This window comes from Dermochelys coriacea, chromosome 1, assembly GCF_009764565.3.
Source record: "Dermochelys coriacea isolate rDerCor1 chromosome 1, rDerCor1.pri.v4, whole genome shotgun sequence".
In the NCBI taxonomy this organism is placed as follows: Eukaryota; Metazoa; Chordata; order Testudines; family Dermochelyidae; genus Dermochelys; species Dermochelys coriacea.
Window position 1 is genome coordinate 152,534,454 of NC_050068.2, and position 144,179 is coordinate 152,678,632.

Genomic DNA, 144,179 nt, shown 5'->3' on the forward strand with positions numbered 1-144,179 from the left:
TGCTGTTTAGGAAATTGCTCCCTTCAGTAATTAGGAGAAGGTGGATTCTGCAAACTGAAATGCCATTTTTTTTGCCTGTGTGGGTAAACTCTCTTTGAACTGATATATAGGGTTTACATTATCAAAGATCTAAAATGTCTGGAGATAACATTTTTATCTCAAAATTTTCTATGTTATGAACCTATCTTAATACTTTCTATGTGATAAATGTATTATCTCCATGCTCTTATTTATCAGGCTGTCTGAATCTTAACATCTAGCAGTGTGTTGCAACAGTTGTTCAGGATTTTTATTTCTTAAAATTCAGAGTAGGCCGTGGTGAGGAGTGGATTTTTTTCATGATTTTGAGGTGTCTATGTAACCCACAACTTGTGGAAACTAGCAGAGCCATGACAAAGTTGTCTTGTGTAAAGTAATTTATGCTATGCTTTCCTGAATCCATCCTCATCAGAGTCTCTAATAGTCTCTTCTAGGGCAAATCACTGAGCCATTACTCCATCCTCATTCTCCTTGACATCTCTGCTGATTTTATTGGGTCAGTCATCCACTCCTTGAAATCATATCCTCCCTCACCATCCATAATCTTAACTCTTCCTGGCTTTCTTCTTACTTTTCTGGTAATTCTTTTCATAGGCCTTCATTTTCTCCTCTCTCTCACTCTCCGTAGGAATTCCATAGGGAACTGCTTTGCCCCCCTCCTCTTCTCACTCTCTACATGTTCTTGTTCTTTTCCTCCCTCAAACCCCTCCTCAAGAGCAATTTTTCCAATGACTCCCACAAGAAGCCAGATGACCAATGATGAGTTGGCTGTGCAGCATTTGGGGAGAGCTGATTTTATCTAAATGATTAAAACACACACACATGCATGCAGAAACAATCTGTACCTGCTGATAGTGGGGGGGGGCGCAGAGTGAGGGCAGCTGGCTTCAGCAGTATTACTGAGCATGCTCAGTCTTTGTGAGCATGCTCAGTATAAGCCAAGCAGTAAACCGGGGGGGAAGGGGGTAGGCACATGACCCTGCATGTCCCCCCCGACATGTGTCACCTCATACCAAAAAAAGTCTTCGCAAAAGCATTATGCTCAATTGCTTGGTGTGTGTGTATATAGGTGTATAATACATGTGTCACTTCAGATGGAAGAGACTGCAACCTCTTCCTTTTCCTCTGTATTGGTTTTAGATGTGAATGTTGTGGGGTGTGAAATAATGAGCTTCCTTGTACTTAATTACATTTTGGTTCTTTTAAAATGTAGTGCATGTAATAAGAAACTGGTAGTCGCATTGTCCTGGAGCTGTGCACATTTCCTCCACCTGAGGTTGCCACCTCTACAGGATTGGCCTGGAGTCTCCAGGAATTAAAGATTAATCTTTAATTAAAGATTATGTCATGTGATGAAATCTCCAGGAATACATCCAACCAAAATTGGCAACCCTACCTCCAGCGTACCTCAGCTTTGGTTTGCACCTGCCGCTGCTCCAGTTCTAGGCCTGTCCCTGAGATAGATTGCCAGTCATGACAGATTGTACCGTGGTTCTGGGATGTAGATAAATGTCAGCTGGGGACTAGGTCAAATGCAGCAAACTCGCAATTAAAACAGTTTAATGTAAGTAAAGAGCACTGGCACAGCATCATGGGTGAGCGCTGTTCGAAAGTGCAGCCAGCAGGCATTTTCAGTGCACAAGTGGGGGGCTGGTACAGGGATAGGCCCCAGATGAGGCTGGGAGAGTTACTGAAGGATGCGCTCTGTACATGTATGAAGAGATCAATGAGTGTGTGTGAGGGGGTTGGGGAGGGGGAAAGGGATCTTCGTATACATGCTATGTATGTGCAAAATATTATTAAACATTGGGAAACTATCAGCTGCAGAACTCTCTGTGATTACTGAGGTAAGTGGAACCCCTTGCTGCCTAGCTCAGCCTATCTCCGACAATGGGCACTAACAAACTGGGCTTGTGGAATTTACCAGAAATCTACTAGTGGAGGCCTAGAACTGGGGCTCTACTTGGAAGTAGATTCAAAAGAAAATGGTTGGGGTGGGAGCTCCTTAGTGACACCTAGGATCAATTCCCCAGCGAGAAACCTTAGACCCTCTACCACCCTGTGAGAAGGGGTGTTCTACCAGCATGCTGTCTCTAGACCCACCTTAGAGGTGTCCAGCCCTGGTATCAGCTTCTAGTCTGCAGGTGTATTGTAAATCTGAAGCTCTGCCTCCCCCCCCACCCTGTCACACACTTAGTAACTGAAAGGAAGAAGGAGAGACAAGGTGGGCGAGGCAATATCTTTTACTGGACCAACTTCTGTTGGTGAGAGAGACAAGCTTTTGAACTGACTCAGAGCTCTTCTTCAGGTCAAGAAGAAGGAGGCTTCATTCTGGCCACAGGTAGGGAGGATGCTAGTGGAGGCCTAGCACTAGGACCCTCACAAAATGTTCAGGTCAGTGCTAGCTGTCTTTGGGCCAAAGGCTGTTCAACCTGATGGCAATACTTGGCATTTGTAAAGGGCTTTCCATCCATGCCTCTCGTGGAACTTTGCAAAGGTAAATAAGCATCATTATCCCCATTTTGTGGAGCAAGAAAACTGAAGCCGGGCAACGTGACTCGCTTGCAGACACAGGGAGTCAGAGGCAGAGCTAGGAAATAGAGCTCTGGGCTGCTCTCTCTAGCTGGTGTGTCTTAACCCCTGGGGTGTGTGTGAGAGAACAAGTCGGAGGGAAACTGGTGGTGACAGTAGGCAGGTAACTTTGGGGTTGTGAAAGCAGCCCAGAAGAACTAGAGGAAAAAGATCAACACTGAATGCACAGCCCCACTCCCTCATGCATTGTATCAAAAGGCAGATGCTGGCTTGTGCAAGGCTTTTAGGCCACTTGCAAACAACCTTAAAAATCCTGACTGCACTACTGTAACCAGGTCACTTCCTCCAGCTGTAACTGTAGTGTAGCTGGACCCTTACACTCAGCATGGTCAGAACTAGCTGTGTCTCGGACTTTAGCCTAGATTGTTTACACAGCGCTCTGACATTCACTTCTAAAGGCGTTTTGCAGTTTGTGCGTGTTCCTCTGCAGCTGCTTTGGTGAAGAGAGAGCTCCTCAGATGAAGCAAAATTATCTAAATACTAATAAAATCTACTGGCGGATAGAGGGACTAGAAATGGGAAAAGCCCACAATCCAGGTAATTAAGCTGTAAGACCCTCCAGGGATGGGCTGTCATCAAGTCATCTGATGTGTGATGAAGACCAAAGCAGAGCCAGATGCTTTGTCTCTCAGTCCCTCCTCCACTCCCCAGAATGTTCTTATTCTCCTAGAAAGTCTGTATATGGAAGGTTGGGGGGAAAAGGCTGATAAAAATAAAATCCTAAAGGATAAATCTTGTAATGCAGAGCACTGAACAGCTGGTAGTTTAAGGCACCAAACAACAGTTTAGTGATTAACGTACCTCTTTAAAATGCTGAATGATGCAATACAATAAAATATGACTTGTATGGTGTATGGTCTCTTTCACACCTACTGTCGCACAGTGCTCTCTAGGGTTAAAAAAGGTGACAGAGTTAAATAATATGTAATAGCAGAAGGAGTGAAGAATTGAGAGATGGGCAAGAGACCAAAATATCAGCTGCTTAGGAGCTCTCTCGCAATCCATTTAATTTTATTGAAAGGAAATAGCCTTCGTATTTTCCCTGATTTGTACGTATTGATGTCTTTTGCCTTGTGTGCCCTTTCCCTCTCCTTCCATCCCACACAAGCATTTGTCTTCGGCTGCTGTCGGTGACACTCCCTGGTGGCATCAATGTGCTGCTGAGACTATATTACCCTGGATGGCGGCCAGTTCTCTCTCTCTCATGATTATATGTTGCCTCAGGTGCATGGTTGGCCTGGTACCATCACCAAAGGGTATACTGCTGCCCCTGTGTCCTATTGCCTGATACAGCAAAGTCCAGCAACCTACTGTATTTGCATAAAGAAAAGGAGTACTTGTGGCACCTTAGAGACTAACAAATTTATTTAAGCATAAGCTTTCGTGAGCTACAGCTCACAGACTAACCGGCTGCTACTCTGAAACCTGTATTTGCATAGGCAATCTGTGACCACTCTGGAGATGCTGAGAAATGGAGCTCAGGCCTGCTTCATGTATAGCTGTGACTGATGCCTTCAGAAAAGCATGTGTGGTGTGGGAAAGGGAGAGACGGGGAGAGAAGAAGGGGAAATCAGGCCTATAATTATATTGGTTAGGGGGGGAATTGCTGTAGTGACAGGCATGTGTGATCAGATTCATCCGTGCTGAAACACCTTTTGAGTCAATGACATTACATCAAGGTTTAATCTGGCCTAGGAAAACGGGGAGCCGTGTAGCTGTTCCCAGTTTAGTTGTCAAATTCATGACAAAGCAACTGCTTGGGGAGCACATTTTGGGAATATTCTGACTGTTTCTTGAAACCTTCAAATCCGTGGCATTGAGATCTCCTGAAATCCTGTCTCTGCCTGCCTGCTTTTCATGGGGTAATACTAAAGTAGTTAGTTAGCAGCTAAAGCCACTCTTACTCCATTTAGCATTTCAGAATTGCAAATGGCTGTTTCAAGGGCTGCTTTTTTTTCACACAATGACATTGTTCATTTTCCCAAGTACTTTAATTTTGGAATTCTCTCTTGCAGACAGTAAAATGTGGCAATTAGCTGGTGGAGAGAGGCGGGGAAATGCCATTTTTAGGCCTTGTCTACACTACAAAACAGTGAATGCATACACACTGCAATGCGACTTTTGGCAGCAAAAATGCCCTATTTTGGCGACAAAATAAAACCACCCCAAGGAGAGGAGATACATAAGACTTTTTGCACAAAATTTTTGTCAACAAAGCGCCAGTGCAGATACGACGCTTGATTTTATCACTTTAATTGGCCCCCAGGAGGTGTCCCACAATGCCCATCCTGACCACTCTGGTCAGCAGTTTGAACTTCACTGCCCTGCAGCCAGATAACCCCTCCCCCTTAGAAGCCCCAGGAATTTTTGATATTCCATTCCCTGTTGGCTCGGCATGGAGAGGTCTCATTGCATCTTCCCAGGTGACCATGGCGGCTTATCACAGCAAACGCTCTTCTGCTTGGACCACTGTGGAGCTCTGGATCTGCTCAGTATATGGGATGAGGAGGCTGTGCAGTCCCAGCTGCGATTGAGCTGTATGAATTTTGATACCTACGGGCAGATTTCTCGAGGCTTGTGCGAAAAGGGCTATGATCAGGACATGCTGCAGTGCAGAGCAAAGATAAAGGAACTGAGGCAGGCGTACCACAAGGGGAGTGAGGCAAATCATTGCTCTGGTGCTTCACCTGAGACCTGCTGGTTCTATAAGGAGCTGGACTCTATTCTTGGTGACAACCCCACCTCCACCTCCAAGAGCCCTGTGGATACTTCTGAGGGAACAGAGGCAGTGGAAAGAGGACCTAACCCAGAGGATGAAGTCATTGATGAAAAGATAGATTTAGATGAGAATGTGGAGTTCCCGATGGGGTCGCCCGGTGGGGCAGGCAGCCAGGAACTGTTCACCACTCCGGAGGTGTTTAGCTAGTCTCAGCAGTTGCTCTCCAGCGATCAAGAAGCAGGAGAGGAGACGCCTGGTAAGTGGCTCTGGTTTGTGTAGTGCGGAGGTGGGTTCAAGCATAGAAATGTGGAATGCTGGCTGTGTTTCTGTGAGTTGCACATTTCCCTGTGCTGCTAATCGGTATGGCGGAATGGTGTTGATGCATGCTGAGATCTCATGGGAATTCTCCAGAGAGATCTCCAGGACATCTCCAAGCAATGCATTGTGGGACACTGATGCAGTCCCAAGATGCACTGTGATCCGCTCCGCCTTCCCACAAGACCTAGTGACAGAAGCTGTCGAGCTGGACTGTGGGATAGGTAACACAGTGCATTGCTCACACTGTCAATGATAGTGCCACAACTGTGGACACACTCTGCTGACAGAGGGACCGAGTGTGAACATGCAATACTGGTTTTTATTATAGCGCTTTTTGATCGTTGACATAACTTTTGTCGACAAAACTCTATAGACAAGGCCTTAAAGTAATCCAAGAAAAGTCCTGATATTTCTCATAGGAAGGCAAATATCCTGATAAACAAAATACTCTTAACACCCATTGGATTATATGGTGTTCACAGCATTAAAAGGTGTAAATCTCAAGTCCCACTGATTTCAGTGGAGATACTCAGTTCCCTATCTGTAAAATGGGGCTTTACACCCTCATGAGATCAGAATCTGGCCCTGACACTTATTTGCAAAGAGATTTTATTAAGTAACATCATGATGTGAAATTTCCCTGAACTTTATGTGTTCAGCCTAAAAATCTTGGCCAGTCTCACCCTGTCCAGAGCAAAGCATCTGATACTACAGCTCTGCATTTGAAAAGGCACCTTGTGCTTTTCAAAACCGATTGGTGGCTGCATTTTCCCCCCTAACCAATCTTTAATATGGATCTAATTCTTACTACATTGCAGTGCAGTGAAATCACTTTAGGTAATTTAAGGAGACTGGCAACCCCTTCAAGCATGATAAATCTTTGATTGCTTCCCCCAAAGCTCTAATGAATCTGCATAGACTGAGTGTAATGGAGAATTGTTATATCTGGAGTGGTTCTGAGCTTAGGTGCAGTTTGCCATCATGACCAGGTGTTAGCTGGGGAATGACATGGTTGAGTTCCAGTCTGATGAAGCAGGTGCTGTTTCGCCCTCTAGGTAGAGGAAAGACAGTGGGTGGAATGAGAGGGGAAGGAGGAGGAAAAGATCACAAAAGATTAAAGGCTGCAATTTCTTTGGGATTCTTTTACCCTTATAAAAAACACCCTAGTGTATTCAACAGTAATAATCCAAACTATGGCTATAACATTGCAGTGAGCTGTATTGTTTTGGACCACTACTCTCAGCATACCACAGCATTTGTATAAGGACAAACAGATTAGATGTATTCATGTTTTGTTTTTCAGTTACAGACACTGTTTCTCAAGCAGCAAAATTCAGATCCAGATCTTGAAAATCCCCAAAGTCCAGGAGTATTTGGCTGCCCTCTCTGTCTATTAACAGAAAAGGAAAGCATTTCACCTCCTCAGGAAGACTACCGAATCCTGAAAACTTAAATAAATTCTTTATCACGTGCATATGTGTGGCCGATTGAGAGGTTGCCGCAAAGGTGGGGCATTTCAATGATTGGGGTTGGCAGGAAACGGTGCTTATCTCTTTAAGAAATGGAAATGAAGTCTAATTAGCATATACTGGTAGCAGTTAGCATATAAGTCCCATTCTGGGACTTGGAGGAAGGGAAAGGACCAAGCAGCAACTTAACAGGATTTTGTTAGACAAAATTAGCTACCATTGAACAGTCATAAAAATATCTAAATTATTAGTAGCTCTGACTCTTAGTGTTAATACTACATGAACACAATAATATCTAGCTGCTCTGTATCATGCCCACTCACCAGTAGAACAAGCCATGGTACAAATGTAATCTATCTGATGTGTATTGTTATACTACAGAAAGCAAAATTTGGCACGTTTTATGGAAATATTAATTGAAAAGCGTAAACATTCTTAAACGGACTTTGGAGAATGATTTTTGCTAATGGTAGATGAGTTACCAAAATGGACCACATTTGAGTAAAAACAGTCATGCGTTCATTTAAAAAAAAATCATTTGTGTGGGCATTTCTTGAACTTTACACTCTTTGTTAATTCAGAATGAAATAGAAAAACCTAGAGTTCAGTATTGCCAGCCATAAACATTCAAAATCAATGAATCTCAGGCCCCTCGATGGCTTAAAAAAATGTGCTTTTTGTTATTTGAGGGATTTTTTGCCTTTTGCTTCTTGAGCCTTTAGGGGTCACATTTGCAAGCTTTTCTTCACAACCATGAGGGCTAGAAACATACTTTTAAAAAAAGAAAGAAAGAAAGATGATATTCTTATGTGCTAAAATGATTCCAAGAGCTAGGTCTTTAAGAAAAACATCAAATATCACTAGATTTGCATAAAATCATAAGTGTTGGCAACGCTGAAACTACCACTTCTTTAAAAAACGTAGCTTTGAATTTTTTGCACACCTCTGATGTGTACTGCAAAAAAAACTTGGATCTGTTACTGTTCCTTCTCTAAAATATATTCTCTGCACATGTGGTTATGTGGAATCAACTTAATACTTCTGCAGAGCATGCAGAGGGCCCAACTCTCCCCTCTGCATCTATATGGAGCCAGATCAGTCAGGTTTGGGGTTGAGTGGTGTGGAAGTGGGTTTGCAAGGCTGTGTACTGTTTCTTTAAATCAGTAGCAGGCAATCTGGCAGGATAGACCAGGGGTAGTTTATAGCCGAAAGTCTACAATGATTAGTGAATCCCAGAAAAAGAGAGATGAGAGAAGCTCTAGATACGATACTGTTTTCCTTATTCTAATGAAGTTCCTTGCTCTGTTTTGGAAGAAAGAAACTGTTTCTGTGATTCTTTGTGATTGCCAAGTTTCAGAGTAGCAGCCATGTTAGTCTGTATTCGCAAAAAGAAAATGAGGACTTGTGGCACCTTAGAGACTAACAAATTTATTTGAGCATAAGCTTTCATGAGCTACAGCTCACTTCATCGGTTAGGATGCATCCGATGAAGTGAGCTGTAGCTCACGAAAGCTTATGCTCAAATAAATTTGTTAGTCTCTAAGGTGCCACAAGTACTCCTTTTCTTTTTGTGATTGCCACATTCCATTCCCCTAATCCTCCAGACACCCCTCCACAGGTAACTAGTCGGAGGTCACACACTTTATTGTTCCTGTAGGCTGAGCACAATGCAAACAACCAGGGTGTCCTTGCATCCCTCCATTCGCCCCATAATCTCCCTGTGCTCTCCTTCCATCTCGCTCTATTTCAAGGACTCCCTGAAACTTCCCCAATCTCTCTATTGCCAGGGGTTCTGTGTGTCACCCCATAATCCCCTTCTTCCATATCACTGCCTCTGGGTGCACCTGCATCTCCTTCTTCCCTGCTTACCAGGGGCTGTGTTCTCCCCATTTGCCCATCCTCTCATATCAGTGTCTCCCTATTTTTCCTCCACACCAGCAGCTCTGTGTGCCCCACTATTCCCCCTCTCCAGTCCCACATTTCTGTGTTCCCCCACTTCCACAATACTAGGTTCCCCCAATCCTTCCCCTCCCACACACACACTAAGGGTTCTATGTACCCCACCATTCCCCCTCCTCCTTTCTTCCAGGACCGCCATTTTCACTCCTGTGGCTGTGGGGCTCCTGGGGCTCTGTGTGAGCTCACTCCCTTCTTTTCCTCCCTGCTCTCTCCATGCCCAGATCTCTCAAACTCCCTCCTTGTCAGGGATTCTGAGTGCCTCATTCCCTCTCCCCCATTCCCCCCATACCAGGGGCTCCCATTCTACCCTCCTCCCCAAGTCAGGGACTCTGTGTGTGTCTATATTTCCCCTTCCCCCCATTTCCCCCTCCTCCCACATCAGGGTCCCCAATCTCCACATACACACCCAGACATTCTGTGTTCTCTGCATTCCTCCACCCATACCAAGTTCCTCCATTCTACCCCCATGCCCAATCCCATTCCATTCCCCCAGTCTCCTTCCCCCATCATTCTTCATCTTTCTTCCTGGGAGATAAGTCATTCAGGATGCCCATGTGTTAAACTTTATAGGGAGGATGAACAGCGATGAGATATGGGTATTGTCATGCTGGCAAGTGTTAATGGTGTCATCAGTCAGTTGTTTGGTCGATAGACAGTTGCACAGATGCTTGTGACTGTGCTAAAGAGCTGGTAGGGCAGCATCTGTTCCCCATTTTCCCCCTTTTCAGTTTCCAATTTCCCCCCAGATCAATAGGGTTTTGGCCCCTCATGCCTAGAATGTTCTCTGAAATTTCTGAATTGATCAGAGGTGATGTTCAAAAATTATTGCGTTACAGACAGGCACACAGAGGAATGCCATTGGTGGATGAACTTGCGCTGAGCTCAAGGGGTTGACTGTGGGGTTGGGCGATGGCTAATGTCCCTGGCTACAGCCCCCTCATCCGTAGGCAAAATAAGCAGGGTAAAGCAATTGTGAAATGATCAGTACCATCCTATGCAGGTGGTGCTTCTGGATGGTGACATTTTATGTCTGAGGGTGGGTTTGAGGCAGGAGTGCCAGAAGCTCCCCAGAAGTGGAGGGGCCACCAGTGCCAGAATTGTGGCCCCGCCCCTACTTCCCCCTTCTCCCGAGGCCCCACCCTTGCACTTCCTCTTCCCCCTGAGGCCCCGTCCCCCTCTTGCTCCTCTCCACCCCGTTCCACTTCTCCGCCACACCCCCATCGCTCACCCGTAAGGCAGGTAAAAAGTGGGAGGCCTAAATGATGTGTTTATTATATTACCTACTGAGGTACCTTTAAACAAGTGAAGAGCTGTGTCTCTGGGTGATGGCATAATTGTGGATATTGACTTGACACTAGCAAATAAGGTTAAAAAAAAAAAGATTAAAAACTCATTTAAAGTTGCTGGTGTAGACCATCCAACCCTCCCATTTTGGAGTAGGATTTGGAACACCTTCTATATTTCATCCATTTGATATGTTCAGGGCATGGTGAGTCTCTCTGAGATGTTGACTGCGCTCCCTGATGAGGAGCCCAATTTACATATTCTCAATTTAATCTAAAGTAGGTGCTAATTGATTACTGCTGAATGTCAGCACACTCTGATCATCTGTTCAAGATGTTCTGGAAAAAAAACCCTGAGCTGCATGTGAGAAAGGGATTTTGCATTCTGCATGCTGAGAACAGAATATTTACACACACACACTCCCGCCCCCCCATATTATATAAAGGTTTTAATTAGCTAAGCCTGAGGTTCTTGGGTGAGTGCTGCTTCCTTGTGTCCTTCTAAGGCAACTGAGACTGGCTGTGTTGTCCTAGCTATCTGTCCCAAGTGTCCATCTCATTTGGCCTTTCTCAGTTTAGAGATCACGGGACAAATTCTTCTCTGATGTAACTGATGTGGTGTTACATCAGGGATGTGTTTGCCTCCCCCATCCACTTTCATATGTTGACCCCGAAGATTTCCCCAGCAGTCCCTATGTTGACTTTCAAGGCTTGGTACAAGACCAGAGAGGAAGGATAGTTTTGTGTTCAAGACACTTGCCTGGGACTCAGGAGTTCTGGTTTAATTCCCCACAGATTTGGGAGGCTGTGTGGTCTAGTGAAGGGAGCACTGGAGTGAGATTCGGGACACTTGGGTTTCAGTCCTAGCTTTGCCACTGACCAGCTGTATAACCATGGGCAAGTCACTTCACCTCTCTGTTTCCCTTCCTAACCTTTGTCTGTCTCTTCTAGTTGGATTATAACTCTTTGATGCAGGGACTGTCTCTTACTATATGTTTGTACAGTGTTTCTTGCAATGTGGCGCTGATTTCAGTTGGCACTATATTGGAGCTAGTTTAATACGAATAAGCAAACCTTTCTATTCGGGTCATAACAAGTTTGACCATTTTGGGGCCCCTCACTCCCCATCCCAGGCACCGTACAGATGTTTTGGACTATTTTCTTTTGCTTGGGTTTTCTTTATTAGCTGGTTTCTCTGGGCACTGAGCCCAGCTTTAATTCGTTTACGATTGTTACAGCATGCCAGTTACTGTACCTGGAGTTGAGCACTCAACAATTATTTAAATAAGTATTTAAGCTCTATATGATGAATAAATCACCAGCACCACTACCAAAAATAAACAAAGCTAAGCCAGATATAGCAGGGAAGTGCTCTCTCATTATTCTTTCTTGTGGCTGGCTACTGTTAAGCATAACATTTCTGCTTCTTTGGGTCATGGTAGGATTAATCAGCCACACTGTGGTGAGGCCATTTTTTTTTCTGGATCTCGCTTGGCATGCAGAGCTATTTCCCTGTAGAAGCAGATTTCGATTGAAGTCCCATCATGCAAAAGGCTTTTTGTAATGTTTGCTCTCCCAATGTGGTTTGCACCAACATCCTTCCCTCCAGCTTTTCCAACTTAGCACTCACTGCATGCTCTGTATCGATTTGGGAGGCTGCAGGGGGGACAGTGGGGCAGATGCGGCAAGCCTAGCTCAACTAGTGCTGTGCAGAAACAGTTGATTTTTCTTTTGGGCAGTTAATACATGTAGATCCCCACTAAATTTTCCAGCTCCTGTTATATGTCTTTGATACATGGAAAGCATTTGGTGGTTGGGTCCAGGAACTAGGCACTGTAGGGTGGAAATTATTAAAGAGATCCATCTTATGACAAAATGCCGGCTTCCAAGAAATCCCTTGACCTGCTTACTTAATGCTCCAGTAAAGGAGCTACATTTTAAAAAGGACGTCAATTTAATTTCTTTTTTATTGTTAGCAGCTACACTTTGCCTTGCCCATTATTTGAAATATGTGACTCCTCTTCCTGTGGAATTGTGGTCTAGAAAAATATGGACTGTTCTTGTACAGGAAAAGCTTTCACACAGGTACACACACAAAAGAAGCACCAAAAAGTGGACAGATATTTAGAAATTTAGTCATTCTTTGCACCGTACTCAGAGGAGGAGGCTCCCCAGCCAGCGAGCCAGAATCTTTAGCCAGGTTCTTTGGATATTAACCTAAGCCTGAAAAAGGAATGTAGCAAGAACTATGTTACCGTTTTATTGTAACTTTGCCTTAATAAAAAGTTTTTAAAAAGAAAGAACAAAGAAAATTTCCCTTTGGTTAGTGCTGTTGCTTTTAGGAGCTGAACGTTGAATAGTTCCACAGAGAGTCCGTGGAGAAAGCTGTTGTGTTGTATTGGAAGGGAGCCAGCCTTACTGCCTCTAAAATTCTTCTGTACAAGATAGTCAAGGGAGCTTCTATAACTGAATGAAAACTTTAAGAAAATTACTAATAATCAGAGCCACATTATGGCTGGCCATGTGTGGTTATGCAGGAGGTAGGGGAGGGGCAGAGAGACTGCAAAGAATAGCCATCTCCCCACTTGTGTCTGCTCAAGGCAGACACCTTCCCTGTTCTTGGGCTCAGAGAGCACAATGAATACTCCTTAAGTCCAACAGTGGCCTTCCCAAATGAGGCAAGGAGGAGTGGGCAATGGTGAGACCATGTGTACACCACCCTGTCCATACTGGCTAGCAGAGTGGCTTCTTCCAGTGGAGGAGCACATGCAGCACCTTGTAAAACAGTGGAGCAGCAACTGTGCCTGCAAGTTTGTGCCTGTCTTGGGAGAGATGCCACAGAGACAGGGCTGGCTCTAGGCACCAGCAAAACAAGCAGGTGCTTGGGGTGGCACAGTTCTAGGGATGGCATTCCGGCACCGGCCATGCCGCCCCTAGAAATGTGCCCCCACTGCCCCAGCTCTCCTCCGCTCTGCCTCTGCCTGTTCCCCTGAGCGTGCCGCCACCACCGTTCCCCTTCTCCCCTTCCCTCCCAGGCTTGCCGCGCGCTAAACAGCTGTTTGGCGCGGCAAGCCTGGGAGGGAGGGAGGAGAAGCCAAGGTGGCAGCGGTGGTGGAGCAGAGGTGAGCTGGGGGGGGAGCGGTTCCTCTACCCCCCCTCGCTCCCCTCTGCTCCACCTGCTCCCCTGAACATGCTGCCTCTTCCTTGCCTGAAAGGGAGGGGGGAGAAGCGGAGCGACGGCATGTTCAGGGGAGCAGGCGGAGCGGAGGTGAGCTAGGGCGGGGAGTTGCGAGGGCGCGGGGGAGCCGTAGGAAGCATTGGAGGGGGGAAATGTGGCACGCCCTGGGGAGGAGATGGGGCTGGGGATTTGGGGAAGGGGTTAGGAAGGGGCGGGTCGGGGGGCACGAAAGAAAGGCAGGGAGGGCCAAAAATTTTTTTTGCTTGGGGCAGCAAAAATCCTAGAGCTGGCCTTGCACAGAGAGCAGCTGCTGGGATGGCAGATCTCCGTCCCTCCCATGTGTTGATACCTACTTAGCAGTGCAATAGAATAGCATACACATCAGGAGAGTTTAAAGATGTTGTTTTAATCCCCCTTCTGATTCTTTTTCACCTTTAGGGGGAACCTGCCACCCCCACACCCACCTGTGCGTAATCATCTCATGGTCAAAATTCAACCTACCCTGCTCATAACTTACAGAGGACTCCACCCACCCTCTACTACCCCTTCATGTGAGGAGAGGTGCCATCCTTTCCCTTTCTAGCTAGACAGGATAAGTAGCTGCCTCACTCACATTCTGCCTCTATGATCCCTCATCTCCTGTCCCTTTCTTGTCCTCTGCTACATTCATTTGTCCCCCTATATTTCTCTCTCTTTCTCCTCAGAGTCTCCAGCCCCCGGACATCCCTCCTCTCTGCCACACTATATTCCCTGCACCATCCTTCAGTCTGTCTCCTACCCCCTGCAGCTACCCCGATGCCTCGTAGTTTCCCATCCTGTTTCGTAATGCCTCATTCCTAGCACCCCCATGTCCTGCACTCATTTGAGTAAGAGGCCACCATTTCCCCTGACAGCAGCCTGGCTTCAGCCTCTCTAGAAACAATGAGAGATGGTGACCATCAGGCTGAGGGCAACCTGCCTGTGGCTTCAGTCCCCTTTACGGTAAAGAGAGATGGTGGCCATTTTGGGATAAGGGCAAAACTTCATGACTATCACAATAATTAGTATTAAATGTTTTGCTTCTACAGTTTTTTCTGAATATTTGATTCCTTCTGCCTTTGCAATATGGATTTCTGGTAATGGAAACTAGTTGCTTTGCACAGGTAGTTAACCAATTACAGAATCATAGAGTCATAGAAATGTAGGGCTGGAAGGGACCTAAAGAGGTTTTCAAGTCCAGCTCCTTGCGCTGAAGCAGAACCAAGTAATCCTACACCAGGGATCGGCAGCCTTTGGCACGTGGCTCGCCAGGGTAAGCCCCCTGGCAGGCCAGGCCAGTTTATTTACTTGCCGCGACCGCAGGTTTGGCCGATCGCAGCTCTCACTGGCTGCAGTTCACCACTCCAGGGCAATGGGGGCTGCGGGAAGCAGCAGCCAGCACGTCCCTCGGCCTGCGCCACTTCCCGCAGACAGGATAAGCCTGGAGCGGTGAACCATGGCCAGTGGGAGCTGCGATTGGCCAAACCTGCAGACGTGGCAGATAAACCAACCGGCCCGGCTGCCTGGCGGGCCATGTGCCAAAGGTTGCCGATCCCTGTCCTAGACCATCCCTGACAGGTGGTTGTCCAACCTGGTTTTTAAAACTTCTAATGGCGGGGATTCCATGACCTCCCTTGGAAGCCTATTCCAGAGCTTCACTACCCTTACAACTGCAAAGATTTCCCTAATGCCTAATTTACATCTCCTTTCCTGCAGATTGAACCCATTATTTCTTCATTGGCCTTCATTGGATGTAGAGAACAATTGATCATGGTCCTCTTTATAACAGCCCTTAACATATTTGAAGATTATTAGATCCCTCACTCAATCTTCTTTTCTCAAGACTAGACATGCCCAGATTGTTTAACCTTTCCTTAGAAGTCAAGTTTTCCAAATCTTTTCATTTTTGTTGCTCGTCTCTAGACTCTCTCCAATTTCTCCACAACTTTCCTGAAGTGTGGCACCCAGAATTGGACATAACACTCCAGCTGAGGCCTCACCCGTTCTGTCTAGAGGGGGACAATTACTTCCCGTGCCTGACATATAACACTCCTGTTAATACACCCCAGAATAATATTAGCCTTTTTCGCAACTGCATTCAAGAGAGAAGCTGAGCCTGTGAGCTGGGGAAAAGGTGAAGGAAGGAGTCAAAGAAATGAAACCATTTCATGCAATAGCTAAAATATGAATCCATGGGAACTTAAAGATATTGCATGAACATCAATTTCACATGCCTATTGTCTGAATGAAATTAGTGTGTGTGTGACTCCCCTTCTCAACTACTCCAAGCAAGAAGAGTATTGTAGCAAATCAGGAAATGGCACAACTGAATCAGCCCCGTCACTTGAATGGTTAAAAACTAGACTGGGCGAAGCCCTTGAACATATACATAGTAGAATCGTGCTTCCCTCGCTCACAGAAGTAACCCCATTGAAGACAGTGGGGCTACTTGTGTGTGTAAAGCGAGTAAGATTTGACCCACAGGAGAGAACAATCCAGCATCGGACTAGATGATGTGTCTTTTCCATCTCAGACTTCATTGACAGGACACTGTAAAAGGCAGTCTGCTAGAAAATTATTGAAAAAAATAAAGAGAAATAGAAGCATTTAAAAAATGTAAAGCCATGATTGTGTTTGTCACAGAGAGTTTATTTTCTCCTTTTAGGAATAAAACAAAATGCCCAGTGATCAGAGCTTTATGTTTTCAGGGGAAGATATCGCATGGCTCACAATTTGCTGCAGCTGGTTGGAAAGACACTGTTTCCATACCCATACACACCGCACCTTCCCTTCACCCCTATTTAAAAGTTGACAATTAGCTTTTAGTGCACATACATGAAGGGAGATACATACTTTGGCCTCTGTGTGAGAGCAATAATTCTTTTAAATTGATGTGTCAGCAAACTAAAACTCAATATTTTTTTCACACAGTATATTTTACAGTCAGAGGACCTTCACTAATCGGAATAAAGCAATTTGGCTCCCTGTCATTGCTCACGGAAAACATATGAGCTGGTTGGCGTATATGGCCTCCTAGATTTATCAGTGTCTCCCATCTAGTGCACGGGAGTTTCAGGGCTGCAGCTCTGAAAGGAGTGAATTTTTATGAACGCTTTGTCCTGAGAATCCCCATAGCTAGATTTATTCCTTATTTTCAGAAACATTTTATTTATTGTCCATAGCCCATACCCTCTTTAGGTCCAATGGAAGTCATATTTTACATGTTTGATTTGTATTATTATGTCTTTATTGCTTCATGTTTTTAAAAAGTCTGGCAGATGCCACCATTCCCAAAGCTATCCGTCCATTGTGTGTGTTTTTCCAAAGATGCCAGACATCTGTGATGGGGATACTTGTAACTTTCCTCTCAAACAGGCAACCCTTCTAAAAACATCTTGCATCAATATCTTGGGCATTGTAACTGGCTTCAGTACTGTTCATTAGCTGTGCCACCTCTAAAGAAGTTTTTAGGCCCCCCTCCAGCTGAACCAGTGCAGTCTACATCAGTGCTATGCCAAGGTGGATAGAACAGCTACATAATTGCAGTCCTCCTTGTTTCACTGCACAGTACTGTGCCCCGCCTTTCAGTAACTGTTGTACATCCCCTACCCTGATACCCCAAGGTGGCCATTCTACATGCAATCTCTTGCTATGCTTTTGTTCTCCCCCTTTGCCATAATGTGCCTTCATGTTATAACATTGTTTTGGGACACAAGCGCATAGCTAGTCATAAAGAAAGGGACCTGCTGAACCAATTAAAGACGCCAGGTTGAGAACTCATGGCTTAGAGTACTTGGGTCCTGAAAGACAGATGATGCCCAGGTTTTCACTCTGAAGGGAATCAAAGAGAGTTTACTCATGGATGAGCTCTGGAAGATCCTCCAGGGTCTGTTGTCACTGCAGAGTTAGCCTGGGTTCTTACCAGTTTTTTGCCTTGACCACCCTCCCACGCACTCAGCCAAGTTTGATAGCTCTTTCAGTCTGGGCTTATAGGCGCCGACTCTGTGGGTGCTCCGGGGCTGGCAAAAAAGGTGGGTGCTAAGCGCCCACCGGCAGTCCCCCTATCAGCTCCCCGCAGTGCCTTCTTCTTGCCGGTGGAAAGTGGATCAGCACCTTCCCCTCCCTCCCTGGTCCGGTGGGGGCTAGAGCCATAGCTCCTCTCACTCTGGCTGGAACCTGCCCACTTTGCAGTAAGGACACAGGCTAACCCACTTGAGAGATGATAAAATCATAGAATATCAGGGTTAGAAGGGACCTCAGGAGGTCATCTAGTCCAACCCCTGCTCAAAGCAAGATCCAATCTCCAACTAAATCATCCCAGCCAGGGCTTTGTCAAGCCAGACCGTAAAAACCTCTAAGGAAGGAGATTCCACCACCTCCCTAGGTAACCCATTCCAGTGCTTCACCACTCTCCTAGTGAAAAAGTTTTTCCTAATATCCAACCTAAACCTCCCCCACTGCACTTGAGACCATTACTCCTTGTTCTGTCATCTGGTACCACGGAGAACAGTCTAGATCCATCCTCTTTGGAACCCCCTTTCAGGTAGTTCAAAGTAGCTATCAAATCCCCTCTCAGCCTCTCCTCATAAGTCATGTGCTCCAGCCCCCTAATCATTTTTGTTGCCCTCTGCTGGATTCTTTCCAATTTTTCCATATCCTTCTTGTAGTGTGGGGCCCAAAACTGGACACAGTGGTCCAGATGAGGCCTCACCAATGCCAAATACAGGGGAATGATCACGTCCCTCGATCTGCTGGCAATGCTCCTACTTATACAATCCAAAATGCCGTTAGCCTTCTTGGCAACAAGGGCACACTGTTGAGTCATATCCAGCTTCTCATCCACTGTAACCCCTAGGTCTTTTTCTGCAGAACTGCTGCCTAGCCATTCGGTCCCTAGTCTGTACCATTCAGTCCCTAGTCTGTAGCAGTGCATGGGACTCTTCCGTCCTAAGTGCAGGACTCTGCACTTGTCCTTGTTGAACCTCATCAGATTTCTTTTGGCCCAGTCCTCTAATTTGTCTAGGTCCCTCTGTATCCTATCCCTACCCTCCTGCGTATCTACCACTCCTCCCAGTTTAGTGTCCTCTGCAGACTTGCTGAGCGTGCAATCCACACCATCCTCCAGATCATTAATAAAGATATTGAACAAAACTGGTCCCAGGACTGACCCTTGGGGCACTCCACTTGATACTGGCTGCCAACTAGACATGGAGCCATTGATTACTACCTGTTGAGCCCAACAATCTAGCCAGCTTTCTATCCACCTTATAGTCCATTCATCCAGCCCATACTTCTTTAACTTGCTGGCAAGAATACTGTAGGAAACTGTACCAAAAGCTTTGCTAAAATCAAGGAATAACATGTCCACTGCTTTCCCCTCATCCACAGAGCCAGTTATCTCATCATAAAAGGCAATTAGGTTAGTCAGGCATGGCTTGCCCTTGGTGAATCCATGTTGACTGTTCCTGATTCCTCTCCTTGAAGTGCTTCAAAATTGATTCCTTGAGGACCTGCTCCATGATTTTTCCAGGGACTGAGGTGAGGCTGACTGGCCTGTAGTTTCCTGCATCCTCCTTCTTCCCTTTTTCAAAGATGGGCTCTACATACTTTTTCCAGTCATCTGGGATCTCGCCAGATCACCATGAGTTTTCAAAGATAATGGCCAATGGCTCTGCAATCACATCCGCCTACTCCTTTAGCACCCTCAGATGCAGTGCATCCAGCCCCATGGACTTGTGCTCGTCCAGCTTTTCTAAATAGTCCTGAACCACTTCTTTCTCCACAGAGGGCAGGTCACCTCCTCCCCATACTGTGCTGCCCAGTGCAATAGTCTGGGAGCTGACCTTGTTAGTGAAGACAGAAGCGAAAAAAGCATTGAGTACATTAGCTTTTTCCACATCCTCTGTCACTAGGTTGCTTTCCCCATTCAGTAAGGGGCCCACCCTTTCCCTGACCTTCTTCTTGTTGCTAACATATCTGTAGAAACGCTTCTTGTTACTTTTAATATCCCTTGCTAGCTGCAACTCCAAGTGTGATTTGGCCTTCCTGATTTCATGCTTGCATGCCTGAGCAATATTTTTATACTCTTCCCTGGTCATTTGTCCAGTCTTCCACTTCTTTGTAAGCTTCTTTTTTGAATTTAAGATCAGCAAGGATTTCACTGTTAAGCCAAGCTGGTCATCTGCCATACTTACTATTCTTTCTACACATCGGGCTGGTTTGTTCCTGCAACCTCAACAAGGATTCTTTAAAATACAGCCAGCTCTCCTGGACTCCTTTCCCCCTCATGTTATTCTCCCAGGGGATCCTGCCCATCAGTTCCCTGAGGGAGTCAAAGTCTGCTTTTCTGAAGTCCAGGGTCCATATTCTGCTGCTCTCCTTTCTTCCTTGTGTCAGGATCCTGAACTCGACCATCTCATGGTCACTGCCTCCCAGGTTCCCATCCACTTTTGCTTCCCTTATTAATTTTTCCCTGTTTGTGAGCAGCAGGTCGAGAAGAGCTCAGCCCCTAGTAAGCCTAGTTGGTTCCTCCAGCACTTGCACCAGGAAATTGTCCCCTACATTTTCCAAAAACTTCCTGGATTGTCTGCACAGCTTTATTGCTCTCCCAGCAGATATCGGGGTGATTGAAGTCCCCCATGAGAACCAGGGCCTGTGATCTAATAACTTCTGTTAGTTGCCTGAAGATAGTCCTCCAGTGCCTTTCCACAATTCTCTCTTTGTCTCCAGAAGGACTGACAAGTTCTCCCGCAATTCACTAGGAAAGTATCATAGTGCAGCTCAGTTACTGCAACACAAAGACCCATGGAAAATGCCCCCAGATGTCTTAGTGCCTCACATGGGTGAGGGCAGCACCAGTGAGAACACAGTAACATGGGTAGGACTTGGCAAGGTGGCTGCTCATACCTAAGCTCGGCTAATCCAGGTGCTCAGATGCAGATGACAATCACCCAGGCTAATGCTGCAGTAAAGCCATATCCCATCACTTCAGTAAAACCATAATGAAAATCTCTCCATCCTGCAAAGTGGAATAAAGCTACATTCACAACAGATCAGTTCTTTCCCAAAGAAAACTGTAACTGCCATGTGGGCAGGACTCAGGCATGTTCTGTGGTCATCTTTCAAATCTTCCAGGAACCAGTGCTGTACCATCGGAGTCAGGTTGCCAACGGCATAAAATGCTATGATTTGGCTTGCTCCAACTTGTTTTTTCTCCACTTGGTGTAATGGGGTCAAAACATCCAAAGTCCAGGACAGGGAGAACTTGACAGGCCCAAGATATAATTGAAAAAGAGTATGTCCCAGTCTCTTGTAAACCCAATAATCCTTTTAACCACTCTGTCTAATGTGCTGTTTTTTTCTTACCATCTTTTCCTTTGTTCATTTCCAGCTAGATGTTTCTCACAATTGTAGCCCAAATAATCCTTATAAATAAGAAAATAGGATTTAATGCAGGAGCACAAGAGGGAAAAGCTGCTTTTAAAAAATGAAAGTACTGGCCAGGTTACAACTTTTAAAAGCATTTCCTGGGTACTTGATCCACATTTTTAATATGTTCTAATAAAATATCTAGATGGGGGACATCAACAGGGTCTCAGGTGAGCTGTTTTAATAAAAAGAGAAAGTTCAAAGAGCTTGGCCAAGGAGGCAGTTTGGATATTTGTGGGGGGGGGGCATCAGGTATCCATCTCCACCGCTAAGTGAAAGGTTCATATTGTTCAGCCTTCAGTCTTGTGCCTCCATAACACATTGCATGGGAGGCATGTTAAGAACCCAGTAGACTCCTGTGTTGTGTTGCATTGCTGCTTCATACAGCAGAGGTATGTACACAGACAATCCGGTCTGTGCTAGTGGGCAATCAGATGAGTCAGTGCTTGAACTTTGCAATTCTGCCAGTCCAACAGGAGGCTACAGCCCCATCACATGAATTCCATTGAATTCACACTGAGCTCCTGTAAAAAGCACACTTCCTTTCTGTGGATCACGTGCTCCAAGAATGTTAACAACACTAGAGACATAAAGAAGACTTGCTTCATACCTGACGTCCTTCCCCACACAAATCTCCTATTGCGGTTTCAATGGGAATTAGGAATGTGGGAAAACAGCAAAATTGGTCTTTCACTGCATTGCTGGCTTGGCAGCACTCTCTCTGAATTGGAACCTCTTGAGAAAGAATGGTGTCCAGTTTCCTACAGGGTCCCTATTTATCCAGACCTGTGTTTCTCAACATGTGGGGCATGACCCACAGGTGGGCCTTAAATGGTGCCGCTTGGAGGGTCAGCACAGACTGAAAAACAAAAAGGCAGCTATACCAGCTGTGGGTTATTTTATGGCCCCAATCCCATAAGTCTTTACAACAAGACACCAGAGGTGGATTGTGGTTTCTGGGAGAAAATATGAGGTGAACCACTGGTCTAGATATTTTGCCACTTGGAGGTCGTTCTTTGTTGTTGTGTTTGTCTTGGAAGTTATAACACATAATACTAAAGAGCTTTCAAATGACTTTCAACTCCAAAATATGACAGGCTGCAAATGAGAGCAGGATCCTTCTTGTCCTTTTAAAAACCTGAATCAACAGGCTTCCCCTAATTACCCTTTTCAGGCTGTTTCCGAAACAAAATTCCTATGATCCTACTAATGGAAACTTTGTGCAGTTTGCAGTGCACACATCTTAGTCTGCAGAGATATAGGACATGTGAGCAATCATGAAATTGTATGCAAGTCCCACAACAATTTGGCAACAAATTTTACTCTCACTGAAGGAGAGTCGTCTGAATTTTCCCATCTGAATATCATTCTTCTTGTATGTGCCAAATGTACAACTCTATGCATGTCTGCCTTTAAATGAAGTGGCATTAGTCATGTGAATGATTTCATAGCAACAGTGTTAGTGCAGTTCTTATAAAATATGTAGTTGTTGTCTAGTAACAATGTCCCTAATGACAATAATAGCACTATACATCTTCAAAGTACTGCACAAACAGGAGTTAATTAATTAATTTTTCACATCAACTATGAGAAATAGGTAGTTAAATGTTATAAAACCCATTTTATAATGGTGGGGAGAAATTGACACCATGGTAGAAAGTTTAAGTGACTTGCCTAGGGCCAGACAAGTAAGTCTGTAGCAGAACCACTACTAGAACCTGGGAATTCCTCGATTCCAGTGCTACTCTCTATCATACTGCTTCTTGAAGACTGCTTGGATCTTTACCTGCATACTCTGTTGGCTTCTCTTATTTTGTTTTTCTCTTATTTCAATGTTTTCACATTCATAGATTAAAAGGCCAGAAGGGATCGCTGTGATCATCTACTCTAACCTCCTGTGAACACATGCCATAAGGCTTCCCTGATGTTACCTCTTTCTGGAATGGCGACTTTCTATTATGGCCAAACCTGATTGTCAAAAATTATAATAATTTACTATAGTTTATATTTTGATAGCACTTTTCATCCCAAAGGATTCCAAAGCACTGCAAGCCATACCTACACTAAAATGTCCCACTGTTGTTATCACTGGTGTAGCTCTGCCTGTGGTAGGAATGCTGTGGCTGGGGTTTTAACCACCACGTCATCTAGCCCTGCTCTGCAGCAACTTTGTCTCTGCTGGCCCTTCCATGATTGCCACCATCAATGGAGCTGCACAGACAGGGCTGTTCTTACCCATACGCAAAGTACGCAGCTGCGTAGGGCACCAGGAAATTTGGCAAATTTGGGGCACCAAATTTCCTGGTGCCCTGCGCAGCTGCATGCTGCTCCAACCCCTGCTCCGCCTCTTCCACAGGGCCCCCGCTCCTGCTCCACTCCAGTCCTGCCTCTTCCTGCCCCTGCTCTGCCCCAGCCCCACCCCACTCCACCCCTTCCCCAAAGCCCCCACCCCTGCTCTGCCCTGCCCCAGCCCCACCTCTTCCCACCCCTGCTCTTTTCCAGCCCTGCCCCCACTCCCCTGATGACTGAAGCAGGGCTGAGCCTGCACTCACCGGTGGCAGAAAGTGCAGTGACCCGGCCCCAGCTGCGCCACCTGTGAGTGCTGTGGGGTGGTTCCCCCAAATCCCCCAAGCCACACCCTCCCCCCCCCCAACGGCAGCCTGGGACCAGCCCCACCCATCTACTGTCTAGTTTGACACTGCTCAGTTTGGGATCACAGCCCCAGGTGATATGATTATATGTAGGAATGTGACTTACAGACAAGGGCTCCAGCCTTTTCAGATCTTTGCTTCATTTATTCCAGACCTTTTAATTCTTTGCCACATTTAGCTGAGCAAAAGGTAAGAATGGAAGCACATTGAATAAGTCTCAGGGGCTTCAAAGTGGAAGGAAGCATATATCAGAGAGAGAGCTAGAGAGCAAGAGCGAGAGAGCGCAGAGTTCTGGTTTGTCAGTATGTGAGACCTCAAGCTGAGTGACTGGGAGTTGACATTCCTTCTATTTATTTATAAAAGTTGTAACTGTGGAAATTAGCCTTAGAGGCTGTAGACCCATTACTATTATTTTTATCGTCCTTCTAAGACATACCCTGAGGCATTCCTGGAGATTGAATCCCATTGTACTTTGCAATAAGCCCATAATTGATTATGCCATGGAGCTTTAGTATGGATTGGAGAAATGGAATCCAGAGTAAATACATTCAAAATTTTGCTAGCAGGCCAAATTTAAAACTGATTTTCTGAACCTACCAGGATTATTCCTCCTCAGCTAATGATTTAATTTGAGCTAGCCATCCTGAGAGGTGCAATATGTGAGGTAAGTGTAGCTCCCTGGGCCTCTTTAAAGGAGTTTATCCTGTATACTGTACCTGTAAATTTCTGAAAATAAAATTAAACTCAAAAATTATACATTATGGACCAATGAATAATCCTGATGCTTGCTCAGGTCCTGGCTGGTGCTTCCCAGTGTAATGCTGCAGTCACCTGTCACTAATATTGTCAGCTGTGAGTTTGCTGATTCACTTCATTTCTGATAAACGAGCAAATTATACCAGATTTCTGCATATGACAGGGGACAGAACTAGGGGGTTAGAGTTTACCTTTGTTAATCTCAGCTTGACAGGAGCTGTCAAAGCTCGAGGTGGCCAGACTAAATGGGTGTTTCAATGCACTTATTGAGAGAATTCCAGAAGCTTGTTCAGCTTGTCCATTAATGGTCCTTTCCCTCTGTGACAGATTCAGTCACAGAGATCCCCTAGGGACCGTCATCCAATGTGCTGAAATTACCTCTGAGCCTATTTTCCCTGCCAGCTTGGACTTCCAGAACCCTGCCTTGTTGAGCCAGACACGCTAGCCTGCTGCAACACAGACCCAGGGTCTGGTCCACGCCCCCAAAGCTGCAGACTTTAACTAAAAACAGCTCAGTAGGTTACTTGCCTCCAGCACCTAGACACCCAGTTTCCAATGGGATCCAAACCCCAAATAAATTTGTTTTACTCTATATAAAGCTTATACAGGGTAAATTCATAAATTGCTCGCCCTCTATATCACTGATAGAGAGATATGCACAGCTGTTTGCTCCACCAGGTATTAATCACTTACTCCGGATTTATTAATAAAAAAAGTAGTTTTATTAAGTATAAAAAGTTGGATTTAAGTGGTTTCAGGTAATAGACAGAACAAAGTAAGTCATAAAGTAAAATAAAACAAAACACGCAAGTCTAAGCCTAATACTTTAAGAAACTGATTACAGGTAATATCTCACCCTCAGAGATGTTCCAATAAGCTTATTTCACAGACTAGACTCCTTCCTAGTCTAAGCCCAATCCTTTCCCCTGGTATGGTCCTTGTTAGTTCCAGCAGACATCTCAGGTGGTAAGCAGGGGTTTTCTAATGACTGGCTGCCCCCTTTGTCCTGCTCCACACCCTTTTAGAGCTTTGGCACAAGGTGGGAATTTTTTGTCTCTCTGGGTCCCCACTCCTCCTTCTAAATGGAAAAGTACCAGATTTAAGATGGATTTCATTATCAGGTGACATGGTCACATGTCACTGTAAGACCCCTAGTCTCCATTCTTCCTGGGTTGGCCCACACATACACAGGGAGGCTTGCAGGTAAATAAACCATTTATAACCAATTGTCCTAGTCAATAAGCCATGAAGATTCTAAACCACCATTAATGGCCCACACTTTGCATAATTACAAGTGAGTAGGACCTCAGAGTTATACTTCATATTTCTAGCTTTAGATACAAGAATGATACATGCATACAAATAGGAGGAATATATTCAGTAGGTTATAACCTTTGTTATGATACCTTCCAAGAGACCTTTTGCATAAAGCATATTTCAGTTACATCATATTCACAGTCATAAGCATATTTCCATAAAATATATGGAGTGCAACATCACATCCTCCCTTTCCTTAAAGTGATCTTTTCCTTTCTCCCCGTTTCTGATGACCCCATATTCTGTGCTTTGGTATGCAAAGCAGCTCCCACTGATTTCAGATAATTTCATGGTTTAAAGTGGGCTAAATTGCGGACCTGGCAGAAATTAAAGTCCTCTAAGGTGGGTCAGTTGCCATCTAGGAGCCAATACAAATAAGCTGCCCAAGCCCTGAATATTGATACAAGCTAATAAAATTCTCTCAGACATCACAGAATTAGCATTATTTTCAGATCATTTTAAATCCTGGATTTGTTTCTTGACTTCAAAGCTCCAAGGCAAAATTTGCCCATTAGATTCTATCCTAGGAATTCTTTTTTTCAGCTCCCACTGTGCATTTATATGAATAGCTTTCATGAAACCTTGTCATCAGCTGTGTATGGTCTTAAGAATGAAAAATGTGATGTAGTCCAGTATTTTTAGGGGAGCAAACTTTTGCAGTCATTTCATGCATTTTGGTAGTATAAGAATGTAGATCAGTAACTGAAAAGTTGGGGGCTTCCTTGGAGTTAATTAAATGATTGGCTCGTGTCTACTAAGAAGCAATACAGTGAAAATGTGGGTGCTCATAATATCCCTAGTTCCCTAGTACAAGTTTTTCTAAAATCTGATGGTAGTGTAGTTCTGTGTTCTGTTCCTTGGCCCAGACTGAGGCCCAGGGCTGGACCGCAGAGATGAGTGCCTGCTGTCACATTGGAGACAGCTAAGCTAAATCCTTACATTAGAGCCAATGTATGAGGACTGTCTTTAGCTCAAAATGGCTACAATCAAATAGAAGGCAAGAGGCAACAATAAAGTGTGGGGTCAGGGGCATGGGAGCAAAAAGGAATGGAAATAAGAGATGCATTAACCTAGGACAGCTGTGTGAAGCACAGTTAGATGGATTCTGGGCTGGACTTTTGGTTGATTATTTTTTAAAAGTGATATAAATAATAAACACACTGTAAATTCCAAGATGAAGGTTATACAATCTCCTGCTCTTCTCCTCCATCCTCCAACTCAACTGAAGTAGGAAATTCATAGTTAATATCACACAAATAACTTTAACTCTGTTGACATTCCTCCCTGATCTTTCACCCTGCACCCACTGGGTTTTGGTATGTAAGCTATCTGTTTCTTTCTCTGGTCCTGAAGAGGTTTGTAGCGCTAGATAAGATAGCTATGTGTCTATGCTAAGTCTTGTCATATGGCAATCCTTTTCCATTTGAAACCAACGTGCACTTTTGAAGAATTGTCCCAAATGGTTATTCTCAGTATTGTTAACTCCAAGTGTTCAGAAATCATGAATTTTTAAAAATGCATAGATTCCTAGATGATAAGGCCAGAAGGTACCACTGTGATCATGTAGTCTGACCTCCAATAAGTTTTAGGACTTCCCTGAATTAATTCCTGTTTGCACTACACTGTATCTTTTGGAAAAACATTCAATCTTGATTTAAAATTGTCTAGTGATGGAGAAACCACTACATCCCTTGGTAAGTTGTTCCAATGGTTAATTACCATCACTGTTAAAAATTTGCTCCTTCTCATCTGAATTTGCCTAGCTTCAATTTCCAGCCATTAGATCTTGTTATACCTTTATCTGCTAGATTGAAGAGCCCTCTAATCAAATTTCTGTTCTCTGTGTGCTGTTCTCTTACACACTGTGATCAAGTCACCACCTTAGCTTCTCTTTGATAAGCTAAATAGACTGAGCTCCTTGAGTCTATCACATTAAGGCATGTTTTCCAGTTCTTTAATCAGTCTCATGGCTCTTCTCTGAACCCTCCAACTTATCAACATCCTTCTTGAACTGTGGACACTAGAACTGGATACAGTATTACAGTAGCAGTCACATGAGTGCCAAGTACAGCGGTAATAATATAACCTCCCTAGTCCTGCTTGAGATTCTCCTGTTTATACACCCAAGGACTGCATAAGCCCTTTTGGCCACACCATCACACTGGGAGCTCAAAACAATACATTTTAGGTTCTTTTCTTTTTCCTTTTTGATTTTTAGCCTTTAGTGTGCCCTTGGGTCACACTTTCAAGCTTTTTGCTACAAACATAAGGGCAAAAAACGTATTTTTTTTAAATAAAACTGAGGTCCTCATGTGATCACCTGACTCTAAGAGCTCAAACTCCAAGAGAAAATACTGAATACTTCAACACTCACATAAAATTGTGAAGCCTGCCAACACTGTACTTGATATGTGGCCACTTCTGATATAAGATGTAAAAGCCTTTTTTCCTCGGAAAATGTCAGAAAATATAATATACAAATGTACAATTTATATATTATAAACAGAATGTGTAATAACCCTCTCTCTTCAGGTTATTATGTATGGTCTTAAAGGAGACATCAGTAGCTTGCTGTACTACTATAAAGAAAAGGTCATTTGTACACCACCATAGCATTTTAAACAATCAGTTTATCAACAAGAGTCAGTTAGGTCCAGTTAGCTCACTTCTGAGTTTTCAGAGATGCCAGTGCAATTGACATATGTACTGTTTGAGGTTTGCAGGTTTAATTAGTCGGGCGGGAGAGGGAGGGTTGTTGGTATGAGTGATACAGGGACAGAGTTATGTTACATTTGTTGTATAGGCTTCTACTAAAAATACAAATATTGGTAAGAATTCTGTAAGAAATATTGCTATTTCTCTACACTGACATTTATTTAGGAAGTATTTACAATCTCTGCCATGTCAATATCAGAAACAAAACAATAATCATTACAACAGTTAGCTTTTGTTTAAAGAAACATTGTGTAGTGATAGTAATCTGATCTCTCTACTTAATAGATTTTTTTACCATATCACAGAGGGAGCATCATTACAATACCTGTGGCACATCATTTTTTTATGCTGACACTTTCAAAATCTTTATTGTCCTTAAAAAATAAAAAGTATCAAGCGAAATAAGGCTAGAAAAGCCAAAGAAGTAAAATAAGTTCTCTCAAAAAGTTAACAGCCTTTAGTTTTGTTTATGGAAAACTTCCTCTTTAGCAGAGTTGGTTGATATTTGAAGACTTCCTGTGTGGCCACTAGATCTGTGTGTATTTATGTTCTCTCTCAGTAGAAGTGAAAAAACAGGAACCCTACATAAAAGTGAAATATTGAAACAAGCAGGCCCTCGAGAGAAAGTTTGGTCCCAATACATCATGTTTGCTGGGGCCTAACCCTCTCTCACATCCATTAATTTATACAGGTTTTAGGGAGAGGCTGAGTGTCCCAGTACAATTGTCCCCCCTTACTCTTCTTCTCAGTAGTCCCAGAAACAAGGTCCTAACCAAGAACTAATTAAACTATTGCAGTGTATTTGCTAGTGCCTGCGTTGATCCCAGACCAGGATTCAGGCACAACTTGCATGTGATGCTAGGCTGCATGAACTGTATCAATTTGGGAGCGAGAAAGCCAGAGAGAACCACTGCGTCTGTGTATGTCTGGCAGCCTCAATAAAGAATTAATTTTATTTTCATTGTAGCCAAGTCCTATCTTATATTTACCATGAGCACTAAAGGATGCGTATCTCCATCTTTCTCTTTCTCTCTCTCTCTCTGGGCTGTAGACCTTCAGAGTTATATTGTTTTAAAATCTAAGACTTTTGTAATGATACTCATCACCATCGTAAGTCATGGACATGATTTCTTCACCTCTGCTCATCTTTCCAAGGTTTCTCCTCTTTAGAAAGTGACTGAATTAGGGCTGCTCAAAAAATGCTTTTTTTTTTTGTGAAATTAGAAATACACTTTATTTTCACTTCCGCAATTTTTTATTTGTTTGTTTGATGAAAAAACTTGAAGCTTTTCAATTGTTAAAAGCAGAAAACTTTTACAAACAATTAGAACAACTTCTTTTGGTTTTTCATAGAAAAACTGGCAAAGCTTTGAATGAAATGCAAAAATTCACACCAAAATTTTTGGGAGAGAGCCTTTTTCTGTTTGGCAACAAAAAACAAAAAAATTGTGGCATAAAACATTCGACCATCTCTAGAAATCATTCTGTGCTCAGAGAAGTAAAGTGAAAATAATTAATTTTCCTGAAAATGTTGGTGTGCTAGACACTAGCTTGTTTTGTAAATTAAGTCATGTAGACCTTGTGGAGATTAGCTTTTTGTCCCCACCCTTTTCTAACTAACGGTTGCAATGGTCGAATCTCAGGTAAGGCACTGTTGGCTCAGCATTTTAACCATCATCTAGAGCTGCTCTCAGCAGGGGTAGACCGCATGATTATTAAAACACAATCAACAACTGTACAGGAGTTCTTACCATAAACAACTATACATGGTTCTTACCAGCAGTGGAGCTGCACCGTGTGCATGTGTGCGTGTGTGTGTGAGAGAGAGAGAGGAGCTGCACCGTGTGTGTGTGTGTGTGTGTGTGTGTGTGGTGTGTGAGAGAGAGAGAGAGAGAGAGAGAGAGGAGCTGCACCGTGTGTGTGTGTGTGTGTGTGTGTGTGTGAGAGAGAGAGAGAGAGGGAGAGAGAGAAAGAGAAAGGAGCTGCACCGTGTATGTGTGTGTGTGTGTGTGTGAGAGAGAGAGAGAGAGATATTTTAGGAGAAAAGGTTCACGTGGAGAGGACTGAATGAGAACTAAAACCAAAAGGTCAGAATGCAAGATTAAAAGTGTGTGTGTTTTGGTGGCTGTCCAGAATCCTTGCCCTGCTGGCTTTTTTGCAAGGAGGAGAATTTGAGAGTTGGCAGTCGGGAACATAACAGGGTTGTTCCTCATAAACGAAAAGTGACCTTACATGGCACATTATAAACCAAAAGCTTGCTTCACTACTCCATGCGATGATATAGTTCTCCATGGGGACAAAGTATTGGGTTTAGATTCTTTTGCACAGCAGTAGTGTGAGGTAGGGAAAGAGCAGTCTGTAGAATGGCATGTCCTCTGTGTGATGCTTACTAACATTTACTGAGTTTCTAAGGGATGGGAGTGTACATTCCCGCAGATTCCTTTTCTAGCCTAAATGTGCTCCTGCATATTACTGAAGTGGAAGAGCTTCCCCATCCCCTTCATCTTTACACCATGAGGGGAAAAGGGCAACTCCCCCATATTAAAACAAAAAATGTTAAATAGTTGCAGTATTTTCAGTTGATGTTATGTTGATTTGAAAACACTGTCATCGTTCAAAATGCCCCAAAGAGCAGCTGCACTCATTTATAAAGTTATTTAGTCCTTCCTCCCCCCTGCCTCCCAAAAACCCACCAAGTTTACAGAAGGGGAGAGGGTGAAGCCAGGGAATGATGGTTACCCACCTTCCCCTGCCCTCACATACATCCTCAGTATTCCAATTTGGTAACATAATCTGTTCTACCTGTCAGGATTTATGATTCATTAAATTGCCAGTGGACTGAGACATTGTTTCTGAATATGGCAGTTGCTGCTTATTTTGAGATACACTAATGGAAAAGCAGAATGCTAACACTTGTTCCAGATGAGCTAAATATATATAATGTATATAGCAACTATTGAACATTATTTAGGTTGAAAAGCTAAGCACTCTAAAATTAGGAAGTGCCAGACTTTCAGTTGCAAGTGTAGCCTTAGTTCTGCCCTCTTGTGCATCCATTTTGTACACTGAATGAGACAGAGATCCTGTGGAAAAAAGAGTATGTGATCATGTAATTAAGACAGTATCATAATGAAGCGTTTCTCAAACTGGGGGTTTGGTATGGTACTCCAGGGGATCCGCAAGTCATGTCCAGGTCTGCCAGTCCCACTCATCAACTCCTCCTCCTCCCTCCCAGTGCCTCCTACATGCTGGGGAACAGCTGTTTGGTGGCATGCAGGGGGCACTGGAAAGGGGGGGGAGGAACTGGGATGGGACGTGCTCAGGGGAGGGGGAGAGAAGAGGAAGGGCAGGGGTGGAACAGGGACGGGAAGAAGTGGGGCAGGGGTGTAGCCATGGGTGGGTCTGGGTGGACAGTGGCCAACCCACTTAGCATTTAGGCCCACCCCACAGCCCCGGATCTGCTCTGGTCCCAGCACTTGCCCCACTCCGCCCACCTGCCCAGCACTCCTGCTGGGAAGCGGGATCAGGGCATTGAGGCTTGTCCTGCTCCGCCTGCCCACTCGGTGCTCCTGCCAAGGAGCGGGGTCCTGCAGGGGCCGGGTGGGTGGAACGGGGCAAGCCTCTGCACCCTGGCTGGAACACCAGGCAGATGGCCAGACAGGGGAAGCCCCCACACTCCCACCCCAGGAGTGCAGGAGCACCGGTTGGGCAGAGTGGGTGGGGGCGTTGGAGTGCCCATTTTTCCAGGGCCCCGGGTTGGCCCTGTGGCTAACCCACCACTGAGAGGAGGTAGGGTTGCCAACTTTCTACTTGCACAAAATCTAACACCTTTGCCCACCGCTCCTCCGAGGCCCCACCCCTTTGCTGAGGCTCAGCCCTTCTCTGAGGCCCTGTTCCCCACTCACTCCATCTCCTTTCCCGGCCAATGGGAGCTCCAGAGCTGGTGCTTGGGGCAGGGGCTGGCTTCCCCTATTCATAGGAGCTGGAAGTGGGACATGCCACTGCTTCCGGGAGCTGTGCAGAGCCATGGCAGGCAGAGAGCCTGTCTTAGCCCCACTGCACCACCACAGCAGGCAGGGAGCCCACCTTAGCCCCACTGCACTGCTGACTGGACTTTTAACGGCCTGGTCAGCCAACAGGGTCCCTTTTTGACCAGGCATTCCGGTCAAAAACCGGACACCTGGCAACCCGAGGAGGAAGGTGAGTGAGCGGGTGGCCAGTGGTGGTAGAGGAGATCTTCAAAAAAGGTAGGCCTGCTGGGGGAGCTGGGTGGGCCTGGCATGGGGCGTTGGGACCTGGAAGGGAGCTGGGAGCCATGTGTGTTGGAGAGCAGTGTTTCCTCCCAGAGCTGGGTGCACACCCGGGGCCCTAGGGAGCCCCTGGCCAGAGGGTCCATCCATTGCCCCCTGCAAGGCTGGCTGCAGGGTGAGGGGAGGCGGGACCCCCATCCCTCCTGCTCCCCCATAATTGCCTGCCCACCAGTGATGCAAGTAGAAATAATTTCTTGCCGGTACTACACTCATGGGAGGTACACAAGGGGGGGCATGTGACCTCCCCACATGGCCCTCCATGTGACTCCTCCCTGCCCCACTCCGAGCCCAGGACCCCCACACTCTCCCCATCCCCTCTGACACCCCCTCTTTGTATATACAAACATCAACGTGCTTAACTACTCACTTTCCCCCCACATATGTAGTATTCAGTCTGTTTATATGGAATATGGGAGTTGGGTGAGGAGCCATTTCAGCATATTTATGACTTATTAAAAGACACATTTTAAGTAGAACATTATCCTAAACTGCTTTATGGTATTGTACCTAAATGTTGCATTTCAATGGGGGATTCAACTTCCTTTATAGGAACAGTCTCCTGAAACTCTTACCAATCCACAAAAGTGGTCCACAGTCATGCAAATTGTCTTCAGTGGGATTGATCAAATGATTAAGGTTTACAAGATTAGGTTCCAAGTTTGTAAATTGTTCTGGATGAAACTGACAATGCCTGAACTGTCAGATCAGAAGGAGCATCATTTGAATAAAAGTGGGCAGATGTGTGATAAGTCTTAGCTCCATTGCTAAGATGAAGAACATATTTTTAGCAAAGTTCTTGGCAGATTCCTGAGGCAGCTGGGTTTAAGGCTGTCAGTGTCCAGCATTGTAATCTTCACTTATAGTTCTCTCACCCACAAAGCTGGAAAAGGAGGCATTTGTTTTCTTTGTTTTGATGCTCCAGTTCCAGTTAACAAAATGCATGTTAGACTAGTTTGGCTGCAAAAAAGAATTTTATGTACACTGGGGACAATACCTGATTCCTGTAAGGCTGCAGAAGTGGGCTGACATCAGAATCCAAACATCCTATGGTCAGTGCAAGCAGAGGCATTCCTCTAATGATTTGGACTTGATGAAAAACACTGTTTAAACACTTTCCATCCCCCCCACCCCTCCCCTCTTGAGGCCTCCTGATCAACATAAGAGCACAATACTTAAAGCCTTTGTTTCAGTTTGTTAGCATATGTATTGTGCTGTTAAAGCCATTTAAAGAATGAATGCCCTCCCTTGCCATGTTCTGCTCCTTTAAGAAGCAGAACGCAGCCCCACCTCTCCTCCAGAGTCGGGGGGGCTAGCCCCAAGTCTTTCCAGTACCCCGTACCCGCTAAAAACCTATTGCTGGTACTGCATACTGGCGGGTACCACCCTACTTGTACTCCTGCCACCCACCCAAAATCAGGGCCCACCCAAATGTCCAAGGCTGGCTATGCATTGGGGTGGGGCCTTGGGAAAAGGGGTGGAGTGGGGGCGGGGCCTGGGCTGAGCGGGTGACTTGGGGGGTCCATGAAAAATTTTAAATCAAAATGGGGGTACTTGGCTTGCTAAAGTTTGAGAACCGCTGTCATAATGCATACACACAAGGGGGCAGATTTCAGGTTGCACAAGCAACCTTAATCCTGGCATTTCCTACCTTTTGAGTGCTTGATGTTGCAACGTAAATAGTGTTATTTTAACACAGATTTTTGTATATAATTTCTTTGTTTATTGAATAAAAGGGGGAAAAATACATTTTACTACGCACAAATGTAACCCACCCATCAGGTATCAGCAGTAGAGCTTTGAACCCTAATATTAAGTACTGTAGCTTAGACTTCTGCCACTTAAGTTAATAGAGAGACAAGGTGGCTGAGGTAATATTTTTTATTGGACCAATTTCTGTTGGTGAGAGAGACAAGCTTTCGAGCTTACACAGAGCTCTTCTCATAGATGACTTCCCATACTGGGGGGAGGGGGAGTCACAATCTAAAAAGGAGGACATGTGACCACCCCATGTGTCTCCTCTGCCCAGTGACACCCCACCCCTTGCACCCAGCCCAGGGCGTTGCGCTTTCACCACCCCACCAGAGTTACATGCTGGGGATGAGGAGGTGGATCTGCGCCTCTCCCCCGGCATGTTCAGCCACTGTCCCTGCAAAGCTGCCTCTGCCTGAGAGAGCCTGGCTGGGAAGCAGCAGCATCCTGCTCTCTGCCCAGGCTTGGCTGCCGGGGATAGGGGCTCAGCATGCCGGGTGGGAGGGGAGGCTCCAGCTCACTCGGCCCTTGTCCCTGGCAGCTGGGGTGGCAGCAGGTCACCTCCCTGCCTGGGCCCTGCAGAAGTCTGAACTTCTCTTCACTGTCATTTGCATTTCTGATTTGTCTCAAGTCAATTCTTCGAGCAAAGAGAATCATGCTGACAGATATATATATTTTTAAATAGCGCAAACTCAGAGAGGTAATTCCTTCCTTTACTCCAGAGGTCCACAAAGTGTGGGGCACACCCCCTAAGGGGGCGTGGAGGAATGTCCAGGGGAGCGTGGCAAGGCTTTGGTCAGCCCCCACTGGGTGGGGGGAAGGGAGCGCCACCCTACCCCCAGCAATGTCCCCGGCTCCCAGCCCTATGCCTGGCCCAGTCCCCAGCCTTGGCTCTGGCTCCATTCCCGCCCCCAGCTGCAGCCCCTGGTCCCGCTCCTAACCCCAGACCTGCCCCCAGCTGCGGCCCCAGCCTAGGCCCCCTTACCCCTGTCTGCACCCCCCCCATTTGGAGCCACATCCTCACTCCCAACCCCGACTCCAGAGTGGCAGGAAGGGGGCGCGGACAGGGGTAAGGAAGGGCGAGACTCCCAAAAGTTTGGGGACTGCTGCTTTACTCTGATGCAGGATGCACATATATGCTGTGCGACATGCTCTGCTCTCTCCCTTTTACCACAGTTGTTAACTAAACCTATTGGCTTCTGAAAGGGATGAACTGATGCTGAGAATTTTGAGCTCCTGTTCTTACTTTTAACTGGTGGATTTTTTATTTGCTGGAGTTAGGAAAACAGCCCAATTTGATGAAAGGGGCCTGGTTTAGATCTGTATTTTTTCCTACACATCTGATTGTAATTCTCTGGTATATTTATGAGATCTTTATTAAGACAAGCCAGATTTATTTTTCATTTGCTTTAAATTGTTTATGCCCATTTTAAAATGCACTGTATCCTCAGCATTGGGTTTTCTGTTATCTGCCTGATGATGAAGCATTATGTGTTAAAAAGTATGTTAATATCCTATTCTAGGGGGGGAGGGATAGCTCAGTGGTTTGAGCATTAGCTTGCTAAACCCAGGGTTGTGAGTTCAATCCCTGAGGGGGCCATTTGGGGCAAAAATTGGGGATTGGTCCTGCTTTGAGCAGGGGGTTGGACTAGATGATCTCCTGAGGTCCCTTCCAACCCTGATATTCTATGATTCTATGATTCTATTTCATGCTCTCTGCTATTTATAAAATGAGAGTTGTAAGAAGGAGAGACATTCAGACATGGAGTGGATCAGTTATACACAAATCTCGCTTCTCAGCTGATAATTTGATTCCAGTCTAGATCAGTAGTGACTAAAGCTCACTCCCCTTAGACTGCTAGGTGGCCTACACTATAGGCCAGATTTCCAAAAGAGCTACTTAAGCAACCAAATAAGGGTCATATTTCAAGAATTTGGAACCCTACAGAGCTCTTCTATAAATCTGACCTTATAGTTTGGTGCCTAAATGGGAGTTGAGTTCTCTTATGAAATGAGTGGGTGATGTCAGTCCCTCCAGTTTCTAGTGGATAAGTACATAGAATCATAGAATCATAGAATATCAGGGTTGGAAGGGACCCCAGAAGGTCATCTAGTCCAACCCCCTGCTCAAAGCAGGACCAAGTCCCAGTTAAATCATCCTAGCCAGGGCTTTGTCAAGCCTGACCTTAAAAACCTCTAAGGAAGGAGATTCTACCACCTCCCTAGGTAACGCATTCCAGTGTTTCACCACCCTCTTAGTGAAAAAGTTTTTCCTAATATCCAATCTAAACCTCCCCCATTGCAACTTGAGACCATTACTCCTCGTTCTGTCATCTGCTACCATTGAGAACAGTCTAGAGCCATCCTCTTTGAAACCCCCTTTCAGGTAGTTGAAAGCAGCTATCAAATCCCCCCTCATTCTTCTCTTCTGCAGACTAAACAATCCCAGCTCCCTCAGCCTCTCCTCGTAAGTCATGTGCTCTAGACCCCTAATCATTTTTGTTGCCCTTCGCTGTACTCTTTCCAATTTATCCACATCCTTCTTGTAGTGTGGGGCCCAAAACTGGACACAGTACTCCAGATGAGGCCTCACCAGTGTCGAATAGAGGGGAACGATCACGTCCCTCGATCTGCTCGCTATGCCCCTACTTATACATCCCAAAATGCCATTGGCCTTCTTGGCAACAAGGGCACACTGCTGACTCATATCCAGACCTGTCATATCCAGACATATTGTGGTCTCTAGATGGTGGACAGACACTGGCATGAATTTGCCCATAGTAGACTGGTTACTGGACTTTCAGTGGCATGTATGTTCTGGATATTATCCTAGCTGGTAATTGAATGGAACACTTGTCTGTATACAGCAGCTTTACCAGGAGAATAATGCTAATAAAAAAAAAGACTCCATCTGGCTAGGCTGGTAGGAGCTGTGCTGTATTAAGCTTCTCTCAGATGAAAATTGCTCATTGCATAATCTTGCATCTGAGCCAGCTGCCTCAGCAAAGAGGTCAAAGACTGACAAAGCCTGGAGTTTGAGTTTCCCTCTCGTGCTTCAGCCTGGCCCAGCAAATCAGGGCTGAGGTGCACTGGTGACCAAGTGTAGGCAATGCTTGTACTGCTTGCTAATATTTCCTACTCTTTGAATAACAAGACGACTTTTATGTCCAGTTTTTTGTAAAACTGATACCTTTCTCCCACACTCAAATCAGTATAAAAGAGAACATGTTCTACTGACCATAGATTTATGGCTATGTGAGGTTCTCAAATTAACTAGTTTTGATTGACAAATCAGATCTAATTTAAAACAACAAAATACATTTTATTGATGTTGCTCTGATGTGTTTTCCCTCAAGTCTTCCGAGTAACTAAGCAACTATGAATTTTCTGTGTGTATAAATGAAAACAGCCTCCAGATTTTTCCCCACCCAATTCTGTACTTTGCCTTATCATCTTATTAGAGAGCAGTGCAGCATGGAGTAGAAATATTAAAAGTCTCTCTACCCAGGGAGGACGCAAAGGGGAGTCCCACAGGATCCAGGATTTCTATCAAATCAGCTAGTAGGGGGGGTAGGGAGAAGGAAGGCACATACCCATAGGGCTCTGAAAGGAATAGGTTTGATTACCTACTCAGCTACAGTGGTTATATACCAGTGTACTTTGTTGGCTTCAGTCATGTTAGTCCTGATTTACACCAGTGTAAAGGAGAGAAGAATGGAGTTTGTGTGTTTAAATCTGAACTGAAGCAAGACATTACCTGTATGGCTATGTGCAATTAAACATCTGTGGCTGCCCAGGCTCATGGAGCTCAGGCTAAGGGGCTGTTTAATTGTACCATAGACGTTTGGGCTTTGAAGCCTGAGCTCTGGGACCCTCCCACCTCATGGGATCCCAGACCCAGGCTCCAGCCCAAGTCTCAATGTCTACACTGCAGTTAAGCAGCCCCTTATCCCAAGCCCGAGTCAGCTGACATGGGCCAGCCATAGGTTTTTAACTGCAATGTAGACATATTCTCCAGGGCCTCCAAGAAAAGCTTTGTGGGCTCTTGGACTCTCATTTTCCTGTTTCTGCTTCTCTTTTTAATGAGTGTGCAATTCGTTCAGGCCCCCATTTAGCAGTCATCCCTGGTCAGCAAAGCACTGAGGCACATGCTTAGCTGTCATCCTGGACGGCAATGGATTTAAATACACACATACAAATTACACACATGTTTAAATGCTTGGCTGAATTAGGGGATGTGAGTACCTCTCATGAGAAACAAATTATTACTTCCCTTTTTATTTCAACTACTCAGACACTAGTTTTGAGTCACAGAAAAGGAAGGAAGGAAGGAAGGAAGGAAAGAAATGTCTACTTGGGAATGGTATACTTGGAGGGCATGGGAGCATTTGAGACAGTTTGGGTGCACAGCTAGGTCACCATTCTCCAGGCACCACTTTGTGGCCAGAGATGTTTCCACTTGGCCCTTGCTGTGCTCCCGTTCTTCAGGGGCCCTTGAGAGCAGCATATAGTCCTTCTCCAGGCTATCACAAACTGGGTTAGTAGCTCAATGTAATTCAAAATAGTCCTCAGTGTCCCAAATGCAAGGTCTGTCATAGTAGCCCCATAGTTCAAAATCATCTCCAAGAGATCTTGTTCTGCTCAGCAGAATCCTTGTCTTCTGGCTCATGCTTCCTTCCTCCGTCTATCTCTCTGGGGCTTCCGGCTGCCTTTTCTAGTTGAATGACCTGATTCCCCTCAGATGGGCTCATTGTGTAATCAAGGCTGGCTTAGCCCCAGGCTCTCCACCCCACATCATGACAGCTAGTTTTAGGGTACATGATTTAAGGCCTGTCATCTTTCACTTCATTCTGCCTAGTAGCAATAGGACTAGTGCTCTTCCCAAGGCTAATGAACATAGTGGTTGGACCAGTATTCTGTTATCGACTAGGCTTTGTTCTTTTTCTGTTCACTGCGGCATATCACGAAAGCACATCAGAAATAATGCAGCACTGGTCTGGGGACAGAATAATACACTTAGCCAATGAGACACCTTTCCCTTGACCCAGGTAGCACAGGTGGTATATTGTTCATCCTTGTGTGGGAGGAGGGTATAGGACTGTGATGTCTTCTATGATTCTGTGTCCAATCCTCTAAGCGGAACTTGGACATTACTTTAGGAGAGTCTGCTCCCCTGCTTTCCTAGCCATGGCTCCAGCACAGTTATTGTAAGCATCAAATAGGTGAGGGCATGGGTTAGGTTAAGATTACTTAAGGGATCGTGTTCTTGGCAGAGGAGTATGTGTAAATGGTGCTTGTGGACGATTTAATGCTGAAGTGAAGCTGAAGCATTTTAATGTCCTTAGACGCCATTGGTTGCAAGTTTGCTGGAGTGCCAGAAACCTTATTCTTGTTGTAAAATAAGAGGAAAATAAATGACATAATAAAGAGGAAATACAAAGTGTGTCTTGCCTTTTTGGAGGATTGGAAATTCTGAGCTGCTGTCTTCTGAGAATCCTGGGTGGTGAGAGCTTTAGGTGAACAATTGTTCAAGGGCAGATTTGAAAAGTAAATAATGGCTTGAGGGAGAGGTGTGTGTGGAAATGGTGAATGGGAACAAATAGATTCAGAGGATAATGTTTGTATAAGGAGGATAATGTTTACTTGATTCTTCTGGGCTTTAATTGGCTGATATCTTTCTCCTTCAACAAAGCAGCCTCATATACCTAGATGTGATGTGATATGATATTTGATATTCAAAACTCAAGCTGTGCTGGCCAGTTTTGATCGGACAAGCTACATCACATGCTATTCTTCCGCTCATTATTGGATGAGTGTAACTCTTAGAATCTGATTTCCACTGCAAATGCCTTTGTTAACTGATTCAAAACTCAATTTGGAAGTATTCTATTCTTCAATATTTGCTTAAAATTTGCTTTCCATTCACGTTCCCACCAGTAAATGTGTTTGCAAAATGATTATTCATAGAAAGTGAACACAACAGGCAGATTTATACTTTAAGTACTGTAGGTTTGAAAGTTTCTCCTGGTATTTAGATTATAAAGGTCTTAAGGGCAGGGACCCTCCCTTTTGTAGTTTTTGTACAGTGCTCACCACAATGAAGCAATTTCAGTAGGGGTTCCTATGTGCTACCATCGTGCAAATAATTAGTAGTAATTATACAATGCACAGTGCCTTTAAAAACTGGAGACTGAGTTGGATAAACCTGGAAAGGAGGGATAATTTCTGCCCTTATGCCCATCTCTGTGCTCTTGTACTTAACAACTGTGATGCAACATCACTGGAGTTGGTCCACAATGTTTAATTACAATTCCAACCAGCTCTTTAAAGATTGGCATGATACATCAGGTCATTAGCAATAATGTTCTGCCATTGCATTGCTCTGCATCACTAAGCTACGGTGAGCATTTTCCAGGATTAACTTTGCTCTGCTTCTCAATTGGTGTTGATGGGTTTAGCAAGACTTTTCTTAGCCAGTGTGGAGAAACTAATGCTCTTAGTTCTCAAGCTTTTTAACACGTGCATGAGGCCAGATCATCCCCTCTCATTTTTGCCACAGAGGGGATGTAGCTAGTGGAAAACCCACTAATGCAGCTTGAAATCTGTTGGAGGAAAGCTAAATTACATCTCTTCAGTCCCCCCATGCATGATCTGCATGTTTGTGGCACGGCAGCTGTGGTTGGGTAGGCATGCAGCAAGGGGAAAGAGGCTCAAGGTAGCACCAGTCCCAGCAAGCCTGGAGGGGAATACCCAGGATGGGTGTCAGCAGGGCTTAAATTCTCATAGAGTATTTCCCAGAGCCCTCCATTCGGGGCTTCAGGCTTCAGCTGCGGGGTGGGGGGGTCTCGCAGCTTCAGCCCCATGGGGCGCGCCAGGGCATGTGGCTTCAGCCCCATAGGACACACTGGAGCTTGGGGCTTCAGCCCCACGGGTTTGAAAATACATACCAGAGCTCTGTTGTGAACTGCTCCTGCTGAATTTAAGCCCTGGGGATCAGTGTCTGAATGAGAAGCAGGTTAACAAGAAAACTCATGATTCACAAGGAGTTAATCTCCAGTGAAGACATCAGTAGGGCTGGAGGGCTCTGCTTTTTGCTCTGTTAGGAGGCAAATTTCATTCCTTCCCTTACCAGATAATTACTCTATACTGTAAACGTATTTCTACAGCAGTGGTTCCCAACCTTTTCTCTGCTGCGGCACACCTCGAGCTCCTGGGACGCTTTTCCCTGACCCCAGCTGGTAGCTGAAGGAGGGAAGGGTTGGGTCAGAGGAGCCAACCCGTTGTTCACACAGGAGGGGATGGGGAAGAGAGGGAGATTGAGCTCTGATTGATTGCTCCGCCCCTGGAAGAGGTGGGGAAGTAAGGCAGACAGCCAATCAGAATGTGGCTTTCCCCCCTGCCACCCTTGTTCTCACATGTACTTTTTAAAAGAATTCCATGGCACACCTGTTCCGGCCTGACAGCACACCAGTGGGAAATACTGGTCCACAGTACAGAGACTATCAGTATAGCTATGTTGGCGTAGCCTCATAGTGCAGACGGAGCCTACATCATCAGAAGGAGGTTTTCCATTGGTGTTGAAACACCACCTCCCCAAAGTGCATTAGTGACATCAAGAGAAGCTCTCTTCCATCAACATAGCTATGTCTACACTGGGAGTCATGTCAGCAGAATTATGTCCATTGGGTGTGGCTGACCTACATAGCTATGCCAAGATACCTTTCAAGTGTAGACCAAGCTGAAGTGAAGCACCACAGTGAAGCAAAAATAATACCCATCTTTTTATCTTTTTCCATTGGTATTGCTACTGAATGCAACAGAGCTAGATTGCTATGTCAGCTGCCACTTCAGTGGTTGAACGGAGTATTCTACCTGCATCTAAGAACCGAAGTGGGTAAAAGTCAGAGGTGGTTTTGGTCTTCCCAATCCTTGGTGGGTCTGAGTTTGGAGTTGCAAAGTCACCGTTTGGATCCAGATCCTGTTTTAGCCAAACCCAAAAGTTCAGGCAGCAGGGTAGAGGTTTAGATAATGATTTCATTTTTATGCCTCTTTGGGGACTACATTTTCTTTTAAAAAATCCCCTTTTTTTCCAAATAAACCTTCAATATCAGAGTCTGTGTGCATACACTATCCCTTTATATTTTTACAAAATCTACTTCTAAAGCTAAAGCTAATCCTTTAGAAAGCAGAGAATGAAATCCAGCCCAAAATTACATACAAACAACTGTCCTCACTGTTCAGATGTGTGAATGGCATGCATGGATTATGATTAACCCATGCTGTTCTCCTTTCAGTCTGGGCAAAAGTGCCCAGTGACAAAGGGTGGGCGGCTTCATGGCACTGTAATGAAATTATGAACAGTGGGTTTTTTCCAGCCCAGAATTTCTGTGATGCTCACTAGGACAATGAAACAATAAGGATAAGATAAAGAATCCAAAGATATGATACTTCCAATGAATTCATTGGCTTTAGAAGTTGCTACTGAAGTTAACTCTGCACTGACCTCAAGTTTCATAGAATACTAGAAATGTAGGGCTGGAAGGGATCTTGAGAAGTCATCCTGTCCAGACCCTTGCACTGAGGCAGGACCAAATAAACCTAAATTACCTTGACAGGTGTCTGTCCCAACCCCTTCTTAAAACTTCCCAGTGATAGGGATTCCAAAACCTCCCTTGGAAGTCTATTCTAAAATCTAACTATTCTTATAGTTGGAAAGATTTTTCTAAATCTCCCTTGCTAAAGATTAAGCCCATTACTTCTTGTCCTATCATCAGTGGACATGGAGAACAATTGGTCACAGTCCCCTTTATAACAGTTGTTAATATATTGGAAGACTGTTATCGGGTCTCCCTTCAGTCTGACTTTCTCAAGACTCAACATGCCCTTTCCTCATAGGTTAGGTTTTCTAAACATTTTATCATATTTGTTGCTCTTCTCTGGGTTCCCTCCAATATGTCTATATCTTTCCTGAAATGTGATGCCCAGAATTGGGCACAGTTCTCCAGCTGATGTCTCACTAGTTCTGAGTAGAGCAGGACCATTACTTCCTGTGTCTTACATACAATACACCTCCTAATATACTCCAGAATGATATTAGTTTTGTGCAACTACATCACACTATTGACTCATATTTAATTTGTGATTGACTATGACCCCAAATTCCTTTCAGGAGTACTACAACCAAGCCAGTTATTCTGTTGTGCACCCACCTTATAATAATTTTACCTAGAACACATTTCCATAGTTTGCTTATGAGAATGTCATGCAGGACTGTGTCCAAAGTGTAACGAAAATCAAGATATAGCATGTCTACTGCTTCCCCCATCCACTAGGCCAGTAACACTGTCAAAGTTTACCGATCAGGCAGTGAGAGTTTTTGTTTTGATGATTGTAAATACTTCTAATTCTATAACTCCCAATCCGAGTTTTCCAGCTCCTGCAATGCTGGATTGAGCTTCTAGGGGTCCTACCCTACAGTACAACAATAAAGACTACCAGAGCCTTCTAACACCATTTCCCGGAATGCTTGGAGGCAGAGATGGGATTTGGGGCAGAATGGACTAGAAACTCCTGCTGAGGCCAATAGGGTGGCTTCTGCCCGAGGTGGGATATGGGCAAACCAGGCTGTTCTTGCTTCAGCCGGTTAGTATAGTTTCAACTGAAATGTTAAAATTATTTAGTGTTTACATTGTGGAAAATCTAGAGCCCTCAGTCAGGATCAGGGCCCCTTTGTGTTAGGTGTGGACTAACAAATATGAAAATAATACACCAGTCATTGTCCTGAAGAGCTTACAATCCAAGTCAGTTCTGTAATAAAACTATTATTTTTCTAATTTGCCTGCAGACTCTTGAGTAGCAACAAGCACGATCCACAGAATTGGCACCCTAACCCAGACAGGTAAATGCACGTTATGGGGTTTCCCTTCCAAAGGCATTCATTCTGCAAAAGCAAAATTCATGAACTGAACTCTTTGCTCTGATTTATTGACAGAACTTCCTCCTCACTTCCAGCCTCCACTGAGTAGGAATAATGGGAAACAACTGGCTAATAAATGGTTTAAAATCTCAAAACATAAAATATTGGTGGAGTATCAGAATTGGGTACGGTCATATCTAGGCATGACTGAAAATCCATTGATGGTAGCTTAGTGCCCTAGCAGCATAGGCTAGTCCAGTATTATGATTTAGAGGAAGAGCAGTCACATTAAACATAAGCACAACCCTCACCTCCTACACTCTCTACACCACTATTTTTAAAAATATATATTATGTATTTAATTTGAGAGCAAAGTAATGGTGTGGTTATATAACCTTGCTAAGGACATAATAAAAGATAGGAAATAATGGCTTTGCATTTTTAGCTTTCCACTGACTTAGAGATTTTGTGTTTGTTAAATCAGACCATCTCTTAGCGGTGATGGAATAACTAATGTAAACTAATTGAGTTTGGACCACTTAAGCAGATGGCTTTTCCCTATTTGTGCTGTTGCGTGGTCGAACAGAGTACAGTGTGTTGTCCTGGGGATTAGACTTGTGTTTTTGCAAGTGCTAGATCTGTATCTAATTTTGGATGGGGGTTAAAACCATGTAAACAGTTAACATGTGCACAGTGTACTAAGGGGCCAGCCAAATGAATGCTGCGGAGCTGTTTGAGATTCATTTTTATCATTAAACATCTGTTAAAAGCATTCACTGAGCTGTCCTTTTCTGAACTAGAGATGTGCAGAGCATGTTTAAAATATTTTCCTATTTATCAATATTTTTTGTTGCCTGTGATTTTGATAGTGGTGATAGTGGTCCTGAGGCATCCAAGTATAGGTTTTGCCTTTCCTGGCATCCCAACCCAGAGAGCAGAATGAAGGGATTTCAGTCTCACTTGAATGGAGTGAAATGTTGGCAAGAAAACCAGCAATGAGGGAGAATTTGGATGACTTCTTTACAAGCCTGATACTCAGCCCGGTTTAGTCAAAAGGTTTGCTGTGAAGTTTGTGGTTTCACATGGTTTCACCTCAAAGCCAGATGCAACTTGGTGGATTTAGCAGATTTTGAATTTAGAGCTCATTTGAATCTGAAACTCCAAATGCAACATGCAGAGTGTCTGAACCAATGTAAAACTGAAGAGAAGGCATGCATTAATTTCTGCAAACTCTGATTGCTGAATTTCACTTAACTGTTCCAACTCAAAGCCAATAGGGTAATAATGATTTTCATTTATCCCTTTATTGGGAGCTTCCGTTTCCGCCTTTTATAATTATCTCACCTCCCACATACTCAAGAGAAGACACTTGCCCTGCTGTCAATGGATATAAGGTGCAATAACCTCCTCTGAAAAAGCAGCCTCATTGTACAACCTGCCTGTAAGTCAGGGGTGGGCAAACTTTTTGGCCCGAGGGCCACATTTGGGTATAGAAATTGTATGGCGGGCCATGAATGCTCACAAAACTGGGGGCTGAGGTGTGGGAGGGGGTGAGGGCTCTGGCTGGGGGTGCGGGCTCTGGGATGGGGCCAGAAATGAGGAGTTCAGGGTGCAGGAGGGGCTCTGGGCTGGAACTAAGGGGTTTGGAGGGTGGAAGAGTGATCAGGGCTGAGGCAGGGGGTTGGGGCCAGGGAGTGCAGGGGGTGCAGGCTCCGAGTGGCGCTTACCTCAAGCAGCTCCAGGAAGCAGCGGCATGTTCCTCTCCGGCTCCTACGTGGAGGCACAGCCAGGCGGCTCTGCATGTTTCCCCGTCCACAGACACTGCCCCTGCAGCTCCCATTGGCTGCGGTTTCTAGCCAACGGGAGCTGTGGGGGCCGCACTTGGGCCGTGAGCTGTATGTGAAGCTCCCTGGCTGCCCTACACGTAGGAGCCGGAGGGAGGACATGCCGCTGCTTCTGGGAGCTGGGCGGAGCCACGGCATGTATGAAGCGGGGCCAACCCCCAACTCCGCTCCCCGGCTGGAGTGCTAGAGTGCGGCCAAGCCCCAGACTCTGCTCCCCGGCGGGACCTTGAGGGCCAGATTAAAACGTCTGAAGGGCCGAATGCGGCCCCCGAGCCGTAATTTGCCCACCTCGCTCTAAGTGATGTTCAGGAGCAGTGTAAAGTGTACTCTCCACAATTTCTTCCCTTATGGACAGAGAACATCATCTCTGCAATATTCTCCCTGCATGATCCATAGGTGCTGGGGTCTGCTAGGACATGCAGGGCCAATTCTGCCCCCTGAATGCTGCTTGGGAGACATATAGGAACCATAAATGAGCCATGGTGGGCCAAGGGAAAATTATTCTAGTGCAGGAGCAACATAAGGCTAACATTCCAAGATTCTGCATAGGGTGGGTTCAGGGACAAATGGGAAGGTAAGATCTGTTGCTGTAGCACTTGGCACTAAGGGTATTCTGGGATGCAGAGCAACCTGTATGGAGCCTGAGAGAGGCTACTGTAAGTTAGAGCAGCCCCTGAGGCTGCTTCTTAGATGAATTACCACAGCATCTGGACCTCCACAAGAGAATATGCGGGGCAATGCCACTCCACCGTTGAAGCAGTGGACGTCACCTTGAAGTGTCATTGAAGCACATTGAAGTGCTGAGCGGTATGATGGCAACATGCCAGGAGCCTGCAGGCTTGCTTTGAGCTGGTTGGCCTGCAGGCTGGCTGTACATCACACATTGATGTACCATCTGAGCCTTTGCTCATGTAAATTTGAATCTGAATATAGTAGCTGAGACTCACTGTTGACTTTGACTAGAGTGACCAGATGTCCCAATTTTATAGGGACAGTCCTGATATTTAGAGATTTGTCTTGGATAGGTGCCTATTACCCCACATCCCGTCCCAATTTTTCACACTTCTTGTCTGGTCACCCTAACTTTAACCTATGGGCTCAGATCACATTGTGAGGAAAAGCAGGTGCCCAATATGAAAACATATGGCTTTTCTTTCAGTTTTAGTCCAGGGCACCATGGAGGCAAATAGCCATCTTAAGGGATATCTGCAATGGTAACCAGCAGCAATCAAGCTCTGGATTTTCAGGGATTTTTATTTAGTTTATACACTGGGACTGGGCCAATGTTATTCCTGAAAAGTAATCCATGAGAAGAGATCTTTACCTGCATACCTCTCAGCTTCAGCAATTCCTTTTCCTGATTTTAGAGCAATCTTTCACATTCTCACACACCAAGAAGAAACCGATTATTTAAATATAGTGAAGTGTCTGATATGAAATGATACAGGCCATGAAATTCCACTCCTCACTCACCCCCTAGCTCCCATGTAAGCCTGGCTATTCCAGCATATCTGGCATGTAATAACTCAATGTTCCAAGGCCTTCCCAACAGATCACTACATATATTTTCACTACCTAAAGGTAACTGAAAAGTTGGCTGCTTCAGCTTTACTACTGAATTATTCCATTTAAATCAGACCTTTGATTTTATTTTGGCAAAGGAACTTTACAGTGTTGATTTCCTTTTATTCATAGCTAAGAAAGGAAAATTAGAGTGTAATCTGGCTTGTGTAGAATGTGCACAAGATGTAATAACCTCAACAACTATTTGGAACAACCCAGAACTTTGGAATCACAATAAGCATTAATTAGTCAGAAAAGTAACAGGGATGAACTTTGGTTCAGTTTTCAGTTCATGCTAAATCCCTCCATTTTTTTTCAAACACAACAGAATGATAACTGAAGGATGAATTTATCTTTCATCCCTCTCCTCCCATTCCCTAATATTTGCATTTTGAGTGGGATGCTTACCATATATTTTTAGCTAAGAAATACTGTAAGTAGAATATGCAGGTTGCTTTTAACAATACACAATTATGTGCAATGGTTAAAAGGCCCTGGTAAATGGCCAGGTGTTTTGGTTCACTGATGTAAATCTGGAGTTTCTCTGGATTTACACCAGTATAACTGAGCATTAGAATCTTCCCATTGACCCCTAACTGAAAGATCTTGAAATGAATTTGAGGGTCTTAGGTCAGTACCTGGTGGATCCAAGTCCACAATGTAAGAGTACCATATGTAGATTGTCACAATTAATGTAGTCTTCGCTCAGCTGTGGCTGCAGAGTGAGATGGAAATTGAAAGTGACTCCATGTAAATTTTAATGTCTAGGCAGACCTGTCTTCCCAGTTCAAAGATCATTGAAACAGCAAGGAGGAGGTCATGTGGCTGCAGTATGGGCTGTAGCTGATCATGGACAGATGGGGAAGTTCACTTCCAGTATTCTCAGCTATCTTAGAATCATGAAATTAAAAACAACAGCCCTAGTGTTCAGCTAGAGGGAGAAGGGGGAGGAGAGTGGTATTCAGACCTTCCCTTCAAAGTATTTCTGTGAGGATTAATTAGCTGAAATCCTTTGTTTTTCATCTCTTCAGGGAAGTCCACTGAGAATTTATTACTGAGCCACTAATGAATTTTTAAACTGCCAGGGAGTAATGCAAATAAGTGTGATCCACATCTGTTACACTACCATTATCAGGTCAAAATACATGCACAAACACTATTGCTTCAAGTAAAGGGTACATCCTGAACTGGGCAGAGGGTGTTTATAGAAACCATGCATAGCACTGAGGGTTAGAGCAATTAAATTGGAACCCCTTAACTGCATTTGAAAGAGCTTCCATTCAAAAAAAATTAGATGATGATTGCAATGTGGTGTCTAGGAGGACAGTATTTTTTTTTTTTGCAGTTTCATTGTAGTAAGCAGATAAGAATGTTGTATAGAGCCCAAAATCTATTGATGTCAGTGGAAAGACAACTGCTTCCAACAATGGGCTTTGCATCAAGCTCTTACATGGAGGAATGTGTGCACCCAATGTATGTCCCAGGATTGTAACCTGACCATAGGCATTGCTTCATATGTGATTTCATTTTGTTCCGGTGGCTTAATTACAGTCTGTGAATACACTCCTTTATAACTGCTGCAGCAAACCAATGAAGATGCACCTTAATGAATTTTAATTACTAACTGATAATAATTTAGCCCTAAACCCTTTATTTGTAATTATTACTGTGTTTAGCTTTCGTGGTCTCTTTTGAAAAAAAACTGACCTAATGATGGGTCTGATTTTAAGAAAACTTGTCTCCAGTATTATTATTTTTTAGCTTATGGAGAGGAAAACAAAACTTTACTGGTCTTGTATAGACAATCACCCTTGAAAACAAACTTCTCTAAAACCAGTAGTGAGATTGGCACACTAGGTGCTTAGTGCTGAGTCAATGGAAAGATACCCATTAATTTCAGTGGGCTTGGATCAGGCTCCAGGATCATAAAATGCTCCCAAATCACCCCAGCGCCCTTCCTTCTCCATCAAATATTCTCTAATGTACAGGTGTTCTGTTAACTTTTTGGGGCTGGTTTTTGGTGAAAGAGATCCTTTTAAAAATTAAAATGCTAAGAATTCTAGTAATATATAAAGTGGGTTACCCATCTGGGGCCCAGAATATAACTTTTGAAAGGTCTTAGTTATGTGAAGGCTCCGGTCCTCTTTCATTTATTCTGCTCTATAGCCAGTAATATAGAAGAATGCCTGGCCTGGGTTCAAGCTTCCCTTGCTATTAATTTACAACTGCAATACAGATGTTCATTATAAAATCAGAACAGCAGCACATATCTCCTCACTCCTGTATGCCAACCATCAGTCAGCAAATATGAAGGGCCAAATCCTCAACTGGTGTAATTGGCAGAGTTGCACTGACTTAATTTACACTAGCTGAAGATTTGAGCACATATTTCCCACTCTTCATATTCAGTCCATTCCCACAAAAAGGAAAAAAAAGAAGCAGCAGCAGCAAGCTCCAGAGAATGTTCATTCTCAGTGGTAAGCAGGTTCTTCCTCCCGCCCCGCAAAGACGCAATGTCCTATTGAGATAATGAAGACACTTTTGACTTGGTGGGTTTTAAATTTGGGAACAGATATTTCAGAACTCTTTCCAATATACACTTTTGTCCAGTATCCAGAAAAGGAGGATCTGCTCCTTTATGGCCTCAAGAGAAGTCTTTAGTAGCATTAACACTACTTGCATTCAAAATATATAACCTGTGTTTATGAGCTTTACTGCATGCAAACTGCAAATAGAGTATTCTCTTAAACTAAGGATGGGCAGAATTCATCCTTGGACTGAACATTGCTGATGCAGTTCTGTAGTGTAGTTCACACCTGCCCTCCTCTTCAGTACAGAGGTAAATCCCATAGAGTTTGTGGATCAGATTCTGATTTCACTTACACCAGTGAAAACTTAGAGTAACGCTATTGGAGTCAGTGAAGTTACCCTGTATTTACAGTGATAAAATGGAGAACATAACTTGGCCTTCCAGGTACACAATTTGGCCATTCTGACTTTCAGAGAACACTTGAATAATAAAAATGTGTAAACTCATATGTAGTGTATAGAAAAAGGGTAGTATCCCTATACATTCTGAATGCCATTAGAAGGCTCTCAGACTATTTAGAGGGATACCATATTACCCCACTGGCTTCTGATGGCTTCTAAAATCTAGAACACAGTCAGAGCCACAGTATCCATACAGCTAGGGCTTGCATGTGTGTGTATATTTACTAAACATAGATATTTGGGTCCAATTGTGCCCATAGGGTTTCTTATAATTTTGTTGCATACACAGCAAAAGACACACCACCACTGATGTGTAGACAAGACATTCTGCAGCAGGCAGGCATAGTGGAATAACTTGAGAACCGTTTGAGTAACTCTGCCCTAAACTCTTGCACTTGATCTAATACCGGGTTATGAGTCAGAATGAAATTCATACCACTTTTAATTATGGAAATGTATTCTAGATTCACTTGTTCCGGGGCACATGCTGGGTGATTGCTGCTGCTTAGTTACTATTTGTAAGTTCATACTGTTTCATTTACAAGTGCTGAATCAGAATATATTTGCCATGACCTGGATAAATCACATACATTTCCTATCTAGATGGAGCTTTCCATGATTCTGTGCATCTGCTTCTGACAAATGAAAAACATCAGCTAAAACATTGAATGAAAATGCAATACCTTCCAAACCTTAAAAACCCCATTAAATCAGGGAAGCCACTTAATCTCTAGTGCCTCTGCTCTGCATCTGTAAAATGGACATAATACTTCCCCTTTGGCATCGCTGCCTTGTTTATTTAGATTGTAAGCTCTTCAGGACAGGGACTGCCTCCTATTCCATGTACATACCATGCCTAACACAAGGGAGCCCTGGTTTGAGTTGGGGTATGCAGGAACTATAATAATAGTAATGTCGCTACTGTTTTAAATATGCAAAAAACAGCGACCAAAGGTAATTATGGTAATACAATTTCAGAGCTGAGATTTAATCACACAGAAGCTAAGAAATTCAAATGTGTGGTTACCTAGTGTTGTAAATTGTCTGTCTCATGGGTTAATAGCATTTTCTTACTGTACGTAACATTAACACTAATAGCTTAGTTTTCAATTCTACCCTTGGTTAGGCAGGCATGATTCCCTATTCAGTCAGTGGGACTACTCATGGTAATAAACACTACAAGGTATTTTGTCAGCAGGATGAGGCCTTCCCTTGCCAATTGCAACTAGTTGAAAATTTTGAACTGGATTTTCTGCTAGACAAGGGTGACTGGAAGCAAAAGTGAAACTGACGAGTGCGTTGACATTGTCCACACTGATGAAATATGAAAAGAAAAACAGTGGCATCTATGTTGAAAACAACATTTATTTTTAATTATCTGTGGTGTTGTCAGTAAAACAAGGACATTTTGTGTTTAACATTATTTTTAATCATATAGTGACTTTCAAAAGGGGGGTGGGGACAGATGGCACCAGTGCATGTATTTACATATGCAATCTACCATGGCTATCACTGAGTAAAGGTAAAATGCATATATGCATTTATTTGAATGTGTGATCTAAAAATTACGCAGCCAAATAATGGCATCATCACCTTGAGAGTGACAGAACATTGATGCATCAGCACCCCTGGCTTCATAAGTGCTTATTTATTTGCATGTTTGATCATAGTAATGACAGGTGCAATTATTTCACTGTAGATGTCTGGATAAATGTACTCCATGCACACTTCAGATAGTATGGAAGATAATGTGCTGTACCTACACAATATTTTACTTTTGCTCATTTAGAATGTGTTTCGTTGACTGTTTTTTCCATAGTGTACTTTGGGGCATTCCTCACTGAGTTCTATGTACTGCACCTGCCAAGTTTTAAACTCTTAAATGAAAAGGATTTTCATTATCTGAACACAAAGAAGCATCTAACCATTTTTTGTCCCTAAGTGAAAAAACTGATTTCTAGCTGGATAGTTCAAAAATAACTAAATGGATTTTATGCAAACCTTCCAAAGACATTCACTTCTAAGCAAAGAGCACACATGATACATTTCTACCCATGAGGCTGTCTGTGAGGAAAGGAACAAGACAGGAAAAATAGGAGTACAGAACGAAAAATCTGTTTTATCTGAAGTAATCAGTATAGTTCTGTAAACCAGTTGGTCATACCTTTTTGCTGATGTAAAGAGTTCAGTGTACAAAACTAGTGTGTCACTCATCATCAGTCATAAACATGCAAATTAGAGACAGACCGAAACCTCAGAACTTCTATTCCAATCCAGATTTCCAAAACCATCTCTCACTTCCCTTTCCTCTCATCCCCACAAAGTTTGAAGTGTTTGCATCAGGAATTTTGGTTAATGCCCATTTCTAATTATAATGTACTTTGCATTTCCATAGCATCTCACATTTGTAGATCTCAAAGCACTTTGCAAACCCCAATTAAGCCTCAGAAGACCCTTGTACTATATGGAAGTATTATCAACTTCACTTTATAGATGGATAAACTGAAGCACGGAGAGATTAAGTTCTGCAGCTTGCCCAAGGTCACAGAGGAAGTCAATGGCAGAGCCAAAAATAGAATTTAGGAGTCCTGACTCAGTCGCTTGATCTACTCAGTCAACCAGACTCCCTGTTTATCAGTCTGTAGCATATTACAAACAGAATTTTAGCTGCTTTGCAGACTTACCACAGTCTTAAACACAGTAAAACTGTCCCTGTTTTCTTTTACACCCTTGGGCTTCAGTGGCATTGAACTCCAGGTTGAAATGAGAAGGGTTTCACTTGTTCTGCCCTTCAATTATCAACTTCCTTTTGCTTGTATTCTTAGGTATGGATAAGAGAGGATGAAAGGTTACTGAGTTAATCTGAATCTAATCCAAAGCATGTACAAGATACTGAAAAACTCTGCCTTTTTCTCTGTGCCATGACTAGCTGTCATAGCTACTATAGATGGGAAATCAGATGGCTGGGTGTAGTTCAGTCTCCTTTCCATTTCAGAACTGAGTGACATTGGAGTTGCACTTTTGCAAGGCTGAACAGGACACAGCCTTTGTGCTCTAAGAAATACTGGCTCTGTTACAAACAAATATAAACATTGCAGCTTTTTTTTCGGGGCAAATGGGAGAGACAAAGATGCAAGACCCTGATGCTGTGACTGGCTTTCAATCTTTCACTGCTTCCATTCTCTCTATCATGAATCACCTCTTTTATAGCTCCTCAATATTTCCTCACATCCACCACTGCTTCAGTAACTACAGCCAAAGCAATTGCACTGAACACAACCCTAATGTGTCAGGGGAAGTACAGTTTGCATTACTCCTTCTCTTCAGTTTGGCCATTTCTGACCATTCCCTTCTTTTAACAAGCAGATAGGGTTTGCTAAGCACCTGCAGGTCTCACAAACTTCAACTGGAGGCTCAGAACATCTGAAAATCAGGCCCTCAAACATTTAATGAGTCCCATGCTAAACCAGATATATTTCCCAGGCATCAGTCCTGTTTTTGCTTTAGTTTGTAAGGGCCTGATCCCATGAATTTTCATATACATAATTTTACTCTCATGAGTAAATCTTCCCTTGGGGAAGTGGGGAGAACCTCAAGGATTTATTGAATCAGTTTTGTAGCTGATTCACAGGGTGACGTTATCTATGAAAGATTGAGCCTGCAGAGATGTGGTTTATTCAATTCATAGAGCTACTCTGGATTGAATACACAGCAGCTGCAGAAATGAAAAGATGATGCTACTCATGGGGAATAAAATAGAAGCATCTCTATAATAGATCAAGCCACAAAAGGATGGAGTAGCTAATTCACTTAGTGTGGTCAGGGGAAAATGGAAATATAAAAAAATCCTCTGATGTCACAGCATGTTTAACTTGTAGTTCCTGGTATGAGAGACACCAGGTTTCCGTATGTGTGGTTTTAATTAAGCCAGTCAGAAAGTGAAAAGAAAATTAGAAGCCATTTCCAGCAAGGTTAAGAAAAACCTTCCCATCAAAACAGACACGTTAACTGAACAGGGTCTGAGTTCTACTTTGATACATGGGGCCAAACTGAGGATGCCTCACTCTCACTGTGAAAAGCTGTATTACACGATTTAAGTTAGAAGCAGCAGTCTCTCCATTTTATCCTTTATTAGTTGGCAACATCAATTTCCTCCCTCCCTTTCTGCCCTCTCCCCAGCTCCGCAATTACATTAACACAACTCTTTTTCTTTTGAAAAAGAAATACAGGGTGATAGCATGCAAAAACTTGTGCTGCAGGCAGGATTGCTGGTATAATACATTTTTGTCTGTGGGCCCTACAAAAATAGTAGCTCTCAATTTGCTTTGGCACTATATGAACTATCTGGTGGGGTTGAACAGATGTGGAAACATCTAGAGAGCAATCAATGTATGTGATAAATTTAATTCCAGTATGGACTAAGGAAGGGGTACAGTACAGACTGGTTTTGTCAATCTCGAACGGTCAGCTCAGCACAATTTGGTGATCACATATTGATTAGAGTATATTTTTTTCTTTTGATTCAGTGGCTTTTGATTCAGTGAATCATCAGACTCTGAACTGCATGGTGAGCAGGTTGATTGTAGCTGGTTCCATATTCAAGGTTTTTTGGCACTATTTGGTGGCTAGATAGTGTCTTTGGGAGAATTAGCCCATTCTGTGGCACCTGGAATAGACATGGCTAACTAAGGAGCTGGGGAGAATTGGCCTTGGTGTTTCCTATCAAGGAGGGACTGCAGGGCCAAAGAGGGAGAATTGAGAGAGGAGAGCTGCAGTAAGAAGCTTTTACCCTGCGATTTCTCCTGAAGGGTGAGGACAGTAAAGGTGAAGGGGTTCCAGGCAGCTGCCAGAGAGGCTAAGAGACACCTAGAGAAAGCTCCTTAGCAACAGACTGGGAAAAGCTGCATAGAGAGGTGAAACTCCAGGGAGAGGGGGACTTAACAGCGCAGCTCCACGACAGACACATACAAGCAGGCAAAGGTAGGGAACCAGCAAGGGATCATTAGAAACAGGCTTATCACAAAGGCCCTGGGCTGGAACCCAGAGGAAAGTCAAGCCTGTCTTCCCCAACCATCCCCTTGCAGGAAGTGTGGTTGTCACATTGGGGTGAAATCTGGACCAGTGAAGGGCTGTCACCACCTGCCCGGCAACCTGGGGGGTCTCACAATGCTCTGCTGTTGTACTCCCAACCTGGGCCACTCACAAACAGGCAAACAGCATGCAGGTCACATCCTGAGTGTCTGTGAATAGCTACAGCCCTGGTCCAGCAACTCTGACCCCACCAGCCTGTCAGCAACATACCAGCCATCCTCTGGCTTCCATCAGCCTTGGTTACTATGTGCAGGGTAACGCCAACACACTCCTGGTCCTGAATTTTTCCCAAAACGTGTTCTGCACTGTCCAACCCTCTCCTGAGCAGCTCAGATATTAAAGTTCTGTTGCCTCTGTAGGGGGTCAATATGCAACAGTTTGCTGCTTTAACTTGGAGTTATCCAAACTGTTCAGTTTAAACACAACACTGGATTGGTTTTGATTTAAAAAAATAAAACAAAACAAAAATAAAACTGCAAAGAGATAGATTTTAAGTGAGTACAAGTATAAGACGTTAACATCAAAAATAGTTACAGGAGAAATAAAGATAAAACGTTTCCTAGTAGCTAACATTTAATAAACTGGACTTGGTTTAAGTTCAAATCCTTACCACATGTTCCCAGCAACATGGCTGACCAAATTCTCTGGTCAAGATGCCCCCACCTCCAAAGTCAAAAGGCTGGTTCCTTTGTCCTGTTAGGTGAAAGAGAAAGAGAGAGAGAGAATGTGTGTGTGTGTGTGTGAGAGAGAGATCCCAGGGTGTTTTTCCCCCTCATGTTATAGTCCAGTCACCCTTTGAAATGCATTTTCCTGAGGGCTGCCCCTAGATAAAGTTCCTTCCAGCTGTGAGGACAGAGACATGGGGTCTCATGGTGAAAGAGGTTCCACGTTGCTGTTTGCTAATATGCAGGTTAGTATGTCCCTGCCCCCCTTCCTTGCCAAAGAATGGCCACTTGACAGGTGATTGACAATCTATTTTGATGACAGCTAGCTAGAGGAGTCGGTTTATCCTTTGTCTTTGAGGAACAGGGTTACCCCCTCCTCATACATGTCTGGTAAACACAGTTCAGTCATAATTTCATTTTATGTTCATAACTTTACATATGATGTTCCTATTTACCAGGGTAATCCACTGGCAGGCCGTGAGACAGTTTGTTTATATTGACCATCTGCAGGAACAGCCACCTGCAGCTCCCAGTGTCCGCGGTTTGCGGTTCCCAGCCAATGGGACCTGCGGGAAGTGATGCGGGTGGTTGCCCACCACTGCTATCTACAGTCACAGTGGTGTAAGCCTCAGGAAAGGGGCAAGGACTACTGAGCCCAGGCTGGGGATGAAGGCCTGCTTTGGGGTCACTAAGACTTCGGATTTTCATTTTGATTTATTTGGTTACCCCAGAAGCAGAGTCAACTGAAATGTGCCCTGGCTGAAGGGCTAGGGCACAGGAGTTGCAGACTGCAGCAGAACTAGAATGGTGGGACCAAGGGATGCTAGAGACAAAGAACCCCGGCAACCCCATGACCTGACACCAGGTTGCTACAGCAGTGAGGGCAACTGCTTGCACATACCTTGGGCACTGTGACTGGACTTCCAAAATGCTCTCTTCCTAAGAAGCAGCTGGTGTCAGATGCAGCAGGAATATTGTGATCAATGAGGACAGGGGATTAGCTCACTCACTGTAGTGACTGCCTACAACATACCCTAATTTCGTAGTATAGACATACCATAGACTCCATCTATGGTGCTATAGATGGAGTTTAACCTAATAGTTCTTAATGTTTGATTTTTAAAGTAGTGCTTATTGGAACATGCCAATACCTCAGAATCAAAATGTTCCATAAGAATGTGTGAATTTCAACAAAAATATGTTGAACACCAGGGAGATATACAACAAAAACCTGCTTGCAAGACTGTGTTTTGTCAAAAACCTGCCTGGTTTCCTGCCAGCTCACCCTTGCAGCTCTTCAGCAGCCTGCCTGGTGGGCTGACAAGGAACTGAAAGCCTGCTAGTCCTGGCTCCAAAGCTCCCAGGCTTGTGACTTCTCAGCAGCCCAAGCTTCCAGGTTCCTCAGCTCCAGGGAATTCCACCAGGCAGATGCCCCAGAGCCAGGACTCCCAAGGTTTTCAGAGTCCTGGTTCCTTGTCAGCTTGGAAGCCCTGACCGCCAAGCTGCCAAGCTTCCTGCCTGGTGGACTGCCAGGATTCTGGGCAGCTCAGGGAGCCATGGAAATCATAGAGTAGAATAGAATAGAATAGAATATCAGGATTGGAAGAGACCTCAGTAGGTCATCTAGTCCAACCCCCTGTTCAAAGCAGGACCAACCCCTACTAAATCATCCCAGGCAGGGCTTTGTCAAGCCAGGCCTTAAAAACCTCTAAGGGTGGAGATTCTATCACCTCCCTAGGTAACCCATTCCAGTGCTTCACCACCCTCCTTGTGAAATAGTGTTTCCTAATATCCAACCTAGATTGTCCCCACTGGAACTTGAGACCATTGCTCCTTGTTCGGTCATCTGCCACCACTGAGAAAAGCCTAGCTCCATCCTCTTTGAAATCCCCCTTCAGGTATTTGAAGGCTGCTATCAAATCCCCCCTCATTCTTCTCTTTTGCAGAGTAAATAAGCCCAGTTCCCTCAGCCTCTCCTCGTAAGTCATGTGCCCCAGCCCCCTAATCATTTTTGTTGCCCTCCGCTGGACTCTCTCCAACATGTCCACATCCTTTCTATAGTGGGGGGCTCAAAACTGGATGCAATACTCCAGATGTGGCCTCACCAGTGCCAAATAGAAGGGAATAATCACTTCCCTCGATCTGCTGGCAATGCTCCTACTAATGCCTTCTGGGCAACAAGGGCACATTGTTGACTCATATCCAGCTTCTCGTCCACTGTAATCCCCAGGTCTTTTTCTGAAGAACTGCCACTTAGCCAGTCAGTCCCCAGCCTGTAGCAGAGCATGGGATTCTTCTGTCCTAAGTGCAGGACTCTGCACTTGTCCTTGTTGAACCTCATCAGATTTCTTTTGGCCCAATCCTCCTATTTGTCTAGGCCACTCTGGACCCTATCCCTAACCTCAAATGTAGCTTTCACTTCTTCAAAAGAAAATTAGGGATTCTCTTTCTGCAGAAAATTTCAAAATTTTATTCCATTCCAGAATGATGGGTTTTTTGGCAATTTCAGATTATCCCATGGAACAGGAGTTTCAGTTTCTGACTAGCTTTAGTTTAAAGCTCTAAATGCTGTGGCTACCAGCTATTTGTCAGAAGCTCTGTAACCGCTATGGAACCCCTCCCTCTCAGGGCAAATGGAATGATGTGTTGGATTTCAAGGCCAAGGAGGGGGCAGGGGATAATGACTCTATTTTTGCTGTGGGACTTTAAAGTGTCCTGCCCTGTGGCTTCCAACCTGTCATGGGTTTGATTGGAAAGAGATCTTAGCTTGCTTTATTTTCTAAAGCTTATTACGCATCAGCATGATTAATTTCATTTACTTTGGTCTTGAAAGGCACATTGATACCTTTGACGGCAGATAAGAATTGAATATAATCAATATCAAAGATTTCTAGGTCCAGGTGTGTGAAAGAAAGGATCTTAGCCTGACAAATGTTTAGTAAAACTGACCAAAAATTGACCATTAAAGTTTGTCCATAATCAAGGACTGTGCTCAGACAGCATTGGAAATTGGCCCCTTAATTATTATTGCTGTTATCAATATTACCGATAGGCTGCTGGATTTTGAGAGCTTTGAATATTAAGAAATATTCGGAGGAATTTTGTTTTCAGATATGACCTACTTTAAAATTCAAGATTTTGGGCCTAAAACTGCTTTGCAGTGACTGTCTCTCAGCTGCTGTGCTTCACAATACTGAAAAGGAGGCGTAAACAGCGAGAGTGAAAACCCAGCTTTTAGGAGCTAAGCTTGGGGACATGGCAACCTGGAATTGTTTCAAGACGCCTTGGAGTTTTCAGCTGGATTTTCCCTTCAGTAAAAGAGAGGGGTCACTAGGTTATGTTTCTTTATGGCGCAAATGCAGATATGGTCTGTTGCCTCCGTTATACTCTGATAATGTTGTTTTCCTAGCGAGTTTACCATCGATCTGACATGCCATTACATCTTATCCCTATTACAAAATGAGACATAATGCAAGGGAGGTCTGTTTTTCATTACTGTTGAACTTGCTGCACAGGAAGTTTCTTTAACGCAGTTCATGATGAGGTTAGGAGGAGGGGGGAGTTATTAGTTATTACCTCTGTTTCCTCTGCTGGAGTGTGGGCTTCTCTACAGTGCTCTACCTATTCTCTTGAGGGCCGAGAAGTAATTCCACCACGCTTGTGCACTCCTGAGCCTCTCTTAAGAAGAGACTTCCAGTCATGACAAATTATCAGTGCTGATTTTGTGACATGAACTGTTACCCATTAGGGAATGAGCTGACACCAATAAATTCATTTCACTTACAACCTCACGCTGCGTGTGAATTGAAGTTCTAGAGGTGAAAGACATAAATTTACCAGGTGGGCAGATACTCAGCTTCCCTGTAAGACTGTGCATTTCACCTCTGCTGTGTGCATTGCCTCTGCCAGGCCAGACCAACATTAATTTTGCATAGAGTAGATTTCTCTGGTAATGCGTGTCTCCTTTCTGATTTATGTCTGTTCCTAACAGCTGTGCGAGCTGTACCACTGCAAAACAAATCCACTGGCTACATCTTCACCAAAATAAACCCAGCAGAGCCAAATGCAGCCTGCTCATCAGGTGCCCATTGCATTACATGATGATAATAATTAGCATTTATGTAGCACTTTCTGCCTTCCAAGCACTTTTCAGGCAATAAGTAATTAATCCTCCCAACCTCCCTTTAAGGCAAGTTAGCAAGTGTTATTTATTAACTGAAAAGTAGTTTGGATATGTTTAGGTATGATGTTAGTCATTCGGATATATATATTAGCAATTCTCTCAAACTAGTCATTTGCTTAAATGGCTGAACATTTTGATCATTTGAGCAAATGATCATCCCACAGTGATTGGGCCAAATGACTAAAACTTCCACCAAATGTCAAATATCAGTTCCTGACCTCAGAAGCCAAAGCCATAAAATTGCTACACTTTCCCAAAATGAACTGATGCAAATATAGGTGTGTGTGTGTGTGTGTGTGTGTAGGGGGAGCAATGGTAAAATCCACAACTATGATTAATGGTCACATTCACTTTTAAATATATGTATTGCAATTGCACCCAAAACCCCAAGTGAGACTTAGGGCTCCCTGCTGCTAGGTGGTACACAAACCCAGAGTAAAAGGTAGTCTCTGCCCTGAGGAACGATTGACACCAGGCTTTTGTTAGGAAAAAAAGAAAAGTTGCAGCTTGGATACAACTCAACTATGTTTGATGTATCCATTTCAGATGAGTGATAAGAAAAGCACAGTTGTACTCATGATATCGAGAGGGGCTTTAAATTCTTCCTCCCTGCTTGCGTGTTTCAACTAGTTTTTTGGAAACTATTCCACCTCTTGTATAAAGGCCTATTGGGTTTGAAGAGAAAAGGGGGATTAGAGCACAAGCATCTACTCCTCCCCTTTTTTGGGAGATGTGGGAGATGAGGCAGAGCAGTGGATGGAGGAAAACAGAAAAGGACCCATGCAGGAGCATGAAAATGAGTCCTGCTGACTGAGCTTTCTTAAGTTGCAGAGCTGAAGACATGCTTTTCCCAGTCCTTCCTAGCGTAGCAGACACTGAGGACACATCCTTCTCATGGCTCATCTCGCTGAGGAGGTTCCTTCTCGGCCTCACCCACAATGCCCAAACCCCCTTTGCATTTAAGTCTGCCTTGCACACCCATTTCTGCTGTGCTGCCTTTGGTAAATCTAATGGACTTATACTGAAGAGAGCATGTATAATATAAAAGTTACATGTATTTGTGTGCATATAGCTATGGAAAGAGAGGGTTGGAAAATAGGCTTTAGGTTCAGGGACTGAACTTTTCATATCTGCTAGTTCTGAGCTAAAGCTGTTATGAACATGTGACCACAAAAGAGACTCCTTTGGGGGGCTTGAGGAGCTCACCTGCCAGAGCTCATGTTGAACACAATCGGGATGATCTCACGTAAGATTATTAGCTTGTGGGTAGGTTATGGTATTGTTTTTATATGTTTTCTCTGAAGTGCTTTTACCTTCCAAATAAAATAGGCTTGCATGAGAAGTGCTGTGTGTTAAGTTGGAACTGTTGGCAGTTACAATGTGTACCATCTCTGAGGGGAGAAGCGAACAGGCCTGATCAGGCAGAGTATCTTTCGCTGGGAATAACATAGTGAAGGTAGGGAACGAACTGTTCAACCTGGATATGTTCCAGTCAGAAGTAGGGTGACAAGATGTCCTGATGTTATTGAGGCTTTGTTTTATATGGGAACTTATTCTCCCCCCAACCCCCGCACAGGCCCTTGTTCCCCCCATCCCCTATTCTGACTTTTCATACTTGCTATCTGGAAACCCTACTCAGGAGGGATAGAGACCCTGGTCTCCACTCAAGAAAGGCAACGGCTAGGGAGCTGGAAGCCTTGCAGTGGGTGCCGATGCTGAACCACTAAGGGGAAATACAGATGCACTTGCCCTGAACTGTGGCACTGTACTGTGGTGTTGGGGACTATGCCTTTTAAGGGCTGAGCTTCCCAGACAGAATGTCTGGATGAAGCAAGGTGAAGCTCTTGTTGTTATGCATAGCCAGTTGGAAGCAGGCCCAGAATAAAGCAGAGCTCTGGCAGCACGTTAAGCACTGAGTCTGAGTGATCACTGAACACCGTGTGCCTAGTGAGAGAGAGCAGCATATTAAGTGGCTGCCTGTGGTACGTGTATGGAGCGGCAAGGAGCACCAGAGAGACTCCCTTGATTCCAGCACCAAATGATAACCCTGTGGGCTGGATTAGTGGAAATCAGGCTTTTTTAGTTTTCACCAAAAATCAAAATGATTCTGCCCTTTGATGGCTGGAACGTTCCCTGAAATGTTGGAATTGATTGGCTGTGGAGTTCAAAAGTTATTGGGTTAGACTAGTAGAGAAATGCCAGCAAGTTGAGCACAGGGCCTTGCTTTGGTCAGCTGACAATCTTAGTTTGCAGAGATGTGGCCAAGCATCACTTTGACCTCTCTATTTATATGAAGCCATTTCCCATGACCTTTGTCTGTCTGCCATCCCAGCCTTGTCAGCCCCTCAGGGAAGGGACTGTCATCTTTTCTGGCTGGAAGGAGACTAGTATGTTGTGGGCTCTACTATGAAAAAGAAGGAATGGAAAGTAAGCTGATCTCTCCCAAGAGGAACTGTGCCTCAGAGGCACCTGTGACAGAATTCCTCCCTTGTGCAGGAGAGGGAGTACTGTACTTTATTATGACCCTCAACCCGGTGAAGCAGATGCCCTGCCCTCAGATCCAGATAGTTCTTCTGGATGGTGCATGGAAAGGCAGAGCCAGGCCTTTCTACTTCCTCACTCACTTGCTTACCAAGAAGAGCATCGAGTGTGCAACTCTTGCTCTCTTGAAGATATAATCTGGGCGCCCCTAATGCAGCTGCACTTGAGGGAAAGAAGAGGAGCTCTGACTCCCCTTGCAGGGTAGTGCCTGGGCTAGACCTGGTGTCAATCTAGCCAGTAATGAATAAATCATAAATGTTCCTGACAAATGTCCCTGCTACAGCAGGGAATATAGAGGTGGCCTTGCAGAGATTTCCGAGTTTCACAGAACAAAGAACAGTCATGTGGCAAGTCATCTTCAGTAAAGTGTTCAGCACTCAGGTTGGCTACAGAGAACGTAGGGCCTTTGTATTAAGGGCACAAAGCACTCTGCTGAGGATTCTGGCACCTAGCTTTCACCCAACATTCCCAGAGACTCCGTCCTACAGTCATTACATCCTCTCTCTTGCGTGGCTTCTCCCATGCCAATAACGTGGTACCTGTGTGTAGCATCGTATGGTGAGTCCATCTCTGGATAGCCAAAGGGTGAAGGGACGTTATTCCAGATACTCCTGTACATCCACAAGCTTGGGAAGGAGCCTAGTGAAGTAGATAACTGTGACAGGGACAGGGGTGGATTTAAAATGGTGGCTCTTTCTAAAAAATGGTAAGTAGAATTTGTTGATAGTGTGACTCCAGTGAATGAATTACCACCCTTTAGTCTGATCGTTTTATAAAAATCAGTTCAGGCCCCTGTCCAGAAACACAATGACATCTTCAGTCATGTGGCAAAATGCCTTTTAGTTTTAATCCTTTGATGAAATGCCCTTGTGGAATGGCCGTTTGTTCAAATGACTGAAAGTTTGTCATTTGACCAAATTACTAGTCTGACAAGATGACTAACATGTTCTGCCACATCAACAAAGTCTATTAATGTCATTCGAGAGAGACAAGTGAGTAAAGGAAGGGTTAAGAATGAAAGCTGAGAAAAGCATTCATTCTCCAGCCACATCCCTCACACCAGTGGCCCAGAGCAGTTAGTATGAAGCTCCTGTGCTGGCTCTGCACCACCTGAGGAGCCCATTTACACAAGGGGAAATAGCCATGGAAGCCTGCTTTCTGGCTGCTTTGCAATGCTGGAGTGGGGTGGCTCAAAGCATCTGGATCATAGGGGAGAATCAGGGCTGTGATCCATCCCCTGGAGTCTAGTTCAGTGGTTGATTGTGCAGAAGGAACTATTTTAAGAACAAAATGTGGCTGAGCAATCAGAAAGGCACTGAGGCTCAGAGACAGTAACCAGTGACAAATATCCAGTAGCCTCATTGGTGTGTTTTAACTGACCCTATTAGTTTGTGATCCTGATATATTTTCCCTGCCTTAGTTTGTGGTTAGTTGCATTTCAGTCTCAAAAAAGATGATAGGTTTCAGAGTAGCAGCCGTGTTACTAAAAAGATGATGTGACAGTAGCTAGTGGAGGTAGTAAAAACTGACTCCTGACCATAAGATATGGATATTAACCTTTCATAAACCTGATCCATGTCCTACGATTGGAGCCTGGATATAAATATCAGTCTCATATCAGTTTTCTTGTGTCTCACCTGTTATTATAGAGCACTTTGATTTCCTGTGAATTGTTTTTACATTGACAAGTACATGAGTACAGGAAAGACTATTCTAAGCAGCTACCACAAAGGCTCTTCATTTATTTACAGACTTTGACCAAAAATGTATGTGTTTTACAATAGTTATTTGTTTTTTACCAATATTTCACCTGAATTTTTGACCACTCATGTATATTAAAATACTGATTTTAAGAAAATCCAATAATTACATTAGGTGGAGGTATTTATGTTAATAATAAATTAGTCTAAGTATAAATGTGCCTGTTAGAGTAAGGTAATGTAGTGGATGTGCATACATATGTCTGTGTACTGTTAATGTATGGCTCATGAAATAAATCACAGCATTAAACTACTTTTCATTTCAGTACTCTTACTTTTCTCTACTCATTGCTTTTTTTCCTGTCCTCCCATCCCCCAATATTAACCTTGATACTTACTGAGAAAACTGTAAAGTTAGGATTTTAACCCACGTTTTAATTTTTGTAATATACACTGATAAATTCCCAGGACATTTTAAACAGAATTTAAAAAACAGAAAATGAAGGGCCGTGGCTACAACTTACTAACATCAAAGCAAACTCTAGAATTGGGTTTGAGCCCAGACATATGGATCCAGAACCCAACTTTCCTCATGTTCTAGAAAGAATTTCAAGGTGGGATTCTAGTTTAGGTCCATGTGATTGGGTATCTGAACTCTCTACTGGCCAGGAAGGGTTAATGAGCTGCTGTAGACTCAATCAGCCCAGCCCCATGTCACCTGTAAGAGCTGTCAGAGTTGTAAGGAGGTGTTAAAAGGAGAGAGTCAACTCAGCTGTGGGAAGGAGAACAGACTGGCAACTCCCATGCCACATTGTGTGAGAAGCCTCAGTGGGACCGGGAGCTGAGTGAAGACTATTAAGGCAAGCTGCTATAGCTAGGGTCTATCTGAAAGGAAGGGGATTGAAAGCTGTGTGAAATGGGGCTGAGGAGTCCTTTAGTTTGGTGTTTATGTTGGATTTTGACTTGGAGACTTTGCTGCCCCAGAAGATGCTGAACTCTCTCTGTGACTTGGCTGGAGGGCTAAGACAAATCCGTGCACAAAGTGTGCTGAAGACTGTGTTGTGGAAACAAAGGCAGAGTTGCTCTGGTACCACAGCACAGGCAGGGGCATGCAGGGACACAGTCCAGCTTTACTAAACTTGAGTAACTCACAATCTGATGCATGACTGAGGCTCCGAGTGCTACAGTAGTACAAATACTAAGTAATAATAATCCTCCTTATGCCCCTCAGCCATGACATATACAGGAGCAGTAAAATGCACAGGCAAATATATAAACCTGTAAGGTTAGCTTTAAAAATGTTTTCTGCTGCTGCCCTTCAGACTTCTGTCACATTAGAGCTATTCTACCATTGTGATGGACACCATATAAGTCAATGAATAAAATAAATAATTGTCACCGCGGATGATTATCCTGGTGGCTGCTGTCAGTAACATGACACACAGAGCTTTCCTTTGTCTCTGTGACTGAGAGTGAACCAGTGTATCTGAACACAAATAAACCAGTTGTGTACATTTTGTCTGTTATAGTTTAAAACTCCTGACTTCCCTCCCTTCCCTCAAGCCCACTCCTCTCAAAATCATGTTTCATTTGGTGCAGGGCACTCTAAAACTTAAGTAAACTATTTAATTCTGTGCAATTGTAGCAAATTTCATGGGTCCTTAATAGCAGCCTAGACTCACAAAGGGCAGAGTCTCTTCATGGCTGTGCTACTTGCTCTCATAGTCTCATCCTTATTCTTGGGACTTAAACCTAACTTTTTAGCAAACCTGAAACTGCTGTGGGCTTGACTTGGTTCTGCATGCCTTCCTCAAACCATTCTGATAAATGTGGTATTAGCTACTGTTTATTCTATACATTCTTCTTATGCATGCTCTATTAGGTGTATACTGTATGTTTACTCCTACAACATGGGCCAGGGATTCTTTGTTCTGTGTTCGTATAGCACTCAGCACTATGGGGCCCTGGTCCGTGATTAAAACTGCTACGCCCTACAGTAATACAAATAATAATATCGCTATTTGCCCATTGGGTCAGCAGTTGCCTCCCCAACCAAACAGCAAGGGTTGAGTGGCTCTGCCATATTAGACTTTAGAGAGCAGGGACTCCTGAAGTGCTGACTGCAGATCTGTGGCAGTATCACAGACAGCCCACGGTGGGTCATGTACGTACTTATGAATTCGTACGTGTACTTGGAGAGTCTATGTTCAAGGTCTGCATGACCTATCCACGAGCAAGGGGGAAGCTGATATGTATCTAAGGACTCAGAGTTCCAAAGACCATGCTGGTAGAGAGAGATTTTCGATTTCTCCTCAGTAGCGGATAAATGTCTCAGTCAAATCCATTATGTATTCTGTGTATACACAATGAGTTTGACTTGAGATGTATTTATGACCAAGAATATTATGTATTCTCTTTATACACCATGCAAGGTTAAAAAATTTTTGAAAATTTATATTTGCTTTTTATCGTACACAGACATACAAACGATTTACAGCCAGACCTGCTGAATTGAATCAGCCTGTAAACTCCCATTTATTCTGGATTAACTCCTGAAATGCTGGAGGTCACTGTCTTGCTCAATGCTGTTAACATATTTTTTGTGTATGAAAACCCAACAACTGAAACCAGGTTTGATAAAGTTCATTTAAAACAATATGGATGGGTCTGAGCTGCAAAGTTTCAGGGTTTGGATTTGGCCCATTTATAGATATAAGGGTCAAACAAAAGTTTGGCTTCAGATCTGAACTTCCCAAAAGTTTGGGGGCATTTTCATTTGGGCCTGTCTCTAATAAACAAGCAGACCTGGATCATTCTTTGAATGCAGACTACCTGCAAGATTAGTACAAGTAAACCAAAAGTTTCAAACACTAGAAACCTAACTTTAGGTGCCTAAATCCATAATTAGATAAGTGTCCTGGCTTTTAGATATAGAGAGATATGGATTTATGTGCCTAATTTTAGACATTCAAGTTTGAAACAGTCTTGCAATTTATGATACCTAACATCCAGATTCTTGGCTGGTGTAATTTGCTATCTCCAGTGATTTCAGTGGATCACTTTGGGCCAGAATCTATAGCCAATATGCACACACTCGTTTATATTAAAAGATCAAGAGCTTTTAGTTTATCTGGGCATCACTAGTTAATAAGCTGGCGCTAAAGAGTTCTAGCCAAGAATAACTGGCTCAAAAAAATCAAGTTCCAGCTAATGTAGAGTACAAGACTTGTGATCTAAAATTAGACATTGGCACACAACATCAATTGCCTAACCAGCTGTAATAGATTAGCCAACCTGGACTTGGTATTCACGATAGCACAGTGCAATAACATCAAACTTATCAAAAGTAAAACTAATATTTAAATGCAATAATATTTATCTACCATACAGAGCAATATACTTCCCATAGAACTGCTCAGCAGCCAGCCTGCTGCAAAACCCCCCAGAGGGCATGAATCATGATGATTATTTTTGATCAAGTAACAGACACCATTTGTGCAGTCGGGGTTTCCAGTGCAGCTCCAGCTTTTGATAAATACGTTGCATTCCATGATAGCTGTGCCAAGTGCTTTAATATTCTACAGCTCAGTCCCCGATGTCTGTCTCTTGCAAATGTGGGAAGGAAGAGCAAATATCAATAAAATCACCCAGTCTGCTGCAGCCCAATACATAACCTCCCTCAAGGGTAAATAAATAGCAGCTATGTTATCTGCTGGTGGAAAAAAGGGTGGGTCCTTTGTTTACTCTGTTCATTCTTGCCTTTTACCCAAGTAAAAGACGTTCCATTCATATGTATTCAGTTATGTAGGATCTACACCTTTGTTACAAGACTGCCTATATGCTACGTGCCCTGATTTACAGCACTTTCTGTTTCTCTGCTCCATTCACACAACCTTTGGTCATGTTATCCACTCCTGCTGGTCAGGTGCCCAGAATGCTTGACTTTGAGAAGTATGATATATATTTATATTTCTTTCACCAGCAGCAGAATATCCCAGTAGAAGAACTATAGGCATCCTAACAATTAGTGAACTGCCCAGCATCATAAAATCAAGGAGGTGGTCTGCCTACTGGAAATATTACTTGTGCAGATGAGAATTGGGGATCACTGTCCTGTAGTAGGAGGTGAGGGCAGTTGTGCTTGTGGACTTTTAAATGAAATATCAGTGAAATATTTTTCATATATTGTGTTTGAGGTTTGTAGGCTTTAGTATATTCCATATGTGGTATTTGACTGTCAGAGGAAAATCCAAATGTCCCTGCACCATGGATCAAAAATTGATAGGCAGTGTATCTAGAATGCTCAGAATGGCACACCCTGTTCCTAGAGGCTTTCTGCAATGTGCATCAGAGCCGAGCCCCAGACCAGTGCAGCCTGATGAAGCCGGCTGAAACTGCCATGATGTCATTGCTTGGCCCAGAGATGGGACCTGACTAGCATCCCTGTGTGAGGGAAGAAAAGAACAAAAGAAGTCGTGGGAACAGATCTTCAGCTGGTGGGAATCAGCAAAGCTTTATTGACTTCAATGGAACTATGAGGATTCACACTAGCTGAGGATCTGGCACAATATGTCAGCAAGAGTCCATGTTTGATGAGATGATCTGCTGTCAGGGTCATGTTTTCCCAAGGTTTCTCGATGTGGGAGGAGTTAACTGGGACATGGGTAAAATGATGCTGGGGTGGGTTTATTTTCTTTGGAGTTAATTTTCATTGGGTGTTAGGGTTAAACTTGCTAGGGAGAGGAAGGTTTTGGAGCCCCGGTTGATTTATGATTTTTGTTGTTTGAATTGATTTGTAATTAGATTTTGTTTGTGTTTCGAAAACATGAGAAGCACCAATGAAATAAAATGTCCATTCTCTGCTGCCTTCTGCTTCAGTTAATACCTTGCAAGCTAGGAAGGCAGCTGCTATTGCTCCCCACCCCATCCATTTGCAGCATTCATGTGTTAGAGATGGGGCAAAGCTACAAAGTCCACATCCAAACTTCTACTAAGTCCCAGGCTATCCAGATGTGGGATTTTGGTTCAGCCTATTACACAGCAGAGATGAGCCCAAATCAAAATCCTGATCTCAATTTCTTTGAACATTAGGATGTTCAAAACCCGAACTAGATGCAATTTTGGTATCTCTCTACAGTGGACAGGGGAACCAGAAGAGAAGTTTGAATCTGGATCTGAAATTGCTCAGAGCTAGGGTTTTTGTTGAGGAGCTTCCACAACCTCCTTAGGCAGTCTGTTCCATTGGCCTACAGGTATGTATGTTTTTAAAATGTTTATGGGACATAAAGATATTGGGGGATGTGGATAGGGCTTAAAAAAAAAACACCACCACCTGACTGGTGTTGAAGTCCAACTGGATGATGCAATGTGTGTCAGCTCAGTTTTCTTCTGAATATTTACTCAGAAAGAATATGAAAAAAGGGGATTTTTTTTCTCCACAGTAGTTTTCATAGTGTGCGCTAGACTCAAAGAATGACTGGTCCATTTATCATTTAATAAATACAGAATGCAAACATCAAATCACAAATCCCCTTCAGGATTGAGAGTTTTGGGAAACCTCTAGAACTTTATGGGAAGTATAAACTGCACCATACAGGCAGCTGTCTACTCCATTGTCTAGGAGAACTATGATAGTGTGGAAGCCATAAAGGAATTTCTTATCAAGGCAAAGCCCTGGATTGGAATTAAAAATGGTATAGCAAACACTAACCTAAACAAACACAACATCACAATGGGCCCCAGAATCAACAGAGAAGCTGCCCACACCCCTTTTCAGAGGAATGAAAAAATCTGAAAAGCAAATAAGAGTCCCTGCATGCAGTATAACCTGCCTAACTACAATCCCACTAAACACCACAATCATTTCTTGTCAGTAAATGCCTGACAACAGTTTATATTCTCAATCCAGCTTTCTCCCCCTCTGAATGCAGCCAACGAGCAAAATGCTGCACTGGTTTAAACCCAGCGGAAGGGGCAGTGTGGGAGTGGGGCTTCAGGGGAAGATGTGGCGTGGTGGTGGGGCCTTGGGGGGAGGAGGCAGTGCAGGGGTGGGGCATCAGGGGGAAGGGGTGATGCGAGGGCGGGAGCAAGAGGGAAGGGGTGGGGGGAGGGGCAATGGGTTGGGTGCCCGTGGCCCCCCACTTTTAGAGAGTGTCCGCAGCTCCTGGTATGAGGGATGCTCTTGCAGCTGTAGGCTGAAGGGCAAGTGTGGAGGGTAGTTCAGGGTTTGGACTTTGATGTTGGGAGATGAAGGATGGTCTGGAGAGTGTAAAATGGGGGCACTGCAAGGACAAGCAGGGCCGGGAGTGGGACTTTTGAGAGGGATCTGATCCACAGATAAACTTTGGATCTGTTGTGAGCTGGTGGTATGAAGTATGTTGAGTTTCTAGATGGGAAAGCAAGCCCCTGTTGTGGGAAATACACTGTGGTAAAGCCTGGGTAAGAACCTTGGTTCTGGAGAGCCGGAAGGGAAGAGGTTGTGGAGATGGAGTGGAAGGAGGGAGGGAACAGTATTAGGTGTGAAGTCTGACAACTGTAAAACAGGAAAATACTCTTCATACCTTTTATCAGCTCGCCTAGAACAGCAGTGTGCTGAGCAGCATTAAACAGTGCAGAAGATGTATAGGCCTTGTCTATGCTAGCACTGGAGCAGCTCTACTGATGGCAGCAATACTGGTAGCACTATAGCAAGTATTTTAACCCCCATGTCCTCTAGCCCTGCCCATCACTGTGAGACATGGAATGAAAATCTTTAGGCTTCCTGGATCATGAGCTCAATGACATCACTACAGTCTTGTACTGCTGTTATGTACAGTGCCATACACACTTTCTTCTTTGTAAAGGAATAATGTTAGATACAGGCAATTCACAGCAATTGCATCCCGGTTGGTCTTGTCTCAGTGCAGCTCCCATGGTGCTAGCAATGATGGAAGCACTAGGGCTGGAATAGAAGACACTTCTATGATTACTGCCACCCCTGGAGCTGCACTGGGGCTAAACCACTGGTGAGGATGGGTGCACATGCTCTCAAACTTTCATCTCCATTGAACAGCCAAACATTTAATAATGAATAAATGGAAAAAGATTCTGTTGTACTCGGCTCCGATGAAATGAATACAATGCATGTCTCCGAGATTGCTGTTGTACTTGTTTTATTTTTACTTCTTACAGTGATCGTTTCACTCACTTGTGGCCAATACCATTGTTAAGTAATGCAGTAACTATAACTCATGAAAATAAAACAAGTATGCCACCCCTCAAAGACACAAGTATTCTATATAAAAATGTAGTTTATAACTGCCAGATCCACGAATATGGATTGGTTGCATAATTCTACCAGTGTCCATCAAGCCACACAGACCTGCTTAATGAGAATGAGAATTTATGCCACTAATTCCTATATTGGCTACTGCTGGAGTGCAATTGGCAGGAGAGCTTTTCTATAGCTAAGAAGATTAGAAAGGAGATTTTGTCCCTGGAACAGAGCCTGCAGTCTAACATTTTAGGAGAGCTTCTGCATGAGTTGATTTGCCTCCTAGATGGATGTAATGCTTTTGTGCTGTAGGTAGAATAAAGGTATTCAGCCTATGTAGGCAGGTGGAGCATATACATATAGTTGGTTGAATAGGTACAGATATATGGTGCATGATCAATTCAATTCAGTCCTTCATTGGTGTTTACAGGAAACAGCATATTTGTCTCCTGCTAAGTTTTTTTTTTAAATGTGCTGTTTTACAAACACACATTCAAAATTAGGGGGAATGCGGTGGACATAATATACATGGACTTCAGCAAGGCTTTTGGCACAGTCCCACATGATATTCTGATAAGTAAGCTGGATAAATTCAGGCTTGACAGAACTACCATTAAGTGGATACATAATTGGTTAAACAACCACAAACAAAGAGTAACTATTAATGGAATGATGTCAGATTGAAGGGAAGTCTCAAATGGGGTTCCACAGGGATCTGTTCTGGGTCCTATGTTGTTTAACATCTTTATCAATGACCTGGATGTCGGTATAGAGAGTTTACTGATCAAATTTTTAGATGACAGAAAGCTATCGGGAGGAGTTGCCAACACTTTGGAGGATAGAGCTAAAATTCAGAGGGATCTTGATAAATTGGAGAACTGGGCAATAGACGACAAAATGAAATTAATCAAAGATAAATGTAAGGGGCTACACCTATGGAAGAAGAACCAAATGCACAAAGACAGAATGGGGCATAACTGGCTTGTCAGCAGCACTGCTGAAAAGGATCTGGTTGTTGTGGTGGATCCCAATCTCAACATGGGTCAGCAATGCGATGCTGTTGCAAAAAAAAAAAAAAAAAAGCAAAAGCAATTTTAGGCCGCTTTAATGGAGGCTTAGCATGCAAGTCACGGGAGGTGATAGTACTGCTCTTCTCAATGCTAGTTAGGCCTCAGCTGGAGTACTATGTCCAATTTTGGTCACCAATGCATAGAAAGGATGTAGAGAAACTGGAAAGGATCCAGAGGCGAGCGACAAAAATGTTCCAAGGGATGGAATACAAGCCATATAAGCAAAGGCTGAAAGAACTGGGTATGTTTAGTTTGGAAAAGAGGAGATTAAAGGGGCTGTATAATAGTCTTCAAATACTTGAAAGGCTGCCACAAAAAAGATAGAGAAAAGTTGTTCCCTCTTGCCACAGAGGGCAGGAGAAGAGGCAGTGGGTTCAAACTACATCACAGCAGATTTAGATTAAATCTCAGGGAAAATGTCCTACCTGTAGGAACAGTAGCACACTGGAACAGACTGCCTAGGGAGGTTCTGGAAGCTCTTTCGCTGGAGGTTTTCAAAAGGAGGCTGGATAGGGACTGCCATCTGTCTTGGATGGTTTAGACACAATAAATCCTGCATCTTGGCAGGGGGTTAAACTAGATGACCTTTGTGCTCCCTTCTACTCTGATTTTATAGTTAAACATTTGCACTGTAGTTACTGGGAATGGGGATACTTTCAAAGACACAAGGGGGAGTTAGGTGCCCAGCTCTCATTGAATGTCAGTGGGATTTGGCTAACAACACCCTTTAGAAAAGCTCTCCTGTTAGTTTTCCCATCCTCCTGATTTGAAGCAGTACTAGTGCATAAAAGTCAGTGAGTGAAACAAGAAAATGTTAGATTATGTGACTGTTTGAAAAGATCAAACTACTTCTTAATGAGCCAGTGCAATCCTAGGCTTCTAACTGGATAGAACAGAGGGGCCAAAATTTAGCCATTCACCAAAGTTAAGCTGTGACTCTCCTTACCTTCTCCATTGTCTGTTGTTGGTGTTCCTGTATGTTTTTGGCATGTTGGTGTAACAGAGTGAAGGCTTCTCTGACTAAGGAGGAGCAGTGAAATTGTACTTCAGAAGCAATGAACTGGTCTTTGTGGATGGTTACACCTCCCTATTAATGGCCACCCCAACTTAAACTCAGGTTTCTAGCACATTGCCACTGGGATGGAAGAATCTCCCCTTCGGGAATAAAAATAGAAAAAAGGGGGAAAGGACTCCTCTTGGAATTACAGTAGTCACACACTTTGCTCACAATGCCTGAGTTTAGCAACCACTTCCCTGGAGGAAAGGACTTCTGTCTGTCTCGATTTTTAGCTAGACAAGAGACGGAGAAATTAGCCTACCCATCCAAAGTAAATTTGAAGCAGGAGCAATTTCTTTCCCTTGTCAGGTGGGTTTTCTGACTTAGAACCAATTGCCTCATGGAGCCCCTTCATGGTTTATCAAGGAGGGGACCTCACAGAGAACCTAAGGACCTGATTCCATTGAATACGACTATCAAAAGCTGTAATTTAAACTTTTATTGAACCACTTCACTACACGCACAGCTACCAACACAGCTCTTGCATCTGGATAACCTAGAAAGACAATGAAGTTACAATTTGTGCAACTTAGCTTCCCCCAGGAAATACATCTCTGAGCTGGTACGCAAACTGAACCACCATTTACTTCAGGCAGGACCCTCACAGTTACACTAAACCGAGGTCAGCTGTCCTGCTTTAGCTCTGTTTTGGCAGTTCTAGAACTACCTGTGTGGTAGAATGTTTGTGCTGTGTGGGCCCAACCCTGCCAGATGCTGAGCGTCTTCAGTTCTCTTGGATTTAAATGAGACTCACAAGATTTGGCCCTGTGTCAGCAGATGTAGTCTGACCTCATTTGACAAGCTGTCAAAATTGTCTCTTTTTCAATGCAATCTATCAAGGACTTGGGCATCACAAAGACAAACGAGCATAACTGCTACCCTTCTTGAGGCAGAAAAGGAAAAAGTACAATTTTTCTTTTCACAGGCAATTGTGCTTCAGGGTTTGCAGCTGCATGGGCTTATATTAAGAGGTTATAAAATATCTGAGTTGCTCATTCTAAACAGTTAAGTTATTCACACAGACATGGTTAATCTATATGTATGGGTTGGATTTATCCATGTGTATGATTATCTGAAAAGTTTAATGTGCTAGCCAATCTGAAATGCACATGTTCTGGCCATTTGTAAACCCAGAGACTTCTAGTTAAAATAACAGAGCTGGGAATCTCAGAGCTGTGCCTCTTTCAAAAAGGTCCTGATCCAAAGTCTGTTGAAGTTAATGGAAAGATTCCCACTGACTTCAGTGAGCTCTGTATCAGACTCCAATTACAATTTAGCAGCCCCCATTTAAATGTTCTTAGTCTATGCAGAATTAATGCTTTCTGTAATGTTCATTAAAATACTTTGCTAACAGAACAAAATCAGACATGTGAGTCAGGATGATGGTGTTGAAGGGTTTCATGTCCTTAAAGAAACAAGCTTAGGCTCTGTTTACACTACAGCTTATGTTGGCATAATATACGTTGCTTAGAGGAGGTGAACAAATCACCCCTCTGAGTGACATGAGTTACACTGACATAAGCGCCAGTGTGGACAGTGCTATGTCAGCAGGAGAGCTTCTCCTACCAACATAGCTATTGCTGCTCATGGGGGCTGGAGTAAGTTGATGGGAGAGCTCTCTCCCATTTGCTTAGAGCAGCTACATTAGAGTGTTTATAGTGGCGCAGCTGCATTGGGGTTGCTGCACCGCTATAAATTCTGTAGTGTAGCTGTGCCCTTAGAAATATACAGCTGATAGGGTTAAGCCAGTACTTTTCAAAATGATGGGTTCTAAATTAGCTGTTACCACTCATGAAAGAGATCTTGGAGCCTGTGATAAATAAAGCTACCCTCTTGGTAGCCGTTCTTTACTTGCTTTCCCTGTAAAGGGTTAAAAAGTCCCACAGGTAAAAGAAAAGGAGTGGGCACCTGATCAAAAGAGCCAATGGGAAGCTAGAACTTTTTAAAATTGGGAAAGAAACTTTCCCTTTATCTGTTGTTTTCTGGGCTGCAGGGACAGAGCAGCAATGCTATAGGCAGGAGTGCTGTGTAAGGCTTGAACCAGGTATGAAAATTCATCAGATCATACCTAGAATTACTTATTTGGAACCCCCCCAAATATGTAAGTAAATCAGGGCTGTTTAGCTAGATGCGATCAGATTTATTTTCTTCATTTTGGCTTGTGGATCACCTCTGTGCTAACCCCAGATGCTTTTGTTTGCTTGTAACCTTTAAGCTGAACCCCCAAGAAAGCTATTTTGGGTGCTTGATTTTTGGAATTGCTCTTTTAAAAACCAAGCAAAAGCCTAAGTTCCAGTTGTATTTTCTTTCTTTTTCCTTTTAATAAAATTTACCTTTTTTAAGAACAGGATTGGATTTTTGGTGTCCTGATTGGTTTGTGCATGTTGTTGTTGGTAGCCACAGCTAATTTCCTGTGTTTTCTTTCTCAGCTCTTCCTTGGGAGGGGGGGAAGGGTTTGAAGGTACCCCACAGGGAATAATTCCCAAGTGCTCCTTCCTGGGTTCAAAGGGGTTTTTTGCATTTGGGTGGTGGCAGCGTTTATCAAGCCAAGGTCAGAGAAAAGCTGCAACCTTGGGAGTTTAATACAAGCCTGGAGTGGCAAGTATTGATTTTTAAAATCCTTGCTGGCCCCCACTTCCTGCACTCGGAGTGACAGAGTTGGGATTCAGCCTTGACAGAGCCATTGTGGATAGCTCTCTGAAAACATCTTTTCAGTGTTAGGAACCCTTAGGAAAGAGAGAGATAATAAGACAGAAAATGTCATGATGCCACTATATAAAACCATAGTATGCATACACCTTGAATACTGTGTGTAGGCCTGGTCACCCCATCTCAAAACAGATACATTAGAATTGAGAATATTACAGAGAACGGCAACAAAAATGATTAGGGGTGTAGCATAGCTTCCATGTGAGGAGGGCTTAAAAAGACTGGGACTGTTCATCTTCACTAGAGAGACAGAATGAGGGGAGATATGAGAGAGGTCGATAAAATCATGACTGGTGTGGAAAAAAAGTGTAATGTACCCCTTCACATGACACAAGAACCAGGGGTCACCTGATTAAATTAATAGGCAGCAGGTTTAAAAACAAACATACGGAAGAACTTCCTTGCACAACACACAGTCAACTGTGGAACTTGTTGCCAGGGGATACTGAAAGCCAAAAGTATAACTGGGTTAAAAAAAAAAATTAGATAAGTTCATGGAGGGTCGGTCTATCAATGGCTATTAGCCAAGATGGTCAGGGGCACAACCCCAAGCTCTGGGTGTCCCTAAAGCTCTGATTGCCAGAAGCTGGGCTTGGATGACAGGAGATAAATCACTCAATAAATTGCCCTGTTCTGTTCATTTCCTGTGAAGCATCTGGCATGGTCCACTGTCGGAAGACAGGATATTGGGCTAGATGGGCCATTGGTCTGACCCAGTCTGGCCATTCTTCTGTTCCTATGATGTGTTGTGCTAATCAGATTTATAGTGCCTGATTCCATTACCTTCCACTGCAAGAGTCCCCAAGGAAAGAAAACAGTTGAACTACCATGGTTATAACTTTGATATCAGAATGAATATCTGCTAGCCTTGGGCAAATAGGCTTCTGTGAATTTTGTCTGGGGAGTGTGATACACAGTGGCAAGCCATGTCACTTAGGATTGTGTCTGCTTAGACAGGATGCCTCTGAGTAATGTAATTTATATTTCATGCACAATTGAAGCAGCTAATGGTATAATTCTCCAAGGGAGAAACAAGTTGTTACAGTGTTAATTACATCGCAGTTGCATTTTTTTCTCCAATCTGTGCAGACTGCTTTAAGGTTATCAGCTAGCAATAAACTATTTGGAATTCTGTAAAAGAACTTCTGCCTGTTCATGTTCCTGGCTTCTGTTAGTGGTGGCAGCTCAGTTTTTCCCTTATATTAACAATTTGCTAGGTATTTGCTGTTGTCTGTCTGTATTTCCAAGTAGCTTTTGCTTGCTAGGACAGAGTGCCTCTTGTGTATTCTATGGGGAACTGCAGCTCAACACCAAGACAGCAGCCAAACATGCTGAAATAGTATTAAAGAACTCAAGAGAGGACCCTGATCCTGGGGAGCAGTGAAAACTGAAACATCTTGGGATCTGAAGAAAGGATAATAGTGCCAGCATGTTCTCAGGTCCTCTGCAGCGATCGTGCCTTCTAGGAAGGGAAAGTAATTCAAGAGGTGCTCAGGAGCAGAAGGGGAAGAAGGCAGAGAGGGTATTTGATGTCTGTGCTGAACTGGGCTTTCTTTCCAAACTACTCAAGGAGAAGATGCCCTGTGCCTTCAGCCTGGTGTCACTCCGCATTTGTCACGAAATATCAGAAAATCCCCCAAAGGTGACAGGATGAGGAGCACCGAATGTGGCTTTAATAAGCCAAAGTTACCAACAATGGCATTGAGAGGATTTTGTTTTTAAAGAGGAAACAAAAGGGTAGTTCAATAGGAGGGTAACTCGATGTGGTCATGCAGGAGTCCAGAGCACAAAATAAAGCTATGGATTCTGGACCAGGGAAGCAAAGAGAGGGGAGTAGATGATAACACTGCTGTCCCAACCAGAAGACATTAGCAGTATATGTAGAGGAAAAAGGTCCCTAATTACAAAAATGAAGCACAGCAGGGATATCATGCAGGCAGAGCAGGGGTTGCCTCTGGCAGCAGTTTGGGGGCTGTTTATAGTGTGACTCCAGACTGTAAGGGGTGTTCACTTTTCAGTTTGCCTAAGGCATCAAAAACCATAGAGCCAGCAGCCGTGGAAAGAGGGGATGTAAAACCAGAAAAAAAATTACATTCTTAGATGTGCTCAGACTGGAACTAACACTAATTTGTATTGCTGTTATAAAAATAAAATCAAATGGAATAAAATGGGTGGAGGGGTAGTTGCACAGTGTAGGCTGCTAGGAAAAGAATCAAATTAAAAATAAAGTGTGTGTGAGTGTTTTGGCTCACCAGCATGTCTGGGATGCAGAATGAAGTGTTGTGCTGCCGAGTAGGAGACTGACGACCAAGAGCGACGTCTGGATTCGAGTTTCCCACACTGTCAAGAGGCTGGGACTATTGTGGCAATGATATCCCTGATTCTTTGTAGGGCTGGACTAGGGAAGGTATCTGTTCTGGCTGCACTGAAAGCACTTCCAAATGGCAGCAGATACTTCATCTGAAAGTGCTGCACCTGAAAGCAGATGGCTAGATAATCATGAGTTCAAAAAATGGGTGGTCCAGATTAACAAGGTGGGGGATCACTCTTTGCTTCTGTGGATTTGTTCTGTGCTCTTTGGCATCTCACAAAACAAGGAGGGCAGGAGTCCACATTGCAATGTCTGAGGTGCACTGGCCTGGGAACACTACTTATTACACTTTTCTATTTTATTGTAATGAGCCAGTTCACAAAATTAAATAAAAACAAAGTAGGGCCTTTCCCAATACACATAATGGCTCTGCTCTTTTATACAAAGAGATGTTAAGAGCACCCCAGATATGTTGGTAAAAAGACGGTAGTGATAGAAGCCGAGATTTTAAAAAACAAGGGCCTAAACTTTTTTTAAAATCTTGTCTGGAAGCTGCACAGTATAGATCTAGATCTGAATATCCCCTTAATCTCTAATCGCTAGAAAAGAGTGTGTAATTGTTTAATTTTTTCCTTAAACAGTTAGGAAGTACCAGGTATATCTGCTGTTCCTGGAACTATTGCTGTGTATCTTGGCTTCCACAATCCAAATATATCAGCATTGCTTTGAAGTTATTCCAAAGGAGTGTCTGTGCAGTGTTAGAAAGTAGAGGCTTGTACTGTGAAGTTGATGGATGAACACTGAAGTTCTGCTCTTACAGAGACCTCTTTACCTGCCATATTGTTGAGGATTTCAGCTGTTTATCAAACAGTCTAATTTGAAATAACGCGAGTGCCCCTTTAATATCCCACTCTGTTGCCATGCTTTATACAGATCTCCTGAGCTAGAAGAGATGAACCTCAAAGTGCAAGAATAGGATCTGGAATTTAAACAACACAAAGTTCAGGCATGTTTGGACCCAGGGTTTTGGCTCAGCCCATTGTACATTTGGCTCCACATCATCACCTCAATCCCCTTCTCCTCTCCCCAAACTTTGGAGAGGTTTAGATCTGGGGTTTTCTGGGTGGGATCAATTTATAATGAGTCCAGGTGGAGCTGTTTAGGATATTGCTGTGTATTGTGCTGGCACTAGCTGCTGCGTGTGCAATTGCAACATCCTTGTGCAGATGAAGTGTGGCATAAGGAAGGGCAAACTGGGTTGGATTAAATAACCCCTGCGTTCCCTCGGAGCCTTCACCCCCACATGAAACTGAACCCTTCTAGAAACAATCCTTCCGTTAACTTTTTTTTTTCTCATTATCCTTAAACTTTTAGGCCCCTCTACTCTTGCAGAGTCCAGCTGGGAGAATGCCAGAAATACTGTGAGGGTGTGTGCCTGCCTCTGGGAAGGCTTGAAATGCAGTAAGAAATACCCAACATTTCATAAGAAATCTCATAAGAACTGGTTTTTCCAGGCCTGCTTTACAGGCCAATAGAGTTTAGATGAGCTTTGACCAAGCATACATACTCTGTTTTAATTTTAGCTTTTTCTTCCCTTTCGCCCTACATCAGCCTGGCACCAGACGCAGACACCAAGAAAGCCAGCAGACAGATCCTGGAAGAAAGGCTTGGGTGTATGCCTTGCTAAGAGAGACCTTGCACCTTATGAATATTGAAAGGCTTTTGCCACAGATTTCTGACCCTTTTGTGAAACAATTTAACAGGCTGAATGGGAAGCTGGAGAAATCTGCAACAGATGATGTTGTAACCAGCTGAAAGGGGCAAGAGACATTTCCAGTTCAGCTTTCCCTTGGATTTGAACAATTGCAAAAGGGTTTGTGACTCAAGGTGTACATGAATGGTGCTGGATTGGTCCCATTAGAGAGTGAAGTTCATTGAAAAGAAACAGCATTCTGCAGTTCCCTGCATTGCCCTCAATCTCCCTCTAGCAGGTGAGAGGGTAGCTCAATCCCGCGTTCATTCAGTACCTGGCCTCCCTATTGAGACTACCTGCAATACTGTTAAATGTGGCATTGGCTTTCCAATTAAAAGTATCCATTAGGAAGTGGCCTGAGATCACTAAGTCATCTCACACAGGACACTGAACAGCAGTCAGATGAGAATTTTAGGTCATGGGTATTAAACATTTTTCATACTTGCTAGTATTATAATCAATTCCTCTGTTAATCTGTAGCAGAAACAGCTTTGTTCTGCTCACACATAGGAATATCTCTGTGAAGTCTGTGAAAACTGACTTGCACTTAGGACAAAGACAACTGTAGAGAAGGACGAGTGGAACTTTAGCACGGGGCCTTTCTGCAACTCTGACCTGGCATAGACTAAACTTTTACAACATCTGAACATAGCTGGGTTCATGTTTGCTGACACCATGCTGAATATAATGCAGTGATCAGCGTAAACCAGGCAAAATAATGTGTTTGGTTTCCTGGCAGCTAACCATGCCCAGGCCTTGGATTGAGAGGCTCACATCCTGATCTCAGTCGCAAAAGTGTAGAAGTCAGCAGAGACAACACATAACCGTTGATGGGGGTGGGGATCAAAATTTAAAGCAACAGTTTTCAAACTTTTTGAGCTGAGACCCCCTTTGAGTTACAATTTTTGGTTGCTTCCAGACAAAAAGAGGTGAGTCAAGGGGCAGAGGTGGTGCTCCCTCACCAAGCTCCACTGTGCGGTGCTGAAGCCTGAGCCTGCCTGGCATTGCTGCTCACCCCCACCCCGAACATTCCTCCATGCCCCGTAGGGGGGTATTCCCCACAGTTTGAAAACCTCTGATTTAAAGGTTCTGGTGGTATGCAGCAGGGTTCAGGGCAGGCCATATAAACCCTGACAGAAAACTCATGTTGCCCCCCACCACTACCCTCTGGAAGTAAATTTTCACCTAAAAGGAGCTATTCTAGACTTATACCAGTGTAAGTGAGATCCAAGTCCATGTCTTATTCCTCTGTCACCCTATTTCATATTCAAATTGTTTTATTTTTTTAATTCCTAAAAAGTAGGTAGCATAATACATAAAGCATCCCCTCTAACTCCTTTGCCTACTTAAATGACAGTACTGGATTTGGGTCTGTCTGGTGTCAAAGGGCTATATGCTTCAGAAAAAGAATAGGGGTTGAGAAAAAAAGAAGTGGAAATAATAGTAAACATGAGCCATTTACATAGATTCTCCAGGAAGAAAAATGGGAAAATGCCAAAAAATAAACCCTCCCATCTGACAAAGTTGACCCTGTCTGGATTTGGCTTTTGCAATCCTTACACTGCAACTGATAATGCTAGAAAAATGTCCTTCACAATAACAGCAGACAATCCCTCTAGATTTAATGCAACAGCCATCCACAGTGACATGCACAATTCATTACAAACACAGGTACTAGTGTCCCTCTTGCACCTTCATACAACTATAGTGTCCATAAAGATGCAACACATCAACAGTTTTATAGCAAAGATTTTTGCTTTTAACTAACAATCAATATTATTTTTAATCATTCTCTACTTTTTTACATTGCATTTAAATTGGCTTTATTTCAAGATCAAACAAAAATATTCAGGATCTCACACACACACACACACACACACACACACACACACACACACACTAGGGCTGTTAACTATTACAAAAAATTGTGATTAATCATGAGAAAAAATCACGATTGCAGTTTTAATCACAATAGAATACAATTTAAATATTTTGGATGTTTTCTACATTTTAAAATATATTGATTTCAATTACAACACAGAATACAAAATGTACAGTACTCACTTTATAGTTTTTCTTACAAATATTTGCACTGTAAAAAATTTTTTTCAGTTCACCTCACACAAGTACTATAGTACAATCTCTATCATTCTATTCTATAAAGTGCAACTTACAAATGTAGAATTATGTTTTTCTGCCTAACTGCACTCAAAAATAAAACAATGTAAAACTTTGGAGCCTACAAGTCCATTTAGTTCTACTGCTTGGTCAGCCAATTGCTCAGACAAACAAATTTGTGTACATTTACGGGAGACAATGCTGCCCGCTTCTTATTTACAACATCACCTGTAAGTGAGAATAAACATTCGTATGGCACTTTTGTAGCCGGCATTGCAAGATATTTACATGCCAGATATGCTAAATGTTCGTATCCTTCATGCTTTAACCAACATTCCAGAGGACATGCATCCATGCTGATGACGGGTTCTGCTCGATAACAATCCAAAGCAATGTGGACCAGCGCATGTTCATTTTCATCATCTGAGTTATATGCCACTAGCAGAAGGTTGATTTTCTTTTTTGGTGGTTCGCATTCTGGAGTTTCTGCATCAGAGTGTTGCTCTTTTAAGACTTCTGAAAGCATGCTCCACACTTCATCCCTCTCAGATTTTGGAAGGCACTTCAGCTTCTTAAATCTTGGATCATGTGCTATAGCTATTTTTAGAAATCTCACATTGGTACCTTCTTTGCGTTTGTCAAATATGTAATGAAAGTGTTCTTAAAATGAACATGTGCTGGGTCATCATCTTTCACATGAAATATATGGCAGAATGCAGGTAAAACAGAGCAGGAGACATACAATCCTCCCCCAAGGAGTTTAGTCACACAAGCATGTCCTCTGGAAGGGTGGCTGAAGCATAAAGGGACATACGAATGTTTCGCAAATCTGGCATGTAAATATCTTGCAATGCTGGCTACGCCTGTTCTCATTTTCAGGTGACATTGTAAACAAGAAAGGGGGCAGCATTATCTCCTGTAAATGTAAACAAACTTGTATGTCTGAGCAATTGGTTGAATAAAAAGTAGGACTTGGTGGATTTGTAGGCTCTAAAGTTTTACATTTTGTTTTTGAGTACAGTTACATAACCAAAAAAAAAAAATCTACATTTTTAAGTTGCACTTTCAGGATAAAGAAATTGCACTACACTATTTATATGTTGTGAACTGAAAAATCTATTTCTTTTGTTTCATCTTTTTTACAGTGCAAATATTTGTAAGAAAATATAAAGTGAGCACTGTACACTCTGTATTCTGAGTTGTAATTAAAATATTTGAAAATGTAGAAAAACATCCAAAAATATTTATAATCAATTTAAATTGGTATTCTATTAATGTTTAACAGTGTGATTAAAACTGCAATTAATTGTGGTTAAATTTTTTAGTCAAATTAGTTTGTTTTGAGTGAATTGCTTGAGTTACTGCAATATAAATAAATGGACATTAAACAATTCCTGAACTTTGTCTGTCTCAGTATTTTTAAAGATGACATTGATCAAAGGGACTGTGAACTCTAATGGAAACTGATCAGCAAAGCAAGGTGATGTCACTAAACAGGGCATCTCATTGTGGAATTCCAAGCTCTTCCTTTCATCTGATGGGCAGTCAAATGATCCATAACCTTCTCCCTAAGCTCGATAACAGCTATTTCTAAACTGCTAGCATTTCTTTGGAAAGATGCATGGTTGAATGGATTAATTTTTATGCAAAGCAATCAGTTATGTATCTGCTTCATAATATTCTAGCATTACAGATCTGGAGGGCAGAAGGCAGCTCTCCCATATTCCCTTTTGTACCCAACATGTTACCATTGCACACAGTCTGCTGCTGCAGTGGAGGGGTGGTGGTTTGTGAAGAATGGCAGAAGTAGAGACTTTGGGAGACGATATTTTAGCCATCACCATATAATGCACGTTCCAATCATGTGCTGCTCTCATCTGGTGTACTTGGGTCTTGTGAAGAGGCACAAATGCACTCAGTGTGTTTTAGGACTTGTGTACACACTGGGGTCTTGTGCTGTATGGCGGTATGATTTCTAAAGCATACTAACACTGTTGATTATTAATTAGTCCATGTAGACCCTGCTGATGCACTTTAATGTGGCGCTATTTGAAACAGTTCTGTCAAAGTGCATGTGGGAACCTTTAGTGCACATCCACGGAGTCTACATGGACCAATTAATGTGCAACCATTAGTGCACTTTAGAAATCACACGCCTGTAGAGCATGTTACCTCACCATGTAGACAAGCCCTTAGACTATAAATCCTCTAGGACCAGAAATGCCTCTTTTCTGTGTTTGAACAGCACCTAGTACAATAGGCCCCCAATCCTGAGCCTTTGGGTGCTCCAGCCAGGACAGATATTTACTATTACTGTAAGAACTCTAGACATGAAGCATTCAGATACTGTGGTGATGACGGCTATATATAAACCAGGAGAGAACAGACTGCTAACTGAATTGAAAGCAAAACAATTCCTATTTTCAGCTGATGCTGGAACCTCTGTGGGGAAAGTTCACTTTGATAGGACATGCAGCTAAATATTTGTAGTCTCTTTAAAATCATATTCATTACCTTCTCCTTTGCTAGTGCTGATGCTTTCTTTAATGGCTTTGTGTATCTGGCTGCAAGTGGAACAGAATAGAAAGATTTTGGACAGAGAGGACGAAGTGGTGGGTAGAACTGTCTTGTTGCTATGGGGGAATCACTCAGAATGATTTGTCAGACAATGGACCACGGCATCAGGATGTCGGTGGGGTGTGAGTGTGAGAGAGAGACTCACACTGTCTCTGTAAATAAGAATCTGGATATAAAACTAGAATAGCTAGCAAGACAGATCGCAATGAAATTTGAACTGTATGGCAATTCTGCTTCTGAGCAGCCCTGCTAGTCCTCATTCAGCTTTGAGGGGAATTAACTATATTAACAGTGAAGCAGCTATTACATTCACAACAGGAGCTGGACAGCGATGTGATGTATATGTTGTGAAGTCTTCACTTATGTAAATGCCACATCTTTCTCTGTGGGGGCAGTTTGCTGAAAAAGCCATCCAGAGAATCTCCCCCAATGGCAGAAAGTTGACAGTGGATCCAAAAGGCGCTACTTTAGGAAGACAGATGAAGAGAACACGCTTACTTCATCGCTGTGGCCCAGCTGAGTTTAGTATCGTTATGTGTGTGTGTGGTTTGGTTTGTTTTTTTTTTTTTAAAAAAGCTATATAGAGATAAATCACTAATTCAAAAAGGTTGCATACTCCCCCACCCACTGGGGGAAAAAAGCCTAGTTCACATCCACCAGCTTTATGTACTGTTGTGTAGAGCTGTGTTGTTGCTGTCTGGTGAGAGTGCTGATTTAATGAAATACCAAGCTTCCTTGGAGCCACACATCCTAATCCCAAGAACAATGGCTACGCCTGGCCAGATAGATAAATGAGTTCCATGCAGGTGGAATTCCATATCTGTGTGTCTTTTAAGCAATACTTTAAAATTCAAGGGCCTACCTGCTCTACCTAGACACACAAAATCCTATGGCACTTCTTCCAGTTCTCCATTCGTTACTAGTGGGCTGCATACCAGTTTTCCACCCCATTGCTGCCCTCCAGATCAAGAGTCATAACAATCCATAGTGTGCTAAGTTTTCAAAACACTGTATAAAAAATCCTCGCTTGTCTCCTATGGGGCAGGAAAGTTTACAGATGGGGAAACTGAGGCTGGGAGGTTGCAATTTACCCAAGATCACAGAATAAGTCTCAGGCCCCAGGTTGAAACTCTGGGCTTCCACCCTCCCAGCCTTATTCTCAGTCCCTTTAAAACCCACTGCCTCATTAAATTCAGTGACACTGTATTTATACTCACTCTATACATGGAAGATATTCATATAAATCTTACCAATTAATGGTTTGGTGCCTTAGATTAAAGGTGCTGTAGAAATTATAAATTGTCTTGCTTGAATAAAAAGTTAACTATATCCAATATGTAGATTGATTAATTGATTTTAAAACATTTAGAACCTAATGTCTTAGATGCTTTACACACAGGTAGGAATACATCGTCCAGGCCCCAAAGAGCCAATATTCTACACAGGTAACATATATACAAAGGACAGCGATGGGATGGAACAAAAGCAGATGACCTCTGCACTGCCTCACTCTCTCTTGAGGTGACTTGACTGCCAGACATCAAGGTGACATGCTGACTAGGAGGCACATTGGACTCATCACAGCTCCTGGACACTCGGGAACAGAACAGGTATGAGAAATGCCTTTGACCACTACAAACGAGCCTGGAAATGACAATCATTCCTGTCACATGAGGACCCAGCCATTGTAATATACACTTCTTTATCACCTCCAATCTGTACTTCTGCAACTTGCTCTACCTGGGGCTGACTTAGGAATTCAGTCAAACTCAGGCTGCAGCATGGTTTTGGAGCCAGAAATATTGATGCAAAGGTTGCTGAGCACCAGCACAATGCACTACAAGCTCCCGATCCTGTTCTCGCTCCACACCAAAGTCCTGTCTCTCATTTACAAGGCCCTCTATGGCTTGTGGCCTGGCTAGCTCTGAATCTCGCTCCTGATCAAGGACCGCTGGTTACAACTGTGATGATAGGGAAGCTGAAGCTGCCCACCTAATTAAGCAACAGTGAAGACCTCTTCCATTAGACTGCTTGTGTGCCTTAATTTTGTACTGGTGCCTTGATATCACAACAAAAAGGGTGCTCAATGAATCAGTTAGATGCATATCGATTAGCATGAGTTTTGTTAATGCCATAATTTTTTCACTGGGGAAGACAATATTTATTCTGTTGTGCTTTGGTTGTATGACTCCTGTTCTTTTCTTTCTAGGCTGGTTGACAAGTGCATAAAGAGATTTAATGAATGTGAAACATTACAATTAGCCCCACAATGATAAGAAACTAATACATATTAGAACCTCTGACACACTGGGGACTCCACTGCACTGTGGAAAGTAGGACTTGCTGGTCAGGACACATTGATTTCCTTATAACTCCATCCACGCAGGATTCAAGGACAGGACAAAACACTATTAAGTCAGCAAGCAGACTGCAGTAAATAATGCAAGAGTTTGAGAGGGCTGAGGTTGTGTTGGAGTTGTATAAATTTTGTTGAGCTATGCATCTCTGCATCATGTTGACACTGTCTCTGGCACATAAGAGAAATATTGATAGGTAACATGAGTCAAAAAAGCCATTTGGGATTTGAGATGCGTTGCAGCTAATTTTCATGCAAGAGGCAAAAGTAACTGCCCCATACAAAAAAGAAACACTGTATCTTATCAATGGCTCCCATTAACAAAGTAAAACAAACACAAATCTATGCATAGCAATGTAACTAATGTTCGTCTATGAAGGAAGGAGAGGGGAGACTCCAGTAGTGCATTCAGAAAGAGATAAACGGCTTTCCATGGACTAGCAGGAGGGAGAAATAAACCCATTAGCATTCCTGCTCCTTTGTTTGCTTTTATAGGCTCTGATCCTGAAAATGCTTGAGCATCTGAGTGGTCCAATTGAGCTCAGTGGGACTAATCAAGTTAATTAAGTTATTCATGTGATCAGGTGTTTGCAGGACCAGGGTCCTAGTTTAGTGCCCCAGGGAAAGAGAAGAAGAGAGAGAAAACTGGCTGTCATACCAGCTCCTCAAAACTGACCTCTTATCCTTTGTCAGGCTCTTCCCCTGGTTTGGCCTAAGAATAGCTAGAATACTGGCATCACCTTGTGGGATCACTTTTGAGAGTCTCTTCAGAGATCAAAGCATCACTTATTCAGAGTTGCCAAATCTTGCACTTTTGTTGCTAGACATACGATATTTCGTAGGCCCCAGTTCCTAAAATGAAGTGATTACAGGAGAATCTCAGCTTTCATTTTTTTAAAAAAGTCAGTTTATAGTGTTGATGGTTGCAAAAGAAAGCTTGAAACTGTGAATTCTAATGGCTCAAAAGCCAGAAGGCAAATAAAAAGAACCACAAAATATGCTATTTTAAAAAAACATGATTTTTAAGTCAATTTTATGATTTGGGGTGTGGGGGCTGACTCATAAAATCTGAACATTTGCAGTTGGCAATACTGCAGGAATAACCTCCCAAATAACCAACATCAAATATAGTTAAAATAAAACCAAATTTATTCAAAAAGAAAAATATCAACCCTAGGTTTTTAAATAGCAAAGCCTAAAATAAAGGGAGAATTTCTGAAACTAAAAATAAAAGGCAAAGCTTCATCTCTTTTTGTTAGGGGAAAAGTATAATAGAGCCGGGCTCACCCGGCAGCACCTCCTGCTAGTTGTCCTTGGGAATTAGCCTCTGGAGCACCCTCTGCCATCTGGTGATCTGCCTTACTGCCGGCCCCAGTCCCTTCCAGGACCCAGTGCCTCCTCCCACTGGGGTGCTGCCCCCTGGCAGTAAACCCCAACAATCCCTGAGGGTCTCCCCTCCCTGGGGAACCCCCACCCACTACCCCCACCTCACCTAAGTCCTGGCTACTGCCAGTCATCGCTTAGCCCCACTCCCCAGGGTAGACTGCAGTGTATCAGCCACTCATCACAGGCGATGGGGTTTGAACCTACTGCCTCTGTCTACCCACAAGCTGCCCCCTTTCAAACCCAGGACCTAATAGGCCCTAATCTAGGCCTCGCAGCCTGGGGGTTTCCAGGCCAGAGCTCCCCTGACCTTTCCCCCTCAGTCCTGCTCCAATCTAGGTATTCCCTCAAGTCCCTGCAGCCAGACCCTTCTCTCTCTGAGCACAGATTGACTCTGGCTAAACTTCAGCCTAGCTGTGGCCTGATTAAGGCATGGCCCAGCTGCAGCCATTTCCCCAATCAGCCTAGTTTTTCTTGCCCTCAGCCCTGGCTCTCTCCCAGGCCTGACTTTTAAGCCCTACAGAGCAGGTGCAGGTGACGGTCCTGCTACAGAAGGGAGAGATCAGTCTGCTCAGGTTGCCCTGCTGGCTAGAGCTCTCTCCCTCCCTGGGCTGTTACTGCTAGTTGGAGCTCTCTGCCTCCCTCCCTGGAGGACCGCTGCTGGCTGGGACCCCTTTTGGGAGCTGCCTCTGCTGCGGGGGCCTTGCTGGCCTGCCCCCCCCATCCCCACCCCTCTGGAGGGAGGAGAAGCAAGGACCCCACCACCACTGTTGTCCCCTCTTCTGCCTGGGTCCTCACCTGGCTGGCAGCCGCCTGCTTGCTGCTGCTGCTCCTAAGCTTGCTGCCTCGTGGAGGAGGAGGAGGAAGGCTGCTGCAAGGAATTGTGGAGGGGGTCGGTTATTGGACTGAGTGACTTTAACAGCTGTGCTCCTGGGGTGATGGTAGCCTTTTGCTGCTGTGGGGAGCTGGGGGAGGGGTGTGGCCCTTTTTGCCACCGCCCCCTCCACCAACCTAGCTGACCATCCACACCAGCTGCTCGCCCCTCGATGGGGCTGCTTGCTTCTTCGCCCACCACTGTCCGGGACTGTTTCCAGCAGCGGGCAAGGACTGGAGTGAGCCCCATGAGTGCTTGTGGGTGCACTCCCCCCCTCTTTTGTTTGGACTTTGGGTGGGGAGCCTTCCCATTACCACCCAGCCCAGTTTTTTCCTTCTGTAGCTCCCCAGAGAATTTTTCCTGGTTGTTTGCCTGTCCCACCCTGACCCCAACCTAGGTTGCTGGGTTTCTTGGTGTGCCTGTCCCACCCCAACTCTTGCAAGTTTGTTGCTTTGCCTGCCCACCCCCTTTCCCCAGGAGTTTGGTCCCCACCTTGTGCTCTACTTGCCCTGCCCTCAGTTGTTTGCTGTTCCCCCCGTTGCCCCGCCCCTTGCCTCGCCCGACCCGCAGTTTGGTGTGCCCATGTGCCCATTCAGAGCACTTGTGCCTCCCCCTTTTTAAGTTGTTTACCCTGATCACTGCACCTCCCCTGATGCTATTGTAGTCCTTCCCTGTCTGAGTGCAGCTGGAGGAGCCGGCGCCCTGCCCTGCGCCCGTGATTGTCCCCCTCTCCTTTGCTGTCTCCATGTCCTTCTGTTGTTAGCACCCTCCTCCCCTGCCTGCAGCCTAGTGGGGAGGAGTGGTTGCTTCTTCCCTTCCCCCGGTGCCCCCCTACAGTTACCCCCCCATCCCTGCTGGTACCCTCCTTCCTGCATACAGTCTAGCAGGGAGGAGTGGTTGGCCCTGTCCCACCTTCCCTATTCCCAATACCCTGTTTGCTGGACCCTCCTCCCCTGCCTGTCATCTAGTGGGGAAGAGCAGTTGTCCATTGTCCCACCCCCAATTTAGGGCCTCCTCCTGCCTCTTTCCACTATGGAGGAGGACCCTGCCCCTGGCCCCACCCTTGCCCCTGCTCCTGCCCCTACTGCTCCCATAGTTCCTCCCTTGCCACCATCCTTGCCCACCCTAGCGGCTACCCTCTCAGCCACCACTAGCCTAGACTCTGCCGCTGCCAAGGCTGCCCCTTCTGCTGGCAAAAAGGGCCAGGGGAATAAAAAGGGCAAAGGCCCCACGCGGAAAACAAAACCTCCCATCGGCAGGGCTGCCCTCCCTGCCGCGGCCCCTTCCTCCCCAGCCATTCCCTCCACCAGCTCTGGGGGCGCTCCATCTCTAGCCCCCAGAGTGTACGCCCAGGTGGCCGCCGCCCCCCCCCCCCACATGCCGCCGCACCATCTGCTCCGACTGCCACCTCCGCTGCCATTCCTGGCGGCAGGGGCCCCTTCCTCTCGCTGACTAGGAGGCACAGCGTCCGCTGCCTCCTGGTGTCCGCCTCGCCCCATGTTGAAACGTACGTGTGGGCACTGGCGAGGGTGGTAGGGCCCACGGCCATCGTAGTGGACTCCAAGATCTACGGTAACGTTGTGTTCTTCCTAGCGTCGGAGGCCACCACTCAGGAGGCGGTAGAGAAGGGCATGGTGGTGGGGGGCGTGTTCATTCCCCTAGAACCTCTGGAGGACTTGGGCGTACGGGTGGTATTGACCTCCATTCCTGCCCAATGTTGCCCTGTTGCCTGCCCTCTCCACCCTGGGGAAACCCATCTCCATCATCAGCCCTCTCCCACGGGGCTGCAAGGACCCTGCCCTCCGCCAAGTTCTGTCCTTCCGCCAGCAGGTGCAGATTCAAGTGCCGCTGGCGACATGTGACGGGGTGGCGCTTGAGGGGTCCTTCTTGGTGCCCTATCAGGGGGCCCATTACCGGGTCTATTATTCAACTGGGAAGGCCCAGTGCTTTCTCTGCCGGGCGACGGGGCATGTCTGGAGGGACTGCCCCCTGGCCCGGCCTGGAGAAGCATCCGGGACCCCTGAGACCAGGGAGGGCACCAGCCCTGTCATCGACGGTGACCCTGGCAGCCCGGCTGCCACTGCCATTGTCCCTCCTCCTGCGGAGGAGATCGCAGCAAGACCTCTGCTGGCTGAGGGAGAGGGCCCGCCCCAGGGGGAGGTTTTCCTTCCTCCCGTTGTCCCGCCCTCAGCCCCAAAACAATCGCCCTTTCCCCCTGGGCCTGCCCCTGCTGACCGGCCCTCCACCTCCACTTTGGAGGGCTGGGTGCTCGTCCAGGGGAAGCGTGGCGTCTGTAAATTGCGGGCTCAATCCCTCTGCTCTGATGAAGAGGGAGAGGAGGCCCCCTGAAAAATGCTGCAGAGGGCTGACTCTGTTACATCTTCTGCCACGCTCCCGGATGGAGCCCAGCAAGAGATGCCAGCTATGACAGCAGACTGAGGTGTCACCACCCCCCTCTTGTTAAGTCCCCTCCCGAGGAGGCCTCTGTAGGAGTTTCCCTGGCCCCTTTGCCACCTGTGCCCCCCGCCGCTGTCGATAGCGGAGCTATTACTGCCCTAGTTCCTGGTGGGGAGTACTCTGGGGCCATGGGGACTGAATTTACTTCCATATTTGAGGCGATCGAGGCCCTGGGTCTGACCCCGGTCACTCGGGGAGGACGACCCCCCTTAGCCAGCGGGCCTTGATCTGGGTGGTGGCTCAATTCCACCGCCCCCTCCTCCTTCTCCCTGCCCTTCACTCCCAACTGTAGCCCCCGCTCTAGTCCTGGGGCACCCCTGGCTCTTCCTATTTGCCCGGCCGTGGATGGTGCCTCGCTTGAGGCCGCCGAGCCTGTAGAGGCCACGGCCGATGCCGAGCAGTTGGGTCCCAAGGCTGTGGGTGTTCCCTCTACCACCCGAACAGAGCGGTTGGCTTCCCCTCCGGAGGGGGGCCCCACTGAAGTTTCTGTAGTGCCTGACGCCGTGGCTGCGGGTGATGTGTTTCTCACAGCTCCCATGCCTGGAGTCAGCGAAGGCCCCTCTCTAGCCCCTGTCCATTTGTCCCCCAATCCCGGCCAAGAGGAACCGCACCCCAATAGCCCAGCTGTCGGGGACCGTGAATCCATCAGTGTCCCCGTTCCTGTTCCTCGCCCCTTTCCTGCCCTGGTCCCAATGTTGGCCCTCATCCCTGATCCTGCCTCTTCTTCTGTCCCTGGTCCCACCCCTGCCCCGATCCTATTTCCTTCCCTAATGAGTCGCTCGCCCCTTTCCCTGCCAGCGCCCATGTTATTGCCGCCCCTGAGGTTGTCTAGTTTCCTTTATCTATGGACAATTCTCAGGGGGGCAGTTTGTGTCCCCTCTTCCCAGCATCATGGGGGCTGCACTGTTCCCTCCGCCATCCCCTCCTGTGCCAGGGATGGGGAGTTGCACTGGGGTTCCACTCCATGCTTGCCCATCTTTTAGGGGCCTCACCGAGGACTGCAGCAGGTTGGCTGCTGCGTCTTCCTCTGCGCTGAGGGAAGAGCTGCGCCGTTTCCTGCTGGACACTTGTGGCTCATAGGGCAAGGTGCAGCTCGCCATCCAGCACTGGGGGGACTTTCATCATGTCCTCCAGGCCGTGAAGGGCCTTTTGGGGGAGGGGAGAGGAACCGGGAGTCAGGGTCTCGTGGCCTACTGGTGGGCCCGTAAGTTCCGCAACTCCCTGATGACCTTCAGAGTCAAACATGGGTTGTTGCGGGGCCCACTGGAGGCCGTTGATTGCCCTGCACGTGACTATTCGCCCCAGCTCTCCCTATGAAGAATACCATCTTTGCTACGTTGAACACCAGGGGCTGTAGCGTGGGTCTCCGTGGGAGCCAGGTGCTCCTCTTCCTTCGGGAGGGGGTCTACTCTGTGATCTTCCTGCAGGAGACCCACACGGCTCCAGCCATTGAGGCTAGCTGGCAGCTGGAATGGGGGGGACGAGCTTTACTTTAGCCACCTCAGCACCCGTTCGGCTGCGGTGGCCACCCTGTTCTCCCACGAGCTACAGCCCGAGGTGCTGGGGGTAGCCGACGTCGTGCCGGGTCGCCTTTTGCAGTCCAGGCCTGCATGGAGGAGCTGAGATTCAATCCGGTCAAAGTTTACACCCCGAACACGGGCCCGGAACGAGTGCGTTTCTATCAACAGGCGTCTGCCTTCCTTGGCACCCTGGATCCTCACGAGTGCCTGGTCCTGGGCGGGGACTTCAATACCACCCTCAAGGACCGGGATCGCTCAGGAGTTGACATCTCAGGCAGCCGCAGGCGTCCTCAGGAAGATCGTGGATCATCACTCTCTGGTGGACGTCTGGTGCGACCTCCACCCGGACGACGATGTTACCTTTACTTATGTCCGGGTGGAGGGGGATTGGTCATGCCACTCCCGGTTGGACCGCATTTATATTTCGCGTTTCCATCTAGCATGAGCCTATGCCTCCGGCGTCAAGCCGGCCCCATTCTCAGATCACCACTTGGTGACCGTGGCAGCCTCTCTCAGTTCAGAGAGGCCAGGGCCAGCCTATTGGCATTTTAATAACAGCTTGCTGGAGGACGTGGGATTCATGGCATCCTTCCGGAAGTTCTGGCTGGCCTGGCAGGGGCAGCGGCATGCCTTTCCCTCAGCAAGGCGGTGGTGGGATGTAGGGAAGGTGCGCGCACGGCTCTTCTGCTGCGACCACCTGGTGGAGGGATGCGGTGATGGGGCAGTTGGATTGGGAGGTTTTAGAGCTAGAGAGGCGTCTTGCTTCCGGCCCTGAGGATCCACCTCTCCGCGCAGCGTACTGGGAGAAGCGGGAGGAGCGGGAGGAGCTCCGGGCCCTGGAGGACCAGCGAGCCCGGGGCGCTTTTGTTCGATCCCGCATCCATCTCCTTTGGGAGATGGATCGCAGCTCCCACTTCTACGCCCTGGAGAAAGGGAGGGGGGCTAAAAAGCATGTCATCTTCCTCATAGATACTAAGGTCAGAAGGGACCATTCTGATCATCTAGTCCGACCTCCTGCACAGTGCAGGCAACAGAATGTCACCCACCCACTCCTATGAAAAACCTCACCCATGTCTGAGCTATTGAAGTCCTTAAATCATGGTTCAAAACTTCAAGGAGCAGAGAAGCCTCCCTCCAGTCAACCATGCCCCATGCTACAGAGGAAGGCAAAAAAAAAAAAAAAAAACCAACCTCCAGGGCCTCTCCAATCTGCCCTGGAGGAAAATTCCTTCCTGACCCCAAATATGGCAATCCGCTAAACCCTGAGCACATGGGCAAGATTCACCAGCCAGATACCTAGGAAAGAATTTTCTATAGTAAACCAGATCCCATCCATCTAATATCCCATCTCAGGGGATTTGGCCTATTTACCCTGAATATTTAAAGATCAATTACTTACCAAAATCCCATCATACCATCTCCTCCATAAACTTATCGAGTAGAATCTTAAAACCAGATAGATCTTTTGCCCCCACTGCTTCCCTTGGAAGGTTATTCCAAAACTTCACTCCTCTGATGGTTAAAAACCTTCGTCTGATTTCAAGTCTAAACTTCCTGGTGGCCAGTTTATACCCATTTGTTCTTGTGTCCACATTGGTGCTGAGCTTAAATAATTCCTCTCCCTCTCCTATATTTATCCCTCTAATATATTTATAGAGAGCAATCATATCTCCCCTCAACCTTCTTTTAGTTAGGCTAAACAAGCCAAGCTCCTTAAGTCTCCTTTCATAAGAAAAGTTTTCCATTCCTCGGATCATCCTAGTAGCCCTTCTCTGTACCTGCTCCAGTTTGAATTCATCCTTTTTAAACATGGGAGACCAGAACTGCACACAGTATTCTAGGTGAGGTCTCACCAGTGCCTTGTATAACGGTACTAAAACCTCCTTATCCCTACTGGAAATGCCTCTCCTGATGCATCCCAAAACCACATTAGCTTTTTTCACAGCCATATCACATTGGCAACTCATAGTCATCCTATGATCAACCAATACTCCAAGGTCCTTCTCCTCTTCCGTTACTTCCAATTGATGCGTCCCCAACTTAACTAAAATTCTTGTTATTAATCCCTAAATGCATAACCTTACACTTCTCACTATTAAATTTCATCTTATTACTATTACTCCAGTTTACAAGGTCATCCAGATCCTCCTGTATAATATCCCGATCCTTCTCCGAATTGGCAATACCTCCCAGCTTTGTATCATCTGCAAACTTTATTAGCACACTCCCACTTTTTGTGCCAAGGTCAGTAATAAAAAGATTAAATAAGATTGGTCCCAAAACCGATCCCTGAGGAACTCCACTGGTAACCTCCCTCCAATCTGACAGTTCGCCTTTCAGTAGGACCCGTTGCAGTCTCCCCTTTAACAAATTCCTTATCCACCTTTTGATGTTCATATTGATCCCCATCTTCTCCAATTTAACTAATAATTCCCCATGTGGCACGGTATCAAATGCCTTACTGAAATCTAGGTAAATTAGATCCACTGCATTTCCTTTATCTAAAAAATCTGTTACTTTTTCAAAAAAGGAGATTAGGTTGGTTTGGCACGATCTACCTTTTGTAAAACCATGTTGTATTTTGTCCCATTTACCATTGACTTCAATGTCCTTAACTAATTTCTCCTTCAAAATTTTTTCCAGGACCTTGCATACTACAGATGTCAAACTAATTGGCCTGTAGTTACCCGGATCACTTTTTCCCTTTCTTAAAAATAGGAACTATATTAGCAATTCTCCAATCATTCAGTACTATTCCGGAGTTTACAGATTCATTAAAAATTCTTGCTAATGGGCTTGCAATTTCAGGTGCCAATTCCTTTAATATTCTTGGATGAAGGTTATCTGGGCCCCCCGATTTAGTCCCATTAAGCTGTTTCAGTTTCGCTTCTACCTCTGATATGGTAATATCTACCTCTATATCCTCCTTCCCATTTGTCATGCTACCATTATCCCCAAGATCCTCTTTAGCCTTATTAAAGACTGAGGCGAAGTATTTGTTTAGATATTGGGCCATGCCTAGATTATCTTTAACCTCCTCTCCATCCTCAGTGTTAAGCGGCCCCACTTCTTCCTTCATAGTTTTCTTCTTATTTATATGGCTATAGAACCTTTTACTATTGGTTTTAATTCCCTTTGCAAGGTCCAACTCTACTCGACTTTTAGCCTCTCTCACTTTATCCCTACATCTTCTGACCTCAATTAGGTAGCTTTCCTTGCTGATCCCTCCCATCTTCCACTCCCTGTATGCTTTCTGCTTCTTCATAATCACCTCTCCAAGATGCTTGGTCTACAACTCCTGCCTATAAATTTTTTCCCCTTTCTTGGGATACAGGCTTCCGATAGCTTCTGCAGTTTTGATTTAAAGTAATCCCAGGCCTCCTCTACCTTTAGATCCATAAGTTCTTCAGTCCAATCCACTTCCCTAACTAATTTCCTTAATTTTTGAAAGTCAGCCTTTTTGAAATCAAAAACCCTAGTTGCAGATTTATTTTTGTTAATCCTTCCATTTAGTTTGAACTGAATTAGCTCATGATCACTTGAGCCAAGATTGTCCCCTACAACCATTTCTTCTATGAGGTCCTCGCTACTCACCAAAATTAAATCTAAAATGGCATCCCCTCTAGTCGGTTCAGCAACTACTTGATGAAGGAATCCATCAGCTATCGCATCTAGGAAAATCTGAGCCCTATTATTATTACTAGCACTGGTCCTCCAGTCTATATCTGGGAAGTTAAAGTCTCCCATGATCACACAGTTTCCATTAGTATTTACTTTATTAAAGACATTAAAAAGGGCTCTATCCATATCCAAATTAGATCCCGGAGGTCTATAGCACACCCCAAGCACTATCGTAGGAGAGGCTTTACTAGTTTTCTTCCCCAATGTAATTTTTGCCCAGACGGACTCTGTCTTATCCATTGCATCGCTTCTTATTTCTTTATATTCTACCTCATCATTGAAAGAAAAGGAGTACTTGTGGCACCTTAGAGACTAACAAATTTATTAGAGCATAAGCTTTCGTGAGCTACAGCTCACTTCATCGGATACCTCATCATTGATATACAATGCTACTCCACCACCTTTACCTTTGTTTCTGTCTTTCCTAAACAGCACATACCCTTCAATACCCGTACACCAGTCATGACTACTATTCCACCATATTTCTGTTATCCCTATAATATCTGGTTTCACTTCCTGCACCAGTAGCTCTAGTTCCTCCACTTTGTTACCTAGGCTTCTCGCATTGGTGTACAAACATCTTAATTTTTGCTGTTTGGACTCGCTCACATTTTGTACCCTGTTAGGCACAGTCATTCTACAGCCAGTATAACCTATTAGACTAGTATCCACACCGCCCTCGCTCCTTATATACATTCTCCTACCCATGGCTGTATCCTTTCTTACTTAATCTTCTTCCCTCTCAATGCTAAAATCTGGCATGGAGATTTTCTGGACATCTCCCATCCATCTCCCCCCAATTCCTAGTTTAAAGCTCTCTTTATCAGTTGTGCCAGCCTCGATCCTAGAAGTCTATTTCCTTCCCTACTCAGATGAAGTCCATCCCGAGAGAACTGACCTCTGTCCGTGAATGCCTCCCAGTGGCCATACATCCCAAAGCCCTCCTTATAGCACCACTGCCTAAGCCATCTGTTGACAGTCATAATCTTGTCAGACCTTTGTTGCCCTTCTCTAGGAACAGGAAGGATCCCGCTAAAGATCACCTGAGCCTCAATTTCCTTAAGTGTCTTCCCCAGCCTAGCATAGTCTCCCTTGATACTTTCCAGCGAGAATCTGGCTGTATCATTTGTTCCCACATGAAGGATAATTAGGGGATTCTTTCCCGCTCCCTTTAGGATCCTTTTCAACCTCAGGTCTACATCCCATATCTTAGCACCCGGAAGACAGCACACCCTTCTATTCTCAGGATCAGCTCTAGTTACAGGCCTGTCTATTCTTCTCAATAAAGAGTCCCAGATCACATAGACCTGTCTTTTCCTGGTGACAGTGCTATTCTCCAGTCTCTCCCCTGTTCCCTCTGGCTGCAAGTTCTTTCCATTCCTATTTTCCCTTACAATCCTCTTCAATCCATCCTGTATCCTCCTGGGGCTCATATTTGGTGTAGTCTCCCTTGACTCTTCCCCTTTTTCTATAGGACTAGCCTCTCTTCTCTTCTTCCTTACCCTTCCACCTTCAACAAGTACCTGCTGAGCCCCTTCTTCATTTTCCAACTCTGCAAACCTGTTCCTAAGCTCTATTTCTCCTTCACTAGCCCATCTTTTTCTCTGCCTGGTTCTTTGAGTCACATGTTTCTACTGACCACTTTCCTCATCCAGTCTCTCCTCAAAATTCCCCAGCCCTGCTTCCATCTGTGAGTCTGAGCTTTTCCCTTCAGATACCTCATATCTTTGCTCCATCATCTGCTCAAACCCCTTCCTAAACTCAACCAGACTTTCCACCTGCATCTCCAAACCTCGGATCTTTTCCTCTATCAGACGACATTTCATGCAGAAAAAACTCTTACCGGTTCCCCCCTCCAGGATCATGTACATACCACAGCTTCCACATCCAGTCATCCTCAATGTGTCTTTCACTACAGGAGTCACTCCCACAGCTGCCTCTGTATCTGTCATCTCCTTCCCACCTAAATCCTGTTAATCTGGGAAACACAAGCCACACCAAAAAGACCACACACCCCCCAGCAAAAGCAAACCCCAAACAAGCACCACAAGCCAAACTCCCCTGTTTAGAGCTTTGTTTGCTGGCTCCTGTGCCGCTGCAGCTGTCTGTGCCGTTGCCTGATTGGCTGGCTACCTTTATAGGGCCCCTAGTCAGAAGCCCCACCCCCTAAGCAGGGCTCAGCTGCTCTCTCAGCACAAAGCCCCACCCCCTAATCAGGCTCAGCTGCTCTCCCAGCACAAAACCCCTACACACACACACAAATACTAAAAATACAAAACCAAGTACAACTACCTTCTCCTCCAACAGAACTCCCACTCAAACTCCCCTGTTTAGAGCTCTGTTTGCTAGCTCCTGTGCCGCTGCAGCTGTCTGGTGGAGGATGGGACCCCCCCCCCTCACGGATCCGGAGGAGATGCATGGAAGGGCCAGGGCCTTCTACGCTACTCTTTTCTCCCCAGATTCGACCAATGCTGATGCCCGCAGGGTGCTCTGGACCGAACTCCCGATGGTCAGCGCGGGCAACTGAGACCAGCTGGAGCTACTTCTTTCTCTCTCTGGCCAAGCTCTCGGAAGCCCTCCATCGCATGTCCACTAATAAATCTCTGGGCATGGACGGGCTGACCATGGAGTTCTACCGCGTGTTCTGGGATGTCCTTGGCCCAGACCTTGTCATCATCTGGGCCGAGTCCTTGCAAAGCGGGGTCCTCCCTCTCTTGTGCAGGCAAGCTGCGCTTGCCTTATTGCCGAAGAAGGGGGACCTCCGCGACTTACGGAATTGGCATTCTGTCTTGCTCCTCAGCATGAACTACAAGGTCGTAGCGAAGGCCATCTCATAGAATCATAGAATCATAGAATATCAGGGTTGGAAGGGAAGGGACCCCAGAAGGTCATCTAGTCCAACCCCCTGCTCAAAGCAGGACCAAGTCCCAGTTAAATCATCCTAGCCAGGGCTTTGTCAAGCCTGACCTTAAAAACCTCTAAGGAAGGAGATTCTACCACCTCCCTAGGTAATGCATTCCAGTGTTTCACCACCCTCTTAGTGAAAAAGTTTTTCCTAATATCCAATCTAAACCTCCCCCATTGCAACTTGAAACTCTCACTGCAGCTGGGGTCCGTGCTGGCAGACGTGATCCACCCAGACCAGATCTACACCATCCCGGGTCAGACCATCTTTGACAACTTGTATTTGGTCCAGGACCTCTTGGAGCTGGGGCATAGGGATGGTCTATCTTTTGCCCTCCTGTCCCTGGACCAGGAGAAGGCGTTCAACAGGGTGGACCACGGGTATCTTCTGGGCACCATGCGGGCGTTAGGCTTCGGGCCCCAGTTTTTGTGGGCTTTCTCCAGGTGTTGTATGCTGACACGGAGTGTCTGGTCAGGCTCAACGGAACCCTGACCGAGCCCATCAGCTTCGGGCGGGGAGTACGTCAAGGGTGCCCCCTCTCAGGCTAGCTGTATGCTCTGGCGATCGAGCCCTTCCTCAGTCTCCTCTGCTGGAGGTTGACGAGGTTGGTGCTTTGGGAGCCGGAGCTGCGGCTGGTCCTTTCGACGTACACCGATGTGCTCCTCGTGGTCCAGGACCCAGACGACCTGTTGCAGGTGGAGGCCTGCCACGCCGTTTACTCGACAGCCTCCTCTGCCCGGGTCAACTGGGTCGAGCTCTGGCCTGGTGGTCAGGGACGGGTGGCAGGCGAGCTCCCTCCCACCCGCACTTCAAGCCATCCAGTGGAGCGTGGGTCCACCGCTCTATCTTGGCGTTTATCTATCCGCCACGCATCCTTCTCCACTAGAGAACTGGCAGGATTTGGAGGCCAGGTTGGATGAGCGGCTGCGGAGATGGACAGGTCTGTTCCGGTGTCTCTCCCTGCAAGGGAGGGTGCTGGTGCTGAACCAACTGGTCCTGTCCATGCTCTGGCACCGACTCAACACCCTGAGCCCAGCCCTGAGGATCCTGGCCAGACTCCAGAGTATGGCTCTGGAGTTCTTCTGGCCGGGGCTGCACTGGGTCTCTGCAGGGGCTCTGAGTCTTCCCCTGGAGGAGGGAGGACAGGGCCTGGTTTGCTTGCGCAGCCAGGTCCATGTCTTCAGCCTCCAGGCCCTGCAGAGGCTCCTTTACGGTGCAGGTAGTCCGGCGTGGAGCACGTTGGTGCATGCCTTCCTCCGCCACCTCAGAGGGCTTCGATATGACCGGCAGCTCTTTTTTCTCCATCCGAGAGGCCTTCCGCAAGACACCTCCAAGCTGCCGGTCTTCTACCAGGACCTCCTCCGGACCTGGAAGCTTTTTTCGGTGACCAGGTCATTTGTGGCCACCAAGGGAGCAGACCTCCTCGTGGAGCCCCTGCTACACAACCTCGATCTCCGTGTGCAGGTGGCGGAGTCTCCCTCAGTGTGTCGGAGGTTGGTTCTGGCAGAAACCACCAGAGTCGGAGACCTCCTGGACTACAATAGGGGGGATTGGGTTGAGCCCCGCGTGCTCAGACGACGCATGGGGCTTTCCACCCTTCCGACCCCTAGGCACATACTCAAGGAGGTGAAGGCTGCCTTGTCACCCGATTCTCTCGCTTTCCTGCGGCAAGCCCTGCGAGAGGGTGTTCCCCGCTCACCCCTGGCCCTCCAGACATTCTTCTTGGACCCTGTTCCGCGAGCCCCCCCCCCCAACCTCCCCACTCCCATACTCCAAGCCAGCTGCATACCCTGTAGCCGGTCTGGTTTCGAACCGCGCCCAGAAACCATCTGTACACGCTTGTGCTCCATACATTGCATTTCCTCACTCTCTCATGTCCCATCCCGACACTAAATGGTGGGACTATCTTCCACCTAGAGAGGGGTGAGGAGCCCCGGTGGCCCAGCTTTTATTCCACCTTGGTCCCATGGCCTGCCGCGGATGTTAGTTGGTGGCTTCTTCATGGAGCCGTGAGCATGGGCGTGCAGCTGGCGTGGTTCACCCCTACACCTGAGGCCTGCTCCTTTTGCGGCGTGAGGGAGAACCTGGCGCATGCCTATCTTGAATGTGCCAGGTTGCAGTGCCTATTCCAGCTCCTCCAGAACCTCTTATTGAGGTTCTGGCTGCACTTCTCCCCACACTTGTTCTTCTTCACACACCCTATCCATGGCCCCACGAAGTCGTGTGACCTCCTCCTCAACATCCTCCTGGCTCTGGCCAAAGTTTCCATCTATAATACCAGGAGGAGGATGGACAAGGGGGCGCTCTGCGACTGCGGGGCCTATTTCCGTTCCTTCCTAGTGTCACGTATCTGGGCAGAGTTCCACTGGGCTGCGTTTGCTGGCTACCTCGACAGCTTTGAGGAGCAGTGGGTGCTGTCCGGGGTTCTCTGCTCATTGTCCCCATCCAGTCTCCTCATTTTGAATCTTTGACCTTCACTCCGATCCCTGTTTTTCATTAGTTGTCCCCCATAATCAGTTGGTCCCTGGGTCCAGTGGTCCCTTCCGCTAGGCTGGGGGAAGGGCCTTCAGCAGTGGGTGGGTGCAAGCCCACCCACTTCCCGGGTTTCCAATACGATCCTGCTACAGAAAGGTTTAGGGTTATGGTATGAGAATCCTCCAAGGCGTACACAGAAAGGCTGGCTGGTGTTACAGGTTAGATTCCGAAGAACTCAGAATCTTAGAGTACATACTGAGATCAACCTGTGCTTGTTTTTCTTCTGAGCTAATCCTACAGTACTTTGTGTCAAGCCATTGCCTGCACTACAGACATCTGCCAGAATAGCTATGTCTGTCAGGAATGTGAAGAGGTGTGTTCCCTGACGGACATAGCTGTGCTACTGACAATACACTTTTGCCAGTATAGTGTCTTTTTGCTCAGGAGGGCTGGAATAAGCTATACAAACAAAAGTGCAGTTTGCTGGTTTAAGCTATGATTCACCCTGGGAGCACTTTGTCAGTATACTATAGCAATAATCCTAAAACAGCAAGGCACCCCGAATGTAGACATGGCCTCGTTCAGAATCCTACCCAGAGTTCTTATCTTTTTCTTCTTGGTCTCTCCTTTTCTGCCACCCTCACCTCCCCTGTTAACCATGTCAATAGATTAGATCAGTGGTTCTCAACCTGCGGCCTGTAGGCCACTTGGGCCACAGCTCTGTGCTGATTGGGCCGCATGTCACATGTGACATCCTCAAGGTCATAAAGGTAGTATTGGATGCAGCCCACATAACATATTGTGGGCCGCATATGCGGCCCACAATTGTAAATAGGTTGAGAACTACTGGACTAGATGCACCAATGGGTAACTCCCATCCCCCCCCAGCCAGACCAGTTTAGGAGTTAATTCAATAACCCTGCCAAACACCACCTCTAAGGGCCATTAAATCTCCTTTCTCTTTATCCCTTCCTTGAAACTGCCCTCTTTAGCCATTATTTTAACAAATGGGCCTTAACTTAGCTGGACTGGGTCAAATAAAGAACTCAGTGTACCTTTATAATGGCTTTCTTCTGTGCAGACACTGTGTGCTTGTCTACTGCTGCAGCTGTGTATCATCACTGGTGCAGCTACTGTTAGTGCAGATGTACGGCACTGGGGCACACTATGACTGATACCGGCATGCTTCATACTAGGGGGTTGTAGTGGAGCGACACAGGTGGGTAAAAACCCCAGTGTAGATGAGCATTAGCTGTTTAATGAAGCAATAGGTTCCCCCAGCCTGGTATTGCTTTTTGCATATTTTTGTCAGAGCTAATTCTCTATAGATGATGCTTAGTCATCTTCTTAGTCACCTAAGAAGGCCTGAAGCTCTCAAACAGGCTCTCTTCTCCCTTTGTGACTAGGGGTGAAAGATTTATATTGGGTGTAGTGGTCCATATACCATTGTGCCATTAGCATTTGACCCCTCTCCTGTACAGGGCAATGAACCATACTTTCCTGTTGCAATGGCATCTTGTGTCGGTATTGACTGTGATTGTCCGTAGAGTGTGACATGGTAGTTTTCATTACTTTCATTTCAGAGAATACTTTTCAGCAATTTCTGTGCCAACAGGAGCTGCTTAATGCTTGGCAATTTTGCAAATTGGGTCACTTATTTAGGTCCCTGAATATGGATTTAGGAGTCTAACTTTCAGCATCCATTTTTGAAATTCTTTACATAAGTGAAAGCGAGAGATCAGCAGGAGTTTGTGAATGCAAGGTTCTGTATAGCATGGTTACTCGTATGAGTGAATAATCTTTCAGTTTTAGTTTTTCTTACAAATTCAGTGCTGATGTCTTGTCCCCACAGTAGATATTTTGGTTTAACATCCAGCACCTAGTATGAAAATATTGGAATAGCTGGTAAACACTGCTAATACAAACTGTACTGTCACAGAAGAACTAATGCTGTGGGACATCTTCCCTCTTCTCCTGGTGGGACTTTGTTTTCAATGGCAAGGCGTGCTTTAAATCAAGATTAATAATGTCACTTTAAATATGCAAACAATAGATGGTCACCATCATCTACTCACTAGAGCTAGGGATGGGCGAACCCAGATAGTTAGTGAGTTGCTCAAAACTTCACACTATCTGGAGGGGATGCAAAATCCGTTTGTGTTGCTGAACATTTTTCTCTGCCATTTGAATCTTTTTAAAGGATGATTCAAAGTTGGTATTGTTTTTTTGTTTGTTTGTTACCAGCCAGTGGGAAGCCTGAGTTCTGTATTCTGGATAAAAGTGCCCCCAAAAGCTAAGTTGGATGAGCTGTGTATGGCACAGCTATTAGTTATTTTATTTGGATGTTATATACCAAACTGCGGCTCCTTGTCACAGACATACTGTGTTTGTGTGTCACTCTGTCCACTTGCTGCTCCGTTTCTTGCACTGTCTCCCAAGCCAAACACAACCCACGAAACTTTAGAGCCCATCATGTTCAAGTGAGTTCCACATCGGAGAAAATGAGTTTCCCACTCAACTAGAGCTAAAGTACCAATTCATTTCTACCAGCTACATTGGGACAAGGCAGCAGCATTGCTCTGCTAACAAAAAGCCTTCCTCTGGATAATTATGGTATAAAATAACCATGTGAGGAGAGACCCAGGCTGTGGAAGTTTAGGTAGTTCCTGCAGTGGCTTTCTGACCTTTCTATGTAAAAATCACCATGGTAAGCCTTGCTAATTAAAGTGTAGTTGATTAAAGGCAGCATAAGTCTTTCAAGTCCCTTTTTAGATGCCTTCTTCCTACGCGAGTTGTAAACTTTTAAAACCTTTGGGGAGAGGGTTAAGGAGGCTGAGAGAGATTACATTTGCTTGATGAGTTATATGGCCATTCGACTCTAGGAGTTGGGGCTTAAGCCCTAGCCACTTGATTTTTCAGAGGTGCTGCATGTACTCAAGCACCTCTAAAAATCAAGCCCTCCATATCTTTATGGCATAATAATCCATGCAAATAGAATGGTTTGCCTTGGATTTTATGGTGGCAAATATTCAGTGATGTGTAGGAAATTAGGAGTGTAACAGCCACAGAAGAAATCACATGGCTAAATCCTGTGGCTAAATCCTGTACCTTGCGCTGAATATTTATGCCTCTGCTTCCACATTCAGCACTTGCCATATAGATATCTGATTTTAAATCAGCATTCCACACTGAACTTGTAGCAATCAGTGTGGAAAGTGTCCTTACTGTGCATATGTTTACTGCTTCAGAATGTCACCATTTGGCATTTTTGCATACCAATATTTCCATCAGCATGTCTACTATCTGCCAATCTGCTAGACAGTAAATCTGAAATTCCGTTAACTAGAAATCCTGAACAAGCAAGTTCATTTCCTACCATTTGGATTCAGATCTTCTATATGAAGAAATCCAAAGTCAGATACAAACTATTTATCAGGCCCCAGCCATATATCCGTAAGCTGCATCCTTGCTTGCCTGATGATAACCAACAATAATATCAGACAGCATTTGCAACATCAAATTCTGCCACATGAAAAGAAACATTAAACCTGCCTCATCTCAAGGGAGATTCTGTGCTAATCAGAAAAGTTTTGGACAAAGGGCTTTTGCCACTGAACAATTTAGGTTGCTTTCTCATCAATCCATTGAAAAACTATTATTTTCTGTGGCTGCACATTGTGTAGGAATTCAGCCATCCCTGCTTAATCCTATTTTGCTACACTTTCTCTGATGCTATGTTGGAATATGCTCACATTCTTGGAAGTGAAAAGAATGTATTGCCTTTTGTGAACCATGCAACTTCAGCATTGCACCTTTGGGGGGGGGGTGCTATTTTTTTAATATAATATTGGCTTTTAACATGAATGATGGAAGAGTACCCAGGCAATTCTAATTAACTGGTTACTTTCTACCCTAATCAGAGGGACACATTGTATGGTAGTCTGCGCACAAGACTAGGAGCAAGGAACTCCTGAGTTCTAGCTCTGGTTCTAACACAGACTACTTCTGTGGCCTTAGCCAAGATGCTGAGGACCAAACCTTCAAAAATGGCCTCTAATTTTGAATGCCTCAATGTTTGGGTGTCTCTGTCTTGAGGCACATAAGGCGCTTTGGGATCCTCACATGGAAGGTGCTGAAAAAGTGTCACCTACTAATTAAAGAGTAAAGGCTCTGTGCCTCCCTATTTTCAGTCAGTTTTCTATTTGTTCACCTCTTAACTTTAGTCCCTCTCTGTATGTTCAGTTGATCTATCCCTGGTATTTTAGCTGCACATCCAAACTTCGGCTATGACACAATGTACTGATACTGGCTTTCCACTCTTCAGAGACTGAACACCTTAAGTATTGCAGCACTTTCAGCTGGAGTCTGCTGGGAAGTAGGAGCTACTGTAGGATGCTGTTCTCACATGGCTGGGACCTCCCAATTTGTTAGACACCATCAGTGGTGTTTCCAGAAGTTAACCTTAACAGTGGCAGAGAAGTTGATTTTGAGGTCATAGAACTGCACCAATCCGTCTCTCCTGAACATTGGAAAGCAGTAAAGGTGAACTTGATTTGGTACAATATTAGAGCAGTACTATCCATTTTACCCCTGCTGTAGAAATGTTGGCATATAAATGCATCCTGAAGATGTGCTTCACATTACATATTCTTTCAGCTGGGATAGCAAAGTTCTTCTACAAGGAGAAGACAAGGAAACAGGCTGGATCCCTTACAGCTGATGTACTAACCTGTCAAGCACAGTAAGTGGCTCTCCCCCTTGCCAGAGCTATACTAGTTAACAACCAATTGCTGCTTTTGCTGGAACGTGAATAGCTCAGTTTTGTGGAATGCTTGGCAAGTACTGGCCTTGGCTATGCCCCCTGAAATCCCCTGTAACACATTTTCTCAGCCTACTCTTGTGCCCTTAAAACACCTTTGTTCCCAGTTCTGCCCCTTCCCACCCGGGTGTCTGTAGTGCTTGTGTCTCCTGCAGGAAGGAAAACAGGAGTGGAAAGTTTTGTCCACCACAGACAAATCCATCTGTGTGAGGTGCGGTGGAGCAAATCAGAGGAAGAAATCTCCCAGTGTGTAACTGCTTGTCACAGCTGCAAAAGCCACCCATCCAGGGCAGATAAGGATGCAGCCTGGGCCTCTCAGGACAGGATAGTCTGCAGCCCCAGTGATTGATTGATTGGCAATGTGCAGACACTGGGTATTTGGGGTTTGGACACTGAGGCCTAAATACAGAATTTCCCTGGGTTCTTTTTTTCAGCCTGTAGCAACGGGGAAGCCCCTCAGTTTAGCTGGAAACATCATTGGACAGGCATGTTTTTTAAGATGTTGCTCACAAATAAAAGTGCTCAGATGAAAAATAAATCTTTAAAAAATCCCAGCCTATTCACTTCTAACAGTCTGGTACTCCTTCAAACTGTCAGACTTAGCAGATGGTTTACTGGAAATGGTTCAATTGGCTGGACCTTCTGCTGTGCAGATGAAATTTTAAAATCCCATTTCTTGTTGCGCTCAAAGAGTCTCTCTTTTCACTATGCAGCTTCATAGAATTATTATTCACTTGTTTCCCATTGAATCAGAAAATATCCTCTCCCTTTCATTTCTATGATAAAAATGTGCAAGGAATATTAACCCTCATGCATCAGGACATAAGCCAACCACTAACTGCCTGGGCTTCAGAGGAAACTTTCCCTCATAGGCATGATGATGCATAATGGGCAATTATCCCTGAAGCAGCTGGCTTGGCCACTGGGTGAGTCAGGACATTGGGCGGGATGGACCATTGGTCTGACCTGGAATGGCAATTTACATGTTCTCTCATGAGTGTCTCTTGGTAAATGGAGTATTTCTGTAACTAAGCACAGTCCTACCCATTCCAGACCTAAGAGAAAGCTTAGTAGCTAGTCTTTTATTTTCTCACCTGTAAGAAGAGTAAGGGAAAAAGAGTCTGTTGAAATTCTGGGGTTTTTATTCATTTATTCTCATTGCACTGAGGTGACCGCCTTAATTTGTTTAGGCTTGGGCTACTAGTCTCACTGGCCTGCTTTCGTGGCTGAAATGCACTCCTCCATTTTTTCAGCATGCATGTTTGAAAACTGACCCATGCTTGGCAAGTGATTATTGTGAAAGGGACACATTATAAATAGCCCATAGGGGCTTATGCTCCGGAGTCCACCACATGTTTGGGAAATTGCATGCTCTAGCTCCTTCCCATATTCATTGGTCAGAGGTTCAAGTCCTATATGGGCTGCTAAACTTTGTCCTCTTCATCCTTGACCGCTGCAGCTTTGTCCTGTAGGGTAAATGCTGATGCAACCTGTATCCAACTATTTGGTTCCATTCTTCATCTTCCCTTACCTCTTGATCGACTAGAAAGCCAATAGCCACACACCTCTTCTGGCTCATTACGTACTTAAAGGATGATTTACTGTTTATCTTAATATCTTGAGTTAGTTGTTCTTTATACTCTTTCCCCCTTTTTAGTTACAATGTTCACCTTGCCAGGCACAGTTAGTACTGTAAGCTACTTATTGATCAGGCAAGATTGCTATTGTTTAAAAGATACTCCTTTAGTCCAATTAAATTTTTGTACTTCATTTAACCATGCTGGTTTTCTTCTCTTCTTATTACCCTTTTGGGACAGTGGTCATGGTGGAGTGTCTCAAAGGTTTATACATTATTTTCCCCCTACAGCACTATTTCCTTCAATAGCCTCCAGGCTGAGTCTATGGAGCTTTTTAGTTTTGCTCTCAGTTGGATGCAAAGAATTTCATCATAGTGACAGTGAATGTGAAATGAGCATATTTTAAAATTGTATTACCTCTAGGGAAGTCACCCTCTAATAGATCAGCTTCAACGGTGCACTGATCATTGTCATCCAGTGGAACTCCCACACCAGCTTCCTGCATTAACTCCTGCCTGTTACATAAGACTAAGTTGAGAGTTGTCTCCTCCATTGTAGGTGTCATAAGAAGCTGATCTAAGAAGCAGTTGCTTATGGCATCAATAAAGTAAGCCTCCAGACAGTGCCCTGATGTGCCATTCAACCAATTAATAGAGGGGTAGTTAAGATTACCCATAATTATTACATCTGCAGATGATTCAACTTCCTTAATCTCCTAACAAGGTCATTATCGTTATGTTGATCTGCAAATCTCCTATCATCATGTTTGGATTTTTGTTGTTGGGATTCATAACCAAAGAATCTATAATCTCTTCTTTGCGTGCTGTATAACACTCGAACAGTTTTTAGAGTGGGGGCACTGAGAACCATTGAACCAAACTGTAAACCCTTTATATAATGAACCCCTAGTTCCAGTACTTAAGCCCCCCCCCCCCCCCGCTGTTTTCTTCAGCCCTCTTGAAAGTCTGTCCCTAAGCCATGTCCCAGATTAGGCATGTACCTTTTCATGTTAATAAAAAATAAAAGTGCAGTGGTGCAAACACTGTGGATAAACAGGGCAGAAGTGCATTAGGGTAAATTAGCATATATGTCTGATTTTTCTCATTAGCATTCTCAGAAGCTAGGGCCAACTTTACACATTAACACAGTCATGTGAGTCAGCCATTAGTGATGCCCGGAAAATGCCTTTCTTGTGTCTGAAGTGCAGTCCCGCTATTGATGGACACTGCAAAACTATCTGTGGTATTAAAGCTGCCCAGCTGCTGAAGTTTTTGTGATTAGGATGTTGATGAAATAGGACCACATTACAAGATGGTGTTAGCCGTGGATTCTGTGAATGTAGTTCAAGTCCTTGGTTCAAATCTGATTCCCCTACAGTAAAATATTTATCTAGTTCAAGGAAACAGCAATGAACATGAATGGAGGCTTCCAGATAAGGAGAGAGTAAGAATTCTGGGATTATTGGGTTTAGAGATGAAGAATGTTATAGGTCTATACAAGAAAAATCTGTTGGAAATTCCTATTGACACAGTCCCGTAATGCAAGGTGATGCTTAATATTAACACAAAATGTAAAATGGGTAAAACAAAATATTGTGTGCAACATAAAACCTATGCAATTTATAGTTGCAGGGGATTACTAAAACAAAGATCCCAAAAAAGGATTGATCATTTATAGGAACAATTATAACTGGTGAGAGAAAATTAGAATGGTTCAGAATCCTTATGCTTCAGGGTATAAACTGATCACCTTCTCCTATCAGGAAGAAAATTAATACAGAACTGCACCATCCATAGGCATTATGGAAGTGTGGAAAAGCAGGAAATCAGATTAAAGGGCCCATTTTTCAGCTCTAGTATGGTAATTCCTATATTCCTGAGGGAACACTCACTAAACTGTCTGATGGAAGACAGCAAGGGCAGAGGTGACTCCAGACAACAAACTGTTATAGTGAAATAGACCCCACTGGCTATGGATGGTGACATATTGCCTGGACCACTCCTCCAGGACCAGCAGCTGGTATGCAATGCTCAAATCCAACTTTGTAACTGTTTTCCCCAAGCTGAAGTGACACAAATTTTTCAATGTATGCGATGGGGTAGGAGTGCTACTTTGCTCCTCTGTTACTGAGAAGTTTATATTTCCTCCAGAATAGCTACTGACCATTCTAATTTCCTTTCCAGTACAAATGAGCTGCCCACTAATAACAGATTCTATGACCCCCACCCTTTACTTCTGTTCAGAACCCCTCTATGCCATAAAATTAATTGTGTTTGTAGGGAAGATGGCTGCCCCTGACTTAATTAAAATGGACACAGCAAGGCTACACAACAGTTTGGGGTAAAAACAAATTTGGTTCCTATCTATATTACGAGACCAAATTATGTTTTAATTGTATTTCCAAATCTTGGCACAGCCTTGGTGTGTCCATGGTTTAATTGATATGAATGTTTCGGGGGTCATAGTATGGTAACTGGCCACTAACACGGCTTTATTCTAATGGTGGAGATGGTCCCATAGACGCACCCATTTTCTTGTGCATATAAGGGACTAGCCTGACGCTGGTGGTCTGAGAGAGCTACATCACAATTGTTAGTAGTTGGCCTAACTATTTCAGAAAGATGTGAACAAATGGGGAGAGTCCAGAGAAAAGCAACCAAAAATGCTAAGAGGTTTGGAAAACATGACCAATGAGGAAAGGTTGCAAGAACTGGGCATGTTTAGTCTAGAGAAGAGAAGGCTGAGTCTTCAAATATATAAAAGGTTGTTATAAAGAGGACAGAGATCAATTATTTTCTGTGTCCACCAAGAACAGGACAAGAAGTAATTAGCTTACTTTGCAGCACAGGAGATATAGGTTTTGATATTAGGAAAAATGGTCTTTCTAAAAGGACATGTAAGCACTGAAACAGGTTACCTAGAGGAGTTGTGGAATCCCCACCCCTGGATAGGTCGGACAAACACCTGTCGGGGATGGTCTAGGTTTACTTAATCCTGCCTCAGCACAGGACTAGACAATCTCTTGAGGTCCCTTCCAGCTCTACGTTTCTATGAAAAATCCCACTGGAACCACAGTTGGTTCTGTGATCTGATGCTTTGAGATTCCCCAATTTACAAGCACCGATGACTGTTTCTCTGACTGCAAGAACTCTGGCCCTTTCAGCCGCAACTCCAATGCCTCACATGCCATTCCCTCTTAAATTCCAGGGGGCAGCCACATCTCGGATCATCTCAGCAGCGTCCAAGGCTGTTGCTCATTTCAAACTTGCCAGCACTGCAGTGTTTCCACATTTCTTGTGCTCCAAAACACAGGCTGTGCCTCTAGTCTCAGTGTATGAGTTTCATTGTTTTAAGTGAGGAGAAAGCAGACTTTTAAAGGAAGATGCATGCTTTCTATGGGCCTATATCTGACTAGCACCGGGAGATTGTAAGATCTTGGTTAAATACCTAGGTCATTAGTCAGGTTCACAGTCTACTTCTTCCTCACAGCTCCTTGCATGAGGCAGGCTAAATTCTAGGTTCCATGCAGGTTAGCTTTATCAGCAGTGACATATCTGAGCCAGCTCTCATTCACTGTAACTATATGGACAGCCAATCCCACCAACTGTAGTTGGGGGGTCCTGGAGTTACTTGTATTATAGTACAGTAGAACCTCAAAGATACAAACACCAGAGTTACAGACACCCTGTGGAACCGCAAGTCCTCAATCAGGCTGCAGCACAGACCAAAAAAAAAAAAAAAGAAGCAAATACTGTACTGCCTCAGAGCTTCAGCCCCGGGGGGTTGGGGCTGCAGCCGCAGGCGGTGGGAGGGGCTAGAATTCTGGGGGCGGGCCTTGGGGCTGCTGACCCTTGGGAGCACCAGGGCTCAGGGCTTTAGACTGGGTGGGAGCATTGGGGCTCAGGACTTCAGCCCCCTGGCTCTGTTCCCGAGTTCAGCCCCACATGGGGTCTGAGGCTTGAGGCTTTAGCTATGAGGGGAGTGCTGGTTTCAGCCCCAGCACTCCCCCCATAGCTAAAGCCCTGAGCCCTAGAACATCCCTCCCCAGCCCCACACTGAAGCCGGGAGCGGAGCCATGGGGAGCCCCAAGCCTCAGAACCCCCAGCGGGGCTGAAGCCGGAAATGGAGCTGCAGGGCTGAAGCCCCGAACCCAAGCACTCCCCCAGGTCTAAAGCGCTGAGCCCAGGTGCTCCAATGGGGCAGAAGCCCTGAGTCGTCTTGTCCACCCCTCCAGAGCCTAGATGCCCTGAGGGTCAGAAGTCCCAACTCCTCCTGGCCACCCGAAGCCCTGACCTCCCCCATCCTGCTGCTGCAACCCCAACTTCCCACGTGGCTGAAGTCCGTAACCTCTTCTTCAGAGTTACAGAACATTTTAGAGTTACGGACAACCTCCATTCCCGAGGTGTGCGAAACTCTGAGATTCTGCTGTAGTAGGACTAGAGGCCCCAGCTGAGATCAGGGCCGCCACTGTTTTAGGATCTGTAAACACAAATAGGTATAGACAGTCCCTTCCCCAAAGAGCTTATGATCTCAATAGGTGCTACATCCAATGTGTGGAAAGGGAAATAGAGACAGAGGGGAGTGATGTGATTTGCCCAGGGACACCCAGAAGGGCAGTGGCAGAACTCAGTGTAGAACCCAGTGTCATGTTCTGGGGTGCACTCCACACCAGTGAGGGGTTATACGCTACCTGCCCTGCCTCACAATGCTTTGCTACTGTAGCTCCCAGCCTTGGCTGTAAGGTCTGAGGACTTTTTCTGCAGCCATATTTGGTGTGCAACAGCCATGAGTCAAGAAGCAGAAAGTCACATCCTCGCATTCCTTCTCAATTATCGCAAACCAATGTAATATCAGGCTGTTAAGAAGATGCCCCTCCTCATAGTACCCACCATCACCAGATAAGCAAGGAATCTCTTAAAATGTTTAAAGAAAACTTTGTTTGACAGCATTCTGTCTGTCAAGGAATCACTTATCAACAGTTTGGGTGTGAAATCTCTGCTTCTTTATTGTTTTGCCTTTATGGTCCCTACTTTTCTCTTGTTTATCTGTATGGTCTCTGTCTGATTCTTTGATTGTTTCTGTCTGTTACATAACTAATTTTGCTAGGTGTAAATCAGCTAAGTTGATGGGATATGATTGGTTAAAGAATTGTTTCATAATGGGCTAGGGTGGGTGAAAAATACTGTTTAGTAGTGCTTTAGTTTAAAATGATTGGTTAAGGTACAGCTAAGCAGAACTCAAGTTTCACTATATAAACTAGGGTCCGACTCTAAAAGGAAGTTCTTTGGAACCAACTCCAGGACACAGCCCCAAAATCAAAGTTGCCTGACCACAACACCCTGCCAATCTTGCTGTGCAGAAGTTGGAGTCCCCAGATGACCTGATCCTGACTGGCCAGCAGGAAAAGATTGTCTGCCTTATTGGGAGGAATGAGCATGTACGCTTAGTATGTGTATTCTGTTTTGGTGACTGTTAATAAATAGAGGTTAAGAATATTACTGTGTAAGGCTCTTTCACTGGTAAAAGACCCTGTAAAGCCACAGAAGATTAAGCCCCGAGTCCTAGGAATTAAGTATGAGTAGCCCTGAGCCCTAGGATTTGGGTAAAGGTAGGTGCCTTTTGCCCAGAGCCCTAGAATCTGAGAAAGGGTGGGAGTGCCTAAATCCATAGGTACCAACCTTGGAGCACCCATGGAAAAACATTAGTGGGTGTTTAGCACCCACGGGCAGGCAGCTCCCCCTTTCCCTACCCAGTGTCTCCTATCTGCTGGTGGCCCCACCAATCAACTCCTCCTCCTCCCTCCCAGCGCCTCCTGCCTGCTGCAATCAGCTGTTTCATGGCATGCAGGAAGAGCTGGGAGGAGGGTGAGGAACGGGGATAGGGCGCACTCAGGGGGGGCGGAACTGGGCAGGAAGAGGCGGGGCGGGGTGGAGCAAGGATGGGAAAAAGCAGTCTGGGTGGGGGGTTGCAAAAAGAGGTGGGGTGGGGCGGGGCTGAGTGGGGGGTTGAGCACCTCCTGGGCCCCAGAGGAAGCTGGCGCTTGTGCCTAAATCAACCAGGTTATGCCTTGAGCCCCAGGAACTGGGTAAAGGTGGGTGCCCTAGAGTGTGTGGGTAACAGGGCTGCTCACAAGCAGCATGCAGGTCACACCCTGAGTGTCTGTGTATAGCTGCAGCCCTCCTCCAGCAGCTCTGACCCCAGCAACCTGTCAGCAAAACACCAGTCACATTTTGGCTTTCACCAGCTTTGGTTACTACTTGCAGGGTGATTCCAACACACTCCCAGTCCTGAATTTTCCCTAAAATGTATGTTCTGCACAATCCAGCCGTCTCCTGGGTAGATCAGATATAAAAAGGTCTGTTGCCCCTGTAAGGGGTCAATGTGCAAGAGTTTGCTACTTTAACTGGAGTTATCCAAACAGTTCAGTTTAAACACAACACTGGATTGGTTCATATTTTAAAAAATAAAACAAGTTTATTGACAAAAGAAGATAGGACTTTAAGTGAATTCAGGTATCGGGTAATAAAGTCAGAAATGGTTACAAAAGAAATAAAGATAAAAACTATTTCTAGTAGCTAAAACTTAACAAGCTAGACTTGGTTCAAGGTAAAATCCTTACCACATGTTCCCAATAACATGGCTGACCTCATTCTCAGGTCAGGATTTCCCCCCAAAGGGCTGGTTCCTTTGTCTTCTTAGGTGAGAGAGAAAGAGAGTGAGCTCGGAGTTTTCTACCCCTTTCTTTTATAGTCCAGTGAACATTTGAAGTGAAGTGGATTCTTCTGAGGGTTACCCTTCAAAATAAAGTTTATTCAAACAGTAAAGAAGGCAACATGGAGTCTGGTGGTAAAGGAGGCTCCAAGTTTTTTCTTCTCATCTGTGTTTGCTGGGATGCAAATTTGCTCTCTCTCCTGCCATTTTCTCTCCCTGCTGGCTCGAGAACCCTGTTTACTACTTATATGTAAACTGAGGGAAACACATATTTCTTCATTCAGGCTAGCTCTGCCTGGGCAGGGCTGTGTGGGTTTGAACATATGCTAAGAACATTATGCAGGAGGATTTCATAACTTTACATAGAATATCACTACATGCATTTCACCATGATATTATTGACTAGCAAGTTATTAGTTTTCAAATGATACCTCATAAGGCATATTAGGTACAATGATTATTACAATAGTATGCAGGGTGTGAATACATGGGTGCTGCTCTGGGTGAAGAGGATAGGCAAGAGGATGCAAGGAGTAATTAACTGACTTTCACTCTGTCTTGGATAGGATGTCAAGAAGATGTTGCACAGGCACTGCATTTTAGTGCAGGGACTATGCCTTGTTGTCTGTTTGAAAAGAGAAATGTAGTACATTGTAGGTGCTACCAAGACCACACATGCTAATAGTAATTAATAATAGTTGTGTGCATTTATAAAAATCACAGTTCAAAACAGCTGATTCCTGGCATCCTACAATCCCAATAAACTAAACTTCCATCAGTGGTATTAAAGTTTTTTCCCCATAATAAGCCATGAACTTTCTCAGCACGAGCAGATCAATGGATTTCAACCACTAATTCAAAGTTTTCTTTGTAATATGCCATCTGAGGCAAGACCTCTACAGTGCTATAAGCTGAGACTTCATCTGGTGATTTAACCGTAAATGTAGCTTGTGAAGAGATTTAGCTGCATCCTCCCTCCCCCTCCAATTGCCTTTACTGAGGTTATATGCCAAACACTTTTAAAATATAACCCAGGTCTATTACCCACATGCACTTCAATAGGTGGTCAATCCAGCTCCCATCATTAAGTTCCTTTCCTGATTTATGGACCCCTGCTACACAGCGCTATAAATCAGGACATATATCAGACGATGTAATGGGAGAAAGACATGCATTTTTTCAACAGAACCAGTGTTATAACACAGAAACGGTAGCACTATGGACTTGTCCTACTTGCGCATTGCTTTTATGTCTCCATCCAAAACAATCAAAAGGAGGATTCTGACTAAATGACTGCATAGAAAATTGTGCCAGGGCTTAATAGAAAAACCTGGTAAATATTATGGGAGATTCTTAACTGTTTGTTTTGCTATTTCTTTGCAAGTGGGAAAGAGGAAGAGGGATGGCTTGCAGACCCCAAGAAACAAATATGATTGGCTAGTGCTCTGACTCAAGAGAGGGAGCCGGGGAGGACATTAGAGCAGTGGGGAAAAGATTTATGTCTTTTACTGTCGATCTGCAAAGCAAAACAAAAATAGCTGAAACACCGGTTTTCTGCTTTATCGGATCTGTGAATAAGCATATAAATTTCTATGTCATTTCTGGAGGCTTGCTGAAGGGGAAAAAAATTCATCCCCCAGGACCTGGCCAGCAGCAGGGGCAGCATATGGTCTGCTGGAATCAGTGGCTGAGTGCCTTTTGTGTGTGTTAGCATTAAAAAGGTGACTTTGTGAGTAATTTCAGAAGTAGGGAGGGGTTTTCTTTTTTCTTTTCTTTTTTTAAATCCTGCCTAAGCTGATGCAGCTGTCGAAGCCAATAACTCTTCAATAAGGAAGTTGTGCTGCATTTTATGACTGGGAAGCAATGAAGGGTGCAGACCTCATTTATGGCTCTTGGCTTCCTCGGGGTGGCACACTTGGCCTCTCAAGAACAGAGGTCTTCTGGCTAACAAGCTCATCCTGGGAGGAAGAGGGAAGATGCATGAAGAGGATATTAACATCCCTGGAGCCGCTAAAGAAAGGAATTATGGGAGTTTTATTTTCCCCAGCAGCTGCTGCTTACTCAGATGAGGAGCGAAGGCCCTGCAAGTTCATGGGAAAGTGACTGCGACCTCCTTGTACCTTCCCAAGTTTGTACGACCATGGCAGGGGAGCATGGTTTAAAGGATGGAATCACTGGGATAAAATAAATACCAATAGGGAACTGTTTCCAATGGATAAACTATGGATTTTATCTTTAATCATTGACTAAAACCACATGTTCTTTCTGGTAAAGGAGGCATGAAATGTAACTTGCTGTCAGAAAGATGTCTTTCTGAAAACAGCACCTCTGGGTGTTTATCTCTCTGGCATTGTGCTCTAAACTCTTTGAAATGTGAAAAGAATACATCACTAATCACATTGTTGCTTGAAGATCAACAATGACATGACATATATTTTGTCACGTTTCGCTCGCTCTTTTTAAAATGAAAACAGTGATATTCATTAAGGGCTACATTGGTGTGTTTATTTTTTGTTGATGACTCTCTACTGCCCTTTCCCTGGAGTTTACAGTCACAAAATTATCATCTGCTGTTTGCTGTCGATTGCTGATTTCAGCCTTAGCACCATTTCCAGCTGTTGGCAAAAGACATCTTGCTATCACATGTATTTTCCCCAGTTTCAGGGCTAAATACAGCCCTTGGTTATACGTGTGCAAGCCAATGAAGTCAGTGGAAATGCGTGAATGCAACTGAAGACAGACTCTGCCCTTGAAAAGCTGTAAAATGTAGAGTATCTTATCGCCTTATTCATATCTATACCTCTTTCCAGAACAGAGAAATTAACCTCTAAGTAAAATGATATTGGTCTCCCTCGCATATATATATAGCACATATTTATATTATATATATTATATAATTAAGAATGTGTGAGGTAGAGTGATGTCTTCTAACAACACATCCTTTATCCTAGTCCAGGCATGTCCTAAGAGTCATCACACCCAAGCACTACAACAGAAATATTGCTAATGAGAAATATGCCATGGGTACTAGCCTGAGCCTGAAGAGGTGACAGGCTGGGGGAGGATTTGCAGATGCTTTTTCTGAGACTGAACCAAAATAAGAGGTTGCCATTGTAATATTTGGTCTGTGAACCCAAAGAAGGCCCCATATTTAATCTCACCCTGTGATTGTTATCAAGAAAGGAAGAGAAGTTACCACATCACTTGGAATAGGAAAGAGCAGGTCTTGCCGCTGAAAATGTAAAAGTATATGTCAAAGAAACTCCAAATCACTAACAAAGTGACAAATGAGCCTGAAACAATAGGCAACTAAGACTCATTGCCATTATTCATCAATAGGCTTTTCAAAAAGCACAGCTAAAATGAGATGAAGATTAGATTTCCGCCGTCCCCTTCCCCCCCCCCCCCCACCCCTCAGGAATGAAGACTTTGAAGTGCTGACGAAGGGCATGTAATCAGAAAAACCTGGAAATGCAGTGTGAGGATCTACAATTCAGCCACAAAGCTGAAAACAGCTCAAGGAGATCACGTGAACATCTAGAAAGAAAAATTGAGTGTCCACAGAGAGATCAGGAAAGGGCACTGAGAGCACAAGGCAGTGTTGTGCAGCTTCATCTTTGCCTCCACATTAACAAGGGTGTTTTTTGTTGTACCCAAAAGAAGATCCAAATAGCTCCCCAAATTCAGGGGTGTTTGAAAAACAAGACTGGGATTCAACTTTTGCAGCTTGGCATATCTCTAGTTCTCATACAGCATGTGTATCAAAGCAAATCAGTAACTAATTTCCCTAACTAACAAACTGCCTTCTTTGGCATACCTCTTTTTGTGCATGATCACTTGTGATCCCTTTTGTGACATCCTGTATGAAACCTAGTGTGTGCAGATGTAATTGTGAGTAGCATATGAAAATGTTTTAGTTCCGATAATCATATAAGGAGGCGAATAGTTAGCAAGGTCAAATGGTAACTACGGTCAAATGTAAATGGCCTGCCTGTGTGTTCTGGGTGCTCCAGTAAAGCACAGCAGTGGAAGCAGTGCCTTCTATCAGTTAGTGGGAGGATGTGCTGTATTGAGTCCAGGTGCAATTTTTCCTCACTACAAGAGGTGCTGTGTCCAGCTGAGCATGTTCAGAGCTATGCACCAGCAACCAGAAGGACAAGCAGAATAGGAAGAGGTCATGGAAATGGGGGGGAATGAGGCAAGAGGGAGAGACGGGGTTAGAAGAAATGATGGCTAATGGGAACTAGAGAAGGGAGAAAGAATGAAGACATGGGAGAAGAGTCAATGAGAAGAAGACAAGGAAGAAAATTTGGGTGAGCACAACAGGAGAAAATCAAGAGAATGAAAACAAATGAGGAAAAACGGGACAAAAGTAGAGGGGAGGCAGAGGCAGAGAAAAAGGGAGAGAAAATCCATCCTTCCAGAAACCAACACCATGATGGCTGTTGCTGACAGTTCATAGATAAGAAGTGCTGTCCTAGAAATGCTGATTGAGAGAGAATGAACACCACATGGCAGATATTCGTTACATTGCTTAACACACTGCTGGAAGACACTCAGATGATGATGACACTCATGGTGACTCAGATGACACTCTGGTGATGCGGGCGATGTAAGAACCTACATAGAACAGAAGAGAACAGCCACTGGAGAGTGCCAGGAATGACAGGAAAGCCCAATGCACCTGACCTTCACATGAGAAAAATTAAAGAAAGGCAAAAGGAGGGGATTGCATTTTTAGTGTTTCCAGAGTCCATCTGTGGGTACGTCTACACTTCAAGCCAGCCGTTTCCCAGCTCCAGAAGGCATACGCATGCTAGCATGCTAAAAATAGAATAAAGCCATGGTGGCACATGGGCCAGCCACCCCAAGTAGATACCCATCTGAGACGGTAGGCAGACAGTGTTGGAATGACAGCAACTGAATCCAGGTAGACAGTTATTGGAGGGAAAGAAAGCATTTTACATCCATTATATTGGCACTCCAGCAAACTAACTGTTCTGAAAACAATCTCTCATATATATCAAATACTGTGTTTGGAAAAAAAGATCTTTAAAATGGCAATACAGTGTACATTTTGCAGGATATCTTAAAAATCATGTTTTCTTCTAATATAAATCACTTTCTGCAAAGTTCAGTGATGAAATCACCACTGAGCAATGAATGCCACAAAATCCTTTTTACAAAATGACTGTATGTGAATAGAGTTTTTAAATCTTCCACTGTACCTTTTAACAATGCAAAGAAGACCAAAACTTCTCAGTAACTGTTTTGCTTTCCCAGTTTCCAGGGAACCAGCTGCTGTGTTATGTCATATTTTAAAAAAGGTCTCAAGAAGGTCAGAACCAGCATATTAGCTGAGCTGTTTATCTGCAGCCAACCAAGAGAGTATGGTGCTGCTCAAATCAATTTTTTATGCACTGATTGGTCCAGCTTCTTGACACTCAGATGTTACTGTGTTCCTGGTGATAGAAAGGCCTGCCAAAAAAAGACTGGTTTTGGATTTGTGCAGCATCCAGTTGACCAAGTTGGAATTGACAATATTACTCATCAGGAGACTTTTAAAGATAAAGTTAAACAGAAGAGTATACTTTCAGCAGTTTGGTTAATCTAATATCCTTGGCAGCACACTGAATTTTTTTCTTCTTTCTCCTCTCTGTCCTCGCTGTATACAACCAACTTTCTTTTTTACAGAGTACAAATAGAGTATATAAATTGCATCATATGTTGGTCCCACTTCTATCTATGAAACCCCAGTGAAACAGACCTTACTTCTACTATCTGCAAAAAGAAAGAGGAAGTCTCTTGTATAGACAAAGAAACAAGGAGAAAAATATCAGGCATATTAGCTTTGGACATGAGATACTGAGTTTGATATGATCTGAATCTAAACGTTCCCAATGTTCATTATGTATTTGGATTTAATTTGCCCATTCAGACCATTAGAGAGAGATTCCCTAGAAGCAAATTTTGGTTCCAAATCTTGTTTTGAAATATCGCTAGTTAGTGGAAAGGTTCTAATATAAAATATGTGTACAGGTGTACATGTGTGTGTATGTGTATGTATATGAATACCACACAGTACCATAAGCAAGAAGATCTCTTAGCTAATAATGCATAACACATACAGTACTTTCATCTTCAAAGTACTGTACTTTACAAAAAAAACCCAACCCTTCCAATGAACCCTGCTGAAATTTTGCAGCGGGCTGTGATTTGTGCAAGGACACAGGCAGACAGAATAAGAGCCAGGATCAGAGCTGTTTGTTAATAGTGACGTCTACACTTAAACTTATCTAACATTTTCTAGTCTAGGAAATTGTTTTCAGTTGCTTATATAATTTTGCCAAACATAAACCATTTGGGCTGAAGTTTCCCAGTCCAGGTGTATTTTCTGCCTCAGGCTGAATTTTTTGGGGAAAAGTTTCAGCAAAAATGGTTCAGCTGTTTCCGAAAATGGAGTTGGGGAAGAAATATGTTGCTTTGCCAGTGTTTAAAAACTTCTTGCAAGCATTTTGTTGAGAAATTCTAGCACCTTCATGCTTTGAAGCAGAGACTTGAAATTTGTCCGGGAAATCACTCTGGATTCCAAGAAGTGCCATTTGCCATCTCTGTGCAACTCCACCCCAAATTGACCAAGTTATTGGCCTCTAAAGACCACCATTCATAATATACAGTATAGACTCGGAGTCTGCAGCAAAATTCTCCAAAGATTTTGTTTGCAGTGGATATGATCCATCCCAGGGCTGCTGAGGATAAGCAGGATTTCCCTGTGATTACTTCTCCCAGATGCTGGGACTGTGATTAGTCCTCCCAAAGCTACGGCGCTAAAAATAGCAGTGTGGACATTGCAGACTGGGCTCTAAAATTGGACTGGGAGGCTCTCTCATAACTACAGTGTAGACGTAGCCACTAAACCTAGGGTCTGCCCTGAGCAGGATGGCTGATACCTAAACTATTGGCATGCACAAATTGACTCCTCTTAAAAGCTAAAGGTTTCAACAGTCAGACACCACCATCAGAATATCTTTACAGAAGACCTTAGTTCCATTAATGGAATAGATAGAGAGGAGTTATTTCTATAGAAGTAAAGGCACTTTGTAGTACCTCAGAAGGTAGCCTGTTCCTTGTGTCTTTATTTTCATACCTGTCAAATTCTGCCCTTCATCGTAAATTGGCAGACAAAAAATATCCTTAATCCACTAATTAGAAATCATCTTCACTGAATATCCTATTAATACCATGCATATTAGCCTGTCTTCCCTAATCCTTTTTCCTGAATTGTACAAATTAAAAACGCTTTTGGGCCTGATTCTTATTCTAATTTACACTAAGGCCTTTTACCCCATTCAGACAACAGAAAGTGCCCCTACAGTGGAAGCAAATTACGTTTACACTGACTTTCAAGTCCCTTTATTCTACCAGCATGGTGTAAATGGACCATTGTGAAATGAGAATCAGGCCCTTGACTGTTTAACACTCTTTGTTAGGCTGACCTGCAAACTCACTAGAAGTGGGACTCCCACTGATTTCAATGGGAGTTCCCTCTGCGGCGTGCTTACAGTGTTAGATCCAGTAAAAAGATTATGGATAAATTGCTGTGGGGAGATTGGCTAGTGGGAATGCTCCAATGAATGGCTCAATTTTCATGGAAGCAGGAGGATACACATCAGAGTGGTGGTTTTAGAGGCCCAGAATTCTTTTTCTTCTAATTACTAGGAAGGAGGGCTATATTTAAGAAGTTTTTTGTGGTAGCCTTCTTCAGGGGGCATGTGCAGCCCTCACTGAAATACAGGGAAGCCTCACACATGCATTTGAGAGCAGAATATAGCCCATAAATTACAATCCTGATCATAACTACATGCTGAACCCTGTCTTAATATGAATCATTAAGAAGGAGCCTTTATGGGTGGTGTGGTTTTAATTATTGTGTAATTTTATTGTTATCGCTTCCATTAAACATAAACAAATGTTTCTTATTTTTGGTTCACAAAGATTTTTCTTAGATTGCACAGTAGTTAATGCAAACCATCTGAACGCATGCGGAAAGACACTGACTCAATTAAATAAACAAAGTAGATCTATAAACCAGCAAGATTGCAATGAATCATAAATGAATATGAGACTCTAAAAGCTGCCTTGGGTAGTAGTAAATGTGTAACCCAAAGATTTGCATTTTGTTAAGGCTTGAATTGCTGTCTGCGCACAGCTTTCGCTAACCCACAGACATATCCCTTTCTCAACATTAGACATTGAGGTTCAAGTGAACATCCTACCTTCTGTGTATGTAGATTAAACTAGTTCGAAAAATATAAGTCAAAAGGAGATTGTTGGAATGTCAAATTTTAAGACCAGCTTTGCCAGCTGTGATTACAGGATATAGAAAAAGATTATCAGAGTGTCTGAAAAAAAGAATTTGAATCTCTTTGGAAACATTGGAATTCCAGGTCTCAGTGGGAAATGTTTTGCTGAAGATTATTTGGAAGGACTTGGCATTAGAGACAAATTAAGAAGTCTCCAGTAGAGGGACCCATCATACACCTGAACTACAGGTAAGTTTCACTCTACATATTTCCAGATATGTGAGTGGAATAGATGTACATAAGCAGCACCTGGCTAGTTGTCTTCACGTTGAGCATTAAAAGACAATACAGTGATGTTATTAATCATGAACTTCTCTTTATTTTTACTGAATTTAGTGCTCCTGGAAGGTGCCAAGTGAAGAGTACTGGAGACAGAAGTCCCCTTCAAAAGATCTAGTAATCACTCTACCTGCAGCAGCACAAGCTGCCTTGGGCCTTGACATGGAAGTGCTACCTCTAGAAGCGAGGGGGTGGTTCTGTTTCCAGGTCTTTTAATCAAATCTGGCCATTCAGTGTCAACAAGGAGAGTTGTACCAGATGTGGGCAGCTGTTCACTAGAATTGGGCTGAGGTCACACCCTCATTTCTCATAGGCCTCTAAACAGCCATAACATGGTAGTTACTTTCAGTCCCTATTAACCTGGGTTGCACTTGTGAAAAAGCTTCATATACTACATCTACTAAGCCCCTGAATGATCTTGTCTGCTAATCATGTGAATTACTGAAGTTTAGTCTCAAGCAATGAGGCAAAGAAAGCATAGCGACATAAAAACTATTAGGATGCAATAATTAATCTGTCCCATAAAGAGGGATTAATGGTTTGGGGTAACTAACATAAAAAACTGTAGCTAGATTGTGCACAATCTCCTGTACTCTGTATAGTATTGCAATAATAGTCAACATCCTCAGAAATAGTATGCCTATAAGTGAACGCTCTTCCTCACCAACTAATTAAAAGATTAATCCTAATATTTTATCAGCACAAATAATATTGAGTGTTACATTGAGCACACTAGCATAATTTAGGTACAATGGCAGAAAAATATAGACATTTAATAATGGCTTTTTCAGATGACTGTCTTTTATATCTATTCTATATAGTCTCTTGACCACTCACTTAACTGGCAGTATGGAAAATGTCAGTGTTCAAAGTTTTAAATGGTGAGAGAAGCTTAAGCACTTGATAATGACAAAAGCTGCTTTGTGAGAATCTACTCCAATGTCCGGGGGTATCTATAAATCTGTCTCAGCCACCAATTACTGTGATTGTCCCAGCCTGGCATGAGCTAGGGGAAAATACAAAGTGCTAAGACTACATTCTCTTTCTCTTCGGGGGGCTGGTATTGTGAGACAGTTAATGTTAAGAAATTAGTCCTGTATTTCACCATGAAAATGGCAAGATCTGTGATCATTCTTATTTCTGGCTGGAGGGAAGTTCCCAAGGCCTGTGCCAACTGCTGAGAGAGCCTGCTCCCCTGTATGTTTCACTGAGCATATCATCCTATGCATTGGAGGGGACTTGGTTTTTAGTTGTTTTTATTTTTTAATTTGAATTTCCAGCCTGGAAGGAAAAACACATAAAACAGATGTGTAATTTATATGCCATCTATCATTTTCTCTAAACTGATAGACTATTTATTTTTGAAGGATCATTTATGGATTATTTATAGTGGTCTCTAGTGCCCAGCTCTGCCATCAACAAGATGGAATGCAAACCCATAAATACTCATGTATGTCCTGTATATGTTAAGAACACATAAAACAAAGCATGTATGTGTTTTAGGGTCATAACAGCTTGATGAAGATATCTAAATTTTTCAAACTTGTCAGATCATTCCAAAAGATGGATTATTTCTGTTAGAATTTAATCTCTCTAATTATTTTTATCTTGATTATGTAACTGTTCCAGATTTTTTATCCCACTGTATTCTAATCATATCCGGAGTCCAAGAAGAATGCTGGTAGTTTTTTAGCACACAGATGACTGGTAGATAAAATATTTTTTGTTCACAATGGGCTATTAGTTTGTTGGGTAGGTGGTAACCCAAACACAGAGGTATTCAGATACCAGTGATGGAGCAATAGGAAAGAGACATAGTGATGGATCAGAAGCATAAGGCCGCAAAGTCTTTTTATTATTCAAGCCAAAGCATGGTGCTGGAAAGTTCTTAAGTACTAGGATGTACCACATGGTAACCTGACTACTCCCATCCCCATCACTGACATGTTTTATGCAGAAGAAGTTGTCAAATCCCCAACCAAAGCACTGAACCAATTATGAAAGACATGGTGAAAAAAGTCATGACCATGGTACAGTGGTACAAACTGGATTCTCTGGGAACAGGAGAGGGAATTTTAAGTCATCCGTTAGGAGAAGAAGCTGAATAATGGCACAAAAGTGCTGGAGAGTCCAACAGAATCCCCTCCTCAGGAGCCTTTTATTCTCGAACAATAATGCATTCTAAATAGGACTTAGGGTAGGCAGCCTTTTGCTGACAGCTTGTGTGCATATCTACACACATGCAGGGAAAAGTAAGATTTTTGTTTAGGGGCTGAGGGTGGTGTAGCATCTTCCCTGGGTAATGTTTGGGGACCCGTGTGGCCTAATGAATAGGAATCTCCACCTCCTGAGCTTTAGTTTATCACGTGAATGTGATAGGGCTTACAGGGGCTATCATACTCTAGAGGCCCACAGAATAATAAGTTTCAGAGTAGGAGCCACGTTAGTCTGTATCTGCAAAAAGAAAAGGAGGACTTGTGGCACCTTAGAGACTAACAAATTTATTTGAGCATAAACTTTCGTGAGCTATAGCTCACTTATTGTTAAACAAAACAGTGTTTTAGCTTCCTCTTCAGTTGGCTTATATATAAATATATAAATCTCCCCACTGTATTTTCCACTGAATGCATCCGATGAAGTGAGCTGTAGCTCACAGAATAATAGTCATTGCTACCTCCCAGCACAAACAAATGTGTACATTATGACATTGGGCAAGATTTGTAATTAGCAGGGGTGATGTTACAACGGCCAGTCTCAAGTTTTGAGAGTCATACATATAACACTCTTTATTTGTCACTGACACAGCAAAGATTACCCACAATGCCTTTCTTCTAAAGGGTATCACACATAGGTAGCGGGAGTCATAGGCTGGGGGAGGCTGTGCCTCCCCAAAGATCCTGGTGCGGCCCCACCCATGCTCCACCCCAAACCCCCTTCTGCAGTTCCCAGCGCTCTGCCCCAGCCCAGGCTGGCTCGGGCTGCCGGCCTGCCGCAGGGACTCAGGGCGGCTGGTGCTGGGGCTGCGCTGCCCGCCTGGTGCTCGGACCACGCTGCCTGGTCACCTGGGGCTGGGGGCACTGTGGCTATGCTGCCCGATGGTGGAGCCAGGGGCTGTGGTGGGGGTGATCTGGGTTCCTGCGGGGAAGGAGGGATAGGAAGGAGGGGGGGCCTCGGGCACAAGGGAAGGGGCTGGGGCCTAGCCTCCTCCAGCAGCCAGTTCACTGGCCACCAATGGTATCACACTTATTGTTAAACTAAACAGTGTTTTAACTTCCTCTTCAGTTGGCTTATGATGTTATTGTATCATGATCAGTGGAACTGGAGTCAGAAGGCCCATGTTCCTTGCAGGGACTGTTATCGAATGGACAGCAGGGAATGCAGGGAGTGAGGCTGGAAGCAACTCAGCCACGTGAACAGAGCAGTCCATAGGGTTTAATGCAGTTCTGCTTGTTCAGTTTAAGCTGCATGCAGCATCACTGTGTGCTAATGAAACATGGTGGCAGCCTGAGCCGTGGAACCCAGTCTGAGGACACCAAACTATATAACCAGCTGTGTGTGATCAAGATGAGACTCCAACTTGGCTATGTGCTAGCAACCTCTAGCCCAAAGGACATGGGGCGAGGGGGGCCTGAGTGTCAATTATTTGTTTTAAAAATTATATTAAAACGTTTGTAAAATAAGGAGGATGTTTTGTAATCAGTGGAACTGGAGTAGGAGGACCCATGTTCCCTGGAGAGACCATCATTGAGAGGACACCTGAGGAACAGGGAACATGGGGAGTTAGGCTGGGAGCAACTCAACCACATAGACAGAGCAGTGCATAGGGCTTAATAAAGTTCCCTTGTTCACCTTAACTTCCATGCAGCATCACTGTTTGTGAATGAAACAGTTATCATTCTACCCCTTGCTATCATTATAGCCATATCGTTCCCATGTACCTCAGTTCAGTGAAAACATCAGTCACTAATTTTATACATAACAAAGAGTGATGGTGTCCACCTGAAATAGACTGTAACATGCTGGCCAGTATGCCTGCATGCTGCAGTTTTCTCCTGGAGCCATTGAGGATTCAGCTGTGTCAGGCCTTACATTGCTCACTACTAACAGAGACTTTCCTTTAGCTCAATTTATAGCAGCCTGTGCCTGAGGAAAGGGGGGAATCTGAGGGCTAGTACTGTTGACATAAAGCTGTGAGAGGAAGCAGTGTGGAGCACAGTGACAACAGTGAAGTATCTGTGTGGCTACAGATGTGTTGCGGTATAACACTTTTGGGCAATGAGTTCGGTAGCAGAGGAGCTAATTGATCCTCCCACCCCAGATAGCAATTAGCTGGTAGAAAGTGAGAACAATTGCAATTCTATGTGTACTCCTACACTATACACAGAGTAAGTGGGCAGGGTCTGGGACCCAAAAGCCTTTGTCATTTTTCAGCAGTACAGTGGGAGATGGCCAGAAAGAGAGACCAGTCTGCTGTGTGGTACACCTGTCAAAATTGCATATTGTGTGAGGAATGCCTGCTGCCCTTTGGCTGATCCTGCATCCTGGAAAAGGGCCAGAATTGCCTCTACAGGGCCTTTAAAACTGCTCTCCTCTGAGTGCAAGCAGCCTTTTTTTAACCTTGGCGTGCTTGATGTCAGCCTTTCCTACACAGCAGGGCAGGAAGGGATCATGAGGAGAACATTCTCTGCTCACATGGCTGGGGGGGTGAGCGGTTTCCTATTACATGTGATTATAAAGAAGCATTTGTTGTGAACGGATGAATTGCAGCCGAGCTGAGGACTCGGCAGTTAGCGCACCTGGGGTTATCTGCTGTATTTTATTTTTTGTTAAACTTGCAAAATCTATTTATACATCAAATATTGCAGCATATTTTCTTCAGACTGTTTGGTATGGGACTAGGAAGGGAGGGGTGGGTTTGCCTCTGCTGAAGCCAAAAAATTGTCTTGAAGCTTTAAAGTGATACAGATCCTCCAGTTAGGTCAACAAAAAGTTGAACTGATGTGAGCTAAGATTTCAGAAGCTGGGAATAAATAGGGAACTGCAGCAGAATGCAAAGCTTAATAAACATATGGAATAAGTTACTGGGGAAGACGATTGAAGCAAAATTTATAAATAAATTCAAGAGATGCCTAGCTTTTTCTCAAGAGAAGGAAAAGACTTGAGGGGGTCTAGTTGAAAAAGCAGGAAGGAGGGATTAAGATAAAGCAAAAAGAGGCAGACATATTGGGCCAAGAGGCCTTTATCTGTTCCTGCATTTCTTAACCGTAACAGATATTAATTTAATTAAAATAGGGGGGGTGACTACATTAGAGATCAGCAGCGGGCTAATAGCAAGCAGAACTAAAAGTAATTGCGATTTGCCTAGCAGCTGGGCTGCAGAAGCAAATAAAATGTTGATGTTGAAAGGAGCATGTAGCAGAGTGGTCACCCACTCCTGCCTTCAAAGGCTTAAAACAGCCTGGGGAGAGGGCTGTGGCAGGGAAGGAAAAGTGGGGCTGATTGGGAGAAGCAGCCTCAGCTGGGGACCAATCAGGCCGTGGCTGGCTTAATCAGGGCCCAGCTGGCCCTTAAAAGAGGGCAGTGGGCCAGAAACACACAGAGTCTCTTCCATCTCTTGAGAGAGATGGGTCTGGTTGCTGGGGAGTGTACCAGGTTACCTGAGGTGAAGTAGGGCTAGGGAAGGCCAAAGGAGCTGGGAGGCTCCAGACTGGAAAAGCCCCAGGTTGAAGGCCCAGCAGATGGCCTAAGACAGGGTACTGGGGTTGCAACAGGGCACCCCAAGGGTAGGCGGAGGCAGCAGGTCCAAAGTCCTCCCTCCCCCCCCCCACCCCACAGACTGCAGTTGGCCACAGTGAAAGGGGCTAGATGGTGACTGGCAGTAGCCCATAGGTTGAGGCAATAGATAGAGGGTGATAGAGGGTGAGGGGGGTTCCCCAGGGAGGGGAGACCCAGATCTGTGGGGTATTGCCTGGAGAGGCAGCACCCCGGGTAAAAGGGCACCGGGGTCTGAGAGGGACACTGGGGCCAGTGACGGCGAAACATCAGCAAAGGGCACTCCGGAGCTGGTAAAAAGAGCTAATGCCCAGACAACCAGCAGGAGATGCCGTTGGGTGAGTCTGTGCCCTGTTACAGAGCATAAAACATAAGGTCATGAACAGCAACCCCAGCCACAACAATCTCAAATTAGCAAATCAATGTGATTGGGACACGTGAGTCCTGTGAGCCCTAGGGGAGAACAAATAATCATGATGGGTAAAATTCACCCCTCTGCAAAGGACCAGCAGAAAGCCTATTAAATGCTTAAATCCCACTTAAGCACAAGGTAGGACTTAAGTGATGCACGGGCCTTTGATTGTCCCTCTACACAGGGGATGAAGTTCACCCTTGCCAAAGAGAATAGAATGTAAGGACACAGAGTGTGATCAGCAGAATAGAAAATCCTGGATGCTAAAAGCAAAGGGAAACACAAGAGATGACTCCTGCTGTGTTGGAAACATGGAAAATCATTCCATATCCTTTACCCTCGTGTATTACACCATTTTAACAATAATATTTTCCCTTCCTGTTTTGTGCTTCCTCCTTTGGCAGTGGTTGATCTCGTAAGTGCATCCTTTTTATTTTCAAGCTTTAAAAATGGATAATTAGAAGCACAATTAATGCTGCTGTTTTAAAAAGGGGTTGATGGAATTAATTTAATAAATTATGCCCCAACCTGGCAAGTAACATACTGAAATTCTGTGAGAGCACAGGGCTCCACCCATACAGATAGACACTTGCCAGATCAGGGGCTTCATAATGAGACTGCAATGCCTTAATTGGAGATGTCTATATATGCCTTGCCTATATTCAAAGTTGCACCGATCTAACTAAAGGTGTGATTTTTAAAGGGATTGACTTAAACCTATGCAAAAGCCTGTGTGGACACTCTTATTCTGACTTAAACCAAGTTTAAATTGATTTATCACCCTAGATTCTGCAGTTTCTTGCAGGTCTTCCAACATTAGCTGTAGTTGGTTAGTAGTCTCTCCAAGTAAGGCAATATCATCCTCATACCTGAGATTCTCTAAAGATGAATCTTTAAATTTCACACCTCCTACATTTGCCTCAGTCAGCTTTGTCATCAGATAGTCTATGAGAACATTAAATAACATAGGTGAGTGAATGCCTCCCTGGCATACCCCTCAATTCACTGAACACCAGTCTAACACATCTGTTGGCCCTCACCCAGCTAAATGTACCATGGAATAGTTCCTCCACTAGGCACACAGTCCTCAGATACCCCATACTGGCGCAGCAGTATCCACAGTGCTGACTGAGGAACTGAGTCAAAACTGGTGACAAAGTCTGTGCATGCATCCTATAAAACAGAAATGAATGTCCTGCCTATGCTGTATGTAGATGGCAATGACACTGAATGGATGAATAGTTTTATCTAGCTGGGTAGTCGGCTGACAGAAGGAGGTTCTCTCTAGACTAAATAAGTCACAGATTGGTCTTGTGTCAATGGCATTTCAGCATCTTCAAAGGCCTCTGAGCCACAAGATGCCTGTGTGACAACTAAGATACAAGTGTTCAACATAGTAGTGATGACAACTCCGTTATATGGAGAAGACACATGGAGGTCAAAAACCCCTGAGAAGAGGAAACTCAACAGTTTTCAGTGTCAAGTTACAACATATTCTTAACATCCATTGGCTTGGTTTGTGGGTGTGTGTCACGAACGAGGCGGTACTTAGACAATCCGGGAAAGTTGCAGGTTTGCATCAGATGAGAACAAGATGACTGCAATGGTGGGGTCATGTCCAATGTGCAGAAAAGGTACGCCTCTACACAAGGTTTATAGAGCTGAGGTCAAAGGAAGCAGAGCATGAGACCAACCATGAATGAGGTTGGAAGATGCAACTTTGAGGGATTTAAAAAACCTAAATCTTCCTGTGCTGACTCCTGCTGAAGGAAGAAGATTTGCAAGGGACCATTCAAAAAGTCTATTCTACATGTCACCACAGCTACATCAAAGCCATGTGAGGCTGCAGCTGCTGTGTTATATTGACCTAGCATAACTCAATTCCTTATTGAAGTAAGCTAAGTAGATGGTCTAAATCAAATTAAGAATGCCCCCACTATGTTTTGCACCTGATTAACCAAATGTGGGGCTTAAATTGATTTACAGTTAAAACCAGTAAGACCTTACACTCACATTTAATAGCAACAAGCCCTCACATTCTTCTCTAGCTACAGCATTATTTCTTTAAAAAACAAAACAAAACAAAAAACAAATAAAAAATCACTGTTATAGAAAATGGCACTGAAGAGCAACAAAGCTAATCCTTGGTAGAGATGTTTAGATAGAAACATATTTTGTAGAGAGACAATAGACTCTTTCTATTCAATGTTGCATCCAGATTCCATTATAAGCCCTATTTTAAGCTCCCCTATAACATCTGACTGTAAAATTGGTTTGATCTGAAAATTATCTTGTTTAATTTGAAGGATGAAGAAACTTTTTTTTTTTTTTTTTTGGAAAGGCTGAACAAAATTGGTCAAACTATTTTTCAGTCACAGAGAGACAAAGTTGGTGACATAGTATCTTTTACCGGACCAACTTCTGTGTCTCTCTAATATCTTGGGACCAACACAGCAAACAATTTAAATTTCAGGTCATTTAAAAATAACTTACCTTGATTTGAAAATCTCCCTTGCCTACCTTTTTAAAATGTCCCTGTACCTTACTAATGTTTTGCTAATACATCTTCAAGCTTTCCATATAGGTAAATCTCTTTGAAAACTATTGACAGGATATCTTTAAAAAACAAGGTGGAGTAAAGTTGAGATGGAAAGAGAATGAAAATTTTGCCTCTACTGGCTGGTTGCAGTTTAGACAGAACCTGAGTGTCCCATGCCCTTGTTTCTCAACCTTTTTCATATCAGGGACTGGCTTATTGTCTTCCTAAATGGTGTCAAGGAGATCTGAGGGACCAGCACTGATCCATGAATAGCTCATTGAGAAACACTATTCTACCCTACATGAGTTCAATAGGGGTACGTCTACAATGATGAAAGGCCTTCAGCATGGCCATGGCTGGCCCCAGTCAGACTGACTTGGGCTTGCGGTGGCTGGGCTATGGAGCTGTAAAATTCCAGTGTCGACCTTTGGGCTTGGGCTGGAGCTTGGGTTCTGAGACCATGTGCGGGGAGATGGTCTCAAAGCCTGGGATCCAGCCCAAGACTGAATGTCTACACTGCTATTTTTAGCCCCACAGCTTGAGCCCTGCAAGCCTGACTCAGCTGACCTGGGCTCTGAGACTTCAGTGCCACAGATTTTTTTTTTATTGTAGTGTAGATATACCCTCAGTTTTCTCTCAGGTCATGCAGTAGATGCCTGTGGCTTTGGAGTTAAAGGACCAAGGGTCTAATCCCGGTTTACAGTCTTGTGTTACAAAACATATATAAATTTAAGCCCTGATCCTGCAAACATTTACGCACTTATGTAAATTCACGCCCATAAGTAGTCCCGTGACTTCAACAGGATTACTTGCCTGCATGAAACTAAACATGCATAAATATTTGCTGGACCAGGTCTTTGTTTTGTAATGATGGATTTGTCACAGAGTGATCCCTAACTATGTCTTCTGCAAATAAAGAAAAATTGGTCATGCTGGTTTTTGAGTTACAGGTCATTAAATATTACCCACAATGTACAGTCACTCTGCAGCAGCTCCACAGATAAGAATGCAATTATAAGCCCTGTACACACTTAAACCTTTGAATAGGAAATGCATCTTTGTGATTTACTTTCAGAGCACATTTTGTAAAGAAACTTTGGAGGCAGGTGGACAAATGATTTTTACAATGTGAAGTTCTGATTCAGCAGCCCATCCCTACTCAGTAAAGAAGTTAAGTACGTGCTTAATTTTAATTTCAGTGGGACTTAGCCACATGCTGAATTGGGCCTAGATGCTTAAAATGTATTATTTTTTTTTAAATGTTACAGGCTGTATAATTTTTTGGATCCTTCTAGGTAAAAGACAGCCTGATTGTACAATTTCTGAAGAAAGATATAAAGAACATATTACAAGAAACTCATTTTTTGTTGAGACTTTGACATACATGCTACCAAGTCCAAAAGGCCTGATGGATACTGTATAAAATCTATGCAGGGCAAAGAGAAGCAGGAGAGAAATGGGAACACTACAGGTGCCTCCTAAGATCCACCGAGCAGTGCAGGACAAGGGTAGCTGGGGTTCACATTGTCAGTCTCCCAAGGTCTGAGTGGCAATGTGAGCTAGGGGGCATTGGGGATCCTGCAGAATTCCTAATCCCCAGAGATCAGGGAAGGAAAAGTAAACTACGGACCCAGTTGATGGGTTACATTGGCTTTTCTTCCTTCAAGTGAAATAATGAATGGGGCAAAGCTAGGTGTTTCTAGAGTGTGGAGTATCTGATGTGTAATGCTGTATTCACTTAGGCCTTGTCTACACTGGAAACTTTCTTTGCAGTAAAGCAGCTTTCTGTGCTGTAACGCCCGAGGTGTTCACACTGCCAAGCCACTTGTTGTGCAGAAACTACTCAGCTGCGGCGCTGTAAAAAAACCCATCCCAAAAAACCCCCACACCACTCTTTCTGTGCTGGGGGTACAGTGCCGTGGTGCCAATGTAGACACCCTGGTCGATTACAGCGCTGCGATTGGCCTCCGGGAGGTATCCCACAATGTCTGTTCTCGCCTCTCTGGTCATTGGTTTGAACTCTACTGCCCTGCCCTCAGGTGACCAACTGTCATCCCCACCTCTTAAATTCCTGGGAATTTCCTGTTTGCTGGGTGACGCGTGCAGTGGTCTCAGCGCATCTTTCCAGGTGTCCATGCCTGCTCCACGCACCAGGCAATCGCCCGCTTGGAGCAATGCTGAGCTGCTGGACCTCAGCAGCGTTTGGGGAGAGGAGGCTGTCCAGTCCCAGCTGCACTCCAGCCATAGGAATTTTGAACCTATGGACAGATTTCATGATGCATGACAGAAAGGGGCCACGACTGGGACACACTGTAGTGCAGGGTCAAAGTGAAGCAGCTGCGGAACGTCTACCACAAGGCGCGGGAGGCAAACTACCCCTCCGGTGCTACGCCCACAAGCTGCCAGTTCGACAAAGAGCTGGACACGATACTCTCCACTTGGTGACCCCACCTCCACTGCGAAGGCCACTTCGGAGGCTCACATGCCAGTCGAGAGCAGACCGACCCAGGAGGAGGAAATCTTGGATGAGGATATGGAAGGGGAGGTGGAGGATGACTCGGAGGTCAGAGATGCAGGCAGCCAGGAGCTCTTCTCTACCCCAGAGGAGGCTGGCCAGTAACAGCTGTCGGATTTTGGCGAAGCGCAAACAGGAGAGGAGGCCCCTGGTAAGTGGCTTTGATTTTGGGAATCGCTGAAGCGAGTTGTTGGGAGCAGGAGGGTTGCAGAAAGGAGACTTGTGTCTGTATGATGCACTACCACCATATGCCTAGTCTGAGCAGCGGAACAGGGTGTTGACTGACTCCCTCACTTCATGGGAATCTGCCTCAGAGATCTCCGGGAAATTCTCATGGAGATACTGGGCAATCCGCTGCTGCAGGTTCTTTGGCAGAGCTGCTTTGTTTCTTGCCCCATTAACAGTAACTTTCCCGCACCACTCTGCTGCCACTGTGGGGGGAAGGGGGGAGAGCCATTGCTGCACACAGGAAGCCACATAAGAGCCAGGGCAGAAGCCGCAGTCTTGGAGAAGACCCTCCCTTGATTCCCTGCTCACCCTCAGCAGCAAGATATCTTCCATAATGAACACAGCCTGTGGAAAATGTGGGGACAGGAATGATTATAAGGCCCCCCTACAGCACTGGCTCTCCCCAAGAGCCACATGCCCAGTGTACAGTACAGTCCTGGAACACTGATTTCCCCTGCCCTGCAGTTACTCACCATTCTGGGAGTCTTGTGGCTCATGTGTGCTTGCCTGGGGTCAGATAGTTAGTGACAGGTATGTGAATAGTGGCTGTGTGTTAAATCACTGAATCAGTGGTCTGTGTGTTGCAAACAATACTGCTTCTGTAAAATGTTGCATTTTGGCTTCACAGATATGACCTTGGGAGCCCAGTCTTCCTCTTTGTTATCGCCAGCTGAACGGCTGCACAGAATTAGAAAGCGGCCACGAAGAAATAAAGAAGACTTTCTGTGTAATGTCATGATGCACTCCATAGCTGAAAAACAAGAATTGAAGGAATAGAGGGACATCGAGAAGAGGGATTGAAAGGAGAACACGGCATGCCAGGATGAAGCCATGGAGCGGCTCTTAAAGTTTATGGAGCTCCAGGCAGACACGCTCCGGGCGCTACTAGCACTGCAAACCGAGCAGCTCCACGCCTGCCCTGGCCTGTAGCCGCTGTCACACAACTCTTTCCCATGTGCCCCCCAGACACCGCCAACACACTCTTATCAACCTCCTGGCTCCAGTCTGTACCCGCTGCATTCCACTTCTCCCCCATCACAGTCCAGCCTTGCGGACTCCCAGTACCCACTGCACTCAACACCCGTCCCTCTGCAGTTTAGCCCTGCTGAAGTACAGTACCCGCTGCACTGTACTCTAAAGGAGAAGGTTGCATATGATACCTGGACATACACAAATCTTTAACCATCCTGGGGACCCCACCTCCTCCTGGAACCCTCCCTTCTCCCATCCCCAACAGTGCTGATGTGTTTTTCTATTTGTTTCTCTCCTCCGGTTGTTGTTTTTTAATAAAAGAATTGTGTTGGTTTGAAAGCAATCTTTATTCCATTACTTGAAAGCAAACAGAGCCCTGAAAAGCAACAGGCAATTTTCTTAAACCTTGATAGTGCATCGTCTGCACCAATCACAATCACCTCCTAGCATTACAAGCACTGCACTCCCAAGCATAGCAACAAATATTAGTGGCTTTCAGCTTCAAATTGCTGCCTCAAGGCATCCCTGATCCTTATGGCCCCACGCTGTGGCCCTCTAATAGCTCTGGTCTCTGGCTGTTCAAATTCAGCCTCCAGGTGCTGAGCCTCAGTGGTCCTGCCCTGAGTGAAGCTTTCACAAATATTTTGGAGTGTAGAGCACGCCGCTATAAGCATAGGAATATTGTCATCAGCCAGGTCCAGCCTCCCATATAGACAGCGCCTGTGGGCCTTTAAATGGCCAAAAGCACACTCAACAGTCATTCTGCACTTGCTCAGCCTGTTGTTGAAACACTCCTTGCTCCTGTCAAGGTTCCCCGTGTATGGCTTCATAAGTCACGGCATTAAGGGGTAGGCAGGGTCTCCCATGATCACAATGGGCATTTCGACTTCCCCTACAGTGATCTTCTGGTCCCGGAAGAAAGTCCCTACTTGCAGCTTCCTTAACAGGCCATTGTTCCGAAAGATGCATGTGTCATGCACCTTTCTGGACCAGCCTGTGTTAATGTCTGTGAAACGCCCACGGTGATCTACAAGTGCCTGGAGAACCATAGAGAAATATCCCTTCCAATTAACATATTCGGTGGCTAGGTGGTCTGGTGCCAGAATTGGAATATGCGTGCCATCCATCGCCCCTCCGCAGTTAGGGAAGCCCATTTGTGCAAGCCATCCACAACATCACACATGTTGCCTAGAGTCACGGTCTTTCGGAGCAGGATGCGATTAATGGCCCTGCACACTTCCATCAACACGAGTCCACCAGCCGACTTTCCCACTCTGAACTGGTTAGCGACTGAACAGTAGCAGTCTGGAGTGGCCAGCTTCTACAGTGCAATCGCCACGTGCTTCTCCAGTGACAGGGCAACTCTCATTCTCGTGTCCTTGCGCTGCAGGGCTGGAGCAAGCTCATCACACAGTCCCATGAATGTGGCTTTCCTCATGCGAAAGTTCTGCAGCCACTGCTCGTCATCCCTGACATGCATGACGCTGCGATCCCACCACTCGGTGCTTGTTTCCCGAGCCCAAAAGCAGCGTTCCACTGTGGTCAGAACCTCCATGAATGCCACAAGCAATCTCATGTTATAGCTACTACACATGGCAAGATCAATGTCGTTGTCCTCTTACCTTTGTAGTTTAAGGAATAACTCCACTGCCACTCGAGCGAGCAGCATATTGGTTGACAGTGCGGGATCCATTCCTGCAGACCGAAGAGGCAGAGCGTGCAGTACACAAACTGTTGAAAGATGTCACCAAATGCAGATGGAAGCACAGCGATTGCTGGGATGCAAAGCAATGCATCATGGGGCATTGGGACAGGACCCAGGATGTCCCATGCCCCCTCTGTCTTTCCAGAACTCTTTGCAGCAGCAGAAGAAGAGATGCTCTGTGGGATAGCTGCCCAGAGTGCACCGCTCCGAATACCACTGCAAATGCCGGAAGTGTGAACATGCTATTGTGCAGGCAGCTGACAGTGTGAACACACAACAGCGGTTTCCCTTCAGTGCTCTCTGAGAGACGCTGTAACTGCCAGCGATGGAACTCTGCCAGTGTAGACATACCCTGAGCGAGAGTGGGTAGCTGAGATGTATGCACTGTGGGGGTAGCTGGTGAGTTTAAAAACCCAGTCCTGGATCTGTACATGGTGTATGATGGATGGACATAAGAGGGTTTCTGTTCTGGGTTGTGTCAGGATAGGAGTATGGGGGCAGAGTTAAGATGTGTATGTCTGGAATATTTATAACATTTGACACATTGATAGTTAAGAGATTGTGCGAGTATATCCAAATCTACTCATCTAGGTTCGTATATGACCCCCAACACTTCCCGTAAATACCTTCCCATAACTATTTCTGTATATTTTAAATGCTTAGGGTTTTTTTTTAATTGCAGTGTTCCTTAGTATATGTATATAGTATTAACTTTAACTTAAAGTTAACATAGGGGTTTGGCTTATTTAACAAGAAAGCCAGGCATGAAGCAGACAATGGATCCAGACCCCCTCAAACACTGGGAAAGTTCAAATCCAAACTTCCCACCTCAGATGCATTGCACAATCCATGGCATACTTTTTCAAATGCCAAAGTAGTATTATTATTTGGAACCATCAAGTTGTACAGTAATTACACTATTTATAACTGCATGGTTTTATTTTCCTTGGCTGCCTCATTCCTCTCCTTCCTATTGTTTGGGACATTCACTTGTGTGGTGTTAGACTGTAAACTCTTCAAGGCAGGAACAATGATCTTCCACAAAGCGTGTGCCTGTGTTGCATAGAACAATGGGGCTTGATCCTGATCTGGCTGCTCCCAGATGACAAGTAATAATAATCAGGCCTCTCTCTGCAAAGTGCAATACAGGTACACAACACCTTTGTTCAAATGTTAAATAAGGAACACAGTGGTCACCAAATGACCTATTGTGAGGACACTGAATCATCAGAGACTGACTAGCTGATTTGAAGAGCTCACTGCTACCCTGTTTGTTTAGTGGCACTTCCATTTGAGAATGTCAAGCCTTGACACATCAGACTTGTCTATAGGGCAAACGGCAAGCCCTGTGGAATTGTCCAGCTGAAATGTATCTTTCCTCCTGCTCCTCTTCCATGACAACAAATATAGGAACAATGATTAGTTTCAGTTTAGTTTTGCATATAGAAAGTTACTGCCTGTGTGCACATTATATTCTGTACTATGCAAGGTAATACCTTGATATTAAATGAGGAACACGGAATATTCTGTTGTATATATTATCATTATCTTAATAACTATGCAAAACATTGTATTGCTGACTGTTGTGTCATCTCACTAATAGCTTTAGCATGACTCTTGGTTGTCTGAACCAAAAGTCTTTTTATAAAATAGTTTAAAAGAGAGCCTCTTACCGATAATCATCAGCTTTAGTTTCCAGGTCCCCTATACTGGGGAAAGCGTGAAGCTGCCTGTACCCAAGCATGGTCTGCTGTACAACATAAACAAACCTGTTTTTTGAAATGTCTTTCAAGTGTGGTAATCTTAAGTGTGACTTGTAACAGTAGGAGGAATGAAAGTGGTTTTTTGTTTGGGTGTTTTGTTTTTACTTATTTATTATTTTAAAGTTCAAGTTCCCTTTAAATCTTGTGTTTATAAAATCTAGACCTTGTGCCTAAATCAGTCACCTTGGCCCTTTAATGTCTGGTAGGGCTTAATACAGGCAGTGAGCCAGACTAAAAACAGAATCCGTCAGCAACCTGTCTGCTTCCTTAGGAGTCCTTTCCACAGCTTCCATGCCGCACCTCAAGGCTGAGAGCAAACAACTGCAGGTCAATGGAGTTTTCAGCATGTTGCTTTTCTACAGCCTTCTACAGTAGGCTGGTAATTGAAGAATATTTGAAGGAAGAACAAAAAGGAAGGTCAAGATCACATTACCCCAGTATGCTGTTCTTCCATGGTTCATCCACACCTGTGTATTTTACATGACATGAGTCAGCAATAAACCTGACCTTATATTGGCCTTGAATTGTGCAGATTCAAAAGAAAAAGTTCTGGAATACTTTTCATGCTCGGTGGTTGACAGCTCTTTACTAGAGCTGAGGCCTACCAAGAGGCATATCTATTGGTTTAACGGAACCTTTTATGAAGAGGTCTCCCATTGAGCACAGACAGGCGAGCACTTGTCAATCCTTATGTCAGTAACCACTGGCTACCAGCTTTTGTAATTCAGATGAGGATGCCCCACCTTGTCTGCTCCATTATTGAGCTCCTAATTTTTGGCAGCCATTGGTAGCATTGATTTGTTTTTCTCCTGGAACTGGCTGTCGTTTTGGTGCTGCAAAGACATTTAATGTTCAAATTCAAGGCAGTTCAAATGCACAGACCCTTATGATCAACAGTGTTAAAAATGTTTCCCATGTAATATGCCTTTCAGCCTCAGAGCACTGTATTAATGACAGTTATGAACATAATGGTTTGATTTAGGGCTCCTCTGTGTCAGAACAGCAGCCGGACTCCTTGGCCCTTCTCCCTTTGCCCGCTCTCTCCTACCAGGCCATGCAGAAGCCCTCACTCTTCCTTCTCCCCCGCCGCCGGTATGGGGACTCTGCACCAGTAGGACAAGCTCCAGAAGTGACCTAAAAAGCCACAGCCACAGACCCCAGCCTACCCCCACCAGCCTCCTGCCATGACTGGAAGCTTTAGACTTGAACTCTTGTCCCTTTCACAGGGATTGCTTTCCTCTCTGACTCTCAGACTCAGGCCCACACTACCAACTTGTGTCACTATAACGGCAACGCCGTTATACCAAGCTAGCTCCTGGTGTAGACCATGTCGGCAGGAGGTCTTCTCAGCGAGGTGAAATACCTATGCCAACAGGAGAAACTCTCCCATCAGCGTAGGTAGTGTCTTCGCTCAGTGCTACAGCTGCACTGTTGCTGCACTGGATGTGTAGACGAGCCCTCACCCTGCTTCACTACCCCATTCTCTCTGCCCACTCCTGCTCCCCCACATCCTCCCTCACATTGCCCCCCCTTTCTCTTTCATGTACCTCCATCTTCACTATCTCTTCTCTTCTCCTCCCCTCGGTCCCTCCCTCCATCCCTTCTTCTCCCCACACCTGTGTGTGCCTTTCTGTCTCCACCAGTCCCTGCCCCATAAGCCGCCAAAAACAGTTTGCACTTTGCATGTGTTTCCCCCACCTTTTCCATATCTTGTCTATTTAGATTGCAAGCCCCTTGGGGGAGGGACTGGCCTTCTCCTTCGTTTGAGTGTGTGTGTGTATGTGTGCATGCATGTGCCCCAAAGATAATAAGGCCCTGATCCTCGATGGAACCTTTAGCCATAAATAATAATAATAATATTGTCAAATATTTGTAAACAGCCTCAGGAGACTAGCTAAGATAAAACATCTCTCAGAGTTTCCTGCCAGCACAAACAACATAAATTACAGAATTAGTAACACAAAGAATCATAACTATCCTTGCTCTGCAAAAATAAGTTGCATCTCAGCAGTCTAGAAGCATCATAAGGGCAGTTTAAAACAGCAACAACCAACACTGACAGAATAGGGATAAGGCAAAATACAATCCAATTAGCTGTTTTGTTGCTCAAATTATGATAGCTTCAGACCCAACTTTCTGGCTGGCTATATACACTTTAGGCTGGAACTCCCTGGATCAATGGGGCTTAGACAATGAACATTCTCGCGTCAATGTGACATAACCAAAAAGGACCTGCCTGGCATCTGGTACATATGCATAGTCCCACAGCAGAATCAGAAGGACAATTTGACCCTAAAGGAATTATTTTTCCTTTCCCAAAATGTAAACAAGACTTTAGTGGCCAGAGCTGTTAACTGTTAGTTAAAACTGCTTTTGAATTTTAGGAAAAATGTACCCAATGCACAAAGGACCTAAGGCTCCATTTCCTAATGTTAGACCCATCTGTGTGTATAGTATGTTCACGTTCACTGAAGGAATCTTATTAGATTGGAACTATTGCACCACAAGTCCACTTGTCTACATTGTGTGGAGACTTGTTCTGTGATCATGCTTGCTTACTTCTTCATAGAATCAAAGAAATATAGGGCTGGAAGGGACCTTGAAAAGTAAAGTCCAGCCCCCTGCACTGAGGCAGGACCAAGTAAACCTTCTTGATGAAGTGTAGATAAATATCTGCCCAGTTTTTGGCAATATTACTTTCCACCTTCAAGCACTTTCCAGGCATGTACCGTAGGAAGTTATATCTCTGCTTTACAGATGGGGAAACTGAGTCAGAGAGGTGCTGTGTCTAGTCCAAGGCCCCAGAAAATAATCAACATCAGATCCAGAACTGGAATTCTGGTATTCCTGCCTCCCAGTTCTGTGCAAAGTCCTGATAAAACAGCTGTTTGCCTCTCTCTTTAGTTTCGCTATATATGTAGAAACTACTGATCTAACTTCCATTGTGTGTGAATGTGGTGAAAAGTTTCTTATAATATTTTTGCTGCATTTGAAAGCTGACTCTTAACTCCTACTAAACTAGATGTGCTGG

At 44.6% G+C, this 144,179-nt stretch overlaps 1 long non-coding RNA gene across 2 annotated transcripts; it reads left to right on the forward strand.

The window, feature by feature from the left end:
• The first annotated feature begins 13,995 nt into the window (after window positions 1-13,995).
• Window positions 13,996-86,902, forward strand: LOC122458205. Of its 2 annotated transcripts, none has more exons than XR_006278118.1 (3): window positions 13,996-14,108; window positions 80,769-80,855; window positions 81,006-86,902. It is a non-coding gene; the product is annotated as an uncharacterized LOC122458205 (long non-coding RNA). The 2 variants fall into 2 exon arrangements; XR_006278119.1 differs by lacking the exon at window positions 13,996-14,108 and adding an exon at window positions 70,130-70,247.
• The last annotated feature ends 57,277 nt before the right edge of the window (window positions 86,903-144,179 follow it).